Source organism: Chelonoidis abingdonii, chromosome 3, assembly GCF_003597395.2.
Source record: "Chelonoidis abingdonii isolate Lonesome George chromosome 3, CheloAbing_2.0, whole genome shotgun sequence".
Lineage (NCBI taxonomy): Eukaryota > Metazoa > Chordata > Testudines > Testudinidae > Chelonoidis > Chelonoidis abingdonii.
Genome location: NC_133771.1, coordinates 166,728,144 through 166,872,322, shown reverse-complemented (window position 1 = coordinate 166,872,322; position 144,179 = coordinate 166,728,144). Strand labels below are relative to the sequence as shown.

Here is a 144,179-nt window from a genome sequence, read left to right as displayed (position 1 = left end):
TAACAGCAGTGGATGCACGAAGTGATCCAGTTGGACAGCAGATGAGTGGAAATTGGCTGGCCTCTCACGCGCTCAGCCGAGGTGACAAACAGCTGCGAAGACATTCTGAACGGCTTGGCTTGTTCAAGGTAGAAAGCCAGAGCCTGCCTCACATCGAGCGTGTGGAGGCAGTGTTCTTTATTAGTCGCATGAAGTTTGGGGCAAAGGACAGGTAGAAAAATGTCCTGACCCATGGGGTAAGCGGAGACCACCTTCTGGAGGAACGCAGGGTATGGGTGGAGCTGGACCTTGTCCATATGGAACACAGTATACGGTGGCTTGGAGGTCAGGGCCCTGAGCTTCGAGACGTGCCTGGCCGACGTGATAGCCACCAGGAAGGCCAGTGAGACCAGGAGCACGTGGCCAGTGGCTCAAATGGGGGCTCCGTGAGCCAAGCCAGCACCAGATTCAGGTTCCAATGTGGGACCAGAGGCTTAGAATATGGGTAAAGCTGATCCAACCCCTTAAGGAACCGGTCGGTCATAGCATGAGAGAACACCGTGTGTCCTTGCACCGGGGGGATGAAAAGCTGATATGGCTGCCAGATGGACCCTAACGGACGAGGGCACCAGGCCCTGGGCCCTCAGGCTGAGGAGGTAATCGAGGATAAGCTGGATCGGGGCAACCATTGGGGATGCACCTTGGTCCATCGCCCACCTAGCAAAACGAGACCACTTCACCATGTAGGAGCAGCGAGTGGAGGGCCGTCTACTCTCAAGGAGGACGTGCTGAACCAGAGCTGAGCATGTCCTCTCCTCACCACCTAGCCATTGAGCAGCCATGCTGTGAGATGAAGAGCTGCCAGGTTGGAGTGGAGGAGATGGCCCCTGTCCTGAGAGAGCAGGTCCGGGCAGAGCGGCAAAGGCCACAGAGTAGCCACTGCCAGGCCCAAGAAGGTCCCGTACCAGTGCTGCCTGGGCCATGCCACAGCAATGAGGATGACCCTGGCCTTGTCTGTTTTTATTTTCTCTAGGACCCTGCTGATCAACAGGAATGGGGGAAAGGCATATAGAAGCTGGCCTGACCAGGGCAGGATAAAGGCATCGGAGATAGCACCCCTCCCCAGACCCCACCTGGAGCAGAACTGGAGGCATTGTCAGTTCTGTCAGGTCACAAACAGGTCCACCTGGGGAGTTCCCCACCTCCGGAAAAGCTATAGGGCAACTTCTGGGTGTAGGGACCACTCATGCTGAGAGGAAAAGTCCGGATCGAGTGATCTGCCCTCACCTTCCGGGTGCCTGGTAGGTGAAAAGCTTTTACGTGGATGTCGTGGGCTATACAGAAGTCCCATAGGCTGAGGGCTTCATGGTGGAGGGTGGAGGATCAGGCCTCACCCTGCCTGTTGATATAGAAAATCAAGGCCGTGTTGTCTGTGAGAACCCTTCAGGTGCGATTGGAAGGCTGTACATGCCAGTCGCACCGCCCTGAGTTCCTTGACGTTTATGTGAAGGGTCAGGTCTCGCAGAGACCACAGACCTTGGGTCTGAAAATTTCCTACATGGGATCCCCAGCCCAGGTCTGATGCATCGGACACCAGCTCCATGAACAGGGCCTTGTCCCTGGACAGGTCCCCTCGGAACACGTTGCTCAGTGTGGACCACCACCGTAGGGAGGCGGTCACTGAGTCCGGCACAATGAGGACCTTGTCCAGCCTGTCCATGGCTTGGGAGAACTGTGAGGCCAGCTAGAGTTGTAGGGGCCTCATCCTGAGCCTGGCTTGGCAGATCACGTACATGCACGCCAACATGTGACCTAGCAGCTGCAGGCAGGACTTGGCTGTCGTCACCAGGAACCTTACGATCGAGTCGATGAACCGTGTGGCCATGTCCACTGCATCCAAAGCAGCCTGCAGAGATGCCCTTGCGTCGGCTGCCCCTTCCTCCATGAGTGCATTAAACTTCTTTCTATCATGCTCCCAGAGGGAGTCCTCGAACTTGGGGAGGGATCCCCAGAGATTAAACTGCTAGCAATCCAGGAGAGCCTGATGGTTTGCTACCCTCAGCTGGAAGCTTGACGATGAATACATTTTTCTCCTGGAAGCATCCAGCCTCCAAGAGTCTTTGTTCTTTGGGGTCGGGGCTGGCTGCCCCTGTCGCTCCCTGTGGTTGACCAACTCGACCACCAAGGACTTGGGTACCAGGTGGGAATACAGATACTCGTACCCCTTAGTGGGTACAAAGTACTTGCACTCCACCTTCTTAGAGATGGGAGCCAATGAGGCTGGTGTTTCCCACAAGGCATTTGACATTTTCACCACCCCTTCATGGAGTAGCACGGCCACACTGCCAAGTGCCAAGGGGGATAGCACATTGAACAGGGAATCTGAGGGCTCTTCTATTTCCTCAGCCTGGAGATGGAGGCTCACTGCCACCCTTTTCAGTAAGACTTGATGGGCCCGGTAGTCCTCCTGTGGGACAGAAGGGGGTGGGGCTAAAATCTGCTCCTCTGGACGGGGCGAGGAGGCCGGTGCAGTGCTTTGGGTGTCAGCTGGCACAGGAGGATCTACCATATGGTCGGACTCCAGGCACGGCCCCAAGAAAGCAGGGCCCATCAACTCCTTTCCTGGCGATCTAGGAATGGAGGCTGATGATGCTTCCAATGCCCTGGCCACTGAGCGAGCCCCCACCAGGGGCTGCGCTGGAGGCCATGGTGCCCACTGGTATCACTGGGCCACCCATGATGCACAGTGCCATTGCACTTGCTGAGGCACCGGTGGGGCTGGCCGATCAACCTGGCTAGCCTGGCCTGTAGATGGGCGACTGTGAGCGGAGGTCAGGCTGGCATACGACACGCTGCTGCCTCTGGACCAGGAGTGGTGGCAGTGCCGGGATCTACATCCACCACGGGACCGTGACCTTGAAGCAGAAGAACAGTACCGATGGTAGTAGCTGTTCTGCGAGTGATCTCTATGAGCAGACCCATGACGGTGAGGAGCTGGCGATTGACGCCCAGAGCTATGGTGCCTTGGCAGAGACTTCAAGCAGGATTCCTAGTGGAAACGGTGTTGACGGTCATGCCGTGACTGACTGTAATACCCCTTTTGAGTCGAGGACTGTTGGCGACATCTGCCATGGTCCCATCTGGGTCTGCTCCCTTAAGACTAGCGGTGCCTGGAGTCTCGATTGGATGGCACCCACCCAGACAGTCTGGCTGGAGTTGAAGGTGATCCACATGGACTGAGCCCTGAACGGTCACTAGGTCGACCGAGACTGGTAGTGGGCCGGTGGTGACTGCGGTGATCCCAGCAGTGGCTTGCCTCTGGAGCGTGGGGCTGACATCGGCAGGGCTTCCGGCACCAGCATGGACATGACGCCCTTAGTCACCTGTCAGAGGGGTAGCCGTGTTAGTCTGGATCTGTAAAAGCAGCAAAGAATCCTGTGGCACCTTATAGACTAACAGACGTTTTGGAGCATGAGCTTTCGTGGGTGAATACCCACTTCATCAGATCCATGCATACATCTTATGAAGTGGGTATTCACCCACGAAAGCTCATGCTCCAAAACGTCTGTTAGTCTATAAAGTGCCACAGGATTCTTTGCTGCTTAGTCACCTGTAGTGCTTTGGGTGTAGATGGCATCTGGACATCCAGAGAGGCCTGCTCTGAAGGGGCCAGGCTACTCCACTCTGTGGGAGTCGGAGGCCTAGGGCCTGATGGAGACCAAGGACTACCCGACATGGGTCTAGCCTCTGTCCCAGACTTCCCTTAGTGCCGTTGCAAAGAGGGAGTCTTTCCAGTCCTCTTGACATGCCCATGGAAGGGGAGCGGTGCTGACTAGTCGAGGGTACCAGAGGGTCTCCGTGTACTGATGCTGTGGTGCCACATACCAGATCACAGTGACGTGCCAGGGTTGGGGCCAGCTCTGACTCCATCAGGATGGCCTGGAGTCTAATGTCCCTTTTATTTTTTTTTCAGTCTGGGGCTTGACCGACTTGCAGATCTTACACCTTTCGCTGATGTGGGTTTCTCCCAAGCAGCGCAGACAGTCTGTGTGTAGGTCTCTCCTTGGCACAGAACGTCTACAGGAGCCGCACAACTTAAATTCCGGGGTACGGGGCATTCCCAGGCCTGGGCTCACTAAGTAACTAAACTTCACTGAAAACTGACTGACTACAGGTACTACTGAACAAACAGTTCTGGGAACAAGCTGCAGCAAGGCTGGAGCTGAGCAGTTCCAAAGCACCTTCATTGGCGGCAAGAAGGAACTGAGGGTGGGGGGAGCACGCAGCTCCCCTTATACAGGACCCCCATGGTTACAACACTGTGAAATTTCAGATGTAAACCTCTGAAACTGACTATTTAAAAAACTTATGACCTTGAAATTGATCAAAATGGACTATGAATTTGTAGGGCCCTATCAATGTACAATGGTGGGAGAGCTCCATATGAACACACAGTGGGATTCAAACTCATAGTGCTGATGCTGCAGTGGAGTCCTGTCCTTGCATGGGAAGTTCAGCTGTAGGGTCAGGAAGTGTCATGTGCATACAGCTACAGCAAAACTGAATGGATCGGCCAACCCCGGTCCTAGCCTCCTGGCTACTCTCCTAACCATGAGGCTGCTGTGCTAGCACCAGGCAGAACTGCTAGCACAACAAGGTTGTGAAGCAACTCTGGACAGTGCAGGCCATGCTAGGGGGTGGTTGTCCACTGCTGTATGTTCATATTTGTTCAGGCACCATGGTGCACTTTTGCACTTTAATGTCAATGAAGCTACATCAATTTACATTAGCTTAAGGTTCTGGCCAACAATCGCTTCCAAATAATCAATCTTTGTATTTTTTTTTTTAGACCCAGAGATAGAAAGTGCTATAATACATGTAAATTATTACTGCTATTTACTTGTTGCAGGCCAACATGATTCTGATCATAAATCACCTGGTGATGAGAACCTCAGTGATGGCAAGAGCTAATTTGTCATTGCAAGAGGAGAGATTTTTAAAATGTCACCGTTTGCCTTTGAGTACAGCCTTGTGCATCAAGTGCTACTGGAAATATCCGCTATAGCGGGACTTGTTTTCCTGTCCTCTTGCAAGACAGCATTAAGCAACATCCTGTACAGTACACAGAGTTCTGGCTCACAAAGGAAAGAAGAGCATGAGTCTCTAGTTGCATGATCAGTTTCCAATGCCTAACAAAGGAACTCTAATTTACAGAGTGATTTTTTATAAAAGCCGTTGCCAGATTATGACAGCACATTCAATCTGAAGCTTTTGGGGGTTGTGTGTGCGTAAACATGCCATATATAAATCAAAGATATCAGGTTGTCACTGAACAATAAACAGAAGATATTCAGCAGCCACACAAACTATTATTACTGCTGAATAAAAACTTTATAGTTAATTATTAAGCAGCTCTGTCTTTAAAATACAAACATAACAGTGCTTTCAGTACATGGGTACCAGCATATTAAGGTATAATTGAAGCATCTCATCTTAAGAATGTAATTGTATAAACATGCTACAAAGGAGAAACTACTTATTGCTACACTGCATAGGAGAGGCACTGTGAGCTAGTTGCAGTAATTGGGGACCGTGAATTGGCACACCTGGTTTATATCCAGGGCTTTGCCGCAGGCTTGGTCTATGGCTTTGAACAAGTTACTTGACCTCTCCTTGCCTCTTTGTGAAGTATTTTAAAATACTTACATGAAAGGTGTTTGATAAATGGATTTGCATTTCACCTACAAATTCTAAGCACTCACAACCACTACTGAAATTAATGTGGGACTGAAGCCAATGGGAGTTGAAGGTACTCAGCAGTTCTGAATATTAGTCCACTCTCTTTTCCTTATCTGCTGTATGGATGCTGTTTACAAGCCAGACTGGGACATACTCCTTGAATATCACTGGGGTTTCTGACCCTATTCTGAATTCACCTTGAATTACGGCCCTCATATAAACAGAGTTGACAACATCCTAAAGTTTGCATCTGAGCATTTTTTAAAGGAGATGCTTCTAACATGATAATTATTTTGGGATGATGTCAGGTTATGAATATGAGATACTTCAATAGAAAGTTTATGCTTCTCTCAAGATAAATCCAGGGTGATTAGTGCCAGATTACTGTAGGAGAAGATATACCCTGATGACCAAACTAACACCTCCATCACCACCTCAAGCTATATTGCAGCTCCTGTATTTGACAAACCAAGAAAAATCACTTTGCTGTATTAATTTGTCATTCTCCAAGGACACAAATGAGATGTGGCAGCTAAACCAGAAGCTGCCTTTGTGGCAGGGACTGGGCAACCACCGTGTTGTTTCAGTTGCTACATTTACCTCAAGCTGTGACACACACACAGTGAATTAAACCCCTTGCTGGCTGTTTTTGCATGCAACTCCCTGCTTTTCACATGCAGTTGCAGGCACATTTTTGTGACCACAAATCTGGGATATGAGCAAGCACTCGAAGAAGAACTGTCACTTCTAAATGCCATATTGCAGTTTCCACTGCCACTACAGTGGAAATACCAGGGGTACTTCCCCAACCCCAGTGAAAAACACTGAAAAGCTTAAAGAGGAAGCCTATTTGTGGAGTTTCATTTATTTTGCCTGTGTCCCCCCGATCGAAGCATTGATCAATTAAAGCATTGAGGTGGAACAGTAAGACACATAATTATTTGTAATTTAGGGGGAAAACCACATCAAGGCTATTGGTTGTACATTTATAAAGGGTTAATAAATGATTAATGACTGGTTAACCAGTTGTTTATACATATTGTTATAGTCTCCAACAGGTCAATAGGTTGTTTATCACCATGGCTTAAAATGCTGACTGTTGATACCGCTCAGGTCTGTAACATGATTATAACATGTATCAATAACATACAAAGCCTTGCTAAGCCACTTATAAAAGGAATCTTCATATAAAGTGTGACCAGAACAGTTACTGAAAGATGACCAAAACCAGACATTTTCTTGCACGCATGAAAAAAAAAATTAACTAGGACTAGCGCTGGACTTATACTGCAAAAAGGATTTGTCCTCAGCTCAGGATCAGGTCAAAATAACTGAACTGAACCCACGAAATGTGAATAGCCATGGATGAGATCTAAGGTAACGACCAATACTTTCTAAGTGAAGTCCCCTAATTGCACTTTGGTGATTCATAAATTAATTGACAATTTATTTCATGTATTGCACTGACTAAATGTATTTCTTATTGCACCTTTGGCCTCTTGCATATTGTACAACAGGCAGGTTAAATCTTCTTGGGGGACACAATGGTCTCATCTATAATGGGTCGCCAACCATGCAAAATCAAAGCCATTGCTTCTGGTGTCCTCTCTAGGCCTGCACCATAATAAAGAACTGTGTTCATTTGGATATGTTCCAGTAACAATAAGGCACGGTTCCTGTTATTTCTTGTTTCTCAGCATTTAAAAGACCAGCCTGGAAAAGGTTTTAAAATACCAAGTATTTGAATTTTTCCAGCTGATTTTCACAGGACATATAGACAAATCTCTTCATTTTTCAATAAACTCACAAATTCTGAAGAGCCCGGATGTGTACACAGGCTGGGAGGGGAATGGAAGGTGACTCCTGGGTATCCTTCAGGCTTTTTGGAAAGCTTTTATTAAAGCTACACACCCAACAGTTTTTTGTGTCTCCATAATTATGGTGAACAAAGAAATTATAGTATGTGCTTGACACCTTTTCTTCCCTTAGAAAGTAGAGGTGAGCCCAAAGAAGATCCTCCAAGCCAACACCTTCCAATTTCACATGGCTTGGATTCAGCCATGGGTTTCTGTGAGCTTTGTTCTGAGTCAAGACCAAAACTGCAAGGAGAGTATTTTCTCATTCTCATGTGGTCAAAAATCTAGCAACCACAGCACAAAGAAGTTACACTGGGGATTGATCTGGCTCAATGGAAATATGAACAAAGGAACAGAAAAGTAATGACAGTCGGACAGTGCAGTCTAATCAAAACATAGAACATTCCTTCAGACTTGGGGCTCCCAGCATGTTTTATTTTGACTTGCAAATACCTACATTATGATTATGGACAACTGAAGCAGTACCTGGTTAGCCAAAGTTTCAGCTACTTGAGTTACTATCAGATCCTGGTAAAATGGCTCAGAATTTAGACATCGTGCTTTAGAGACTATCACTATGGCCAAGAAAGAGGGAGGGAAATGATAAGGGTTCATGTCGGAGGGCCCAATATTCCCAATTTAAAATGGTCTCAGTGGAATTACTCATATGATTAAAAGTTGGATGCTCAGGCCTATCTCTATTTTTAAACTAGTCTAAACAGCATACAAGCTTGATGAACCCTGTTAAACCTACCTGTAACAGCTTTCATCATTAGTGTGCCTAGAAGTTTGCACATACACGTACGCGGATTGACCTGTTGGTCCCTGCCCATTGCATCCCCCTGAATCTCCCATTCTATGCAGTGTCAATAAGCCAGCTAGTGATATCAGCAGTGTGTGAACAAAAGGAGAGATGAGGATCAAAGCCAAGCCACCAGTAATACCAAAAGAAATGCCCTGCGAAACAAATTATAAATTGCACCCACTGGCACACGCTGAACTCCAGTGCAATTGTGGCTTAAACTCAGCACCTTCAAGACAGCCTTGTGCCTCATGAGTCACTGAGGAGAGCTGTAATTATGAAAAATAGCCCACTGGTATGGCTGTATTGCTTCACTCTGACAACTTCCTCAAGTGTGGAAATAGTGGAAGACACGCTGTACTATAGCAGAAGTAGTAACATTTTGTACACGTATGAAATGGCAAAGTATAAAAATTGCAGAGCTGGTCACATTTGACACGTCAATTCCTCTTTTTTATCTAGTGCTTTACCAATTCTAATTAATGAGCGCATAACGCTGCAGTGACATAATCCCAGTTTTAGAGCTGAGGAAACTGAGGCACAGGGACTTGCCAAGGATCATACTGGCAAAGTTCAGAATAGAGGCTTGGAATCCTGGCTGCCAGTCCCCTACTCCCCTTGTATAGCTGCTAAACCACATTTCCATCCATAAGCAAGTGGGATTTGCATGCAAAAGTTCAGCAGCAAGGACAGCACTGCCTCATGTCCGCCTTTGTGGGCCTTTGCATTCAGCCCTCTCCCTTCCAGGGTTTCACTTCCTTCCATCTCAACCAGTGTCCATTTGACCCCTCCCCTAAGCACTACCTTTGCAAACACCAACTTGCTCCCTTCCGGAGGTTCTGATATTTTGGTAAGTGATCACCGATCAGGTATACTTAGAGCAAGAGCTCATGAGGCTGTAAAATGAAGATGGTGGTCCAGATCTCTGCAGGGAACAACACATGGAGGGTGGGCTGGGGCATCAAGGAGATAGTTTCCCTGATCCTGGAGTCAGTCTTACATCTGAGTTTAGAATAGCCAGGAAGCTGTTGTAAACTTTGCCCCCAGGTGATGGCTTCTAAGGAGCCAGACTGGAGCATGCTCCAGAAACTGCCCCTAAACTATAGAGTGAGGTCGACTCGTCCTGGGCTTGCTGCCAGTCTCTGCAGATTTTGGGTACATCTACACTGCAATAAAACACCCATGGCAGGTCCATGCCAGTTGACTTGTGCTGCAGGGCTATAAAATTGTAGTGTTGATGTCCTGTGATGGGAGGAGGGTCCCAAAGTCTAGGCTACAGCCCAAACCCGGATTGTCTACGTTACAAATTTATGGCCCTGCAGCCCGAAGCCGACATGGATCAGCCGCAGGTGATTTATTGCAGTATAGACATACCCTTTGGACAATTGGTTTAAGCCCCACAAACACTGCTCACATCTGTTCCATTTCCTCCTGTTGCCCTGTGGAGGCTTAACTAGGACCGCCCAGAGGATTCAGGGGCCCTGAGGCAAAGCAATTTCAGGGGCCCCTTCCATAAAAAAAAAAAGTTGCAATACTATAGAATACTATATTCTTGTGGGGGCCCCTATGGGGCATAGGGCCTGGGGCAAATTGCCCCCCCCCCGCCCCTCTTGGCAGCCCTAGGCTTGACTGGGGTCATGAGAGAGACCATGGAGCCCAAGTTCCACTGGGCAGATAACTACTATCATTTTAAAAGTCAGAATCAAATTGGAAATCATATTTGCCTGAAAATTTTGTGCCTGCTATTACAAGTAGCCGCCCAGATGGGTAATTTAGTTTCTTTACTTTGTGCATGTAGTGGGGCGGATTGCCCTACTCCTTGGGAGAGTGGGCTGGGGCAGGCCAGGGAGCCTGCGCAGCCCAGGAGCCAATCAGAGAAGGGCTTATAGGGAGCCAATCAGGGCCCAGATTGTAGACAGCCAATCAGGGCCAGGCTCAGAGGTATATAAAGGCTGCCCAGAGCAGGAGCAGTCAGTCTGTCCCAGGCCTTCAAAGGGAGAAGGTCAGTCTCCAGGGGGGAGACTAGCACCGTGGACAGTGCAGTGCTGGACCGGCTCAAGGAGGCTAGAAAGCTCTAGCCCCTAGCTGCCAGGCTGCAGGCCTTGACAGAAAGGGCCTCGCGGGGGCATGGGGCCATAGGGGAAGCAGCCCAGGGAACCAGACGAAGGAGGAAAAGGAGGAGGACAGCAAGAGTAACGCCAGAGGGTCCCTGGGCCGGGACCCAGAGTAGAGGGCGGGCCTGGGTCTCCCCCCGCCCCCTTCCTCCCTGCAGTACATCCAGTCACTGGCCATTACGGACCATGCCAGATCCCTGCCAAGAGGGATTAGACATGGAGGGCGGGTGGTTGCTTATAACGGCTGGAACGTGGGACTGCTGACGATCGATCCCCGGAAGGGGATGCAGATGGACTGAGGGGCACTGCTGGAGGGCAGTGTCCTCGAAGAGGACGCCGCCGAGCAGGGAGCAACGCGGGTCCAGAGACGCCGACGGAGGGCGGAATAACAGACAGGACACCACCAGGAGGGGGTGCTCCACTGGAAATGAGCTAATTCCCAGAAGTGACCAGGAGGAGGTGCCAGGTGGTGAGGCCTGACCCGTTACAGTGCATTTGAGAGTTTTTGAGTATAGTCACTTTCATTGCAGTGTTGATGCTCGGTTGCCCTCCCTGCCTCATACAACTACTCTGTACAAGGGTGGATTGCAGTTAACTGCAGCAGCAAAGCTGAAACAGAAGAGGCTGTAGCCAGAGGAGTGCACAGAAGGGAAGGTGGGAGTAGGGCAAATGTATTTGGTGGCGTTACTCTCAGGCCCACCTATTTTTTTCTCTACTTGCAAAAGACCCTTATAGGGTCTGTCTATACTGAGATTTTTGCACTGATGTTGCTACACAATGCAACCCCCAGTGCATGTGAGCAGCAATAGTGTAAAACCAGTGCAAAAGATTAATAAGACTGGGACTTTTCAGCTTGGAAAAGAGACAACTATGGAGGAATAAGAGGTCTATAAAATCAGGACTGGTGTGGAGAAGGTAAACAAGGAAACAATTTACTCCTTCTCATAACACAAGAACTAGGCGTCACAAATGAAATTAATAGGCAGCAGGTTTAAAACAAACAAAAGGAAGTATTTCTTCACTCAACTCACAGTCAGCCTGTGGAACTTCTTTCCAGAAGATGATGTGAAGGCCAAGACTGTAACAGGGTTCAAAAAAGAACTGGATAAGTTCATGGAGGATAGGTCCACCAATGGCCATTAGCCAGAATGGGCAGAGATGGTATCCCTAGCCTCTGTTTGCCAGAAGTTGGGAATGGGAGACAGAGTATGGATCACTTGAGGATTATCTGTTCTGTTCATTTCCTCTGAAGCACCTGGCATTGGCCACAGTCAGACAGGATACTGGGCTAGATGGACCATTGGTCTGACCCAATATGGCCATTCTTATGGAACTAAATATTCTTTTCAGAATATGTGGGGAGACCTTAGCTTGTTTGCAAATGTTTGGTTTGGAATTTAGAAGTCCCCTGTTCCAGAACGATATAGGGAACAGAAGGCACGGCTGTATGGCAGCAACCTTAATACCAGTGTAACAAAGATTGTTGTAAGTGATCTGCAGGGATGCAGATGAATCAAGTACAGTAATTTATTTTAAAGAAACTAAACAAGCTGCTTAAAGTGTTCTCTATCAGAAACCTGACTTTTAAAAATAGGTAGTTAAAAAAAAATCCAAGTTAACAGATCCCCTTTAGCATCCTTCAAAACATACTTATCACCCTCCACACAGTTGCTTTTATTCTTCCCCACCTCCCGAAACTACTAATCCCTTGACTCGTTTTCCTTGAAGCTCTAAGTAATTCTATTCATTCTGTAAAAGAAAAAAAATTTCACCAAATGTCAAAGTTCACAAATGTGTTTTATTTGTACTGCACTTGTGAATATTACACACAGTTCCCTTCTGACTGGTGGCCAAAGACACAGGCCCACCTTTGTAGGCATACAGATCTATTGTACAGAGTATAAACACGTAACTGCATTGCAGAAGTTGCATCTTTCCAGCAAAAGCACTTATAAACACTAGCAATTAACGCAGGGATACAGCTTGCATTAAGCTTTGAGATTTCAGTACAGTTATGGGCTAGTACTGACTCTTCTTAACCAGTGACACTTTCTTTCTGGGCTCTAATTTTGACCATGAGTCTGATCTGCTTTAAAGTGGGCTTCCTTAGCTGCTACTTAAATGTTTTTATATTAATTTTTAAATTTAATATTAAAAAAAACAAAATGACAAAGAAGGGTAATAAGATCAGGCTCAATCTCAATGTCTAGTGTGCAGTTTGGTTATTTTAACCAAGTAACCAGTTCAGGGCCCTCCTGAGAGGTGCTGAGAAGTCAATGGGAGTTAAAGGCATTCAGCACCTTGTCGGACTGGCCTGAAGAATCCATTCATAGCATATTTGTTGACGAGGGTGCAGTGCACTTCTGATGTAAGATTTAAACGGGAAGCTTAGGAAAAAGGATCCATTAGGAATCATAAAATGGGGAGGCCAATTCATCCATAAACAATAATGTAAACAAACAATTTCACTGGGGATTGTAACACTCCATTTATTAAACAAGCAGTGTTAGTGGCACAGTATAGAGCAGCACATGGTCAGTGGTGAATGGCCCTCAGCGCCTTGTAGGCTCAGGTCTGTTTGGTTTCCTCCTAGTGGAACCACAGACTGTAACAGTTCTGATTGTTTCCTATAAAAACGGGATTTAAAATTGCAGGTATTATCAGATCTACAGAAGAAAGAAATCTATTGCATGAAGATGCACCATTAATGGTATTTCTTGTGGAATCAAGGTGTGTCGTAGTGGTGAGGATGCAGAACAGCACAGCTTTGCTTGGCAATTCTTTCCCCACCCCATGAGAGAGAGAGACTCCCATACCACAAACCATCGGTGAAATGTATTTGTAATAGAAACTGCCGACCCCCTTGGAATCACTCATAGATGGTGGGCAGTTTCTATTACAAATACATTTCACTGATGGTTTTGCTAACTCTGAAATTCCTGACTCTTAATAGCCACCATCCCAATGTTCTTAGGAAGACCTTTTGTCTCAAGCACCTTGTTGAGAGGCAACAATTATATCAGAGGTGGGCAAACTACGGCCCGCAGGCCTGCCCTGCCCGGCCCCTGAGCTCCTGGCCAGGGAGGCTCGCCCCAGGCCCCTTCTCTGCTGTCCCGCCGTCTCCGCAGCCTCAGCTCGCTCGCTCCGCCACCAATGTAATGCTCTGGGTGGCAGGGCTTTTAGCTCCCAGAGCAATGAAGCTGCAGAGCCGGCCTGACCAAGTGCTCTGAGCTGTATGGTGGCAGCGTGGCCCAGCTCCAGCCAGGGAGCTGGGGAAATGGATTGATATCACCACTCATTTCACATCCCAACATCTTGTCTGAGAGAGACAAGTAACAGTGTGAAGAGTGGATAGAGAAAGCAAAGAGGAAAGACTAAGAAGAAGGAAAAAGCAGAGGGAAAGTAAAAAGCAAACATAGAAAGATTGAGGAAATTCATCTGAGCACAAAGAAAGTCTTGTCCATGGCAGACAAGAGTCACTGCTCCAAGCAGAGCTAATTCAGGCACCATGAAGTGCAGAGGCAAGAGTGAAGAACAGAATCAGCCCAAGGTACCTGAAGCATATTCTCATGGAATCTCTCTCTTTGTGCCTTTATTTCATTTTGAATCAGTTCGAAGGCCTTCCCATAGCGCCTCTGAGGGTGTTTCCACTGGCTTTCATTGCTTTTAACCCATCTATTCTGCAGACTTCTGCTTCAATTATGTTGTTGTATGGATCTCGTGTTCCTTTAGTTATCAAATAATGACTGAATGGATCTTAGCCCAGCTCCTTCTGCCTTGTCCAGAAGGGGATTTCTTTCTGACTCACCAAGGAAAGCTGCCACCATCAGATCACAAGGTGGCTAGTTTGTGTCTCAGCTATGTTAACATGCAGGGGACACACACACACAGCAGATGGGGGCATTTTCTGTTATTGTTAAATACTGGCTCCTCCGCTCATGGAAAAGGTGTGTCTGAAAAGTCTGGGCCACATTGCTTCCGTATGGGGAAAATCCTAACGAGCATGAAGGACGCTACTGAAGAGCTTCTACCAATTATTCTGGGGCACAGATGAGAGAGCGGCAGGGTTTGGCTGCTCCTCTAGGATGGCTTCCTCACATTACCTGCAGAGGGAAGGAGCATGCGTAAAATGACCCGAAACAGGACAGGGCAAAGCAAGGCCCCTGTCTCTCTGCTATGGCAGCGTAACTCCCTCAGAAGCAGCCTGGGAGGGGTGGGTGTTACAGCTGCACAGTGATTTGTTACTGGTTCAAGCAGTATTAGTTTTGGAGCAGATGTGCCCTTGGGGATCCAGAGAAGCTGCTCTCTGGTTCCTCCTTGTCCCTATCTGCTCCCCGAGAATCCAAGAAAGACCAAAAACAGGAGCTCCACGTATAGAAAGCCGCAGGTGTGCTGCTCTCCCCCACAGGTCCAGGTTTGACTTTTAATGTGCCATGCTGTGCTAACTGCTGCATTAGGAAGCAGAGAGGATTGGGCAGCCTTATGAAACTCGTTTTGTGGAACCAGAAAAATGCTGAGGGGAGGAATATTCTGCATGAACCTGACAATCTGAACGTGTCAGTAATATAACTACTGCCTTTTCTGTAGCTCCGCACTCAAACTATTGTTTTCAGCAAAATGCGAAGGTTGAATGACCTCGCAAAGTGCACAGGGAGTTTCCAGTAAAGAGCCCTGCATCTACTGAACAGCCAAAGCTAGAAGTGAAGAGCAGATGAACACAATCTCAGATTTGATATAGGGTGAAAGTCATAGAAGACAATGGCAAAGCTCCCATTGGCAGCAGTGGGGCTCGGATTACACTCAAGAGGCTCTGAGTGGAGCCCAAGTATATGGAGTAGTTCCATTGCTGGACTGGAGAACAGCTCTGGCTGGAATCTGTGCAAACACCAAAGGGACGGCGAACATGCAGAAGACAATGTACAGGATACATGACTATACTACTAACTCTGAAAACAGGCTGAAATGATGAGAGCTGGGCTAAGCCCACTTATTTCTCCTAAATCCTTTGAGCTAGTGCATCTGTGACACTTCTGGAAAGGTCTGAGAGTTGGCCAGTCAAATTTGCCTGACACTTATTTTTGAGCATTTTTTTTTTCAGGGGCAGATATGATGTCCGCAAAGATACAGATGCTCACTGGTTCAGAATGAGGCCTCAGAACACCTCTGTCTATATTCTTCTGACCAAACCTGTTGAATCTCCTGTTCATACTTCTATGTTAACGGCTGACATCTTAGTTAACACTTCAGTACCAATATATGCTGCAATATCCTTAAAGAGAGGTTTGTCTGCTATAAGCAACTACACTTCTGTCTCCAAATGGTTAATGAGAACATCTCATACTGGACATGAAAGGAACATGTTTCTGTTTTTGCAGTCTACATTTGGCAGCACTGTGTGTGCCGTCTGCACTAGCATGCCTCCTCTCGGTAGGTGGGCCTTTCACATGTTGACACAGGAGAGAAACTTTTTTCAAAATAGGACATAATCAAACCAGGGAAGCTGGCAGAGGGACTGCAGAGGAGATGTAGCTCCTGGAACTACTTTTAACCAGTTTTTGAAACTGGCTAGATTTCAACATTGATGTTATTTCTTTAAAGGTGACTATAAAACTGAGTTTGCAAAATTCCCTCACCTGTACCAAAACAATAGATATTTATTTATAGTGCATCTCTGCCCCAAAGCCTCTGGGAACCTCAATGTGCCCAAAGGCCAGGGTAGTTTAAATATTCCTTTCATTTTTTGTAGGTTGCATGATTTTCAGTGTCACTTAGGGGCTGCAGCAGCTTCTTGTATGCAATGCACCGGCAGGTACTACGTTGTGGTCATCCTAGCAACCATATTACCCAGCTGGAACTGGTTCACAGAGGAAGATAGTGAGTGCCTTTACAAAAATTAATACAGTGAGCCCTGTTAACAACAGTTGATTCCCCACCCCCTTTCTCAGCTCTTCCCCAGAGGCGAGGAGTGAAAGGGTTTAAGGGTACCCCACAGGAAGGAATTCCCAAGTGTGCCTTCCTTGTCTCTCAAAGGGGTTCTGCACTTGAGTGATAGCAGCATCTACCAATCCAAGGTCAGAGAGAAGCTGTAAGCTTGGGAGTTTAATACAAGCCTGGAGTGGCCAGAATTAATTTTTAAAATCCTCGCGGGCCCCCACCTTCTGCACTCGAAGTGCCAGAGTGGGGAATTAATCTTGACATGGTGGCAATGGTCATAGGCGCTGACTCCGTGGGTGCTCCAGGGCTGGAGCACTGATGAGGAAAAATTGCTGGGTGCTCAGCACCCACCAGCAGCTCCCCACCCCCATCCCAGCTCGCCTCTGCCTCCGCTCTGCCTCCTCCCCTGAGTGTGCCGCATGTCCACTTTCCCTCCCTAGCTCCCAGGGCTTGCACTACACTCAGGGAAGAGGCGGGGCCGGGATGGGGATTTAGGGAAGGAGTCCAATAAGGGCAGGGAGGGGGCGGAGCTGGGGCTGGGACTTTGGGTAAGGGGTTGGAATGGGGGCGAGGCCAGAGGCAGAGGGTTGCGAGCACGCACTGGTGCTGGGGAAAGTTGGCGCCTATGGCAGTGGTGAGATCACTTTGAACCAGAGGCACAGACCTCAGGATTTTAAAAGGACACATTTTTCCTTTTGGCAGCCTGCAAAGCCAAGGAGTTTCTTTTCTTTTCTGCCTGAGGGGGAACAGACACACTAAAGGTTCAGCCTGCAAAGCCAGGGAGTCCAACAAGCAGTTTTTTTTTTTTTTCCTAGTTTTGTGGCAACAAAATAGCTAGGCTAGAGTAGGGCAGCCTGGTGCATGAGGTTGCAGTCAGACACCTAAACCCTAGAGCAACCGGTGTTCCCAAATTCACAAGCTACTGAGAAGACGGACCCAGATCAAGCCCAGACATCCAGCTCCATGACAGAAATGCATGGAGGAGATGGGGGACCAGAGATTTCCCTGGAGGGAATGGTCAGCCAGCCCCAACCCGAGATCCAGGTGCCAAGATGGAGGGACGCTCTTAACCCAGGCTGAGTTCTAACTGTGGAAGATAGGAATTTCTTCCTACAGATGAAGCGCTTGGAGGCAAAAATGGAGGTGAAGTGCTTAGAAGCGGAAACAGCAGAAACACTTAGAACTGGAAAGGGCTAAGCTGGGTCAGCCAGGTAGCTCTAACAGTCCTCCTCCAGGTATCACTCCCCATTCCAAGAAATTCCCCCAATACAAGGTAGGCAATGATACAGAAGCCTTCTTAGAAAATTTTGAAAGGGCCTGCCTTGGGTACAACATCCCTACAGACCAAGATATGGTGGAGCTGAGGCCACAACTCAGTGGACCCTTAGCAGAGGTGGTAGCTGAAATGCCTAGAGAACACATGAACGAGTATGAACTTTTTAAACAAAAGGCCAGAATTAGGATGGGGCTAACACCAGAGCATGTCTGTCGGCAGTTCAGAGCCCTAAGGTGGAAACCAGACATGGCATTTTCCTGACACACCTACCACAGAGTAAAAAATTGGGATGCCTGGATAGCAGGAGCAAATGTTAGGTCCCTGGAAGATCTGTCTCTCCTAATACAAATGGAGCAATTCTTAGAGAGTGTTCCTGAGGAAACAAAGGTACATCCTAGATTGGAAACCCAAAACTGTAATCAAAGTGGGGGAGATCGGAGCCAAATGGGTGGAGGTGGCGGAGAAGTAGAAAGCTAGTTGCAGTTGATGGGGAAACCAGAAGGGGCAACCCGAAACGACACCCACCATTGGAGTCAGCCCAAGGCCCCATCTCACAAGGAGGAGCCCTCCACACGGTCAGGAAGATCCCAGATATCCGCTCATCCCACCACCCTACTGTCCAACCACACACCTTGCCCCAGCCCACAGTCAGCTGGGCAATGCTTTAAATGTAATGACCTGGGGCATTTGAAGGCCAACTGCCCCAAGAGCACCAGCTAACTGCAACTCATCACCCCAGGATCCCACCGAGAGCTGTCACGCCCAGATGCCTCACAAATACCCCCAGAGCAAAGGGAAACAAAGTGTGGGCAGGAGGGAGATTACTGCATGGAGAGACACTGGAGCACGGTTGTCAGCTAGCCACCAATCCCTGATGGACCCCAAATTCATTGACCCAGAGGGTCAAGTGACAGTGCAACCCTTTAAGGCCAACTCTTAACTTGCCTACAGCCAAGTTGCCTGTCCAGTACAAGGCCTGGTCAGGAATATGCACTTTTGCAGTCTCTGATGATTATCCCATTCCTATGCTACTGGAAGGAGACTTAGCCAACTATGTGAGGCTAACAAGAAGGATGGAGATGGTCACCCACAGCCAGGCTAAACAGGCTAAACATTCCTGAGCCTCCTACAAGGACCCAGTCTATGTCCCCTGGGGACCCAGTGAGTGGTGTGGAACCAGACCCCAGACCAGAGTCTATGGCAACAGCTGTAGATCCAGTTCCTGGGACCCAGCCAGAACCAGCCCAAGGACTGGAACTGGTGGAGCAGTCAGCACCAGGCCCGTGTTTGCAACCCCGCCAGAGTCAGGGGAGCCAGTACCAAAGGGTGCCACAGAGCCTGCACCTGCAGCAGCAGCTAAACCAGTGCAAGAAGCTCAACTGGAGCCTGAAATACAACCTAGTGCACCCATGGAGAGTGGTTCACATTGACAGAGACATCCCTATTACCTGCATCACTTCCATTGGGACTATGCCCAAGTCCACAACCCAGCAAGGAACTAATGTCTCCCACGTCAAGGGAGCAGTTCCAGGCAGAGCAGGTGTACTGTAGGAAATCTCCCTACAATGGCTGTGTTGAGATATGGAAGTAGACATCTTGTAGGTCTAGGGCCGGAAATCAATCTCCATCCTTGCTCTAGAGCTGGGGTAATGGCTGCTAGCATGACCATCTTGAACATCTGTGCCTTCCCATATTTATTTAATGCCCTTAGAACTAGAATGGACCTCCAACCTCCCTTTATCTTGGGGAATCAGGAAATAACAGGAGTAAAACCCCTTGCTCCTGAGTTCCATAGAGACTGGTTCTGTGGCCCCTAGGCATAACAAATGATATATTTCCTGATTAAGTAGGCTCTCGTGAGAAGGGACCCTGAAGGGGGACAGGGAAGGAGGGTTGGAATGGGGGGGAGGGGGAACAACATGAATTGAATGGTGTAACTCTTCCAAATACTCTCCAGGACCCATCTGTCAGAGGTGATATTCTCTCAACTGCTGTGAAAAAGGGCCAGGCAATTTCTGAAGCAGCATGACAGGTGTGTAGATGGCGGCTGATGTTACAAGGTATAACTGTTCGGGCGCTCGACCAGCCCATCAAAAGTGCTTGAGGAGGCAGGTTGAGAGATCATGGATTGAGGTGTGAACTGATTCTGTTTCTGAGCCCTGGTCCTCTTACAGTGCAGCTCCTAACAGCACTGAGATGTTCAATATTGAGGAGGTTGTGACCTGTGCAGTGGCTGAAGGGTACATCTTCTCTTCTATCTCACAGTGCAGATTGCTAGGGAGTGTAATGTGCCCCAGGAATCCCTCAGGATGTGGAGAGAAGAATCTGTCTTCTCTGCGAAAAGTTTGGACCTTTCAAATTGGAAGTCTTCTGCAGTTCTTTGGGCAACCCAGAAAAGCATTGCCAAGAAGCCCACCTCAGTACCACTATCATGCAGAGCAGGTGGGCCACTGTAACAGCTACAACTAGTGTTGTCTCTAGCACCAGTCTGGCAATTAACTGACCCTCTCTAAGTATGGTCTGAAACTCTTCCTTTTGTGTCCAGTAAATGTTCCAGAAACGCATTGTTTCCCATAATTAATAAAATTGTATTTGGCCATGACAGTTCGACAATTCGTGACTCTAAATGGTAATGTTGCTGACAAATATGCTGTCGTGCCAAGCCCAATTGTATGGGGTCGACTTGGCATTCTGTTGCTTGCTTTGTGCATTAACCACATCCACTATGATAGAGTTTTGTTGCACCCAGTACTAAGTTTTCTCTGGGCCGCTCTTTTAAAAATGGTACAGTAGTTGTCTGTCTCCTTAGGGGGCAGTATCGTTGCCTCAGAGCCTGAGTGCCTAAGCCCCTGGCTTCTCCAAGTGGTGCAGCCCCTGCTGCAGACAGCAGAGCTCATAGCGAGGCCCCTTTCTGGGTACCATGCTTCAGAGCAGCTGGTGCTGTTGGTACAGAGGTGGCTGCACTGAGAAACCTTTTTGGCTGGCTGAGTCTGAGCCCTTTTTATAAACCTTTACAGGGAGAGTCTGCTGGATTTTCTTCAAGACTCTACCCTCTTTGAAATTAAAGACTCCGGGGATGATCCGGGGTCAAATAAAACAACTACGACTTATGCTAATGACGCAGATAAGGAAGGGACCACTGCTCACTCCCTTCCAGGCCAAAGGCGGTTGAGAAAGAACTGTGTGTGTGTGTGGGGGGGGGGGGTTGTTAGCCAGTACAGTGCTAGATAGCCTTGAGGCAGATTGCGAGGGAGGGAGTGCACAGGCACAGGCTCAACAGACACTGCTACCAAAAATCTCTGATTAGAGTCGCAGGGGCACACACACACCTACAGTGGAGCACTCGTAGGGCACTACTCGAAGAAGAAATGATTGTCTCTTGCCCTCTCTACAAAATAAATTTTTTCCTGCTTATTTTTCACCTTAGAAATTTCAGAAATGTCAATTCTGCTGTTATTGGTTTTCCTGGAGATCTCAGAAATGTAGGTTGTGAGCTCTTAACCCTTAAACGAAGGAGCTTGTGTGCAGAATCTGTAACAGAGTTTTTTCCCCAAGGGTTTCTCACATATTTATGTTAAACAGATGTTAACAAAAAACAAACAAAAACCACAATAAGAATAATACCACCTTACCGTTCCAATCTGCTTTCACTTGCCAGGTAGTACCATAATCTTACCAGTTCTCCAGTGACCTAACATGTCTTCCAGGAAAAAACATAAGACCTGAATTTCTAGGGGGACTTTTCAAACATGCTCAACACTGCTGCACATAACTCTCTTTATAATTCCACTCCAATATAAACAATCAGAAAAAAATCTTAAGCAAGCAAGCAACAAACCATCTGGAAAAACCTTTCAGGCCATCCTGCATATCATAAAGAATTAAACAGGGCACAAACTCATTTTTTTTTCCCTCTGTCGGTCACATTTAATACAGCACAGCACCGCGACCAAAGACTATGGCAGCTTTCACATATATGTGTTTTCTATTGCATTTTCAGGTCTACAAAGAGAAGTCCAATAAACTATAACGCTCAACTGATACTTTGAAAGTGTTTTGAGCTAAATTCTTCATTTGAAAAATAAATTTCCAAGTTTGGAAAAAGCTGCCCTTTCTGGCCACCTCAGCAGGCTGACTGCAATACAATGTATTGAGCAACGCCAGTCTGCGGACAGGCAGACATACATTAACCAGGCAGTTACCACCATAGGTGTTAACATAAAGGAAGGAAGTAATTTCACAAGAATTGAGATTTTGCAAATTGTTAACACAGGGGACTGTGGATAGCAGCAAGTACAGATTTCACTCTGTTTTTATAGGATAAATGGACCGGCTCTGTTCAATATCTCCATCAACGACTTAGATGTTGGCATAGAAAGTACGCTTATTAAGTTTGCGGACGATACCAAACTGGGAGGGATTGCAACTGCTTTGGAGGACAGGGTCAAAATTCAAAATGATTACAAGAAAAATGGTCTAAGTAAAGCCGGAGAAGTCAGTAAAAGACAAATGCAAAGTCTCCACTTAGGAAAGGAACAATCAGTTTCACAACACATACAGAAGGGAAGAGACGCTAGAAAGGAGTATGGCAGAAAAGAGATCTAGGTCATAGGACCACAGGACTAATATGATCAACAGTGTGAACTGTGCAAAAAAAGCAAACCGTGAATCTGGAGCATTAACAGGTGTGTTAACAAGACACGAAAGTCATTCTCGCTCTTACGCTGCGTTGTTAAGGCCCTCAACTGGAGTAGTGTTCCAGTTCTGGGCACCGCATTTCTAGAAAAGATGTGAGAAATTGGAGAGAGCCAGAAACATCAAAGAATGATTAAGGTCTTGCAGAACATGAAACCATGAAGGAGCTGAAATAACTGTTTGTTAAATTTGGAAAAGAGAAAGGACGGGACAGAAGCAGTTTTTCAGGTATCTAAAAGGGTGTCATCAGGAGAAGGGAGAAAACTTGTTCACCTTAGCCTCTAATGATAGAACAAGAAGCAATGGGCTTAAACTGCAGCAAGGGAGATTTAGGTTGGACATTAGGAAAAAGTTCCTAACTGTCAGGGTAGTTAAACACTAAAATAAATTGCCCTGGGAGGTTGTGGAATCTCCATCTCTGGAGATATTTAAGAGTAGGTTAGATAAATGTCTATCAGGGATGGTCTAGACAGTATTTGGTCCGGCCATGAGGGCAGGGGACTGGACTCGATGACCTCTCGAGATCCCTTCCAGTCCTAGAGTCTATGAATCTATGTTTAATATTTTGCAAATCTGTGCAACAATACTATAAAATGAAATCATTTCATTAACCCTGTGCCCAGAGGGTCTTTCTTGCTTGATATCACAGCACCCACACAGTATATATGCTGGGATGGCAAACTGAACCAGCAATTGGCAATACAAGCACAGCTGGATACTGTGGAAATGGCCTGTGCATGGAGGAAATCTCATAGATATTGATACAACTGAGAGAACTGTCAAAGCAATTTGCAGGTCTCATTTAAGCAACAATGGAAGATGATACTGTATGCCTCTTACCTTTCAACACCATGCTTTAGAGATTCTGATCTCAGTTAGACTGGGGCAACCGAGATCATAACAACCATTGTCTCAATGTTACACTCTGCTCCCTCTCCCTGTTTGCTGTATCCACCTATTGTCTCATCATATAGTTAGACTGTAAGCTCTTCAGGGCAGGGACCATCTCCTCCTTCTATGTTTGTACACTGCCTGGTACAATAGGGCCCTGATTGATGTCTGGGGCCTCTAGCTGCTCTCACAACACAAATTAATAAATAAATAAATGAAAACAACAGTGTAATCTGGAATGACTCTACTGATAACAGAAATGCTTCTGATTTGTTCTACTGCAGTTAAAACTAGATTTAATTGCTATATTGCTTGCTTGCTTTCCGCCAGCCTGCACAGATGACACTCTGTCTCAGTCAAGATAACAGTGAGTTATTGTTTAAATCATTGTAAACTTAACATAAGGTTCTTATTTCACTTGTGCCATGCTAGAAATGAGATGGGAAATTTGCTTGGCAAATGAATAGCCATGTTGAAGCAAGGAGGAATATTCCTTACAAATAATGGATCACATAACCCCCCAGGAACATACCATAGATACAGGATTTGTTTGCAGTGGTTAGATTGTGCCCCAGCTCCACATGAGGAGAAGGAGAGGAAATGGAGCCACAAGTGGATCAGAAAGCCTGCTGTTCCATTCTTGCAAAGGAGGAAATCCAATTTCAACAGCACTCTGAGCACCGTGCATTTTCTTTAAACAAAACCACTGTGTCTATTTGTACCCATGATGAATGCATTTAAGGCTGACTCCATTCCCTTATTTCCTTTCAAATGTTCCTGCATGGAAGCCAACATGGTAGCAGAGCACTTGATTAGTAATAACAAACTCTATGAAGGTCAACTGGATACAAGCTGGTGACTCAGAAAAAGCACTGAAATACATGTAATGTCCCTTATTTTTTTAAAAAGGTACTATGGTATAGTACAGTAATGACCCAGAGTACTACCCCATACAGTAGGGACACTGTAATGCTTCGGGTTTTGGTGGTAGAATAATCTATGTATATTTGTATGGGATGGTGTAAGAAATGGGGAAACAAGACAGTCTAACATCTCCTTCATCATGAACTTGTTATTTTAACACTTTCTAAATCCATTCATTAAATAACAGGATTTATCAAATGTAATGTAGAAGAGCTGCATAAATACAAATATTGATACTTTACCTTGAACATTATATAAATCCTACTTTACTTAAAAAAGAGCTCCAGATCATCTTTCCCTTTCTTTCTTTTTAATTTTCTTTAAAAGAATGTGTGTGTGTGTGAGAGTGTATAGATAGATAGATAGATATAGATATATTTATTTTTATCTTAATGTCAAAATTTATGCAAGTCACATCTCTTCTATTATGCTCTCTGCAGACAAGGTCTGAAATGATGTTAGCAAGAAATAAAACAATGGCTTCCTCTTCAAAACCGGGTTAATACAGGAAATTCCAAGGAGTTCGTTTTCTTTTTTCAGATTTCAACACTGATTTAAAAAAAAATATATAATAATCCTTCATAAACCAGGGTCCACAGATAGTATAGAGCAGCCTTTATAAGCAAATCTACACAATCTGACATGCTTTCATGAGGCAGTTAGTACTTGTATCAAAATTCAACAGTGTTTCCACAGAATCATCCAACTTCCTGCAATGCAGAGATACGTTTATTTCAGTTCCAAGATTCACAGTTCTTTTTTTTTACAAATGGTCTCATCAAATCCCCAGGATTCATTTCACAAACCTGCTGTTCAATTGCTCATGCTGCTAACCACACAGTTGATTAAGATGTGCACACAATCTGGTGACATCACACGGAAGATCAAAAAATAGGAAAAATCTTTAAATAGTATTTTTATCTCTTTATCTGTATGTATATATGTGTGTATGATTCATTTTGCCTAGTGCGATCATAAATGAACAATTTTTGTGCTGGTTAAGGGTCTTCTTCCATCAATGGAATTTCTAGGGGGGAAAAAAGAAAAAGAATTATTGGCTTTAGCCTATAGACTGCTTGGATCAAGGAGACTTGTCATTTATTTGCCTGCAGAGTGCAATCTCACACCTACCAATTGGTGATATACAAATAGTACATGATGAAAGGCTGTACTTGTGAGCAAAACATCCCCAGTCTAGTCCCTCCTCAAGACCTGCTTCTGTTGTGATGCCAGGAATTAGCCAACTAAAACCTCCCTTCACTCCAAAATAAACAAGGGAAAACTCTCCAAGGAGTGGCTTTGTTGCCATTGTGAAACTTGGGGGTGAAGATTCCTCCCTGTTCCATTCCTAGAGAGCCAACTCTCCTTGCTACCTGGCTAGGGATTAGCCTGGTGGGGTAGGGGAGATGAGACCCTAAAAGCACTGAAGAATTTGTTCTGAAGAAAGCATAAAGAATAACATGTATGCTGCAAATAATTCCTGCTCTGAAGCACAAGCACATGAATAGTATTTATTGACCATTACCTTTGACACACATCCCACGTAACATATCCAAGCAAAACTTACCATCTGCAATATCGATACTTGGGCTTGTGGATGCAGCCTCCCCAGTGGTGCTATTGATCACCTCAGTTCTATCTGAAATAGGATGCACGCCCATTTGGCACACAGAAGATGAATATAAACTTTGGAGAAGTTCGGAGGAGCCTGATATGCTATCACAGCTCTCAAATTCAGCAGGTAATGTGTCTGTATCTCCTGGGCCGGGATAAGCTGGAGGGTTCTGATCTTCTGTCTGCAAAACATGCCCCTGGCCTGCAGGAGATGAGTATCCCAGTGCCAAGGCATTCAAACCACTGCTCACAGCTTCATCATAGGAAGGCAGCATGACAGGAACACCATCCACTACCACGAAGTTGGGGTCGCTGGTGGAACTCTCCTGGGCACCTCTACATCAAACAAAGACAGATTATCATGGAGTCTTTGAACATTTCAACAACATCTTGAAGCAACCACTTCAAGATGCAACATTTTCTAATCACATGAAATGGAGCTATACAAGGTCGTTAACATTCAGGGAAATATCCACTTCACAGATCTGCAAAAATCAGCTGAGACTGATTGCACACACCTGTTTGTTATGATGAGATAAACAAAGCCAATAACTGAGGCATTGTTTAGAGAAGGAAAGGAAAACAGGTCTGAGGCAGAGATAAGGAGCATTCTCTGTTGTCCCATGCACAGTAAATATCAGGGATATAGAATCATATTGAATCGGGGTGAATCAAAAAGTGTGTGAATCCCTGAAGAGATCAGCACTGGAGCTAAAAGGGTAGGGCATTTGCAGCACATGCAAAACTATACAGAGCTGATAAGTGCTGGATGACACAAGCTTTGGGGTTGAGATTTTGAGCTCACTTCACCCTCAGTTTGGAAGGATGGACATTCTCCGCCACCCCCACACTACTAAGAGGATATTTTCAAGCAAACCATGTCAATTAGATTACAATGGAGTCCCACAAGGATCCCATGTGTTTTTAGGATATGGGAACATCTGAAAGAGGAAGACAGAAGCGTATTTCAGCAAGTCAGAGGAACACAGGCCAGGACACCTGTCACTGGAGCTGCCTCTTAAATCTAGAGGCCTTTTCACTTGGGTATATATAATTTAGGTGAACTAGTCCATCAGCTACACTGGCACAGGGACAGACTAGTTGACCTAATATATCTTTCTGATCTCTCATTTCTACAAACGACATAAAGAAGAAACACACACAAAGAAAGAAAGACAGACATGTCGTCTAGCAGTCTAAGCACAGGCCTGGGTCTAGAAATATGACTGAACTAAGCTATGACACCAACTCACTTATGTAGCCCTGTCTAGTCACTTAACCCACAAACCTTTGTTTTCCCATTTGTAAAGGAAGGGTAATAATATTTACCTCCCTGTCTTGCAGGGAATAGCATGAGCATTAATAGCAGGTAGTTGATGTCTGCACAGTGGTGAGTGAGTTAATGAACATCCTGGAGGGGTTTCAATGGTGGCCTCACTGAAGTTTTAAAAAAATATTTCCATTGAGAAAAACATTGTTTCTGAAGTTTATGCTACTAAGTCCAATATATTTAAAAGAACCTACTCCCCAACCCCCAAAATTGACATATTAAAATATGTGGCTTCTACCTGTAAGTATATCCAGTCAAAGACAAAACTCTCAGTATCAGTTTAACGATTATTATAATCACACCCAATGTGAATCTGGCAAACTTTGCCTCTTCTTTTTGCCCTAGAAAAGGCCAGAAGTACTATGGAATTCCAGAGGTCTCAACTCCATGCCTAGATATCTCCCCATTCCCTCTGTTATTTATTGTTCAAAGCAAGAAAAGAAGATATTTGCAATGTCATCTTATTTCCTCTCCAAAGGGCATTCAATGAAATAACTAAATTAAAGCCCTCCACCTCCAGTACCAACCTTGGAAGGAAATGCGTCTTAAATTTGGTCTGGAACATCCTGGCTAGAATAACCAATAGAAGTACCAGTAGAACACTGGTAGCAGTAAATGCCACTATTTTCCATGTAGTCAGGAGGGTTTCCTGTGTATTTGGCCACGTTTGCTCTGTAGCAAAAGGACAATAAATAGTTGCATTAGATTATTATTGTTGTTTCATATTTATACTGCAGTAATGCTCAGAGACCCCAATAAGGATCAGGGCCCTAGGTTTTGTATAAATACATAGACAAAATCCCTACCCTTAAGGCATATTGTTATAAATTACTAGATCTTTCAGTGTCTTCCATACTATTTTTATTAATGTGTTTGTAATCTGGAAGTATTTACAACAAAATAAAGAAGATCTAACAGACATTTAATATGCACCTGTAAGGGGACTGTTGCCCCCTTACTAACATTCAGTGGGAGTGTTTGGTTGCTAGCTCCCAGCACTAAAAAGGGAGGGGTCAATGGGAAATCAGGAGCCTGAGAGCGACAGTCTCCAGGAACAATGTGGAGAGGCCCATGCTCCAGATTAGCCTGACTGACAGGGCGGGCAGGCTAATCAAGGAGTCAGGAAGCCAGGGGGGTCCCATCCTCCGTGTGAGCTGGAATTGTCTGAGTCAGATGGAGTGGGGCTGAGCTAAGGAGAGAGTAGGGGCCCAAGCTAAGCTGCTGGGAGCAGAGCTGCAGCCCAAAAAGCCAGAGCACAGCCCAGAGAGAGCAGACCTGCCCTGGGAGGGGAGCTGCAGCAACCAGAGCCAGAGGGGCCAGACAAGCAGCCCAGGAAGCAGGTGAGAGCTGAGAGAGAGTCACAGAAGCAGCTTGCAGAGCAGACCTGCCCTGGGAGCAGAGCTGTAGCAACTGGAGCCAGAGAGACCAGAGAAGCAGCTCAGGGAGCTGAAGGCAGAGCACCAGCAGCAGCAGCGCTGAGGCAGTGTGGAGCTGGGTGCAGTGAGCAGCTGGGGAGAGCGAGTGGGACCCTGGGCAGTGGGCCCAGCAAAGGGAGATGCCTCAGCCAAGAGGCTCTGCAGGTCAGACTTGGAGGGGGATCATAACCCTGACAGAGCGGGGGTGACACTGGGGAGAAGGGTCCTGCCACCCAGAGCCTGAGCGTGTGTGGCCACCGCCAGAGCAAGTGCCCAACCCGCAGCATCCCTGCAGCACAGCCAGGGCCTGAGAAGGAGGCCTGGGACCTACAAGGAACAGACTGTGAAGTGCCCTGATGTCCAGAGACACTGTTTGTGATGGTCCCTGCCACAGAGCAGGGTGATGTGTTTTCCTTTAACTTTTCCCATTTTTCCTTATTCTTTTTTTAAAATTAATTGTCAATTAAATAACTTGTATTTGCTTTAAATTGTATGATGTGATCAGTGGGTCAGGGAGGTGTGCAGTGCAAAGAGACTGGGGTGGGGACACCCTAGCCCCTGCCCTAGGTGACCACAGCAGGGTTGGGGGTTGAGCCCCCCAGGAATCCTGGGCCCAGCCTTGTTGGGGTTACGAGGACTCTGCCAGACAGGAGAGTGGAAGGGGAGTCCTCAAGGGCAGGGAGGCCTCTGGGTAAAGGAAGTGGGAGCGAGGACTCAGCTCCTTTCGCCAGCCCACTTCACCAGGGTAGTGCAGAAGCCAGGAAAGTTCCCCACAATAGCGGGACTATTCCTCTGCTTACATACCTTTTCGCATTTGTGGAGCTAGCCGCTGAAAATTCAAGATCATAAAAGCAGAAAATAACTACATCTTACTAATGTTTCAAAATGAACCTGTAAAATTTAAGACATGACAAAAATGTAGTTCGACAGGCAATGTCAGCCTGTGATTATACTGTTAAAATAAAGGGTAAACTCCCTCAGAAGTTGTGAATTTAGTGCTATTTTTACCTGTTTTGACACAGTATACTTGAGCTGAGGGAAACCATTCTCCTTTTTGGCAGGTGATGTATTTGTAGTCATTGGTAAGAGTGTAACCAGGATCACAATAGAATTCAACCACAGTTCCATGGTTATAACGCTCACAAGGCCGCGGATGGCAAATATAATCTCCATGAATCACCATTGGAGGTAGTGGACAAACTTGGGCAAAAAGAAAAAAAAGTCAACAGCAGCAACCATTTCATACAGAATATTTTCAGTATATGGATTTGACATGACACTGTACACCGGATCATAAACTGCCCCCTGTATAACTGAACCCCAAACCATATTAATGCTACTGGAAGCCTGATTCTGACTGTGAATGACCATTGTCACATGTCTCTGGTGCAGTGTGGGGGAAGGAATGTAGTGCCCATAGCTAGGTCATGAAAAATCACATGGCAGAAATGTGCAGGCCATACCTCAAGAGTTCCTTCTCAGAACTCAGTGGCATTTATCATGAAGATGTTGCCTTTCTGTGGACCATTTTTTGGGGGTGGTGGTGGAGGGGATAAAAGTGAAAGGGGGCAAATCATAATTACGGCAGAAAACTACCACTCTGTAATCCCCCTCTACCCTGAGGTTTTGTGGCAAGCACCTTTACTAGGCAGCTGGAATTCAGTCCTAAAATCCTGTTAATACATATATCATTAATACTATCAAATAGTTTAAACAATAATTCCATTCTTAAACAGCTTATGCTACGAAACCAGTTGTTGTAAAGCATACTGTAATAGACACAATACAGGTAATATTGCTAAAGCAATTAAAGCCCCTAAAATATATTATTTTAAAGCCGGTGTCAGAGTCTGATAACTTTACTCAAGTCAGGTAGCACTTCACGTTGTGAGCAGCCCCTTTGATTTCAATGGGCCTGCTCAGGAAGTAAGACATTAAATGCAACAATCATAGATTCTGGCCCTGTATTAACAAAGGGCCATGCAAATAAGAAAGAATTGCAATATAAACATGCTTTAAAAAAGACAGTGAAAGAAAAAGAAATCACTTTGTTGGGTGGACGAATTAAATGAAGGAACATTTTTAGAAAACAGCAGTAGCTGAAGGGTTTCAATGCATTGCTTTTTTGTATAGCAGAGAAAGCCTTTTTACCAAAAATAAGATTAGTTAACCACTGGTTTGGTTACTGTTTCTCAAAGCTGCTGCTGTGATTAATAAAATGACTACAATATTGAACTGAGCATTCTGAGAGCCTAAAGTGTCCGAATTAGCTAAAAGGGTCAGTTTATTTCCCTTCAGAGGAGTAACAAATAACCAACAGAATCAGTGCCCCATGAACAGGCTGTTCATGCATCTGCTATGCAGTAAAGACTCACTGCATAGATTTAAATAATGAAAATACCATTTCTCTAAAACAGAATCTCCACTGAAATCACAATTCAGTTGCTTCTCTCTGTGAATCTTGTTACATGAATAATGGATTTAAAAGCTTAAACAAAAAAAGAAAGAAAGAAAACCCACAACGAGACATTAAACGAAACTTCAAGAGCAGCTGATTATAATGTGCAGCACTGTCTACTCCCTATACCCTGAAGACAAGCTTTGTTTGCATTTTCGCTAGCAAGGCTTAATAATAATGTAAAACCCAGAACAAGCAATTCACACCAAAGGCAATACTTTGCATACTTTCCAAAGTGGACTAAACCCAGAGGAAGCAGGAATGTTTATTAGGAAATCCAGAAAAGGTCTGAAGGTCTCTTTTCTTCTGCCTAAAACAATTCTTCTAAGTGTGGCTCAAAGGAGGGACACCAAGATGACAAGGGACAATGCCTATTATCTAGATCATGGACAACCTCACTACACCAATCTACGAAAGCACAATCCCAGCCCACTACCGTGAGACATAGTATGTTTTATTACATACATTGATTGCCATCTTCCTAAGGTCACCTGCTATCTAAACTTCTTTGCAACTCGGTTCAAAGCAAGCTTTGCAAGATGTAACAGTGCTGCCAGAGATGTGTCAACATACAGTACTGCTCCAGCCATGTGCAAAATAAAAAGCTTCTCATCATAGAGATCAACTGCTTCAAGAAACAAATTTCTAATCTAAAGCAATGACACCTGCTGCCTCTCCTGGCACTCAGAATCCTGTCCATTAATGACATTAGGGGCTGCATCAATCTTCTATATGCACAACACCAGCCTTCTAGCATTCTGTGTTGGACCAGCAACCAAGCATTTTTCAACAGTAAGATTAAAAAGAGTACATTGCCTGCTCATCTCAGCTATGATACTGTCACAGCCTGCTTATATTGGGAGACGTATTTTATGAAACCCTGAAAACAGGAGCATTAATCTTAGTGTGTTCCTAATGATAAAACTGAAGCTGGTGCCACATCCATTGTAAATATCCTCCACCTTTCAAGGGAAACTCATATTGCTGCTGCCTGAGAGCTTTTGTAAACAATCCGCTTTTTATCTTTGTAGAAAATTTGTCTTGGGTAACAAATAAAACAAAATGAACCTGTTTTAAACACTCTTGCCTGCCAGTGGCTCTTTTTATTAAATTACTTATTATGGACAACAGATGGGAAAAGAATGGAGCAGGTTGAAAATGATCAAGTTAAACTTAATTCAGGCAGTACTCTATTCTTATTTCAGTTACCCAAGAGAATAAGGGCTTTTCCCTCACTTCAGGCATGTCTCACTAATGAATTTTATGCTAATCCAGTCTAAAGAATCTTCAATGCACGTCAAAATTTGCATAGAACACAGGCCTAGGGTTATATTCAAGTCTGCGAATTGAGATACTGATACTTGTAATCTAGAGGTAATTAATTATTTTTGTCAAGGTCCAAATTTCTTGGTCAAGGTATAGTCAAGGTCCAGACACCAGAGAAAATAATACAACAACAGCGATAATAATAAGTGAATAAAAAGTTTTTGTGGTCCATTGAAAAGCATCTGGTGGTCTGGATTTGGTCCACGTCCACCTATTGACTACCCCGGTGTAATCAATAACATTCAGATTTATAGAGTCCTTATCAAATCAAAGAAAGCAAGCTACATTACAAACAACCCCTTTCAATCCATTAATTGAGTATGGAGCAGTCTGTTATATTCCCAGTTCTCTTCACAAGCCACCTTGTGTAAAAAATAACTAAAGGCCTGGTTCAAGTCAATGGAAAGACTCCCAGGGACTTCAAATACGCAGGCACTAAAACAGCACTATTTTTAAGGGTCTGACCATGGAGGCTGCCGAACACGCTTGCCTCCCAATGAATAGAGGGTTCTGAGCGCAGCAGGAGGCGCTAGCCACTTCACAGGATCGGGCCCTACATTTCTGACACCTTAATTACAATTAAAACATGATGGAACTCTGCAGTTATTAAAATTCTGTTTCTTGTAGGTGCTCATGTGTGTTAGAATCCAGTATATCACACCGGTGTCCTACAGATTAAACAGACCCTATCAGATCAAATATGGCCCCAAATTTAGGTTACCAAACTGAAGACAAATAGCAATTTTTCCATGAAACTAAAATGAAAAATTCCATTGCATGTTAAAACACAAAACAAAACAAAAAACAAACAAACAAACCACAAACAAAAACAGTTCTCACTGTGTTTGTAATCCACAGACTGAAGCTTTGGGCTAGTGTAGTAAATGGCAACAAACTGATTAAAACAAACAGAAGTGATGCTGACAAGCCTTTTTCATGGTCCAAGCTCAGAGAAATGTGAAAAGTAAATAAAGAACATAGAGAGACAAGCAATTCCACTTCAAAAATTCTTTCAGCTTTAGTAATCTATGCCATTATTTGTAACATATGTAAAGAATCCTTTTACATTATGACTTTTAAAATGACAGAATCCTTTTAATATTTGTAGATTTCATTATTTTCAGCACTTCATAATGCTTTTTCAGACTTTGAGTAATTAGACCCTACAGTCTGGAGAATCTAAAATCATCTTTTCTGAGAGTTAAAAAAAAGGCAGTTTCTGAGTTCTTAACTTTAAAGCTTCTCAGTGGCATGTGTGTGATTCATGTCTTATCTTCTGCTGATTTTGAAATGTGTGACACTGGGTAGCCAAGATCAAATGAGCCTTGTTCCTTTATATCAGGGGTCAGCAACCTTTCAGAAGTGGTGTGCCAAGTCTTCATTTATTCACTCTGATTTAAAGTTTTGCTTGCCAGTAATACATTTTAAGCTTTTTAAAAGGTTTCTTTCTATAAGTCTATAATATATAACTAAACTATTGTTGTATGTAAAGCAAATAAAGTTTTTGAAATGCTTAAGAAGCTTTATTTAAAATTAAATTAAAATACAGAGCCCGCCAGGACCCAGCCAATGTGAATGCCACTGAAAATCAGCTCGCTTGCCACCTTCAGCATGTGCGCCATAGGTTGCCTATCCCTGCTCTATATTTTTGTTTCCTGAGAATTCAGGTGTTATGGGCAATGGCCACGGTCTGTAGTAGGCTCATTATTTGGCTGGGCGTTTTGCAGCTGCACATTCCAGATGAAAACCTAAATGGTTAGCCAGAAATAAACTACCCTTTCCTCCTGACAAGAGAAACAAAAATCATGTCTGTCTAACATAACAAATCCCTCCTGGGATACTCAACACTACAGTTGGCGAATGAAACTAAGGGAGCTCAGTTTGATGTGATGAGCTTGTACAATTTTTTTCTTAATGACAGCAGGAGCTAAGGCCTCTAGTCTGAGATATATTCAGTGCCCCCAACTCCCACTGATTTCAATGAGGGTGTGCAGTAACTCATAGGAAGTGCTTATAACCTTGAGACCAGAGGCGCTGACTTTCTGGTTTCCCCAGGAGTGCTCGACCTCCACCCCAGGCCCTGCCCCCACTCCACTCCTTCCAAGGCCCCACTCTTTCTCCACCTCTTCCTGCCCCTGCTCCTTCCCCTCCAGTGCCTCCTGCCCACTGCTGAACATCATCGGTGGGCGGGAGCAGGGGCAGCTCCAGACCCCAGCACGCCAAGCACGTGCTTGGTGCGGCAAGCCACAGGGGGCGCTTTGCCAGTGCCACGAGGGCGGCAGGCAGGCTGCCTCCTGCGACTTGCCTGCGGAGGATCCGCTGGTCCCGCGGCTTCGGTGGACCTCCTGCAGGTCCGCCGAAGCTGCAGGAGCAGCGGACGGTCTGCAGGCAAACCGCCGGAGGCAGCCTGCCTGCTGTGCTTGGGGCGGCAACATCCCTAGAGCCACCCCTGGGTGGGAGGCACTGGGGTGGGGGTGGAGATGATCCGTGGGGCCGTTGGCAGGCAGGAGGTGCTATAACCAAATTCATTTTCTGAAGCTCACTGTAAAATACCCAGGGCTAGATTCTGTTCTGTGTCTCCTGAGAGTGCGCAGAAGGCACAGGGAGAGGCGGCGACAAAGGTAGTTGCTGCACTTTATGGCAGCCTCCACAGTCTGCTCTGGCATTCAGAATCCTCAAACATTTTGCACACCCCCACCTCAGGGCTTTCTGGGGAGCAGCTGCAGCGTGGGGCCACTTACAGCTTAGATGCTCCAGAAGTTGATGGTCTTTCCTCAGAACAGCTTCCTACTCATTGTGGACAAGTGGATTTGCCTGCAGGATGTTAGCCTATTCCTACATTTTTGGCATTGCTAACTTTAGGAGAGATTCTGGGTATTCACATAACTCCAAGTAACCTTAATAGGGAAGCAAGAGAGATGTAGTGTCACATTTTTTGAAGGTACAGACTGGAAGCTGACATTGTGTTACAATTAACAGTATACAACAATTTAGTTCCTTAAACTGCAGGGGTCATAGTTTCATGGGCACAGAGTTATTTTTCATCCTGGCTGATATGCTTAGTCTTTGGACTTCTGCTAAATGGTAGGAAAATTATTCAAGCTTTGCCTTGACTTTCACGCTCAAGGCTGACAAAAAGAGCAATATAATCTGTTGATCCAGGGCATTTCAAAGCCCATCTTCTGCCTTTGAATCAGAATCTGAATCAAATATGTTTTTCCTCTGGTTAGCAGACTGCCTCCTGTGTCAGACTACCAGCTGCTTTTCTGTCTGTGCTAGATTATCTTCAGAACATCCCTGTGCGTGGCCTGATTTTTAATGTTTCATACGGGGAACATAATCAAAACGCAGGTGCTTTTAACAAAAATAACATTTGTTCAAAATGTGTTGTGCATCCCTGCTTGTTATTTTTTAAAGAATGAAAAAGAATTAAGATCAATCTTTATAATGAGGCCAGTGCAAGTAAAAGCTGCAGTGGGCAAAGTGCAGGGAAAGCATTTTTTTGCCTTTCGCTTAGATAATAATGGAGATCGGAAATGTCCTGGCATGCCTGCGAAGTGCATACCATCTGTGCACAGAGCAGGAGAGAGAAGAACCGCTCCTGCCCCTCTTGTTTGTCATGCCCATACACACAGTGCACACCAACAAGCTGGATACTTGAAATCCAGCCATCTGCATTTCTCCCCTTCCACAAGCAGTCTTAGGCTACGTCTTCACTACCCGCCATATCGGCGGGTAGCAATTGACCCCCGAACGCGCTTATATTGATCCCGCGCCATGAGGACGGTGGGTAATTCGATCTTAGATACTTCGACTTCAGCTACATTATTCACGTACCTGAAGCTGCGTATCTAAGATCGATTTTCCCCCGTAGTGTAGACCAGCCCTTAGTGTCCCCCGTGTACCAGAAAGGCAACCGGACTTCATGTTAACTAAACTGACGTTAGACGCCAGTCTACTACTCTACTGTCAGCAGAACTCCTTCCCTCTTTAATTAACGTGAAGCAGATGGCAACGGAAAAACAAGGTGATTTTCACATTTGCTCCACAGTGACCAGATAATCACTATTTATTTTATCGCGAAGGAGGCGCACAGGAAACCTCAGTCTCCTAAACATATGTTCCATTACCTTCCCCAAGGCTTATCATCTAGTCATAGGGTTTGGAAACCAAGGAGGAAGAGCATTACTTACGTTCCAGATTGGTCCACATTATCAGCGTGCAGTGAAAGTCATTCGCTCCCCATTCACAGGAAATGAGAGCTGTCTTTTCAAAACATACTTCCTCTAATCTACCATCCTGAAAGAGGGACTCTGACCTCTCTGAGAGGAGCATTCGGCAGGTAATGTGCTAACCTTTCCCATTATTTTCATCCTGGCCCACTAATTTTCACTCTGATAATACTCCGCAGCAGACAAGAAGCAGGCGGCCCCTTCAAAGGTTAATGTTAGCAATACCACAGCTGGCCACTACAGGGGAGAATAGAGCCAGGAGATCTAGTCATTCTTCACCAGGATACTCAGATCCATTATTGCCAGCGTGAAGTTTTGCCCCATCCCAGCCAACCTACATATCAGGCTTCGGGGTGGATTGACCCTAGTGGGCATAGAGTGCAGCTGCTCCAGAGAGGGCAAGTGGTGCTGCCATTGCTGCTCTCCCTTTGGAGTTCTGCCTGGAAAGGGCAGCTTTACTTTCTGGCTGGGGGACGGGGGCACTGCCAACAGAGTCTGCCCAGGAGTGATGCTGAAGGAGCCTCTCCCCCCCAGGTGGCCTGACCCAACTACTCTGGAATGGCCCCACCCCTTTTGATGGCTCCAGGATGCCAGTAGAGAAAAGTGTCTCTTAAATACTGACTCAAAAGTATTACCCCACATCACAATGTAAACATCTGCACAATTTGAAAAATAAGGTTTTAAAGGTAACCTGCAAAAGAAACAAAAAATGATGTTTGTGCCCATTTCTGCTTCTTTATGAATATTGCCACTAAAAAACATTTAACTTTCAACAGTGTCACCCCCACTCAGTCAAACTCCCAGTTAAGGGACCATTCTTTCACAAACCCACATAACCTAGTACCTAGTCTATCTGACAGACTCGGCTACTCCACAAATAACTACCATGCACCTCCAACATGTGCATGTGTGCCCTATACACACACCGTATTACTCACGCTTGCACTACAACTCGAAGCCTTAACTCCAACCTCATATTCCCCCATTATAATATATATCACTACAGAAATCACTGCAGTGCCTATATCTTCATATTTAATTGAAGTGGCATAGGTGTCAGAATCTTTCACAAAGACTTTTTTCTTCTAAGAATTTTGTCAGGAGTATGTGGTAACAAGAACACACAAAAGGATGAGTGCTTTAAACGAAAAATAAAACAGCCAGTTACTTCAATTTTAGTCTTTAGTCTCATGATATCATCCAACCAGTTCTCCAGTTGTCCATAAAGACTTCTGGAGAAAAATCAATAGCCAAAAATTGATATGTCTAATGCGAAAACAAGCAAGATAAAATATCTTATTTTAGGGCTGGAAAGGGAAGGAATAGAAATTCTTTATGCATTTTAAATATGCAAAAAAGGGCACTTTTTCTATTTTTCTGCATCACTGAAGTTATAGGATCATGAAAATAAATTAAATTAAAAACATCTTTCATTCTCACCTGCAAAATAAAAATATCTCAAATTATATACAAGTCCCTTCTCAACCCACAGCGTAGTCTGACACTGGTAAGAGAGAGATTTATTCTCAGACTCAGCTGGTCTGCAACTTGTTGAGAGCTGGAGAATAGAAGAAACCACAGACCCAACTGCTTAAAAAACAAGCATTATAAAACCACAATGATATAGAAGAGCTTCATAAACCATAATTTACTTCTAATCAGTTTCTCATGAAACAGGAGTAGAACAGGAAGCTTTATTAGAGTAAATTCCTATTAATCATGACAAATTAACAATTTCCTATTTGCAAATGAAAAACACTGCCAGGGTCATGAAAAGAGTCTCTACGAAGAGTAGGCATTCTGGATACAAAGTGGGGCTGACAGTGTCCTCATTTGCATTCCAATACCCAGAATGCATTTCCAGTGTACACCCAACTGTGTAATAGCTATAACAGGACAAAGTGGAAAGTTCTTGTGCATGTCGAATTCGTGCTCTGACACTGAAGAGGTGCTTTCAAGGAATTTTTCAGATTGCCCCACATACCCGGCAGCAAAACAACACTGAATTAAACTAATTTCTAACAACAAAAAAATCACCATAATCAGTAAAGACAATAGCATGAAGACTTGTAACTGACAACTTAAAGTGACAGAGGTATGAGGTGATCACATCGATCATGGGAAGCTGTTAAAAGGCACCAAGAAGAATCTTGTGGAGGGTATGATGGGGTCTCCACCCCACACAAGGTCTGAGCAGATTAAAAAGGGCTGATTAACCTGATAGGCTGCACCTGGAGGAGAGCCAGGGACTGATGAAGCCCACCTAGGGGAGGAGCTGGGCAAGCCTCAAAGAGGATGGCAGGGAGAGGCTCTGCAGTCATTACCTGTAGAGGAGAGGAACTGGCAGAAGACACGGAGATGGTCTAGGGGGAGAATAAACCCTGAAATCCTCCCTTGGACTATAGACTCTGGCAAGAACCCAAAACGGTGTGCATTAGCCACAAGGAGTAGAGGAAGCTCCACTGGTAACCCCAGAGGGCCAGAGTTAGAGAAGTAAAATAGGAAAGAGCCCAGGAAACAGCAACAAGTCGGAGCAGGAGCAAACAGTGGTTGGTGGGCATAGAGTCCCTGGCTGGAATGCAGACTAGGGGAACCCAGACGTGCCCACTATCAGCCACTGGGGAAGTGGCACAGTCTGACTAGCAGATCAGAAGACTGCTTGAGACCATTTGTCCAGAAGGATACACCGGAAGGTACAATCTGTAGTGACCTAGCCCGATGGCAAAGCCATGAAGAGAGAGCACCCCAAATCCAGAAGGAGAGAGACACACACACACACACTACAGGTGGGCAACCGAAGGAGGGGGGCATCGGACTGGTTGAGAGCTAATCCGCTGATGAGCCACAAGAAGGCACCGCAGCATTAAGTAGTAAATCCCCTCACAGAAGGTTGAAAATGTAAGAATAATATGCAATTGGATAGCACCTTTCATCCTAAAATCTCTCTAGTCCCTACAAACACCAGTCAATTAAGCCTCACAACATTGTGTGTATATTTTACAGTTGAAGAAAAGAAACACAGAAGAGTTAAGCGACTGGTTGAAAGTTACCCAGCAAGGCAGTGGTAGCGCACAGTAGAATCCTGGTCTCTTGACACCCAACTGTTTGCTCTAGGTACTAGACCAAAAATGTCTTAATTCTGTGTAATCTCCAAGAACATCTGTTTGAGTACAAATTGTAAGATTCAGAGAAAAACTAGCTATATTAACATAGCACAGCAAGCTGAGCATTCACATGGTGAGCAGCATTTTTCACCTTACAAAAGTTGTGAAATGAGTTGAATAATTACATTTTTAATGAAAACCTGTTTTTCTAGTTGCCTCCAACAAATTTCTTGCTGGAAATTGGTATCAGGCTCATACTGCTGGTGTCCCACTAAGTGAAAGATTACAAAACCAGTTCCCATTCTGTTTTTATAATAGTTTCACACTGAAATGACTTTCTGTGCTCCTTTAACAACCACTTCACTTCCCTGTGACTGAAGGTACAAATAATGGGTTCAGTTTTGCAAGTCCCCACTCAAGCAAAACTCCCACCAAACTTTCAGACTGGCCTCAATGGCCATTGTTAGTAATGCAACCATTTGCAGCAAAGCAGCTGGGGAAATGCTGATCTTAATTAAACGTTGTAGTTTCAAATACGTTTCACAGTTTATACATGGCAAGGCACAATTCTCCTGATCTTTTGCACAGAGGTGATAACCTAAACAAGTGCAGCTTTCATTTAAACTACAAATTTTGGTTATGATCTTGCTGAGGTGCTAGGGAGTAGATGAGAACACTTTACAAGATGGGGCTTTTTTTTTTTTCTTTTTTTTTTTTAAAGAGACATGAGCTGAATCATGTTTGAATACATTTATGCGCTGTGCTGGGAGCGCATGGAGTTTGGAGCACTGGGGCTGCAATTACAGCAAGTACTGTATTAGTCAGTCACAACATTACCTACCTTCTGCGCATTGTTTTTCCTTCTGTAAACATGTACCCCAATGAACTCAGTACCTCTCTGAATGATGATGTGTTGTCTCTTTAAAACCTCCAGGGCCAGACACTCAATACCTGGACTTGCTATTCAGGCTCAAAATTTGTGGGTGTGAGTTCAGTTTGATGTTCATAATTATCTGCATGTGCAGTTGATGTCATTTAGGCATCCCACTACCTGAATTGCTGCTACAATCAGGTATTGTACTTAGGTGTCCAAACAACATCAGCTGCATCCACAATCATAGGCAAGAGTCCAGATTTGAGCCCTGTTCCAAATCAGGCCTTTAATTTGGTACTGATGTCAAAAAGGACATTCCAGGAAGCTCCATCTTTCTGGACCAGTGCTTTCTGCCATGTGTGATGGATGTGAAGCTGAAATAATTTATGAATGCTGAATACTGACCTGTGCAGACTGTTCGTGGTTTTAAATCCTTTTTCCTCTAAAAGTTTTGTTCCTAACTAGTGAAATAAACAGTGCTTTCGTTTTAAGAAAGCTGCCTGGTCACTATATACATTAATGATCAGAGAGTTCCTAAGGGAAGAACCACAGCTGCTGAACACAGCCAGATCTGCTGAGTAAGCATGACTCAGGCACAGGGTACTATAGTCCAGGATCTGGTCAAAGAGTGGAGGACTGCATGATTCTGCCTCAGGAGAGGCACATGCACAAGGCCTGAGGGCGTGCACTCAGAGAGACCAGGAAGCAAACAGATGCACAGCTTAGAGCCTTGCAACCTGACGGAACTTGACTACAAGTGTCGGGTCTGAAAACAACCTGAACCTCTTGGGCTTGGGTCAGGTAGACTCTGATCACCTTGGCTTGCCTGCAGAGTTGGGGTGGCAGAGGTTAAGTGCCTTGATTCTGCTGGCTGCTGCTGCCTTCCTGCACTGTGGAGCATGGTGTCGATACACTGCCAGTCACTCTATAACATGTGCGGTGCAGCAAGGCAGGAGTAGGGCACACAGCCACTGCCATGCCAACTCCACGCCAACTCCACAGGCAGGAGGGGGTCAGAGACAGACTGCGGCCATGGGGCCTCGGAAGTCCCCACCAGGCTAAGTCCCTAGGATGAGGTTGTGGTTCTGACACAGGTTTGGGTCAGTTCTGAAAATGACCTGATACTCTTGGGTCAGCTGTGCTTGGCTTAGGCTTTAAAATTAGACCAGAGCAGACTCTAATGCAGTAATCCCTACATTACATCACCATACAAGGCCAGGGTGGTATCAGAGTACTAGTGACATAATTTTGATTCCAACCCTTTGCTTATAGCCTCTTCTATTAATTGAGTTTGAACCTTTGACTCCTGCCTAAAAGGTGAACAAACCGATTTAGCACGTAATATATATATAGTTTAGACTCTATAATGAGAGGGACAGATCTTCAGTTGGTGCTATTCAGCATAACTCCAATGACTTGCAGTCAATGGGGCTGCACTGATTTCCACTAGCTGCGGAGCAGGCCCAGTGATGGCACTAAGTGGACTGAAAAAAATCAATAAATGTGACCTTGATGCACAAAGTAACATTTCTCTCTCCAGTGACACAGCGTAGAGCTCTTGTTCTGTTAGAGGTGCATTGTCAGATAACATTTAAGTTCAATATAAAACAGCCCTGAGGGAGAAACCTGATCTGCTTTCCCCTGTCTAATCCCTCACACATTTGCAACACCATGGATAAAATGTATCATGCATCTGTGGGCAAATGTGAAACACGAGGGCAGGAAATTATGGTTTCATGAAAGTTCCGATGTCTAGCTGATTTGGGAAAGGCTAAGGAGTTTCTGCAAAGAACACAGGTGATACAGCAAGTGTAAAATGGTGATTTGTTTCAACTTGATCCACAGGGGTGCCACAGTAAAAGACCAAAAAAGGAACACACTACAAGTTGTCTTTTGCCTTTCTCGTAATGCTATGAAAATGCAGGATGCATCAACTTCAAGACAATGAAGATGAAAGAACATTTCTTCAATGCAAAGATGGTGCAGTCATTTGAAATGTAATATTGTTTTACAGATTAATCATTTCCCTCAAATTATGATTGTAGATTCAGTTAATTTAAAAATAAGAAGAACCATTTCCTTTAGATTTTTCAACTAGCCAGGCCATCTTCATAGATAAACGAAGTAGGGAACAGGTCACCATTGGTGTGAACCTAAGTCTTGTTAGATGGCTGAGAATCAGGTTGAGGCCACAAGACAGGATGGTGACTCTAATGTGGGAGAGAGATTACCCAGACTCTTAATAATTCTGGATAATACCAGGAGAGCAAAAATGGAGAATCCCTCTACTGGGGTATGAAAGGCTGATATGGCAGCCAGGTGTACCTTGACTCAACTGATGGACAACCTGGATATATTCAGATCCAGCAGGTAGGAAACAAGTCCAGGACCCAATTCCAGCTAGAGGTGCAATGGACAAATGGACTGCACTACTGGACAATTTTTAAAAAAATTCTGCAGGGAAGAAGAACAGGTTGATGTTTTTCTGCTGTTTAATAACTTCTGCTGCACATCCATAGAGCAGGAAACCTATATTCCCAAGAACTATCCAGGAGTCACATCCTGACGTATAGAACCACCAGGCTGGCACGAAGCATGCAACCCACAACCTGAGACAGGAGGACAGGAGAACAGGAATGGCTGAGAGCTTGATTGATGGCTGGATATTTTGTTGAAGCAGGTAAGGGTAATAAGCTTGTCTCAGCCAGGTAGGTACTCTGAGGATAACTCTGGCCTCGTCCTGCCTGATCTTGTTCAATGCTAGAATTAGGGGCACTGGGGGAAAGGCACAGAATAGACTCTTCCTCCAAGGTAAAAAAAAAGGGCATTCCCCCAGGGAATGGTGATCCAGGCCTCTTGTCCTTGACCAGAAGAGGGGACACTTCCTGTTCTCGGAGTTGGTGGAAATATTGATCTCTGGCATATGCTGTGCAGGGCCGCCCAGAGGATTCAGGGAGCCTGGGCAAAGCAATTTCGGGGGCCCCTTCCATAAAAAAAATCACAATACTATACAGTACTATATTCTCGTGGGGGCCCCTGTGGGACCCAGCACAAGTTGCCCCACTTGCTCCGCACCCATGGGCGGCCCTGGGAAAAATAAACCTCCTGCATCTCGGCACAAACCCAGTTTTGAGAAAACTTCTTTACAAGGTATCACTGGTTCTCAGCATCAGCTACTGCTAAAAGGTGCTAAAGCTCATTAAAAGGGGTGGACAAATATATGCCGTCTAAACTTTTTCTGGATCGAATACTAGGGGTTTTTAAAAAGCAGAAAAAAAATCACGGACAATGTCTGCTTTCCTTCAAAAGTTGTGGGTTTTTTTAATTGAAAAGCTGAAATTAGTCTGCCAAAACCCGAGTATGGTTTGGGGTTTCAGAAATGTGTGGCCAAATATTTGCTGCTTGCTGTGTTTGATTGTTTAAAGAAACAATAAAAAAAACTGCTTAAAAAAAATCCAAAACTTTTGAACCACTTCAGCTTGTGACCAAATGCCTGAGCCCATCCAGTCAGATTTTTCCAGGTTTCTGATACTCTGCTGGCTTCCTTGACTCATATCTTCTCCTAACTGGGTTCATTTAGATTATAAACATAAGAACAGCCATACTGGTCAAACCAAATGTCCAGCCGCCCAGTATCCTGTCTGCCGACAATGGCCAATGCCAAGTGCCCCAGGAGGTAAACCTAACAGAATATCAAAATATCTCTCTCTGCCATCCATCTCCACACGCTCTGACAAATCGATGCTAAAGACACCAAATTCCTTACCCATTCCTGGCTAATAGCCATTAATGAACTACCTCATGCATTTTAGCTGTTCCTAGACGACTGGCTCCTGGTGGCCTCACAACGGGAACCAACTGGAGACGGTTACTGTGGTTTGTTCTTTTAGTACATGACTAGTACATACTCCACGAAGTGGCATTTGAGCTGTTCCAGAATGGGTAGCTATGTTGTGAAAAACTGAAATGTTTCAAAATAGCAATGCGAGCTGAATGACACAGGCTGCTAATAATATAAATAACCCAGGAATTCTCAAACTGGGTTAGGACACCCCTCATGAGGTTGTTTATATCCAGGGGTCACGAGTTATACTGGGTCGCTAACGCTGTCAGCGCTCCCCTCAAACCCTGCTTTGCCTCCAGCATTTAGTAATAGTGTTAAATATATAAAAAGTGTTTTTAATTTATAAGACAGGTCAGGTCCGGGAGGGAGTCACACTCAGAGGTTTGTTATGTTGATACAGGGGTCACCAGTTAAATATTTGAAACACTAACTTAACACTCGAACCCTCGAAGGAGCAGAGAGGGGTCTCCCTTTGGTAGATTGGGAAGGATAGGTGGTGTAGATATTCTCTTCATAGTGACCCTCCCCTGATGTGACTAATTTAAAATGAAGCTACCCTCCCTGACATGAATCGCCCTATGGCACTGAAATTAAAATAGAGATATAATTTGGCATTTGAGAAGTGAAAGGGATGGTAGCCCTAATGGAAAAGCTAACAGCTTGGCTCTTCTGCAAGCCTCAAACTGCTGAATGAGCTTTAGGGTAGGGAAGAGCTGTGCCTCCCAAACAGCCTGCCTGCCCTATCCGACCCCCACCCACTTCCTGCCCCCCGACTGCCCGCCCCCTCAGAATCCCCGACCCATCCTGTTCCTTGTCCCCCACCGTCCCCAGAGACTCCCCACCAAATCACTACCTGGAACCCCCGCCCTGCTCCCTGTCCCGATCACGACCCCTATCCACTCCCTCGCTGAGTCCTGACAGACCCCCAGAATGCGCCACGATCCAACCCCCCATCCCAGTCCCTGAGATATTCCGACCCTATCCACTCCCGGCTGAGTCTGACAGACCCCCAGAACCCCACGAACAACCCCCCCCCCATTCCCTGTCCCCTGAGTATCCCGACCCCTATCCACTCCCCCTGCTGAGTCCTGACAGACCCCCAGAACGCCCACGATCCAACCTCCCCATTCCTTGTCCCCTGACCGCCCCCTCCCTGTGTCCCAACTGTCCCCGGGACTTCCCGCCCCTTAGCCAGCCCCGGCCCCTTACCCCCAGCTCCCTCCTCACCCAGAGCCTCCAGGACCATCCCTCAACAGCTGCAGCGTGGCTCCGGTGAGGCCCCTGAGCTCCGCCCCACTCAGAGCCACATGGTAAGGGGGCGGGGCTGAGAGCTCCACGCCGAGCGGAGGGAACTCAGGCCCCACTGGATCTCACAGTCCCGCCCCCTTACCACGCGGCTCTGAGCAGGGCGGAGTTCAGGCCCCGCCAGAGCCACATTGCAGCTGTCAGGGGATGCTGCTGGATGCGCTGAGGCTCCGGGAGAGGGGCGGAGGTGGGGTCGGGCTGGGACCGGGGAGGGAGTCTCAGCCATCTGCCCTGATTCCTGAGGGTATTGCGATGGGCACCCAATCTTAACAATGATGCATCGGTTGTTAGAGTCATTGATGGACTTGGGTGACAGCAAGGGACACCTGCACAGATGTGGAGTTCTGAACATGCAAAGGGACCATCACTGCCCTGTCCAAGGTGTCTCTGTTTGGCGCTCAAGCAGTTCTGAGCCAACCCTGGAATCAGCAGAGCTATAGCCTTGTGTAATTGGTCACAAAAGTGCAAGCTGCCACATGGCTCAAGACAGTTTTTTTATTGTGGTCCAAGAGCTTCCCTGAATTGTCGCTACCAGTCCTGACAAGGTCACAAATCTGTCTAAAGGGAGGTATGCTCTGGCTGTCACAGAGTCCAAGAACACCCCTATAAACTGTATCCCTTTGTACCTGTATTATCATGTATTCTTTACGTTCAGCTGGAGGCCCAACTCTTGGAACAGAGTAAAGGCCTTCTGGGTACATAATAATATTGCCTCAAAAGGAATGGCCCTTGAGTAGCCAGTCGTCAAGGTACAGGAAGACCAGATTCTCTTCCTGCCAAAAATAAGCTGCCATTACTACCAGAACCTTTGAAAACACCCTTGGGGGTGAGGATAGGCCGAAGGGGAGCACTTGGTACAGTACTGGAAATGATCTTGGCCTGTGCTGAATCGGAGGTATTTCCTGTGCAATGGATATATAGAAGTAGACGTCTTGTAGGTCATGGGCTCAGAACTAATCCCCTTTCTCTAGTAAAGGATTTAGAATTGCCAGAGTTACCACCCTGAACCTCTGAAGCATCACAAACTTATTCAACTGTCTTAGATCTAAGATCGGCCTCCAAACCTCCATCCTTCTTGGGCACTAGGAAGTATTTTGAGTAGAAACCCTTGCCCTGTAAAGGAAGGGACCAGTTCTATTCCTTCTAGTTGGAGGAGAGACTCCACCTCTTGCCTTAGTAGAAACTTGTGAGAGGGGTCCCTGAAGAGGGCTGGGGAAGGGGAGTGGAAGGGAGGGACTGACAAACTGTATGGTATAGCCTGATGTTATGTCCTCCACGACCTATTAGTCCATTGTGATTTGCTCCCAAGAACTGGTGGAAATGGATAAGGCAGTCCCCAAAGCGAGGGAAGAAGGCTAAAGGGCACAACTGTAAATCCAGAAGAGTGGGAGAATTCAAATTCTTGACCAACCTATCAAAAGTGCAGTTTAGATGACATCTGGGTGGTCATGTGGGTGGTTGGGTGGCTCTCATCCTCTGAAACTTGTGTCTCTTTCTGGAGGGTTCTGCATGTCTATGATACCCCGAGAACTGAACAGGGCATGAGCTCAGGGCAGTCTGTGACCTACTAAAACACTTCTTGCTCGTAGCTGTGTAAATGCCCAAGGAATGTAGGGTAACCCTGGAGTACTTCAATGTGTGCAGGGCGTCATTCATGGTCTCCAAGAAAAGCCTATGACCATCAAAGGGGAGGCCCTCTACTGTGTTCCGAACCTCTCTCAGACACCACAGAAGTTAGAGCCACAACACCCTTCGCATAACTACCACCGCAGAGATGGATCTGGCAGCAGCATCTAGGGATGTCTGGAGAGCAGTTGTTCCCTGCAGTCGTGTGGTAGCTGCTCAGTACAGGCGGTGAGCTTGTTGTAATTAGTAAGGTTGTATTTGGAGACCGCCTGATAGTTTGCTATCCGGAGCTGCAGGCTGGCAGATGAGAGACTTTCCTCCAAAGACATTCAGCCGCTTTTGTTCCTTGTCATAAGGGGTATATCTCAAAAAGTGTTGCCTACCCCGTTTATTCATTGCGTCCACCACTAGGGAGTTAGGTGGGGGCTGGGAAAATAAAAAGTCAGACTCCTTAAGGGGCACAAAGTACTTATCTGCCCTTTTGCACATTGGTGAGGCAGTAGAGAAGGAAGTGAGGGCAGTTCCCCCACACACACCTAGATAGCCTCGGTGTCTGCCATGAAGAGGCATAAGGCACTTGCACAGGCCAAACAGACATTGCTAGCTAGAAATCTTCAATCAAGGGCTTGAGAGACACATGCGCACCTGAAGTGGGACCACATAGGGCCACTACTCGAAGAAGAATGATAAGTAACTGAAAACAGCATCTTATAAAGGCAAGCGTTGAGCAACCTTAACTATGGCATTAGCAATTATCGTCGAGAACTCATGGAGGATGGATGAGGTTCCAGAGGGCTAAAAAAGGATAAATATAATATCTATCTTTAAAAGGCGGTACAGAGGACCCCAGTAAAGCTGATTGGTCTATACTAACTTTGATACCTGGAAAGATACTGGAACAAATTATTAAACAATCAATTTTTAAGCACCTGGAGGATAACAGGATTATAAGAAAGAGCCAGCAAGGATTTGTCAAGAACAAATCATGACAAATCAACCTAATTGCCTTCATCAGGGTTACCGGCCTAGCAGATGGGGGGTGGGAGGGAAATAGATGTGAGGGATCTTACTTAAGTAAGGCTTTTGACACAATCCCACATGACATTCTTGTAAGTGAATTAGGGAAGTGTGGTCTAGATTAAATTACTATAAAGTGGGTGCTTAACTAGTTGAAAGACTATACTAAAAGTAGCTATCAAGAGCTATCAAACCAGGAGAGTTCTCTAGTGGGGTCCTGCATATGTCTGTCCTGGCTCTGGTACTATTCAATATTGTCATTAAATGACTTGGATAATGGAGTGGAGAGTATACTTATAAAATCTGCAGATAAAGTCAAGCTGGGAGAGAGGTTGCACGCACTTTGGAGGATAGGATTAGAATTCAAAAGGACCTTGACAAAATTGGAGAATTGGTCTGAAATCAACAATATGGAAGTCAATAAAGACAAGTGCAAAGTATTTCACTTTGGCAGGAAAGATTAAATGCAGAGCTACAAAATGGGGAATAACTGGCTATGTGGCAGTATTGCTGAAAACGATCTGGGAGTTATAATGGATGGGAGACAGGACCCCTGAAGTCTGATGCTTCTTAAATAAGTCACTTAGGCCAACATTTTCAAATGTGAACACCTAAAGTTGATTTACAAGTGCTGGATGGAACTTTACAAGTTCAGTGTGTTCTAGTTACACCAGTCCCACATGACACTTGAGAAATGGAGTTGTCAGCTATAAGACTCTGTCCTACCCATATGGAAACAGAAAGGATCCAAAAATCTCAAGACAACCCATTCTCGTACTATCTGAAACATTTGTGGTTTGTCCATCACCTTATATATGGGGTTTCTACAAGTAATCACCAGGAAAAAAAATTGGTCTTAATGTTACAACAGAACAAGCCCTGTGCCAAAAGTGATCATGAGGAAGGATGAGCTTGTGATTAAGGGACTGGAGCAGGACTCAGGAGGTTTAGGTTCAATTCCCCACTCTGCCACAAACTTCCTGTATGACCCTGGGCAAGACACTTAATCTCTGTCTCAGTTCCCCATCTGTGAACTGGAGATAATACTACTGTGCCTCTCACACCCTTTCTTTGTCGTGTCTCTTTAGACTGCAAAATCTTCAGGGCAGAGATTCTCTCATACTCTCTGTATACTTTTAAGAAGCCTTCCACAATGGAGCTCTAGGTGCTAATATAATACAAATGATACATGTCCTCATTAAAGTCAATGAGAGTTTTGCTATGTACTTTGATGGGAGCTAGAACAGGCAGTTCAGACTGTCATCTGTGTTAAGTGAGCACAGGGAAATGACATACAAAATTTTCAGTTTCATACATTTGTGTTTGTGGGTTTTAAGACTTAACTTCTGGCTTATCCTGTTTCATTTTGTAATTTCTTTTATGATATCTGACAGGCAGTCTCTCTTTCTAATAATTTTATCTGTAACACTGTATTACATGTACTACAAAAAATAAAAAGATGATTTACGCAGGGCTGTTTTGTGGTTAAATTTCTAGGATGTTAGATCAGAAAATCAGTTCCTAAAAGTGGAATGCTCACACTGCAAAGCTCTTTTAGAATTTTGGAAACTGGGCTGCTAATTAAAAATAAGAAACACTCCAGTAATTTTGGATAGTGCATCCAGTATTCTTAATGCAGAATCACGCAGTATTAGATTGTGCATACACCTGGCATGCAGGCTGAAATGAAACTTGATACTTAATAGTATTTACAAATGCTTTTAGTTCAGAATGGTATGAATCTTCAGCTACTCAGGCTGTCCTTACGTGAATATAGATTCATTAACTTTCTCAGCATTTCATTAGAAAGACAGCAGATTACATAGTTTTTAGATTTTAAGTATAACAGTCTTCGTTGTTACAATCTGCATCTATTATGATTATGATACCGACAGAGCAAACATCATGGAAGTAACTTTAACAATTAAGCTATGCAATGTTCCAGATTACACAGTATATATACAACAAAACCGGAACTTGAATGGATACACTTTGTACGTCCTCAGGAGGCAGTGGGCAAAACGGAGCTAAAAATTGTAGCCCTAAGTTCAAATAAAATATATCATGTTAATTGTCCAATATTAAAAACAAACAAACTGTTTTACCTTCCACATCAAGGCACCTAGGTGAGCTATGTGACCAGATAAGGTTATACATGCACTCGAGGAACTCTGTCCCCTTTAGTTTATATCCAGGAAAGCACTGATAATATACCACTGTTCCTACTGGGAAGGAGGACTCGAACTCAGATATGTTAATGTAACTATGAGGAAGAAGCAATGGCCTCAGGCAACCTGCAAATTAAGAAGAGGAAGGTATCTTATTATGAGGCGCTTGTCTTAGTCATTGTAACACATCTTGATTAGGGTTCCCAAGTTGAGAAGCACAATACTTTCCATCCTCCCCACAGTGAATGGCATTCCTACTTAATCTCTCTCTTAGGTGCTCAATTGTCATTACCTCATTTTAAGTTCTTTTATTGCTTAGCCCACACATTCTGCCAAGATAAGATATATCCTTTGCAAATCCAACATAGCATTAATGACAATGGCAATGTTTCGTTTTGCACACCCACACATTCACCAGGTTAGCAGTTGTCACTTATTATGAGGTAGAATCCTTAATAAAGACTGTCACTTATACAAAACCATGGGTTTTATTCCTCTCCTCAAACAGGCAGTCACAGAGGTTATGAGATGTGCAGAACACCAAAAGAGGCCAAGATTTCAAACATGAGTAGTGATTTTGGGCCCCCAATTTGAGATAGTTTAGAGGAGCCTGATTTTCAGAAAGTGCTCAGTGCACTCACCTTCTGGAAATCAGGCCCTTCAAGGTGTTTCAGATTGGGCACCCAAAAATGGAGGCACCTAAACTCAGTCATTTTTGAGAACAGTGGCCACAGCCAGTCTAGAAAGGGACGAATTTGCCATCAGTGGAGTTACACCAGGGATGAGTTTGGCCCAGAGTGATTAACTCCAGGCAGACTTTGTAATTTTGGCACCCTAGAGTGGGAATTGTCAGCAGTTGGCTTCACAAATGAGATGACGTTTGGAATAAAAGGAAAATCACTACATGATCACTCATGACTTTCTAATATTTGATTCACATGTATGCAAACCATGTTCTGAGTGGATATAGAGACTTGAGATTTCAAGTTGTGTACTGAAATAAACTAGAATTATTTTACTCACTGCCTTAAAAAATGACCCTCTTGGTAATGACTAATGGTGTTGATTTTCAGCTTGCAATGATTTTGAGGAATGATGATTAGCAGTCTGGGAACGAAAAAAGCGTATGAAAATTTATGAGACTAATAGAAGCTGTTTGTTGTGGCAACAACCACCGTTAATAGGCCTCTTGTCACTATCAGGAATTCCAGAAGGAAGGTCACATAATTTCAAGTCTTGTTAGACAAACTGTAAAAAATTAAAGTCTTACTTGATCAGAATAAAAGCTACAGGACAGATCTTCCAATTTGAGTACATTCCGCAAAGTGCTGGGTACTGTCAACTCCCTTCTCTTGAGATGCCCAGCCACCACTTTAAAAAAACAGCTTCTAACTAGTCCAAAGGGAGGAGAATAATTCAGAGCACTGGCAATTTGGGGAGAGGGGACAGAAACCTACTACAGCACGTTCAGCCCTCAGCACAACGGCTTTTAATAGTATTTTTACTAGTTCATGAATCCCCTTCGCTCAAATAGAGCCACAATGGCCCTATTTATTGGCTATTACCTCCTCTTCTGTACCAAATATATGAGGGGGGAGGGATAGCTCAGTAGTTTGAGCATTGGCCTGCTAAACCCAGGATTGTGAGTTCAATCCTTGAGGGGGCCATTTGGGGATTGGTCCTGCTTTGAGCAGGGGGTTAGACTAGATGATCTCTTGAGGTCCCTTCTAACCCAAATTATCTATCTAAAACACATGATCTTCTGCAGGCAAAGAGTCTAGACTATTAATATGTTGCAAGTTTACCATCAACGGAATTATACCAGGGTAAATTTGGCTTCTTGGCTAGATTTCTAAAGATATTTATGCCCCTCACGAAGAAAGTAGGCATCTAGTGAGATTTTCAATAAGTGCTTTAAAAATCCCACTAAGTGCCTATATGCATCTGTAGACACCTAAATAAATACCTTTGACAATCTGGTCCTATGTGTCTAAGTTCAGATAAGGTTTTGTTTGGATTTCCAAATAAAAATGACAGAGCTCTGATGCACGGGCCCCAACAGACCACTGTGTAAGTGCAAATTTCAAAAGTACATTGTGAAATGTAGTATAAAAACCTGGTTACAATTCCTTATGTGGCTGTACGTGATGTGCAGAAAATCATATTACAGTTCGATAGTAAATCTAACCTGCCCTTTCCTCAGACATTTAATCTGGGTTCATAGAAAGATGGTCTTCCATTTCTGGAGGCAAGAGAGTTTGGAGGGAGGACCCCTCCAATATGCAAGTTTCACAGAGCATGGTATATAAAAAAGTATGAAAAAAAAAATCAATCTTCTAGTACAGTTAAATGGAGGTCTATCCAGAAACAAGGAGCCTCCCATTTTCACTAGGAGCGTGGAAACTTTAATTCCACAAGAATTTATCTTAAAAAACAAGAAGGACGGTGGCATCATCCAGTGGTTCACAATCCTTAGTGATCCAGCAAACTTTTTTCCCTTTAATACATAACTAAAATCCTGTCATGCAGTAACAAGGAGTGTGTAATTCCAAAATCAGCCCAAAAAGATAATCTGTGTTATTACACATCAGACAAATGCACTTGTGAAGGGTATGTTTACACTGGAGCTAAAGGTGTAATCGCAGCTTGGGTAGACATACCAATGCTAGCTTTGATTGAAATAGCACCTAAAAATAGAAGAAACAGCAGTGCAAGTGGTAGGAGGTGCTGGCTGCCCTGAGGACACATCTTGGACGGGATCATACTGGGGTGGCTAGCCTATCTTACTGCTTGTGCCATCACAGCAACACTTCTATTTTTAGCATGCTCGATCAATCAGAGCTAGTGGAGGTGTGTCTACTTGGACTGACAGTTGCACCTCCAGCTCCAGGGCAGGTATCCCCAAAGTCAGATGTGAGCAGATTTATGGGCCACACTTATGCTTTGCACTTAAGGATTGTTGTCATCTAGGCCCTGATCTTCAAAGGTATTTAGGCACCTAACTGAAATCTATGGGAGCTGGGCACCAAAATACCTTTGATGATCTGCACCTTGGTTACCAGGCTCAGCTTCTCTCACCCAAAAATATAATTAGAAGGTCATATACATTTTCCCCTATTTTTAAACAAATTAACTGTATCTACTCCAACAATTTTTCACTGTTTTTTCCTTTGCTAAAATTGCAAACTTGGCAAACAAATAAAGGCATAGAGGGGGTTGGTATTAGAAAACAAAGCCATTCACATCTATCCATCCCAGTACTGTCTAATGCCTAAAATCATTGGGCTCATTTCTCATTTACACCAAGACCTCTTTATACTGCTCTGACAACTTGAAAGGGGCCTTAGCGTAACGAGAATCAGGTCCTAGTGGACAAGTGCTCACCTCATATTTAGCACTCATGATGGCAATCCTAACAGACCAGATATACCCAGAACAGCTGCTAACTCTACAACAAGACTTGAGAACCATTGGAGAGCAACGTAAGGAAGCTAGCACTGTACCTGTTTCATAAATACCGGATTTCATATCGCTTACTTGCACTAAATTTACTTTTAAAATGTGGTTAATGTTGAATTAAACAGGAGGAGAATTGAGGTGTGTATTTAGGGGGCAATATCAATCCACTGCAGCTGAGGTGTGTGTAGCAGCAGTTGTCTTTTGTTCCATGGCTTTAATATCACACTGGAGGAAAGCAATGGATACTACTGCTCATCTGAATAATAGCCCAGAAAAATTCCACCTGTAAACTGGGTGAGCAGGTCCCTTAAGTGCAAAACAAATAGTGTTTGAGTCTGTCATTGTTTGTTTAAAAATAGCCGGGGCACTTAAAACCACTACACAAATGTCCTTTGCACCAGCATGCAATGGTGCAAAGTGCATTCACCATTTTGACTGGAAAAGGTGATTTTCTTAAGGGTTCTGCTTTTTCTGCTAGCATCTACAGACACAATTTATTTAATCTCTAAGATATGTGCAAAGCAACATTGGGCTATGGAAGTTGCCTAACTTCAACACGCTGGTGCCCCATGGCAGCGCTAAGACCTTTGTGAAATATGTAGAGACTCTGTGGCACGTTAAATCAAAAAAAAAATTAAAGTCAGAATTAATCACTCAAGGGCTTGTTTTATCTTGTATTTGGCCACAGCATATTTAGGAACCATCTCTTAAGTGAAATTTGATTATTTTTCTGCTCTCCCTGCATTTTAAAAGATTTACAGAATAATGGGAACTATCGAACTGACAAAAAATACACATGCTCCATGCTGACAAGTCTTAATGTTCAATGCTTTCTGCAATCCCCAACGCCATTAAAAATACAATAGTTCATTACTACATTTCCAGGTGTGTTCCAAATGTATGGAAATACCTTGAAAGGGGCTGAGCATCTGTGATTTCAACTCAAAGGGGGCTCAGCACTCTCACGTCCAAGCCCCAAATGACAGTATACTTCCTAAATTGTATTATACACAGAAGACCTGTCTAGATAAGGAAAAGAGGTCAAGGTTAGCCAATCCTAATCTTTCCCTTGGTGCAGAAGCAGGTTAACACCTTTTGTCTTGACTAAAATGGTCAAGACTAACCCCAGGTGAGCCTAGGATCAACCTCAACTAGCTAAATTGCGGTTAAAGGTGCTAATCTGTGGCCATGCAAGAGAAATGGGTTGTGGTTAGATCAGGGTATTTAACACAGGTCCACTAATGGCAGCTTAGCCTCAATCACTCTTTTCAAGTCTAGACAAACTCAAGCTGTCGCCTTCTCATACACCATCACTAGCACTAATGGCTCTGCTGGCCAAATTAGTCCCTGTGCAACTGCACAGTGTTCAGTCAATATCCGTGGGTATAACTGATTTAAAACTTGGTGAACCATTCAGTTGATAATGCACAAGATGAAATAAACTCTAACTTGTTCTCTCCTAGTTGCATCAGCTCTGCAGGGCTAATGAAGTGAAAAGCAGGAAAAAACCTAATTCTTTCACTAAATGAAGTAGTGCACAGGTTCAGGTGGTCCAAAGGGCCTTGAGCTGACCTAACAGGGGTGAATTTCAACCTGTTTCATTAAAAGAAGATATGCCCCCCTCAGATTTTAGACTCGCAAAAAGTAACATTCAACATAATATTTTAAAATAAAGCTGTGCTGGAATGGGGAATTTTACCTCCAAAACTGAATAATAGGGATGAGCAAATCCAAAAGCCTTTGCAGAAATACTGTACAACTGGATCTATCAGCTTATTACTATCCTCTTTAGCTGCAGAAAAAAGCGCTGGTAAATGATTACAAGGCGTAAGAGCTATAAAATAAGGTGCTCTGGTGTACTATACCTTGACAAATGGGCAGATTATCCCACATTCCATCATCTTGACATATTGAAACCATGTTGTCTAAGTCAGGGTAACGGATCTGGAATCCTTCATGACAACTGATTATTAACTTATCTCCAGTCCTGTATGTCTTGTTATGAACCTCTGCATCTTCAACATGTGGAGCAAGGCAATCTGTGACTTAACAAAATTATGTATTATTAATTTAGTTACAAAAGAAGAACCATGGCCAGCTGCTTAATAGTCAAGCTCTTAAGCAAAGTTAACCCATAACATACCTGTTCTGGTTAAACAGTTTGCGGTCTGCACGGCACAAAATGCAATTCAGTTAATATACATTTTCTTAGTCACTCATCAGGACCATAGTCCACTGTATGATAGTAGAGTCTGATGTGTTATAATGAGAGTACGTATTTCCAATTGTTGTATACAAGCAGATGAAGAAAGCATAGCTAGATTGCTTTTAATATTTTCCTTCTGTTGCAGCACAAGTTAAACTGCACGTACAGTAAGTCAGTGCAAGCAGGAGGGAGCTGGGGGAGGGGAGGCAGGGATGGAGAGGAGGAAAGAAAAAAGAGGAAATGCAGATACTGTGTAAAGAATAAAGAATTGCAATTTAAGTGAAGAGAGAGATTGAGAACCAACTACATTTATAAGCGTCCACTTAGATCTGTTCTATAGAGTTCACACCAAATATACCTTTATTTTAAGCTCCTTGTCAGCAAAGTCTGCCAGAATAGTATTAATAACTAAATCTCTATGGCTACACTTGAAATTTCGGAGCGCTGCCGCAGCAGCGCTTTGAAGTGTGAGTGTGGTCGGAGCGGCAGCGCTGGGAGAGAGCTCTCCCAGCGCTGCACATAAACCACATCCTCTAGGGGTATAGCTTGCAGCGGATTACACTGAGACTTTACAGCTCTGTATCTTGCAGCGCTCAGGTGGGTGTTTTTTCACACCGCTGAGCGCGAAACTTGCAGCACTGTAAAGTGCCAGTGTAGCCAAGCCCTCTGTGGTCAGTGGCACATTTCCCCATTGCCTGAGAATCTGTACATCAGCAGGGCAGCAGACTTAATTTAACCCCACACCCTCATCCCACCCTGCTTGCCTTTCAGATCTGCTTGCTGTGAATCTAGTTGTGGGATGGGGTTTGCATATTTATATCTTTCTCCTTACACACGTTCAGTGTTTAGCCAACAGCAAGTCCCACATTACTAGCGTTCAGTTTGCTCATTTGTTTTTTGCTTTTAGTGATTTACATTACGATCACTCATAGACAGTAACAGAATAAACACATAGCTGAAGAGATCACATCATGTTATCCATTTGCAGACATCAGTCCACAGACTGGTCATAAAGAGGCCGCAAAGTTGTAATTCACATGCATACTTAACCTTCCCAGGCTGCATACTGTGCATATTAGGCAGAGATGCTGAATAAGGTAAATCAATTGAGGATGATGTCCAGGGCTTAAATTCAGTTGGAGCTGTCTGGAGTGGAGCTCCGGTAAATGAAATCAACCTCGGAAGATTTTATAGCAAGGGCTGGGGGCCTCCCAGAAATTCTAAGAGAATTTAAGCCCTGATGATGTCTATTTGTAAAAATGCGTAAACTGTATGTGAGACATTAGTTCAAAGGATGAGAAACATTCCCTCTTTCCAGAGAGGATGGAGTAAATTCTCTGCTGCATGCGTTCCAGCAGTTGTACACCAGTGTGCCTCTGCTGAAGTCAATGGAGTCGCAACAGTGTAAAGGAGTAAACACTCAGCGTGTGTACACCAGCGTGTGTTCAGTGGCCAAGACTTTCAAAAGTTACAAGCGATTTTGGATGCTTCAGTTTTTTGGTGCCCAAACTGATAGGCCTTAAAAGGTATTTGCTCAGCACTGTCAGAAACTTCCCTCTGAAAATCATGCCCTCCACATAGGTATCTCAAAACTGAGCTGACCCAAAATCAGTAGCCACTGTTGAAAATCCTGTGTTCACTATATGAAATATGAGGAAGAATGGTGGAGAATTGATACACAGGCATAGACACACAGTGGTGCCAAAGCAGCAAAAGTGGAAAAATACACAAATAAATAGATGAAACAAAGGCTGGAAAGTGAGGGAGGACAAAGAGAGAGAGAAATTCTACTAATACTAAACAGTTAACAGCCAGGTAAATTAATGAGAGAACTGTACACATGACTCAGAAAGTTCATCCTCCTCATAAATATAAAACAACATCAGAAAGAAGAATAAAGGAAATCTTGGAGAAATATGCCCATGTAATCATCTGTCTGAATGCCAGGAACCAATTCATGTCAGAGACAGCAGTTAAGAATTTGTAGACACCGGAAAATAGGAGAATAAAGGGCTCCAAATAAAAATATATATATATATACACATCATGAAATCCCTTTTTGTGCTGCTTTCCAAACATCCCTCTCCCAGGAGATGATCACCCGCACTATTACAAAAGGAGCCTAACTATCTTGTTTTGAAAATCACTTTGGAGCTGCAAATTTTAGAGAACCAAGAGAAATCTTCTGTCAATTTCACTGATAGTATATTTTTAAATTTACAGTTCAGGAATCGATCAATCATCCATAAAGAAGAGAAACTGAAACATCTCACTTTCAAGCTGCTTGTATACTAGGGGCACAATTTCTAAGCAAGGCCTTGACATTTAGAACTGGACTAGATAAACCTCTAGCAATGGCACGCAGATGAACCTCTGTTCTATGATCCTTTCAGCCACCAGATCTCACTGACTTTAATTGGAGACTCGTGCCTTGCCCCAATTTAAAAACACATCCCTCTGTGTTTTCAATGTATACCTGTCCTTTCCGGATTACATTTTATTTAGCAGACTTTATTATGTCATCTGGAAACAAATCAGTAGTAAAAAATGTGACGATTTCCCAATACCTTTAACTATTTCACTACTGCTGAATTTGCCAGGTATTTTGGCAGAGCACACCAGCTGTCCACTGGAGTGTTAATGGATGATGGCGGGCGTTGCAGGGGAACAGCAGCAACAGGGATTATTAATTTATAGAGGGCCCACATCTCAGATAATGCGTACACTAACAAAAAGTTAAACCCACGCCATGTTAAAATAAGACATTCCCTCAAAAAACTGGACAGCTAGTGAGCATGGGAGTGAAAAAATGGTGTCCTGACCCAACAGAAAAGCCTTACACCAAGTCTTGAATACTGTCATGAGGGGGCTTCAGTGGAAGTCTTCAGGGATGGAACGACAGACACGGATCCCAATTCCTAGCCTGATGCAGATGGAAGTTCAGGACAGATGGCAAGAGACAATACCGATGAAAAGCTTACTCACGAGATAATAGACTTAGACTCTAGAATCAGAAGGGACCAATATGATTATCTAGTCTGACCTCCTGCAGAAAGCAGGCCACAGAATCCTACCCATCCACTTCTATAACAAACCCCTAACCTATGTCTGAGTTACTGAAGTATTCAAATTGTGGTTTGAAGGCCTCAAGCTGCAGAGAATCCATCAGCAAGTGACCCATACCCCACGCTGCAGAGGAAGGCGAAAAACCTCCAGAGCCTCTGCCAATCTGCCCCAGAGGAAAATTCCTTCCCAACCCCAAATATGGTGATCAGCTAAACCCTGAGTATGTGGGCAAGACTCACCAGCCAGCACTCAGGAAAGAACTCTCTGCAGTAACTCAGATCCCATCCCATCTAACATCCCATCACAGACCACTGGGCATACTTACCTGCTGATAATCAAAGATCAATTGCCAAAATTAAGCTATCCCATCAACCATCCCTTCCATAAACTTATCAAGCTTAGTCTTAAAGCCAGATATGTCTTTTGCCCCAGGAGCAACTATACACTGAGATGAAATACAAAATTTTATTTTCAAAGCAGAGAAAATTAATCCTGTAACTATGATCTATTACAGTGACTTCGTTCCTGTTATCCCAAATGATGGCTGCAGACTGAAACACTTTACTCCGATGGATATTAGCAGAATACAGTGGCAGTTGCTCACTGTACCATTATTAGCCCACTACACCCTGGTTGGCTTAAATAAAAGAATAAACTGCTGTAGTCTTCCCCTCTATAAACCAGATGAGCTGCCACAGATTCTATTTGGAATAGCTGAAAGTAAGTGACCAAACTGAAAGACTTCTTCATCAGACAGAATAAAATGTGTTCCCATCACTGCTTTTCTAGGCACTCTTCAGCAAATCCCCTGGAAGGGGAAACCACATCAAATGTTATAAGTGATCTTTTACAAGCAATAAAGAGCAAAGGATTCTACTTGCATGCTCTGCTTAGATCTAATCGGTCAATGTGAAAGCAGGGGAGCCCAAACCATTCTCTTTGAGACAACTTTGTGAACTTCCAGCGGCCCGATGGCTGTAAATGGAGCTCATCTTTCATACCAAGGAACATGTTTGTCTGTTCCATTCTGTTGTGACACTGAAACATACACGATCTCTTCTAAATTAAGCTTTCAGGGATTATTTCTTAACTGCTTCATGCTTCCAAGAACAGCACACAAAGGCAGCTCAGAGGGACGACAGGACATGCACACAACAGTGAAGAAATCCAGTACTTCAGGTGTGTTATTGTAGAGTTGCCCACCAGAGTGGCTTGTATTTTCTCTATGCAGCAGTGCTTGTTAAGGGGCAGGTATAGGTCGTCCAGGATTAGGAGGGAAATATGACAGGAATGGCATTATTAAGAACATGCTCAGTTTTATGTTAACTGATTTTGACAGTGTCCTCATAAAAACAAATACAAGGATCAATATTTCCTCATTAAGTTATATTTTTGTAATCTATGGAAAAACTTGGTCTGTGAGTGCTATAAAATAAAGTTGGTAGAATTAGGCTGGTATGATAATTCTGTGGATGATAAAGAGATTATATTTCTGCAGACATCACAGGATTCCTGCACTTTGTTAATTATTGTTACTCGTTGTATAATAACAATGCCTAGAGGCTCCAAGTGAGACTGGTGCCCCACAGAGGTAAGCACTGTACGGACAGACGTTTTCATCTTAATGACGTATGGAAATTTGGAGCAATTAGTGGTGAAGCAGGCTTTTAATATTTTAACATCCTTCACTATAACCCCTCAGAAGGTGAAAAAATCTTCGTGTTCCAAGCACCACTTGACTGTTTAAGACAGACGTTGATTGTTACATTTGCCAATGTGCCTTATGTAAATTTCAGGTACTGCCATCTGGACCATTAAAATAGCTGTTTTTAATATGACCAACAACGAGACAGTCCCAGACTTGACGAGCTTGCAATTTAAATAGACAAGACAGAAAAAAGATGGGAGGAAGAACATATTATCATCTTTATTTCACAGATGGGGAACAGACACAGAGAGATTAAATCATTTGTCCAAGATCACACAGGAAGTCCATGGCAAAGGTTGAAACTGAACCTCGATTTCCTGAGTTAACCACAAGGCCATCATTTCTCCCCCTGGGACAGCCTGGCAGTGAAAGAACTCAACACAAACAAACAGTCTTGGAGAATGGGAGTGAGAGAGTTCAGCCCGTAGCACAATAGAGCATCCTCAAGTGGACTGTGTAACTGTAGATTTAGCCGGAAAGGAGGTAGGTAGCACTTGTTCCTAGTAGTTTGGTAGTTTCAGCAGCCACGTATTGCAATGGGAGATTACGGTGTAGAAAACATGACACTTATTCTTAAACAATAAATATGGAATTCTCACCTTGTTGCCTCAGGATTTATGTGCATAATTCCATTAGAACTGATGGAAGTTACATGCATCACACATTGTGGAGCAATACGAGACTATGGGTACGTCTACACTATAGGATTATTCCGATTTTACATAAACCAGTTTTGTAAAACAGATTGTATAAAGTCGAATTCACGCGGCCACACAAAGCACAATATACGGTGGTGTGCGTCCATGTACCGAGGCTAGCGTCGATTTCTGGAGCGTTGCACTGTGGGTCGCTATCCCATAGTTCCTGCAGTTGCCCCCGTCCATTGGAATTCTGGGTTGAGATCCCAATGCATGATGGTGCAAAAAAACAGTGTCACGGGTGATTCTGGGTAAAAGTCGTCACTCATTCCTTCCTCCGTGAAAGCAACGGCAGACAATCATTTCGCGCCCTTTTTCCCTGGATTGCCCTGGCAGACGCCATAGCATGGCAACCATGAGCCCGTTTCCTTTATCACCGTCACCCGATGTTACGGATGCCGCGTACAGAGGCAGACTGCAGCCGCTAACATTAAGCATCACTGCGCAGACAAAGACATCATACGATCTGTTCCGCCCATGCAGGTAAAGCGAGAGATAGTACATCACGACGTCTGCTGCTGGCAGGTGCTCCTGCTGACCTTTGCTAGGCGGCCGGGGCGCAAAAAAACAAAACATGGGAAGAGATCCCCCCAGTCATCCCTCCTTAGTGTATCTAAAAGAGTCAGTCCCCAGAAAGGGCAAGGACACAGAACCAGTACCCAGAAGAACCAAAGAGCAACCGCTCCAGCAGACCCACAAAATATGAGCGCAGCCCATTCTAAGGGGGCGTCCATCAACAAACCACCGGGTGCTCCCTCCTCCCCCAACCCTCGGAACACATTGCAATGCCCCCAATTGGAGAAGTAATAAAGAAGCAGAAAAGCAACACCGACTTAGTGAATAAAAAGAGGAGAGCCCTCCAGCTGCTAAATCAGGCAGACATAAATGTGAAGGGGAAATGGAGCGCAGCACCGCGCAAATCCAGCATACAGAATACTTTCTTAGACAAAACGGGGTGCGAGGAGCCAGCCCCCAGTTGCTATGATGAGGACGGTTATCAGCCGTTCTGTACCATCTGCTGGGAATAACCGGGAGTCATTCCTATTTTTATCCAGGTGCCCCCAGCCAACCTCACACCTGAGGCCAGCCAGGAGCACTCACGGGCTGATGATGAGGACAGTTACCAGTCCTACTGCACTGTACCGTCTGCCACTGGGGAAGAGAGGGGAGAGGATGCTGCTGTTCATTGCCCCAGCACCGTGTCTACCAGCAGCGTTTGACCAGCAGTCAAATGATTTTTTTCCCTTTTCTTTCACGGGGCGGGAGGGGGAGTAAATTGACGAGATATACCCTGAACCACCCCGGACAACATGTTTGACCCTACAGGCGTTGGGAGCTCAGCCAAGAATGCAAATGCTTTTCGGAGACTGTGGGGACTGTGGGATAGCTGGAGTCCTCAGTTCCCCCCCTTCCTCCATGAGCGTCCATTTGATTGTTTGGCTTTCCATTATGCTTGTCACACAGCACTATGCTGTGGACCCTGCATCATAGCCTGGAGAGTTTTTTCAAATGCTTTGGCATTTCGTCTTCTGTAACACAGCTCTAATAGAACAGATTTGTCTCCCCATACAGCGATCAGTTCCCTATCTCCCGTACGAACCATGCTGGAGCTCTTTTTGGATTTAGGACTGCACCGCCACCTGTGCTGATCAGAGCTCCACGGTGGCCAAACAGGAAATGAAATTCAAAAGTTCGCGGGACTTTTCCTGTCTACCTGGCCAGTGCATCCAAGTTAAGATTGCTTTCCAGAGCGGTCACAGTGGTGCACTGTGGGATACTGCCCGGAGACCAATACTGTCGATTTGCGGACACACTAACCCTAATCCGATATGGTAATGCTGATTTCAGCGCTACTCCTCTCGTCGGGGAGGAGTACAGAAACCAGTTTAAAGAGCCTTTATATCGACATAAAGGGCCTCGTTGTGTGGACAGGTGCAGTGTTAAATTGGTTTAACGCTGCTAAAATCAGTATAAATGCATAGTGTAGACCAGGCCAATAACTGTAAGTAAACAGATTTTTGTCAAGTACATTTATCATGTATATAGTTGTGCTGTGCGACTTTGTCCTTGCATTGACACTTAAGATCTTCTGGACCTTAACAGGAAATGGAAGGTCTATTTAATCAAATCAATTGACTGACAATCTCCTGATAAGCTTATTCATTTTTAAATGAATAACTTTTTATATAGATTGACATTTCACAGTCTTTTAAATAGCACTAAGACCTGAGATTGTAGAGCAAATATAAATTTTAGATTGTTCTAGCAAATAACTCTTGTATGTTAATGGTTTTTAATGCTCAAGTTTTCTAATGTTGGTCATATTAAAAAAGGCTATTTTAATGGTCCAGATGGCAGTACCTGAAATGTACATAGGCACATTGGCAAATATAACAATCAACATCTGCCTTTGACAATCAAGTAGTACTTGGAACCTAAAGATTACTTTAGCTTCTGGTGAGCTATGGTGATGTATGTTAAAATATTAAAAGCCCACTTCACCACTAATTGCTCTAAATTTCTACACATATCATTAAAGAAGAAAATGTCTATGATGCAAACTTTTATGTAAGTCACTAAACCTTTGACAGGTGCCAGGAGAACCCAAAAAGGTGTTCCAACTCCTTCCCAACTACATTCCAAATGTGCCATGCTACTATATTGCCCATCAATCTACAAGTCTCCTGCTTTGTGACTAAGGCTCCTATTCAGAAAAGCATTTATATAACCGCTTAAATTCCACAATTAAAGTTAGGTATGAGCTAAAGTGGTTTCCTGAATCAGGGGCTTATTAGCACGGGGATGAACTATATGATTTAAATCATTCTTTTCCATTGCTAAATCTATTTGGGTTTCTTTGTTGTAGGTTTTTTTTTGTTTTTTTTTTTAAGTAGTATTTAGACCTCAGTATTTAAGAGGTATTTAGACCTCAGTTCCGAAAAGCATCCCTAACCAGTAAAGTATTATTTTTAGCTGCTTTCCTGCTTTCCTGAATCAGGGCCTTACTCTCTGGGGTCTCAATCTAAAAAAGCACTTAAGCAGATACTTAACTCTAAACATGAGGAGTCATGTGTTCACAGTGAAGCTTATGCTTCAGTGTTTTGCTGGATTAAGGCCTTGACAGGCAATGATATGTTATGCCCAGTGGCGTAAGTTAATGATTGCCTACGGTGAGATTGTTGGGCACTCAGCCTATCTCATTACCATCCCCCAAATATGGGGTGAAATCTTGACACACACACTCACAATGAACTTATGGGAGTTTTGCCATTGACTTGTATGGGGGCAGAATTTCATCCATGGATGATGATAAACTTTTTTGCGTACACAATAAAAATGCATTAATGCTCGGTATAACAGTTGCAGCAAGTGATGCATATGTTGGCTCAGAGACATGCAGAACCCCCAAGCAAACACTTAGCAATGTCTAAAAGAAAATAAGTTTTTACAAGAACTTGTCTTTTTCCCCTAGTTTTACTGCTAACTTTAAACATAACTGTTTCCATTGTCGTTCCATTTTCATTTTTTCATCAACACTCATTTGGTTAGAGAGTATGGATGTCAATGCCAGGTGAATGGAATACTCAAGGGTGTGAATATTACATACATGTGCTGTCAAAATGTGGCTGATTTTTATTTTGTAACTGTTTTGCTGGTAATGAGACAGCGAAGTAAAAACAAAAAAGTTACTGCTGCTATTTTACTGTGCTATATCTACAGTATTATTTCTGCCACAGCATGAAATGTGCAAAACATTGTATAATAGAAGAGTCTCTTTCAGAAACAGCAAAATGGGATTGAACTGTCCTGGGAAGGTGGTAATTTCCTGCTTTGCCAATGGAATAAAAGAGCAAAACTCTCATGTCTCCCTGTTAAAAATTAAAACAAAACAAACAAGCAAAACTATTGAGATTTACTGAAAGAAAACGTACCAGAAACAAACTGACTGCAAAAGGTTCAGTTATGATTCAGAAAGAACATGTCACCAGGATATAATTTTACCATCCAGAATCATAAGCCTCTGTACTTTTCATGCTTAGAAGATGTGATTCATAACCACTGACAAAATATAACAAAGGTTTTCCCTCATAATATATTTGCAGTTACTATGCACCTTGGGCTAAGGCTTAGTCACATAGCCTTCAGTTGTTTCTTTTGAGTCAGAGCTACCCGTCTAGGTTATGGTATTTTATCTTCTTTTACATGGAGGGACCCTTAGCAAATAAAATTCGACCCTGATCTCACTTAAGTCAATGGGTAATTTGCTACTGACTTTAATGGGGGCAAAAGTAGGCCCTAAAACACAACTGGTATACAGTTAAGCAAAAAAAACAAACAGCAGAAGAAAAATTCTTCTTAAATATACAGGAAGAGTTGTTCAGCTGGAGCAAATCAGCGTGACTCCACCAGCTGAAGATCTGCCCCCCAGTTTTTAATATGACAGAGAGATAACACTCCCAGCCAAATATTATTTATAAAGTTTCATAGAGGCAAAGCATTCACACTAAATCCTACTGACACTTTTTATGTCTCTTGATTATAGTATCTCTGCTGAAGAAAAATAAATCCATTGTAGAAAGAAGTGATAGTTTTAATATACTTGGTGAAATGAATAGTATGTACTACTTGGACACATTTTTGGCCAGAATTAATGTTTGTGATTTGATAGTCTAATCCTGCTTCCATCAAACATCTTAGAAGAAAAAGTAGCAGTGTCTCAAATACTTAAAACCAGATACATTTTAAAAGAGATCATATTTACATAGGACAAAAATCAAGTTGGTTTTACCCCATGAATGTCTGAATTACTTAAAAGTAAACATATACAGTACCAATAAACTACTGCTTGCTCTGCCTATTTCATCCTCTAATTAATTATTAACTATGTACATGTAATAAATAGATTTAAACCTCTGATTAAAATTCATTTCTAATGATACCAAAGATGCACTATATTTTTATACTACAATATTACAGAAAGGATCACTAAGTGAACAGTAACGGTAATAATGTTTCTGTTATCAGTGGCAGTATTCTCTCTCTCTCTCTCTCTCTGTGTTTTGACAAAAGCAGTGATAAATCTATTTGTAATGGGACTTTATCACTTTCATGGCTAAGATTCATTTACTTCCACTGTTCCTGCCTTGACAACACACACAGGCATGTTCTAGCTAATTTATCTGGATACATACTTCTCAGAAATTCAAACACATATTGAATGGAATCCTATGAAATGGGTTCCAGGCTTTTGCGCTCTGCAGGGAGAAATAATGGTATGTATGTAAGTGATAACGATTGAGATTTGTGAAATGTTTAAACAAAGTTAACTTACCTTCTTGTAGGCACACAGGTTTATCGCTTGGTTTCCAGCTCAAGGAGCCATTAAAATGTCTCACACAAATCTTTTTCGAAGGACCCTTAAGCCTGTATCCTTCTTGACAGTGAAGCCGGACTACAGCACTTTCAAAGAAAACACCTGCACTGGGCGTCTTGTATCCATGTTCAAGGACTCCAGGATCAGCACAAGCATGGGGGTCATCAAATCCTATGTGAACAAACATGTAAGTCAATTATGTTCATTTATTACTCAAAGTGCAGTCTTCCTTTTTCTAGGATTCACCATGTTGGCAGGCTCTGGAGAACAGCGACAGCCAGTGACGAATGTGACATAATCACCCACTGCAATCCCGGTAGCGTATGGGAGCCCTTAAACCTCCTATTAATGTTTGTCAGTAAGCTCTCATCACTCGGGGCATTCTAGGGCACCTCATCCCCACTGGAAATGACCCACCCCCAATCTCCAGTAGGAACTTCCAGGTGCTGAGGTACTTTGCCCCTTCTCATACCCCCAGCCACACTTATTGAGCTAGAAGTAGAAGCAATGTCAGCCTAGCCACTCAATATCTAATCAAAATCAATAAAGACCTGACCCACATGTCTGCAGGGAACAAAGCAGAGTAACGTATCTGTAGCTCATCACAGGAGCTGGGGGACCAGAGTGATTTGGAAGAGCCAAAAGAAAGCAGGGAGGAAGAAACAGAAAAAGGGAAAGAGGGGAAGGGAGGAATAGGAAGGGACAGTGAAAGGAAAGCATAGAGGGTACGAAGTGTAGCTGCGATCCAAGGAATCAGGTGCCAGTCTAGAAGCTAAGCTGGTTGGGGGCAGGATGGGCATTTTGAGGAGTGTCAGTACATAGGAAAAAGTGACTTTCTATATTGAGTAAATGAGATCCCACAATGAAGCTGGCTTGTGGGTCAGTTCACATATTGGTAAAACCCTGGTTGAGGACCACTAGCAGGAGTTAACACCAGGAGGGATTATGTTAAGACATTTGCTTTCAGAGAACTAACTAATCAACAAACAGCCACGAATCACATTTGTAAAATGAGCGTCTAGCACTTTTTCAAGCTCACTACAACGTATACAGTGTCTTACGCAAAACGTTGCCCTTTTTTTTCCTTTTCCTTTAGAACTACTAAGGTTTAGTGTTGTACTGAATATGTACAGCATACTGAAGAAGCAAACAGCTCTGCAACAAGATCAGCAGGGGGGCAATCAGCCAATGGGAGGGATGCCTGGAAAAATCTGAAAACCATTTAATGTTTTGATTTTAAAAGAAACGTATCGTAGGGCCTTAGTAATTTCCTGCATGATAAGCCTCAAGCGCCTCTACTGTACAGTCAGTCCAGGCTCCATGGCTGCTCTGAACTCCACCAGCTGACCACAGGCCCAGGAGCCACTACCCCACTTCCAACAGACCCATCCGCCAGGGGCTGCTGCAGGAGGAATTGCGTAGAGCTGGCTCCACTAGGTCTCCACCCTTGGGGTTCTCCTGTACCATGAGGAACCCTAGCTAGAGGGATGCAGCCAGTCTCCACTTCCTTTGCATTGCTAGAGAAGCATAACGGGGAGCAGCACAGGCCACAGGCTCTTATCCTACATATTCCCATCCCCGGTTAGATGAAGCTTACCCTGAGCAAAGAGTCACAGGAGCTTAAGTCTCATCTGTGATGATACTGTGAAACAAATCCCAAATACACACAGTACAGACATCATACAACTCAGGATCTACTGCACAAAATACACGCCTCCACCACTTTAACAAATACGGTGATAGTGCAGCCATGGATTCATCACACTGGTGGAGTTATATACCTCATACAAGTCTGAGTTATGAGGAGGGGGTTAAGCTCATTACCTGAGATTCAAAGACAGCTCCTTATGCTGCCAGCCATAGAAGCAAAAGCCTCCAACTGAGGCCAATCATGGTCTCTCTCAGCAAAGGATGAGAGGCTTGGAAGATATCTTGGAGAACACAGAGGGAAGAAGGTGGTCTTGTCTCTCTTTGGGCCTTGACCAGAACAGTCATGCCATCTTCATGGGCGTGACAGCCATCTGCACATAGAACCAACCTATTGAAGAGCAGGGGAAGGTAAAAACAGCCTCCAAACAAATATCCCAGTCCGCATGCAGAAACAGCAGATCTGCACAGGGAGAAGCTGCTCATTTAAACCCTAGACTGGTTGGTGACACATTACATCTGTGAAGGCAGAACTAGCCAAATACAATTGGACACTCAAAGAATCTGCCCTTACATTCCATCCAAACCCAGGGACAGCTTGAATTTTTGCATCATTTAAATGTGAATGGTAGTGTAGCAGAATGTGTGCCATTTCTTGAAGGAGATTCCTAACTGCACAATGGAGAGATGTGCAAACTGCCTGGTTCAGAAGTCATGTGACAAAGTATACAACGGTGCCCAGACCATATGTAATTTAGAGGAAAAAGCTATTTAAGTGTATTCCTGAACCTTTAAAAGCCAACTATACAAAGTTACAGCTGCCCTGGCCTCTTACGAAACCCAGGAGTACATGGGGCAGGAATGTTTTCTCTTTCTATAGTCTGATATGTACTCTGTCTGCTGATGCCTTTCCAATTACCTTTTGCAACTCAAAATTCTCACTCCTCTCAAGGAACTTTTAGCAAAATATTGATCTCTTAACCCAGGGATGGCCAGCCTGAGCCTGAGAAGGAGCCAGAATTTATCAATATACATTGCCAAAGAGCCACAGTAATACGTCAGCAGCCCCCCCCATCAGCTCCCCCCCACCCAGCTCCCAGCACCTCCTGCCCTCCTATCAGCACCTCCCCCTCCCTCCTTGCACCTCCTGATCAGCTGTTTTGTGGCATGCAGGAGGATCTGGGGGCAAGGAGCGATGGCATGGCAGGCTCAAGGGAGGGGGTGGGAAGGGGCAGGGTCTGTGGCAAAGCCAGGGGTTGAGCAGTGAGCACCCCCGCCCCCATTAACAAGTTGGTGCCTGTAGCTCCAGCCCCGGAGATGGTGCCTATACAAGGAGATGCATATTAACTTCTGAAGAGTCGCATGTGGCCTCTGTCTTAACCTATGTCCACCCCTCAGACACAATTTGTGTGTGAAGACTATGTGCACACACTGCAGTTTCCAGGAGGGAACTGGAACAGCAAGGAGAAAGTGGAATTATATTCCCTGAAACTTTCCCAAACCCCTGCTTCAAAGTGTTTCCCACAAGCTACACAGTAATATAGGCAGTATAGTCCAGTTGCTGCTCTACAATATTTCAGGTTTCTTGTCAGTGGAGAAAGGAAAGGTGGGGGAATGGTACAGGGAGGAAACACTCAGACCAGCTACCTATAGAATTATAGAATATGAAGGTTGGAAGGGACCTCAGGAGGTCATCTAATCCAACCCCCTGCTCAAAGCAGGACCAATCCCCAGACAAAAATTTTGCCCCAGTTCCCTAAATGGCCTCCTCAAGGACTGAACTCACAACCCTGGGTTTAGCAGGCCAATGCTCAAACCACTGAGCTATCCCTCTCCCCTGATTATACAATAAGGTAATTTATCTTGCAGTAGTTAAAAAAAATATGATAAAAGCCAAACTCACAATTCTTTTCAGTAATTGCCCAAAATATCCACAGCAGATTTAGGACAAACCTTGGCCCCACCTAAATCAGAGGGAAGTTACTTACATGTAATTCTGCTTTTTGAAAATATGGAGCCAGATCCCAATTAGCATTCAGGTACCTTTATGCTGCTTCAAAGACATGAAGGGAGGTAGAAAACTGGTTTAAAACAGCAAAGCCAGTTCAATGCCACTTCTTCCCCACACAGGGAAGCAGGGAAGGAAGGCAGGCACTGATTGGACTGCATCACATTCTGTGGAGTCCCCCGCTCTACATCATGGCCCCTAGAGGGCCACTACAAACGGCTCCAAGTTAGAGCAACTCTGAGGCTACTGTGTGTTTTGACAGAGCTGCCCCAGAAAAAAATAGTGTAACCTTCCTTTCCACCACCCCATCCCCCCGCACCAGATAGACCAAGTATTGTTCCAGGGTAGCTGAAGATTTTGTCCATCATCATGTATAATTCTCAAAACAAACCTGGTACAAAACCCAAAAGTGAGAATCCAATAATAAAAAACAGGAGTGTTTCTGGTAGCTTTAACTGGACTAGGATTTGACCCTCTCTCTTTTCATAATTTCATTTATAGTCTGGGAGCCCAAATGGAAAACACTCTCTGAATTTGAAATTCATAGTATTTCCCTACATTTTTATGAAGATATTAACCTCAGGAGTGAGGGGAAAAACAACTGAGGAGAGTTGGCAGTTTTTCAAAGGGACACTATTAAGGGCCCAAAAGCAAGCTATTCCGATGGGGGAAAGATAGAAAATGTGGCAAAGACCACCTTTGGCTTAACCACCGAGATCTTGCGATGACCTACAAAATAAAAAGGAGTCATAAATAAATGGAAAACCAGGTCAGATTACAAAGGAGAATATAGGCAACAACACCGAATGCAGGGAAGATTAGAAAGGGCAAAGGCACCAAAATGAGCTCAAACTAGCTCATGGGAATAAAGGAAAACAAGAGACTTTTATCAATACATTAGAAGCAAGAGGAAGACCAAGGACCACTGCTCGTGAGGAGGAGGAAACAGTAACAGCAACTTAGAAATCCGGCAGAGGATGTTATGATTTCTTTTGTTTCGGTCTTCACTGAGAAGTCTGAAGAATGTCTAACATAGTGATGCTTATGGGAAGGGGGTAGGTTTAGAAGATAAATAAAAAAAGAGCAAGTAAAAATCACTTAGAAAAGTTAGATGCTGCAAGTCACCGAGGGCCTGATGAAATGCATCCTAGAATACTCAAGGAGTTAATAGAGGAGGTATCTCTGAGCTCTGCTATTATCTTTTGGAAAGTCATGGGAGACGGGGAGAGATTCAGAAGAATGGAGAAAGGCAAATATAATGGCCATCTATAAAAAAGGAAATAAAAACCAGGAAAACTACAGACCAGTTAGTTTAATATTCTGTGCCAGGGAAAATAAGTCGGAGCAAGTAATTAAAGAAATCATCTGCAAAACTTGGAGGTGGTAACTGGTGATAGGGAATAGCTAGCATGGATTTGTAAAGAACAAATCGTGTCAAAACCAATCTGATCGCTTTCTTTGATAGGATAACGAGCCTTGTGGATAAGGGAGAAGCAGTAGTGGATGTGGTATACCTAGACTTTAGTCAGGCATTTGATACGGTCTCGGATGATATCCTTATCGGGATAACTAGGCAAATACAATTTAGATGGGACTACTATAAGGTGGTGAATAACTGGCTGGATAACTGTCATCAGAGAGTCGATTATTAATGGCTTCCCATCCTGCTGGAAAGGTATAACAAGTGGGGTTCCGCAGGGGTCTGTTTTTGGGACCGGCTCTGTTCATATCTTCAATCAACGATTAGATGTTGGCATAGAAAGTACGCTTACTAAGTTTGGCGGATTACACTAAACTGGGAGGGATTTGCAACGCTTTGGACTACAGGGTCAAGAAATTCAAAATGATCTGCGACAATTGGAGAAATGGGTCTGAGGTGAAACTGGATGAAGTGTCATATAAAGACAAATGCAAAGTGCTCCACTTAGGAAGGAAACAATCAGTTTCACACATAGTCAGAATGGGAAGAGACTGGTCTAGTGAAGGAGTATGGCAGAAAAGAGATTCTAGAGGTCATAGTGGACCACAAGCTAAAATATGAGTCACAGTGTGATACTGTTGCACAAAAAAGCAAATGTGATTTCTGCGACGCATTAACAGGTGTGTTGTAAACAAGACACGAGAAGTCATTCTTCGCTCTACTCTTGCGCTGGTTTAGGCCTCATACTGGAGTATAGTGTCTAGTTCTGGGCCACCGCATTTCAAGAAGATATATTGAGAAATTGGAGAGGGTCCAGCAGGAAGAGCAACTAGAATGATTAAAGAGTCTTGAGAACCTGAGCTATGAAGGAAAGGGCTGAAAGAATGGCGTTTTTATTTAGTTTGGAAAGAGTAAGACTGAGAGGGGACAGGATATGCAGTTTTCAGCTTTCTAAAAAAGGGTGTCATCAGGAGGAGGGAGAAAACTTGTTCACCTTAGCCTCTAATGATAGAACAAGAAGCAATGGGCTTAAACTGCAGCAAGGGAGATTTAGGTTGGACATTAGGAAGAAGTTCCTAACTGTCAGGGTAGTTAAACACTGGAATAAATTGCCTATTTAAGAGTAGGTTAGATAAATGTCTATCATGGATGGTCTAGACAGTATTTGGTCCTGCCATGAGGGCAGGGGACTGGACTCGATGACCTCTCAAGGTCCCTTCCAGTCCTAGAGTCTATGAGTTTACAGGGGGATGGTATATTATGTAGTGGTTGCTTTGAGAATTATGGATGTTTTTGTAAATCATGTCTGTGACGGTTTCATAATCATACCACTATGATGAATATGGGGTGCAGAGTGTCACAATGTCAAGCTGTTTTCTGAAATTTCTTTAAAAAGCCAGAGTAATGACTAGTATCAGAGGGGTAGCTGTGTTAGTTTGGATCTGTAAAAGCAGCAAAGAGTCCTGTGGTACCTTATAGACAAACAGATGTATTGGAGCATGAGCTTTCACGGGTGAATACCCACTTCACTGGATGCATGTCCTTTATCATGGGTATAATTATACATTGGGGTCATCTAATGCTGATTTCATTACAGCAAATTTACTCCAGATATTTTCTCTGCTCCCACTCTGCCCCTTCAGCCAAGGCCCTGCCCTTGCTCTGCTTCTTCCTGTCCCCTCTCTGCTCTCCTCCACCGAGGCTCCACCATCGCTCCGACTCTTCCTGTCCCCGCTCTGCCCTCCTCCACCGAAACCCTGCCCTCACTCTGCCTCTTCTTGCCCCCACTTTGCTCCCTCCCCCCTACATTTCCAAAATTTGCCAAAAATTTCCCACCTGGGATCCCAGACTTATTAGTTAAGATTCAGTCTATGCTGTTGTATAGAAGGAGCACAAAAGTATGTCTCTGATACTATTTATAACATTCCAATATTTCATGTCTTATTTCCCCTCTTACTAAATTGTGTCACTTTTTCATCTAACTAACTTATTAGTAACAGCCACTGTGAAAGTACTCTGTCCCATCATAAAAATGAAATGAACGCCAATCTCCTCATATGGAGTTGACATCTTTGCTTTGTGACAGTTTTAAATAAATGTGTTAGTCTCTACGTGCCACAAGTACTACTCGTTTTATCTTTGCCTTGGTCACTTTAGAGCATGATGAAACCGGGCAAGAGTTTTCAGCATGAACCATAAGATAAATCTTTGAAAAGAACCAAAAAGATGCTCCAAGTATGAAAAACAATTATTTTTGTTATAACAGAAAAGTCTTAGATACACTCTTCGCTGCTAGCCAATAGAGTAAAAATAATTTCAGAACCAGTGATGGCTCCATTCCTTTGCAAACTGTTAGATAAGTCCCTGGAGAGGAAAGGAATACAACCTTTACTTTGTTTACAGGAGTTTTTCTTGCTATGTTGAACTGGCTCTGACCCACCACCATAGGGAAAAAAATTGCAATGTCCAATACATATTATATGATTGTAAGATGCAGAGTCAGATTCTGAGCTTAATTACCCCAGGGTATCTCCATCGGTTATTTGGGAAATCCAAAGGATAAACAGTAAGGTTACATCATCAATAATGATGTTAAATAATGTTACTATTCTGATTTAAACCCACAGAAGTCAAGACTGCAGAATTAAGGATAAAATTCTACCCACCCTTCACCTTCAGGATCAAAGCTCCATCCTTTAGCCAACTTTTTAGGTCTATGTACTGACGCACGTCTAGGGTCTATCTTGTAGAATTATGTGTAATAACTAGGGCTGTCAATGGATTAATCACGCTGTTAAACACTAGAATACCATTTATTTAAAGATTTTTAGATGTTTTCTACATTTTCAAATATTTTGATTTCAATTACAGAGAAAACGAAGTGTACAGTGTTCACTTTATATTTATTTTTTATGACAAATATTTGCACTGTAAAAAAAAATAGTATTTTTCATTTCACCTGATACAAGTACTGCAGTGCAATCTTTTTACCATAAAAGTTGAATTTATGATTTATGTACTAAAAAATAACTGCATTAAAAATAAATCAATGTAAAACTTTAGAGCCTACAAGTCCACTCAGTCCAACTTCAGCCAATCGTTCAGACAAACAAGTTTGGTTACAATTTGCAGGAGATAATGCTGCCCACGTCTTGTTTACGTCATCTGAAAGTGAGAAAAGGCATTCATACGGCACTATTACAGCGGGCGTTGCAAGATATATACGTGCCAGATGGGCTAAATATTCATATGTCCCTTCATGCTTCAACCACCATTCCAGGGGACATGCGCCCATGCTGCTGACGGGTTCTGCTCGATAATGATCCAGAGCAGAGCCAACTGACGCATGTTTGTTTTCATCATCTGAGTCAGATGCTACCAGCAGAAGACTGATTTTCTTTTTTGGTGGTTCGCGTTCTGTAGTTTCCGCATGTGAGTGTTACTCTTTTAAGACTTCTGAAAGCATGCTCCACACCTCGTCCCTCTCACTTCAGATTCTTAAACCTTGGGTCTAGTGCTGTAGCTATTTTTAGAAATCTCACATTGGTACCTTCTTTGCGTTTTGTGAAATCTGCAGTGAAAGTGTTCTTAAAACGAACAACATGTGCTGGGTCATCATCTGAGACTCTTATAACATGAAATATATATGGCAGAACACAGGTAAAACAGAGCAGGGGACATACAATTCTCCTCCAAGGAGTTCAGTCACAAGTGTAATTAATGCATTATTTTTTTAAATGAGCACCATCATGACGAAAACATATCCTCTGGAAGCATGAACGGGCACACAAATGTTTAGCATATCTGGCACATACATACTTTTCAATGTCAACTACGAAAGTGCCATGAAAATGCCTGTTATTTTTTGGTGACATTGTAAATAAGAAGAGGGCAGCATTATCTCCTGTAAATTTAAACAAACTTGTTTGAATTAGCAATTGGCTGAACAAAAAATAGGACTGAGGGTACTTGTAGGCTCTGAAGTTTCACATTGTTTTGTTTTTGAGCGCAGTTATGTAACAAAAAAAAAATCGACATTTGTAAATTGTACTTTCACAACAAAGATTGCACAACAGTACTTGTACGAGGTGAATTGAAAAATATTATTTCTTTTGTTTATCATTTTACAGTGCAAATATTTGTAATAAAAACAACATACTTTGATTTCAATTACAACACCAAATACAATATATATGAACATGTAGAAAAACATCCAAAATATTTAATAAATTTTCATTGGTATTCTATTGTTTAACAGTACAATTAAAACTGGGATTAATCACAATTAATTTTTTCGAGTTAATCGCATGAGTTTACAGCAATTAATTGACAGCCCTAATAGTATTATTATGATAAGGGATGTCCCTTTTGATAAGGGACTGTTGACAATCCTAGATTAAATGTCCCTGGATATCCTAATAGTTTACTCCAGTGGGGACATGTGCTACATTTATTTTTATCAAGGAGTAATCTGCCATTTTTACAGGCCTCATAAAGTCTGCATTAGGAAGCAATTGCCCATGAATGGAGATGCCTATGTTAAGAAGTGTTTTATTACAGTTGGCCCTATAAAAAGCTTTAAAAACATGGAGCAAATCCTGTCCTGAGGTGTCCTGACAATATCTGGCAGAGGGATTTCCAGAAGGCGAGCAATTTTGTGAGGAGCTAAAATTTTGGTTCAAAATTGAACTTGGTTTGGAAACCTCCAGACTGCTGAGAGATAATTGGCTGCTGATTTTTCAGGCTTTTTATCATGAACAAGATGAATTATTATATAACAGAATGTAAAATGTAGAATTTCAATAGTACAGTCATTTCAAATGGATTATAATGGTTCATTATCTACCCAAAACAGAGCCCTGCTTTTTTAGTCTTCTGATTGATTTTTCATCACATTTGTACACTGACAATACAGAAGTAATTTAGATAGAATGAATCTGAATAAAATGCTCTCTTGAACATGCCGTCTTATCCATGTTGGTAGAACTGCTATATCTTTATGACCACAGTTTGGTCCAGTAGTAAAATGCAGCCTATGGCAAAAACCCCTTCTGCATCAGGGACACATCTTATTGCTGCCAAGTAACTTCCTCACCCCTGAGCTACAGCAGAATGTGTTATTACTAGGGCTGTCGATTAATCACAGTTAACTCACCTGATTAACTCAAAAAATTAATCACAATTAATTGCACGGTTAAACAATAGAATACCAACTGAAATTTATTAACTATTTTTGTTTTTCTACATTTTCAAATATATTGATTTCTATTACAATACAGAATACAAAGTATAGAGTGCTCACTTTATATTATTTTTATTACAATTATTTGCACTGTAAAAATTATAAACAAAAGAGATAGTACTTTTCAATTCTCCTCACACAAGTAATGCAGTGCAATTTATTTATCATGAAAGAGTATCTTACAAATGTAGATTTTTTTTTTGTTTCATAACTGTACTCAAAACCAACAACTTACAGGAGATACTGCTTCTTATTTACATCACCTGAAACATTTGTATGTCCCTTTGTACTTTGGTCACCATTCCAGAGGACATGCTTGCATGCTGATGATGCTCATTAAAAAAAGAAAGCATTAATTACATTTGTGACTTAACTCTTTGGGGGAGAATTATGTGTCTTCTGCTCTGTTTTACCTGCATTCTGCCATATACGTCCATCTCGGATGATGTTCATTTTAAGACTCTTTCACAACAGATTTGACAAAACACAAAGAAGGTGCTCTCCAAAATCAGAGGGATGAGGTGTGGAGCATGCTTTCAGATGTGTTAAAGAGTAACACTCCAATACAGAAACTACAAAATGCAAACCACCAAAAAAGAAAATCAACCTTGTGCTGGTAGCATCTGACTCAGATGATGAAAATGAACATGTGTCAGTCCATGTTGCTTTGGATCGTTATTGTGAAGAACCCGTCAGATGTTTAAAGAATGTTTCCTCACACTACATTTCATCCTTTTCTGAATGTTCCTTTCTGCATTCATCCTTCCTCATCTGGTTTCTTCCATCTTCTCTCCTCCCATTTTGTACAGCTGTAAATTAGAGTCCATCTCCCATCCCAGGAACTCAAGATTTCCAGATCATCCTACTGGTGAGCTGACTTCTAATCTGCATATGGCAGATTCCTTCCCTTCCAAACCACTGTGTAATATTACATTGTTAAACATCTGCTGCCTGTCATCCCAAAGGTGGCTGCATTTCAGTGCTGGATGAAGCTTTTATTTCAATTTGTTATGATTTTAGAGGGATAGAAGAGTGCTATGTAAATGTGCAGTATTGTTATCATTATAATGTATTTGCAGCATTTCTCTTTGGCTGTAACATTATGCTGGCGTGTGGGGTTTCCCTCAACCCAGTCTGTTAGTCTTTGGGCTTCCCAAATTGGGTGGTCTTTTCTCTGTCTTTCTACAGTGTCAGGAAGCAGAGACTTTGTGGCTTACAGGGGGACTGGATCCCCAGCTCACACTTCTCAAAAGCAATCTGCATGTGCTGCAGCTGCAGCACTACCTTAAGTCAAACCACAAGAAGAGGCCACAAGTGCAAACATGCTGAGGGCTCATTTGTCTCCTGCAAAGAAAAAAAAAGAAAAAAAGAAAAAAAAAAGAGTCATTTCTGTCCCTTTAACAAGCAGTACTCTAAGTGCCTCTGTTTAAACCACACAGAGTTCTGTGCCTGGGGCTACTTATGCTTCTTCGTAATCAGTGATGTTAATTTAAGCATCTGCTTACCACTACAGAAAAAGAAGGATCTGCTTATAGCATCTTGCTTTGGAAGATGTGAAATGAATTATAAACCTGTAATTTCATTAGCGAAATCCCTGCTAAAATGTAGCCTCTCTTTAATCCCTTAAATCACTATTACTTGGGCTTCCTCAAAGCATCAGCAGCTCTGTGAAACCCAGCCCTGTTTAAAACACAATTCCCAATCTCATTTGCTATTCTTCCAGAGTGCATCCCAGCTCACAGCATTGTTGGGGGCTCCTGCTTCTCACACTGTACAATCATATCAAGAATAGCGTAACAATCCACTGAGAGAAAGGCAGGTGTTCCAGTTACTATGCAGAAGCAGAATAGCAAACACACACTCCAGGGGGGTGGAGAGTTGGCTTAAACCACAAACTGATCCATAAAACCAAGAACATTATTAAGCAACAATTTCCTTCACATAACCCTACAAGTGGGATGGTGGAGAAATAAGGAACCATTGTGCACTGCAATCCACAGGCACCAAAACCTCCCAAGCACAACACAAAAAGAAGACACAAGAACTGCAGAAGTGAGGCAATAAGTCATGAGAGAATATTAGATCCTTAAATGGACTGGGGATATATTAATAATTAGGGTTGTCAGTTAATCGCAGTTAACTCAGGCGATTAACAAAAAAATTAATCGCGATTAAAAAAAATTAATTGCACTGTTAAACAACAGAATACCAATTGAAATTTATTGAATATTTTGGGGTGTTTCTTCATTTTCAACTACATCAATTTCAATTACAACACAGAATACGAAGTGTACAGTGCTCACTTTATATTATTTTTATTACAGATATTTGCACTGTAAAAATGATAAAAGAAATGTATGAGGTGAATTGAAAAATACTAAGTACTGCAGTGTGATTTCTTTGTCATGAAAGTGGAACTTACAAATGTAGGGTTTTTTGTTATATAACTGCACTCAAAACCAAAACAATGTAAAACTTTAGAGCCTACAAGTCTACTCAGTCCTACTTCTTGTTCAGCTAAGAGAAACAAGTTTGTTTACATTTACGGGAGATAACACTGCTCACTTCTTACTTTCAGTGTCACCTGAAAGTGACAACAGGCATTCGGATGGCACTGCAGTAGGTGGCCTTGCAAGATATTTATGTGCCAGATGCCCTAAAGATTCATATGCCTCTTCATGCTTTGGCCATCATTCCAGAGGACATGCTTCCATGCTGATGACAGTTGTTTAAAAAATAATGCATTAATTAAATTTGTGACTGAACTTGGGGGAGAATTGTATGTCTCCTTGCTCTGTTTTATTCGCATTCTGCCATATATTTCATGTTCATATATTTCAGTCTCGGATGATGACCCAGCACATGTTGTTCGTTTTAAGAACACTTTCACTGCAGAATTGACAAAATGCAAAGAAGGTACCAATGTGAGATTTCTGAAGATAGCTACAGCACTCGACCCAAGGTTTAAGAATTTGAAGTGCCTTTCAAAATCTGAGAGGGACGAGGTGTGTAGCATGCTTTCAGAAGTCTTAAAAGAGCAACAGTCTGATGTGGAAACTATGGAACACGGACCGTCAAAAAAGAAAATCAATCTTCTGCTGGTAGCATCTGCTTCAGATGATGAAAATGAACATGCATCGGTCTGCATTGCTTCGGATCATTATCGAGCAGAACCAGTCATCAGATGGACGCATGTCCTCTGGAATGGTGGTTCAAGCATCAAGGGACATATGAATCTTTAGCACATGTAAACATCTTGCAATGCCAGCTACAACAGTGCAATGCAAATGCCTGTTCTCACTTTCAGGTAACAATGTAAACAGGAAGCAGACAGCATTATCTACTTCAAATGTAAACAAACTTGTTGGTCTGAGCAATTGGCTGAACAAGAAATAGGACTTATTGGACTTATAGGCTCTAAAATTTTACATTGTATTATAGTACATAATTCTATATTTGTAAGTTCAACTTTCACGATAAAGAGTGCATTGCAATACTTCTAATGGGCGAACTGAAAAATACTATTTAGTTTGTTTTTTTACAGTGCAAATACTTGTAATCAAAAATAAACAAAGTGAACACAGTACACTTTGTATTCTGTGTAGTCACAGAAATCAATATATTTGAAAATGTAGAAAACATCCAAAAATATTTAAATAAATGATATTCTATTATTGTTTAACAGTGCATTTAATTGTGGTTAATTTTTGTAATTGCTTGACAGCACTAATAATGATATATTCATAATATGAACTAATATAAATTGGATTAAAGGTGGCAAACAGAAATGTGATCATGAATTCATGAAGGATAGGTCCATCAATGGTGTTATTTATCCCTTCAGATAACAGAAGAAACAGAGATCACCCCACGAAATTAATAGGTAGCAGGTTTAAAACATACATAAGGAAGTGGTACTTCACACAACACACAGACCACTGTGGAACTCATTGCCAGGGATGTTTTAAAGGCCAAAAGCATAACTGAATTCAAAAAAAGAATTAGATCAGTTCATAGAGGATAGGTCCACCAATGGCTATTAGCCAAGATGGTTAGGGACATAACCCACAGTCTGGGTGTTCTTAAAACTCTGACTGCTAGAAGCTGGGACTGGATGACCATGGATGGGTTGATTACTTGATAATTTCCCTGTTCTTTTCATTCCCTGTGCAGCATCTGGCATTGGCCACTGTCAGAAGACAGGATACCGAGTTAGATGGACCCTGGCCTGACACAGAATGCTCATTCTTATATTTTTATGACTCTGCAACTTGCTTTCCCACTTGGTTCAAAACAGCCCGAATTTGATGACCTTCCAGGCACTCTGCAACAGGCGCTTGTTTGATAGGATGTTTGTAAAGCATTAAGGGTATGGTTCCTTTAATGACAAAGGGGTAGAAATAAATCTCAGTTGTAATGATTACATTACTGTTGCTGGGATGTTCCTATATTATCAATATGCTAGGGTGCTGAGCACCTTGGGTAGGCATCTATTTAATCAATTTTAAAGATAAATAAAATATAAAGTAAAATAAATAGAGATACAGGAGTATTCTGCTGACATATCTGTCAAGCAGACCAGCTGAGTCTCATCACCTCCAACTCAAGAGGGACAAAAGGCCGACGGAGAGTCTGAAGGCAAAAAAAGGAAAGCTAAGGAATGAGATATAAATACTACCATACTATCTACTATTCTTAAATTAAATATAACAGAAAATCCCAGGTGGGCGAGTTTTAGACAGAAATCAAGCGTGTTTGTGAGAGCGCGCACACAGAGTTCAACACTGGCTGACTATGTGGCTGTTTAAAGGGACCTCCTTCAGTGCAGCCTCCCATCCCCCTTTGTTCTAGTGAAAGACTAGAGTAGGGATCTGGGGGGTGGGGTCTAGGGGCTCCAATAAATTTTGGGGGCAGGTTATCCCATAACTTCCTAGTGCAGGTTTCTTGCACCTTCTTCAGATGCATCTAGTGCTGCCCATGTCAGACACAGGATACAGGACTAGAGACCATCGGCTTAATCCAACGTGGCAGTTCCTAAAGGTTCATAGGCAAAGAGAACCCTCTCTTAAGTACACCTAGACAATCACAGATCCCCACCTACGTGATAAAAAGATGACTCTGTTAGGCTACAATTTAATTCAAACAGTTTTCAAGAAACATTTTACCCCCTCAAAAAGATTCCACAGAGGTTGAAGAGGAGCAGAAAGAAGGCTCTTTTCTCAGAAACTACCCTCTATAGTGAAGGATATTTGTGTATTTGAATCTATATAAATAATAATAAGAATAATTAAGGCCCGTATCGTCAATCAACTCTGCACAGGTGCAGGGGTCCACCCAAGCAATATTTGTTGCAGGATCAGGTCCTAAATCTTGTCAATTTATCTATTATTTATATTTTTGTCTGCATTTTATGAAATCTGAGGCATGAAGTGACAGTTGGGTCAGGAACTGTCAAATCTAAATATGCAGATTTCAAGTGGATTCACATACATATCAGGTCCAATTCAGACAATCAAATCTTTAATTTACGTATATGGCCAAAACAAAATTTTAAAAGATGCATTTGTTTTTTCCTGGAGCAGTGTGTTTATTCTTAAAAAGCATCAGTCTGTCTCCCCTAATCACAAATTCCTCCTACAATTAAAGTATATATATGCCTCTTTACAAATACGCCATTTCATTTATAATGCAAGCGGCATTTATTGTTTCCAGCCTCTCTCTGTTTTTTAAAGCTGACAAGTTTGACTGCATAATTTATTAATCCCTGTGAAATAACAAATGTTACACACTACTGTGCAATTCTCTGAACTTTGCATCAATTAAATGAAAGACAAAATTTAGAAAGTAAATCTGCCAGTTCTTCTTCTGACAGCGTTTAGCTCATAGCAACGCAGCTTACATTTCAGTTATAAAAACTCAGCATAACTGTCAAAGGAGTGTATTTTCATCTTTTATGTCTGAGCTGGAATTTATACACAAAACTCTCATCGGCTTAACGGAATTTTCTAAATTCTTGCTGTGAGAATATACCCTTAGGTATGCAACATGAAGTAAAGTAAAGAAAATCAGAATGTTACTTCTATGGCACTTTTAAAAAAATATTTAATATTCATTTCAGTGTTGCTGTTGTGTTTATCATACATTTTTCAGCAGTATGGAAAAATAATTACTATTACCGTTCGTTAGTTTACTCTACATATGCATCCCTGAAAACTCTCAAAAACAACAGAAATGAAGCCTGAGGTGGCTATAATAATATTTATTCTAGGCCAATAATATAAAATACATTTAATCAAAGCAAATCCAGAACAATAAAGTGTCACTTAAACCATGAAGCAGAATACCTGGTTTCCTTCAAGGCACAATGACAACTTCAGGAATCAAATACTCACGTACATGGATTGAGGTTTCAGCATTCATGTTCTCATCTATGACAAATTTCACTAAATAATAATCCACTTTGGAAGTGGGCTAAGCCAAACCACACACAGGCGCTTGTAGTGCAGAATAAGTGTCTACACAAGGAGCTAATGAGGAACAGCTTTGACAAATACCTATTCCAGGCTATTTTCCCATGTAGACAAGCCTGAAGAATACAGAAAATGTGTGTTTTGCAGGCTGGCTACTTATTTAGTTTTAGGTACAAATATAAAGAACCAAAAAATCAAGATACAAACCCCTATTAGGCCTGGCACATTATTTACCTAAGAAACTGGGACAAGTAAGATTGGCTAGTGCTTTTGCTGAAAGCAAGGTGTTTTTTAATTGAGGATCCCCACAAGGTCTTTGGACGTTGCCTCAGGTAATATGGCATTTGGCAAAATACTTCTATACAAGTAAGACTTTTAAATGAAACATTTATTTTTTCAACATGGCCTTCCTTTGTGCCTCTAACTTGCATACACAAATAATTCCAAGTTTATGTCACTGAAATGTCTAACTACAGGACTGCCGCTGTACATTAGGTAGACAGACATTGCACCCACAATCAACTGTACTATGGACACAGAGAGGGGCCAGGCTGGAAAAAAAAAATAAAATCAGGCCCTCATTTACTTTAGGAGCTAGATGTTATGGCAGGTGAGTTCTCTGTGAGGAATGGATTATTGAATCAGTATTTTATGCCTCTAGAAAAGACAAAAAAGTATGTTTTATATAAAGCACCTAGGCACAGTTCAATTATGTATTCTCTACACATTGACGAATAAAATATTCTCCTCATCTGGATTTAATACTTAAGGATTTCAGGATACACTTTTACTACCCATCCACCCCAAGCCCTTTCACATTGCAATAACTCCAAGAACAATAATACTAACTGTAATTTAATGAGGGCCTCAAGGCACTGAACTGCCAGAACACAGCAAACAGCATTATGCAATACCAGATTTAAGTCAATACACAAAAACGTAATAAATGTGTCTCAAAGTATGTATTCAAAATAATAAGGCCACATAAAAACCACACAGGGCTCAAATATTCTGACAAGCAACACGAGAAAGTGGGAGAAGCATGTTTTGAACTAAATTCTGCCTTCAGATCCAAGCAAAGTGCTCCCATCGACTTCACTGGGACTTGTATGTGTACATACTACGGCAGAATTTGGCCCCTCAAGTTTAGATTTAAAAATTGCCAGAGCCGAAACCTGTGAGAGTGACTTAAGATACCATTCACACAACTTTTAAAGTGAAATATTCCCTCCCAGCAAAGAGTGCTTTTGAAGACATGGGCCAGATCCCCAGCTGGTATAAATTATCATAGCTCTACTGACATCAGTGAAGTAATTTCCAGAAGCTGAGTATCTACCCCTTGGTATAAGTATTCCCCTAAAAACAATTAAAGAAAGAAAAAGTACCAGATTGGACCAATACCCCCACCAAGTCCAGCAGCCTGTCTCTGACAGTACCCAGGCTCTTCCAAGGAAGGTGCAACAATCATCTCTGTAACAGACATTTATGGGCTAACCTGACAATAGGAGGACTTTCTTCTTAAAACCAGGCACTTAATGTCTGGCTTACATCTTGAAGTTGGAAGGTTAATATCCCAACACATTTTTATCCTATCTTATTATCCATATAAATAGAAAATATTTTTTAATCCTATTAAGCTATCTGTTCAGTAATATCTTGTGGCAATGAACTCCATAGGTTAACTGTGCACTGCATTTGAAAAAGCATTTCCTTTTTATCAGTTTTATATTTGTTGCCTTTTAATTTCATTGGGTGTCTCGTTGCCCAGAGAACTATGATCACAAATTTGATCTTCTTTGAAACAAGTCCCCTCTTATTAGTCTCTTCTCTAAGCTAAATAGCTCCTAATCTTTGTAATCACTCTCTAAATCAAAGTCTTTCCAAGGCTCCAAATCATTTTCATTGCTGTTCCTTGGCGTTTTCCATTTCTGCTATATGCTTTCCAAGATGGGGTGACCAGAAATAAACACAGTATTTGAAATGACAGCATACCATCAATGTATATAATAAGCACTCTCTTATTTTCAGATTATTCTCTATATCTTTCTTAACACAAGCTAACATTTATTTGCTTCTTTTATTACTGCTGCACAATAAGCAGATGCTTTTACTGAGGTGCCTACAACACCCAGAGTCTTGTTTTCTTTTCAGGAGTGGCTGTAGTTCATAACGCAATCATCATCTCACGCAGCCACCTAGCTTTGTTAATGGAGTTCCTTAACATCTTTTCTGAACTTGACTATCTTACTGTTAATAATTGTGTATTACATGGAAGTTTGCCACCTTACTGTTCATCCCCTTTTCCATGTCACTGAAGGAATACATTAAACAATATTAGCCCTAATATGGATCTTTGGGGTACACTTCTACTAATCTCCTTCCATGCTGAGAGCTGCCCATATATTCCTATGCTTCACTAATATAAAACATCCAGCACAGGTTTTAGTTTGTGGTTTCCCTTAACAAGTGTACATTCCTTGGAGACAAATGACAAGTTTACTTGCTATTTTCAGAGAATGATATAAAATGAAACAACTGAATACAAAGGAAGAGAAATCTACTTGGGCGTAGCTAATGAACCACCATCATCATCAAAATGAAATGGCTGTATTAGTGAAATTATACATTATAAATGCTCAACTATAATGAGTCACCTTATTCATAACGAAAAGGCTGTAAAAATGAGAAGTAGGTTACAACAACAAAATGCAGAAGTGGGTTTCTAACCCTTGTTTCTTCCTGTCCTTTTGAATCAGAATTGCTTCCAATTCAGTTTCCACAATACCAAAGGGAAATGCCCCTAAAGCTTGTACGCGCCTTCCAGATACAGTCTAGATGGCTTAGTAAAGACCTCGAACCTCTCAGGAAAGCACTCCATTCAGGATCGGCTCTAGCCATTTCACTGCCCCAAGCACGGCGGCACGCTGCGGGGGGCGCTCTGCCACTCACCGGTCCCGCGGCTCTGGTGGACCTCCTGCAGGCGTCCGTGCGGAGGGTCCGCTGGTCCCGCAGCTCCAGTGGAGCATCCACAGGCACACCTGTGCGAGGTCCACCGGAGCTGCGGGACCAGCAGACCCTCCCCAGGGACGCCTGCAGGAGGTCCACCGGAGCCACCTGCCGCCCTTCTGGCAACCGGCAGAGCGCCCCCCGCAGTATGCCGCCCCAAGCACGCGCTTGGCGTGCTGGCGCCTGGAGCCAGCCCTGACTCCATTCTAGGGAAGTCACTATTAAAATACTCCTATAAGCACCTCTCTAAAATCTGTGGACCTCTGGTTTTGAGCAAGGAGGCTGTCAAAGTGACAAATAGTAACTCATCAATGACCCAGGAGTGAGACTTTCAGGATACTAGGTGGGTGGGGTAATATCTTTTATTCGACCAATTTCTGTTGGTGACAGGGACTCATTTTTGAGCTTACACAGAGGAAATGTACACAGAGTTTCACAGCTAAATACAATGTGGAACAGATTGTTTAGCATAAGTAGTTAACACATTTCAAGGGACCATTCAAGGTGAGGTGGCCCATTAACATCTCTACAGTCATAGGAGGAAATGAAGAGGGAGGGAAGGCAGCTGGGGGGGAGTAGCAGGTTACAGATTGTGTAAGTAGCCATTAATTCAGTGTCTTTATTCAGTACACGATGTTTAGAGTCTAACAAAGTTAGAAGGTTCATCTTTTGAAGGTGTTGTGCAGATTTCCTTTGAGGATGAGGACTTAGAGGTCAGATACAGAGCGATCGCTCACTGAAAAGCGTTCACCCACAAGTGATATGCGATAAAAGACAAAATCAGCATTTCTATGAGAGTTCATTTGAGCGCAGAGTGATTGTCTGGTTTCATCCACATTGTTGTTGCTGGGACATTTAGTGCCCTAGATGAGGTACACCACATGTGATGAGCAAATATAGGTCCCAGAGATCTCAAAAAGTGTGTTGTGGGGGGTGATGATCATGTAGCAGACACATTTTGCATCTGTTGTGCTGGCAGGGTCTGGTGCCGCTTTGATTCTGGACAAATGAGCTAAACTCCCTCATATTTCCACCACAAATTCAACAACCACTACCCGTCCATTAAACTCCTTCCAGAACACTCCCACGCTAGCATCAGGTTCCAGGTCACCACATTCAGCTTCAGCAATGAAACTCTACAGACAACCGCAAACCCAGGTAATCACCACACCTACCTTCACAGATCCAGTAACCACTCCAAATACACCAAGAAATCGGTTATCTACAGCCAGGTACTCAGATACCAGAAAATAGGCTCCAAGTCCAGGATATAGATCTTAATACACTTAAAACCACCCTAATCAAACAAGGGTACGCCACCAGAGAAGTAGTTTGCATCAGGGAATGGGGCCACTTAACTACTCTTGCTTCAATGCAAAAATAAAAAGACTCCTCTGACCATACACCACCTAGTTGTCACTTACCACCCCACACTGGAACCCTTATGGGGTATAATCAGACAACTGCAACCCAAGCTTGATGGGGACCCCTCCTGAAAGAAATTAAATCAGGAAAGAAAGCTTGTAAGCATCATGGAAATTGCTTTGAATAACTGTATCATGCCATTCACAAAAAGATATTCATACTTAACCCTCTGATTCCATCTGGGTGCTAAAGGAAGGTGGTTGATAGAGGAAGTGTATGTAAAAAGCAGATGGCACTGGGGAGCAGCAGCAGCTGTAGGCAGAAAGGGTGGCTGGAGCACTCATTCCTGAGCAAGTTCATGGAGAATCTAGCCAAAGGCCAATTTGATGCACATCTAATTGGAGGTCAATATTGCAGACCGAGAACAATCTGTGTTCAGGCCAGGACACAGAACTGAAACTACTTTTAATGGCACAGATGGATGATCTCCTGCTGTCAACAGATAGAAGACATGCATTCTCATCCTCCTAGACTTCTCTGAAGCATTTAACAATATCGACCATCATACTGCTGCCTTGCCTGAGAGAGAGGCTTCTTGGGAGCTAGGTCAACTCAAATCCCACAGGAACTAAGGATCATTATAACCTCACTACCTTCCACTCCAAGTGCAAGGCATTTTTCTTTGACTTGCCTGCTCTAACAAACACAAAGCAACATGGGTACATACAGGCAATGCATTGCTTCACAACAATACACTAGAAGATTTATATTTTGTGGACAACATAGTTCTTCTAAGTGACAGCTAAACCAACATGCAAGCAAAAAGTGAAAGATGGGATTAATAATAAGTTACAAAAAAAAGCAAATTTAATGAGAACCCCAGCAATTTTCAATTCAAGCATTACATTAGATGGCAAAGGTGAGTCAATTACATATCATGGCAGTAACTTGCAAGGTAAACGGGATATCCAGAAGGGAAAAATGTCATGAATTGGCAAGGCAGCAGCTGCAAGAAAAAAACAAAATAAAAACAAAAAAATCCTACAACTCAAAAGCCCAAACTACACATTTTCTACTCCAATGTTATTTCCACCTTAATATGAGGATGTGAAAACTGGAAATCCATCAAAAAGTAGACAGACATCTAAACGACTTCAAAAACAAGTGCTCAGAAAACTGCTTGGTGTGAAATGGAATAAATTTATAACAAATGCTGAGATTCAGAGATTTCAACAACTCCTTATCTCCAAATGATCCAGAAAAGAAGATGGAAATATCAGGGAGATGAGTTAACAATGTAGCCAGAGCATCTGCCATTGCAGAGGTGCCATTGAGTAGCTGGAGCGGTTCTCAGAAGGGGCCGACTGAAATAATCTCTCCATTGAACAGTACTTAGACAGGAAAAACTTGGGACTTAACAGAGAGGACACGAAAAGAGCAGCCCAGGATAGTCAAGTATGGTTGAGTCTTGGTCATGCCCTAAAAGGGATGTCTGACAACGGGGAAGGATTGATATTCAGATATTTAAAAAAAAAACAAAAAAAAAACCAACAACAACACACTAACCCAAGCAAAACACTCTAGTGTTCACATTTCTACCCCTGGGAGAAAATAAGTAACAGACTCACATGACATGTTAGTCACACTGTTTAGTACACTACTGCACAGCACTCAGATATGACAGTGATAGAGTCATGGGCAGTGGATGAAGCCCCCTTTTGGAGAGGCTAGACCCTGGGTCTGCCCCTTCCACCCGCATGCTCCCCATGACCAGAGCCCCTCCCCCCGCCACAGGAGTCCTGGGCTGGCCAAAGCCCTGAGTGCCCCCCTCCACCCGTCTGGAGGAGCCCTGGGCTGGCTGAAGCCCTGAGCCTCCCACTCCGCCTGGAGGAACCCCGGGCTGGCCAAAGCCCCAAGCCTCCCCCCAGCCTGGAGGAGCCTTGGGCTGGCCAAAGCCCCAAGCCTCCCCCCCGCCTGGAGGAGCCCTGGGCTGGCCAAAGCCCCAAGCCTCCCCCCCGCCTGGAGGAGCCCTGGGCTGGCCAAAGCCGTGCCATATCTCCCCTCCCCAGACCCAACCTGCCCAGGGGAAAAGCATCTGTTAGAAGACGCTTTTGATCTGCCCCATGCAGGTCCCCCCAAGGCGGTCTGGTGGTTGCAGCCTATTATACCTGCTGCCCATGATGAAAGCATGATGATAAATACCCATATAGAACAGAATAGAGCAGGAGGCAAAGGTGGGGATTGAAGTGACAGCTGCAGAAGGCGAAGCAGTGAAAATGGGAGAAGCTGGAGAAGCAGTAGAGAGGCTTTGCTGCACTGGAAAGGGCAGGTGAAGTAAAACCTCAGGCTGTAGGCTGAGGGAGGGCGGTTTGGATGCAGCCATCATTAGAAGCTGGGAAGACATGAGGAGTCGGGGCAGCATGAAGTGTGGGGAGGGATTCTAGGATGCAGAACAGCAGAAGGCTGGGAGAGTGGCACGGAACCAGTGGGGAAGAGATGTGTTGACAGAGACACAGATGTGAAGTAGAGCTGGGGGGGCAGAGGTGGGAGGTGGCAGGAGAGAACTGAAGAGAGGCAGATCATCTGCACTGCACACTTCTGACATGAACAAGCGCTGACCTTCCTCCAAAGAACTATAAGTGGCCATCACATGCAGCACAATGACAGTGTTGAAGACCTAGGTAGTCAAATTTATACAGTAACAAAAATACACACACCATGATTAGTCAACTGTGATATCTGATGCTCAAAATATTTTAGATGTTGGTCCTGTTCTTCTAGAGATATTCATATCCCAAGCTGCCATGCAAATACAGTCATCATTTCAAAGTACTGGAGGCAGAAAAAGAAACAGCTGTTATATATATATTTTCTATGGATAGCATCATTTGTCCGATTAGCTGGGAGTTAGGAAGGGTCTGAAAGTAGCAACGATATAGTCCACTGTTCTTATTCAAGTAATACTGATAAGAATTTTAGACACCTAAACAAGCAACTTATTTAAATGTTATTTTTCTTTGTAGGGTTTAAAGTAAGTATTCCCCCAGCCTCTTCTCCCTTGGTGCTGCATTTCTTTCTGACGCAACAGCTACATGAGATTTATTTGAAATAAATAAAACACATTTTTAAAAGAGTGCATTTGGTCAGATCTATATATATGCTGTGCTAGAGAAAGGCCACATACCCAGATCTGTTTGTGTGCAGGTGACCAGGGATTGTTCTTTCAAGAACTTCATGCTGCAGTGATCAGACATAAATTCCAAACTAAAGCTGATGCTTCATTGGCAGCAAACCTCACTATCCTGAATTATGTAGCAAAGGGCAAGACCCTACATCCTTATGCTGCAGCCTCCAGCCATGTGCATAATGGGTTGCCTGTCTCAAGTCTTTCCTTTTCAGTTCCCATATTGTTTTTAATAAGTACCGGACTCTCACTTTTTCTTGTGAGGATAAATGTTGTCTGTGAGTTAGACGGTAAGGCCCTGGGGCGGGCAGGGATCTTACCTTTTACTTAAATGTAGCACCCTATATGGCCTCCTACATAGATTATACTTAAAGATGGTCCCGATAAATTCTTATCTTTTAATTATGTTTTGTGTTCTTGAAAAATCCTGGAGGTACTTTGTGGAATTTCCCTTGCCTGCAGCTAAAATTCTCAGTATACAGTACCATACTTCAGCACAGGGACACCATCCCTTATCTGACTTCCAAGGTAAGAACTAATTGTTCCAGTACGGCAAAGAAATACATTTACTTCTAGAAGCATTTTCGATCTGATCCACCTCAGCTATCCCTTGGGTCACAAGGGATGTGGTCTTGACTGTTTTACGATGAATGGTAGTGATGTTCTAACATCCCTAGCAAACACAGCCACTCCAAGCCAGAATGAACTCAGCAATTACTACTGAATGTCATCCAATCAGTGCCAATAAAGCGTCTGGTTCATATTTACTCTGACAGCTAAAAAACGCACATGGGTACACCCATTTCAAAATGTACTTTACCCAAACAGAAGAGAAAATTGTTTTAGATTTAGAACAGTGAAGACCTATATTCTTTCTGGTAAGTACCTTGTGAAGTACATGCTTTCCTTTCATATTGAAATCTTGTAGCATTTTAGTCTGTTCCATATGTTAACAGATTTCAGCAGAACCATGAAATCCTCAGTGTTTATTAGGCACGTAAATGTGTCTTGTAAAAGCATGGGAAAATACCTTTTCACCCAGGGCTTTTTAAACAGTAATTACATTAATATGATGACTGGTGTGGGTGTTGCCTACTGTTAGGATGACCAGATGAGAGACATGAAATATCAGGACACGTGGTGAGGGGAAGGAGCGGGGCGCCAGAGCAAAAAAACAAACAAACAAACAAAGGGTCGCTGGAGTTTAGGAAAAATTGGTGGGGGCTGAGCACCCTGGCAGCTCCCTGCCCATCCGCGTTCTGCTTCTCCCCCCTCTCCCTCCCAGCGCTTGTGCCACCATACAGCTGATTTCATGCAAGGGAGGGAGGGGGGAGGAGGAATGTGGTGTGCTTGGGGAAGAGGCAGAGAGGGGGCAGAGTTGGGGCGGGGCTGGGGCTGAGTTGGGGGCAGAGGGGGCAAGAGCCCCCTCCGCCTGTGCGCTAGAGTGCAAACTATTGGGACAATTCGTGTCCTGACCGAACAAGTAAATATTGGGACAGTCCCGATAAAATCGGGACATCTGGTCACCCTACCTTCTGTCTTACTGCTTCCTGCTCCCTGTTCCTGTTCATTTCCTGGTTTCTGCTCCCTGGACTCAGTGTTCCAGTTCCCGTGTTTACGTACACATAGTGTTGCTGTATCATTGTGAATGAGGCTATGATTGGGAGAGGATGTAGAAAGAACATGGCTCAACCACTAAGACGCACTCCATTCTATGAAAAAGTTGGAGAAGCCTTGTTCTTGTGCTATCGAGGTGTTATTTAAAGGAAATGGTGACAAAGAACAGAGCAGCACTTAAAACCCATCACCTTTTTGGTAAGACAGAGACATGGATCAGCACATGACTCTAAGAGAATTATCTAGACTCTTTCTTGCATTGTGAGCAAGTTTCCAGATCTCTAGCACCACACAAGAGGGTTGCAGTTGTAGACGAGGATAACTGGACTAGCATTTGTCATTTCTACAGCTGGAAAAGAATAAATTCAAGTTCCTGCAGCTGTGTGAGGTCCGATCAATCCTGTCACTCAGAGAAAAATAGCGTGGGAGTCGCAAGACGGTTGTGATAGTTCTAATACACTGCTTCCATCCAGCTGCAGTGGGCTTGGGATAATGAGGCACAAAGAGATATTCCTTAGATAATACTAACAACTAAAATGAAGTTTTGAACGATTTTATGTATATTTTGAGTGCTTGGAAGAATTACCTCCAAAATAATTTACAAACCTGATAAACTGATGGGCATAGTTTTGTGCCCAGCATGTTCTCATTATAAAAATGAACAAGGCTCTACACCTTACTTATCTGTTGTTAAAGGGCACACCAATGCGGGAGCTGGAGTCCGCACATGGACACAGGTACAATAGTTCCTGTTAGTTGAAAAGATGAGGCTTTTCCTTTAGCTTATCAAATATAGAAGCTGTGCTTAGAAATGGGAGGTCCCAAATTCTAATCCTATCTGGGTGTGCCTGATCGATAATTACAGTATCTGAATGTGCATTACCAACAGTCACGCTGAGCTGCAATTCCTTCAGCTGTTCTTGCCAGAAAGCATTTCCTCACCCCATTCTGAATGAACCTGCATCACTGGCCATCATCTCTTTCCTCCCTTCAAAAAGCCTGGAACTATGAACACCGGTTCTTTGGTTTGTGCCCCCTGAATCAGGCTGATCCTGTGAGCGTGTGCATCGCACATGCATGTGTGTGGGGTTTTTTGAGCCATATTAAGTTAAAGTAGCCACAAGAGAGTGTCTCTGAAACCTCAATATAATAGAAAGATATTATGACAAAGGGAAAATAATTAAAACAATTATAGTTGAGAAGTTAAGTTCCAAGAAAGGGTAGTTATTACTTCAGACCAAGTTCTACTAACATGCACAGGTTTGTGAAAAGCAGATGTAATTTATTGTAGAATTTGCTCCATTCAGCAAGGTAAAGTTGAGGAGAAAGAACAAGGAATTTTCTTCTTTAAGTGGCCAGATAGCTGCATGACCAGTTGAGATTTGCACAGACACTAGAGCAAGCAGGTTTAACCACACAACAAAAAGAATTAGCTTTAGGGGAGTAAATAGAACTAATTTAGATCAAACAAGCAATGTAAGCCTCTAAAACACAGATATTTAATGTGCAAGTACAAATATTAGAACAGAATCCAAATTCTCAGTTCTCCTGACATAAAAATTTTGTTTAATTACAACAAGTTTATTACACATGCAAACACACACCATGGATAAACTACATATGAGGCTCCACAGCTGGATGAAAGGATGAAAAGAAAGACGGAGTCTTCATAAGGAACTTTCCCAGTTTTTGTTACCATCTTGCATCATCTTCCCATTAATTCTCTGGACTACTGACCTTCAAAATGTTACTAATAAACAAAACTAAGGTAGCTCTATCATGATTTGCATCTCATTCCTGGCACAGTCCTTCAAAGTGAATTTGCCTTAAAGTGTAAAATGGTTTGAGATCAAGACAGCAGGTAGTAACAGTTCTCTCTTATAGCACATTTATTGAAATGATGATAATTTGTTCTTACTCTCTGACCTATATCTGAATTGCTTATGCTGTGTCTTGTTTACACAGTTTATATATTTAAAGTATGCATTTAAAGTATATGAACAGTCATTCTCAACTATCATCCCCCTAGCCTGGAGGATACTGCCAATCTGACTCCCATGCCATAGTAACAAGAACCCGTGTTTTGGTCTGCTTGGAGTGGAATGAGGGAATATTCCGTTTCTCATCCTATAAACAGGAAGGGAGAGTCGACTGGCATCACTGGATTGTTCACTAGATAATGCAGACGACTGGCATTCACCAGATCCTTTTCAGATATTGAAAGCATCATTTTTACACATCAACCCTCCCCTTTGTGATTTCCCATGTGGGTTTCTCATCTCTTGTGTAACTGGGCTCATAGACCCTATCTGCAAATCAGATGCATAACAATAATTTTTTTCAAGTGTTTCCCCTCCCCACATATTTTATGTAACACTACATGCAAAAAATCTAGGTTAGACTAAGGGATAAGGGAGCTAGAATTAAGGTTGCAGAGACAATTTTAACACCAGCATTTTCTAAATTTGGTGTGTTTGACTTTGCAGCCTTATTGCTCTTTTAATCTAGTGTTGTTACATGTAAATTTCTAGGCTGCTAAAAAGGAAAAGTGATATAACAAATTCCATCAGCTGGAACCATATTGACCATCCTCCCTCCCAGTCAACAGAAGAGCAGAGATTAGAACTCATGATCTCCAGGATTACAGCCCAATACCCCCTTCCCATAGGCTAAAAGGACAGTTGCTATTTTGCAACACCCGAAGCTCAAAATATGTGGGAACATAGAGTATGCTCCATGAAGAGGAAGGCCCATGGAAGCCATGGAGCATGCTCAGTGGAAACACGCAGAAAGAATGTTCAGAGATTTTATCAACTCTCTGACAAACTCTATGGAGCATGTACAAACGGTGCTTTTCTAAGTCCCATAGCTTGACCAAATCGTGGTAGATTCATAGGGACAGCAAAAAACACCTCCTGCTCCCAGAAAATTTCAAGTTCCTGCTCCAAACCTTTAAGAGATCTGGAGCTCTTCAAAATAGCGACTGAGAAAATAATTTAACATTGGCGAAACTACCTATTTTCCCCTAGCCTCATTCTCAAAAACAGCTGAGTCCTTTTTGCTGAAACTTTTCAAAAAACTGTTCAGCCACAGACAAAGAGCATGCACAGGCATTTTCACCCAAATGTTTATATACTTTTGCCAGACTATAAAGCAACTGAAAACAGGGGCTCATAATGGAAACTGTTAGTAATTTTAGTGCTACCAGCTCCCCCTTCTACAACACAGCTCATCATACCTAACAGTCATTTATTATATCATCAACACTTGATGTCAGAGAGAAACTGAGAAATAGCATTTCTATCAAGCTTCTTTCCTCAAACTCTCTCTTCAGGTGACTGTGACCACCTAATTTCTCTCTACAGAATCTTATCAGAATAGAATAAAATTAATAAATAACTAAAACTTAACACTTCTGCTAAGCCTATCACACTAAATAATGCCTATGTCTTCATCTGTGATTTTTTAAAACAAGGACTCTTTTGCATTGCTTTTACTGCCATTGTGAAATGAAAAAAAAACACCACCACCTGTGGCACAATGGGAAAATATTCTGTATGCAGAAAATGCAACCTAACATGGCATCAGTGGAAAACTGACACCGATTTTAGATTCAGAAACAAGACCAAAATCATCAAATTAGAAACAGGTTTTCAAAGATGTTATCTTGATATAAAGGATCCCAGCCCCACGTGAGATTTTCCCCACGTGTTTGGAGCCCTATTTCTCACCTTTCTTATTTCCCACAGGTATGTAAGTTGTTATTCAAGTTTTATGTAGAAAACAAAGAAACATTCAAGTGATCAAGAAATAAATGCCAGAATAAGATAAGAATATAGATAAATCTGGTGCTTGGTCAATAAAAGAGAAAGCAGAGAAAGTGGTTCCCTTAAGGTCTGCTCTTATCGTTTGCTTTTTCTTGACATCTCCTGGCACAAACACCACAGTTCTTGTTATGAATGCAGGGTGCTCTCACAAGGTATAATAGACAAGGGTGCCAAGTACAAATGCAGTGGAAAAAAAAATCAAGAAAATAAACTTTCGGCACAAAAGGGTGAATTTTGTGATGGTGTAGGATCAACACTCCTGGAGACTAACAAACTGTAGTCGGTCAAAGCATACCAGGGAAATTTTAATGAATGGCAGCAGGGTCCACACAGACAGTGTGCTGGCACGCTGGAGTGCTATAGATTTAAACCCCAGCTTGCTGTGCACTGTTTGCCTAGACACGCCCTTCAGGAACTGCACAGACACTGGCAATGTGAGCGTCCTTTCACCCCAGTGCACCTCAACCCTGTGCTGGCCAGATCACTTTTAAAGGTGAGAGTACTTCAGCTTCCAGGGTCCATTGCAAACTTGGCCTCCATTCAGAGACTGCAAAGGGTCAGTTAGGATGCTTCTGTGGTGTGGACACCTGAGCAACTGGAACCAAACTGAGAACCACCAACTTATTTTATATGCTAAATCATCCAATGCCAGTTAGTAATAATTCTTGGTCACTATTCACTGGAGCACAATCTGAACTGGCTTAAATAGTACATTTCTACAGCCCATTATCCAGACTCCAGAAATTTTTTTTTTGAAGTAAACTAGCTCTGAAATGGTGCTTAAAAACAACCACTAGCCGAGATAACTTGCATATTCCAATAAAAGCCAGTTCATATGACCTTTCACATCTTTGATTTAACCAAGCCTGAAACATTCCAACCAAGCTATCTGCTCCTGTAATAAAAGCAGTAACACAAGGAAACTGAAGAATGTGAGCTATCCTCCCAATGGTTTGGTCCTAGTTATGCCAAGACAGCACACAGTCAAGCTGCATGTTCATAAAGACACAATGCAGTAAACTGTTCCAAATTTCAGCTGATGTACAGTTGCCAAAGGCAAATGTCAGCCATAATAATTATTATAATAAATAATAGACCAGATGAAGCAGCATTGCCCTACATAAAGCCTGAAGTGGCCTTCTGATTTCTTAAGTTCAGTCTCTCTACTTTTATGTCGTTACACTTAGTGCAAAGTTCCTACTGTTGCACTTTTAATTTGTACTTGGAAAGATTGCTAAATTGCTTAATCTTGATCCAATCCAACAGCAACTCTGGAGGCAAGCCAGGGAGAGCAAGAGATAGGTGGTGCTATATAGAGATTAAACATTTTTAAGGCCAAATTTACAAATAGGTGTCCACTCAGCACAATATACAATTTTGCATGCACAGTATACAAAATAGCACACACACATATGAACCTGCACCTTGCACAAGTGTTAGAATTTGCAACTATAAAAGCTGGCATTTTTGAATGCTCAGGTGTTAAAATTTTTCATGTGTCAAATCTACCATTCCCGAGCAACGTAACTGGGGAGCAAGTGAAGAACCATCATCTCCAGCAGTACATACTAGACTCCTCAAAGCCAGGATACGGCAGCTAGATGGCACTCTCAGCTACAGATAGATAGATATATTCAGATTGCTGAGACACCTTGTAATAGGGTGCCTGGACTTGCACAATGCTGGCTTTGAACACTCCTCTAGGATAGATCAAAGCAGATTACTGCAGGCAGCTGTTCTTTTGCTTTGACATCACTCACCTGTGAAGTCCCACAAGGCTCAATAATTTCCTCCCATCCTATACACAGCTATGTAAACCTCTGCAGAAGACAGAGATGCTATGGACTCCAAAGCCAGCTGTAGAGAGATAATACCCATCCTGACATGGCCTTCACAACAGATACAGGCAGTACCCTCATAGAGCTCTCTTGATGCTTCAGTGAATATTGCACCTGCAAGAAGGGCTGCTATCGGAAACTAAATCCAAGCCAAGACAGAGGTGATGTTAATAGGAAGACAAAAGTGTTCTGGAGAACTAGCCAAGCCATATCACCATCCTCAGTCAAGGCTAAATGCTTTCCCATCAAGAAGGTGGTGTGCAGTCTTGAGGTCCTTCTGGATTCCTTTACTGCTCCTGGACATCCAAGTGGCCCTTGAGCAGGCTAGAACAATCACGTCCATTTGTGAGAAAGGCGGCCACAAGCTGCATCACCTCCAAGCTCCACTACCAGAACTCACTGCTCCTGGGGCTGAACAAAGAATCTCCAGAGGGTCCGATGTGAGATGGCTTCCATTCTAAGCAGCAAAATGTGCTGAGGACACGTTACCCCTACTGCTCTACATACTGCATTGGCACCTAGCCCAAGAAACCAATTCAAGGTCTAGATTTTCATCTTCAAAACTTTCAACAGGATGCTCCCCAACTATCTCCTAAACCACCCCCAGCTGCTCCCTGTTTGTAACCATGAGAGCTGCACTCCCCTCAATGATCCTAAAACTCACCTTGCCTAGGGTAAGACTTGCAAGTGCAGGGGATGCAGCTGTCTCAGTACAAGGCCCACTTCTGTAGAACTCCCATGCACAGGCTATCACGATGACCATTAACGTTATCCCCATGAGAACAAATGTAAGACCCGTTTCACTCAGTTAGCTTTCCTACAATAACTTCCTTCATACTTAGATTGTTGAGAGACAGAGCAAGGTGGGTGGATTGCACTGTGCTGGCTTTGAACATTCCTCTAGGGTAAACAAATACAAAGAAGATCAGGAGGAAATTTACCCAATATGCACCCTTCCTCAGTGCATCATTAAAACAAGGGGGAGAATAGCGAATTTTGGCTGATTGCTTTTTGTGACTTAGTTGCACTGAGAGCTCAAATCATCAGCATGTTATTTGTAGATTAGGTTCAACAGAACTGCATGGGTTGGCAGGGGCTAAAAATCAACAGTTAAAATGCATGGGTCAAATCAAATCCACCAGCCTTTACTCACTGAGTTCTATGGACATCAATAAGGCTTTTTTGGCTAAATAAAAGTTGCAGGATTTAGTCTCAAATGATATACAGGCTTCATATACACACCACTGAGGCAGTATCTAGTATAGAAAAATAAAATGCTGGAAACTGGCAGAGTTTTCTCTGTCTCTCTTCCTGCAGAAGCAACTGAGGAGAAAAAAGTGTGGGAAGGGATTCTCATGAAAGGTCACCTCAAAGGCTGAGATTGCTTTTAGCCTCCTTTGCATTTTAAGAGTGTCCACACAAGCAACAAATGTTCTCTCAGATTTTAATAAGTTAGAGCCCCCACCATCACGTTCAAACCCATAGCAAGGCAAGATGGATTTACCCAGCACAGAATTTTAGGGCGTTAATCAGTAAGAGAAAGGAACTGGAGGTGTTGCAGCTATGATGGTGTACAAAGAACAGAAGGCAGGAGACCAACTCTCTTCACTCATTTGCCACACTCACTTGCCATAGACTGAGATTAGCATCTCATACACGTAAAATCTCTGCTGTTAATCAGCAAGTTCCTTCTCTCTGGTGTCTTCTGAGCTGGCAATGGAAACATACCATTGAAATAATACACTCTCATTTCAAAACTGAATAGAAATAAATCTTGGTAGAGAAATGTTTCAACTATATGGCTTCAATTTTAAAAAAGCTATTTAAATGCTACTGAACTCCTCATTCAGACTCTCCCATCATTTATAACAATATAGAAAAGAGAGTCCCCACCATTAGATCCCAACTCATTTTGCTTGAAGGAGATAACTTATCTTTCTTGTGTGGGAATGCAAAACCCAAAATGCACTGGCTCAACTAAACCTGTGTGTAGGCTGCAAACAAGCATCCTCCTTGTATCAGAGAAGTTCTCCGCAGCAACACAGCCGACTGCAGGCCAGGCAAAAGCCAACAGCTTGGCTAGCAACTCCATAAACTACATAGGTTCACTGCCTGAAAACCCACAGAGGAGGAGCTTAGCAAGCTTTGATATCAACTATGGATGAATGGAGAGAACTCTTTCATACACCCACATTTCATATACTCACATTTACTCAGGCTTTGCACATTGGAGATTTTCACTCTTAATATTTAGTCTCAGAAATAACCGTTTCATCGGTAGAGGTGGAAGAGTTAATAAAATATTTTATGCAAACATATAAAATTGATATTTGTTTTATTGAAGAAACCACTGCCACAACCCACCACTTGCATATTTTATATATATTTAGCTAAAACTTGCTTTGGAAAAGAATTAGTAGCTAGAATACAATGCAAAAACACACACACATTTTCCAAATCCTCAGATTTAAGATGCATTGAAAAAACCCCCACAAATTATACAAAGCTTAAAGCAATGTAAAGATTGTGTCAAAATCCATTAAAACCCAGAATTTCACAGTTAAACTGGATACTCAGGGCTAACTTGACTGGTGGCATAAGTAAAGGTAAATTCACTGAAGTGATGCATTTCCCTCCATCTGGAAACCTCTTGGCCTTACCTACTTATTGCGTCTTAGAGTATATAGAATTATCTACTGACCTAAACCCTTCGTAATAGCTAGGCACAGGAGAACACTTACTAATAATGTGTTAGCCTTACCTAATTTGCTGGTTTTAACTGATTTATTTTGCAACTTGAACTTCATTTAAACATTATTTGTGTGCATAGTGTGTGGGTCTGCTTTGTTTTTTTAAAATAGGTTATTGAGAGAAGTGTTCTGCCATATAAATGATGAAATACATATTTCTCTGATGAAATACATATTTACAGCTTTTATGAACTATTCATTGTGTGAATGTGTTTAGAGGCTATTTAAAATGCAGATTATTTACACAATAGAATATAAATAGGGGCCTACCAAATTCATGGTCCATTTTGGTCAGTTACACAGTCATAGGATCTCAAAAGTCGTAAATTGAATGATCTCAGCTATTAAAATCTGAAATTTCATGGTGTTGTAATTGTAGGGGTCCTGACCCAAAAAGGAGTTGTGGGGTGGGGGTGGGGTCAGAAGGTTATTGTAGGGGGGTTGAGGTATTACTACTCTTACTTTTGTGCAGCTGCCGGCGGCGGTGCTGCCTTCAGAGCTGGGCAGTTGGAGTGTGGTGGCTGTTGGCTGGGAGCCTGCTCTGAAGGCAGAGCCACTGTCAGTAGCCACTGTCAGAAGTAAAGATGGCCTGGTATGGTATTGCCACTCTTCCTTCTGCGCTGCTGAGCTGGGCCCTCAGTCAGCAGCCACCACTCTCTGGCCAACCAGTTCTGAACGCAGTACAGAAGTAAGGGTAGCAATTCCACAACCCCCCCTAAAATAACCTTGCGCCCCCCCCCCCCCGCAACTCTCTTTTGAGTCAGGACCCCCAATTTGAGAAACACTGATCTCCCCCCATGAAATCTGTATAATATAGTATAAAAGCACACAAGACCAGATTTCACAGTCTGTGATGCATTTTTCATGGCCGTGAAATTGGTAGGGCCTAATTATAAATGCCCCTTTAGGAATAATCTGTTTTTTTCATATAAACATGTATTTTTAAATACATGGTTCTGTGTCTTTACTGAAAGGCGAAATGTTTCAAAAAATGAAATCCCGAATCAATTAGCTTTTTTTTTATTTCACAGTACTTTTACTGAACAACTTTAGTAAAGATATTGCCAACATACTGGGCTAATATATTGGGCCACTAAAGTCAATTTGTAACAAGGCCAATATATTTTACCCTAGGAAGGTATTGGCCAAATGGATGCTATTCAGGGACCCCCAATACAGGGGTAAGGGCTTGTTCCCATCTGATGGTGCTCAAATGACCTGTAGTCCTAATGGGTAGGTGTCTTGATTTGGAGTCCAATTTTCAAAGGAGCTGTGATATTGCAACTCCCATTGATTTCAGCAGGAGTTACAGGGCCCAGTAGGGTGACCAGATAGCAAGTGTGAAAAATCGGGACGGGGGTGGGGGGTAATAGGAGCCTATATGAGAAAAAGAACCAAAAATCGGGACTGTCCTTATAAAAATTGGGACATCTGGTCACCCTAGAGCCCAGCAGCTTGGAAAATCAGGTCGCTCTGACAAAGCTGTGGTTTCCAGAGTTTCTTTTCTACCTCAGAGGGTCAGTGACATTGCAGTTAGGCTGTGACCATAAATGTCAAGTTTTAGCTCCAAGCAAAAGTTGTACAACTGACTTAAGTTCTTGGCTAACAGTCGTTTACGACAGAAACTATGATGCAGTCTTAAGAGTGGTGCAAGATGCCATCTGCTCACACAGATTAGCCATCACACTACAGCTTCTCAAAAGACAAAGCCTAAATCCTCCTATTTTGATTTGTGAGTTGCACGTTTAGAGCTGACATGCAACAATTTCTGATGGCAGGTCAGCCAGTTATACACGAGATGTGCTCCATAGAAGAGCAAACCACTTTTTAAAAAATGGCACTAATTATGATTAAAAATAAATTCAGATGAAGTTAACTATATATTTCTAAATAACCTTCAAGTTAGAAGGTACCATACAAAGCAGCCCTGGTGCCTGAATTCTTCTGCCTATTCACTCGGGACCTGATCCTGCTCCCACTGAAACCTATGGCAAAACTCCCGTGGACTTCAATGGAGCAGGATAGGGTCCAGAAGTGATCCAGCATGGCCTAGTGGCTTCTAGCTTCCTTATACTGCCCTATCAATTTATGGCAACCCTGTTCTAGGTTGACAACTTCTATGGTCAAGAAGGTAACTCATTCTCTATGTCTATTTAGTACACAGACAATCTCTCAAGACTGGCAACAAACAAGCTAAATTAGTGTCAGTTGCAAAGGGGGCACAAGATAAACACCTACCCACTAGGACCACAGGTCAACAAACACCATCAGTGGGAACAACTTTAGGTCTGGCTCTGGCAGGGAATGACCTTTACCAGGGGAAAGGCTCCATATCCCATTACAAATCCTCAGTCCATTCGACCTTCTTATAATCAATTTAAGGACTGAGAGACTCTTATATGCATGTCAAGTCTGTGTTCATCCCTTTTTTTTATTATGGGACATATTTGCAAAGCACTGCTTCTATTTGTGGTTGCAGAACTCTGCATGTACTATTTTTGCACACAACCACATGCATACAAAATTACAGCCTTTATGTGCGTGGGTCCATTTGTATGCACAAACACCCACACACTTCCCCTTGGGTGCTAAGTAATTTATCATTGTGGTTGGTTAAGTGGTAGTCGCAACTACATGCAAGAAACTAGAACGCAGACTGAGTTCCAATACGGAAATTGATTTTATTTCACAAATGGCACCAATTGAGACAGATATTGCAATCTCATGCAATATCTTTGAGGACCATATTGTATTAAGTTTATGCATCACTGTGGGCCAGGGATTATACAGAACTCCATGGGGAGGGTCGCCACAACTCCTCCAGAAATCAAAAACAAGGGGGTGGTGATTAAAGTAAATCACTTAGGTTGTGCATATCTCCAGGAAGATATCAGCCTTGGGGTGGTTAGCATATACTCATTCAAATTGGGTTTTCAGAGACCAATAGAAAAAGAGAGCTTTTGGCATCAAAAGGCTGCATATGAACCAACTCAACCGATCCTGCAAATGGACTGAACCTTTTGTCCAGTGAGAGCCCCAAAACTTGCCCAAAAGTTGGAAAGACTTTGGCTTACTAAAGCTCCACTAGACTGACAGGTGACTCCTAGCTCATTTTATGTGTGTTCAAATCTGCCCGTTGTTTTTATTACATTTTTTTATGTAATGCTTTTACCTTAAAATAAAGGTGCTTTAGTAGAAGGAGCTCTGTGGTAACTTAGAACTGCTGGCAATATACTGTTCATAGCCCTGAGAGAGAACACAATGCACGGGCACTAGCCTTAAGGCACACTAGTTTGCTGAGGATGCCATAATGTAAGGCAGGGAGCTGTGCAGCCTTAAAACCCCGGTCACAAGGGAATGGGACAAAGGTTCCTGGCAGATGACAGCTGGAGAACTGACTAGGAACTCCTGGAGTGGACGAGGAAGAGGAAGAAATAAACATGGTTACCCTGAAATTGTGACCTGTGCAGTTAACAGAGCAAGACTCAGAAAGAGCCTGACTCTTAGCACATCATATCCTTAAATGGTCACAGTGGTCAGGTGGATGCAATGAAATGAAATCCTCCCACCAGAGTATTCTTTTCCTGTTTAAATGCCTCCCTGATACAGAAAAAAATTAGCAACTGTCCGAGAATGTTAAAATCCCATTCTCTAGCCTGAGGACTGCTGGTAAAACCTGGGTAATAGAGTTTTTCTGCAGCTACAGTCACACACATGCCCATGATACTATCTGTTTTTTCCTTGCCAGCTGAATTCTTGTAAGCAGGCATGGTCCTGAAATTGACAAGATTCCTCCTCCCTGAAGAGCTAGGAGAGCAGAAGTCTTGTCAATTTTACTCCTCTGCCAGCTCAGGGGATCAGAGAAAGCAGGGAGAACAGACTGACAACGTAACATGCACAAAAACATCCCTGACCCTATGTGCTCTTGGTAGATCACTTAGCAGAGGACCTAGAATTTCAACACAGCTGCAGCCACAGTCCTGAATAGCCTAAGAAATTTTTTTCTGTATCATGGACAGTCGAATATTTTTTAAAGAATAACTCTTTTTTAGAATAGGGAGACATTTAGGGCCTGTCAACCGTGACAGCATCCCTTTAATTCTAAAACGTATCTAACAACTAAAGACTCTCTGCAGTAGACCATAATTCATAACCTTCCATGTTATAGGATAGGACTCGTGATAGGTCTTGATTCCCCAGCTGACCTTTCAGTACACAGAAGCTGCAGTGATCTGCATGGGGAGGATGCAAATAAGCTTCATTCCTACTGTGGCACTTTATTCTTGAGTCTGGAGGGCTCTCTACAAAAAAAAGAATTTACATTCAGGCAGCATTCAACACCCACGACCCTGGCATATTTAGCAAGAGGTACAGTGATTCAGCAGCAAAGAGGCAGCCTCCTCCAATGCACAGAGAAAGGCTTAAAAATAATATAACTGCCTTGACTGTGTCTCCTAATGCCGATCAGCTCAAAGCTGCCATTTATGAGGCTTGAAAACTGCCTGTGCAAGTGAAACTGTACATGTAAAAGATTATTTGGAACTCACTAGACATGAATATAAGACTGGAAGAAATTATTAAATTACCCCAAAGACAGAACACCATAGGGGCAGGCAGACGGTTACTAAACAAAACAATACTCTTTACAGCGCTTTGAAGGGGAATGGCAGGAAAAAGAGGATTTAAAAAGGGATAAGGGTGGCGCAAGAGGCTCTACTGCACCTGTCATAAACAGATAGCTAAGGGTTAATGTTTCTTTTACCTGTAAAGGGTTAACAAAGGGAACCACACACCTGACCAGAGGACCAATCAGGAAACCGGATTTTTCAAAGCTCAGAGAGGGAATTTTGGGGTGTGTGTCTTTTGTCTCTCTCTCTATCTGTTGCTCTCGGCTCTGAGAGTGAACTGTCTCTCTTCAAGCTTCTGTAATCTTCTGTTTCCAAGTTGTAAGTACAAAGGTAGAAAGACAGTAAGCTTCTATTGGTTTTTTTGTATTTACATGTGTGTAGTTTGCTGGAATGTTGAAATTGGATATCTTTTTGAATAAGGCTGTTATTCATTTTTTCTTTAAGCAACTGACCCTGTTATATGTCAACCTTGATACAGAGAACATTTTTATGTCTTTTCTTTCTTTTTATATAAAGCTTTCTTTTTAAACCTGTTGAGTTTTTCTCTGGTTAGGCTAAGGACGAAGGGAGGGGAAGTCTCTTTGTGTTAGATTGACTAGGTTTGAATCTGCATAGCCTCTGGGTGAGGGGAAGACACTTAATCTCTCGGGTTATGTTTCAAGTACTTGAAACGGTATCCCTAGGGCCATCCAGGAGGAGAAGCCAGGAGGAAAAAAGAGGAGACAAGGGAGAGGGTTATTTCCCTTGTTGTAGACTCGGCATCTGAGTCTGGGGTCCCCCAGGGAGGTTGGGGAGACCAGAGTGAGACAGGCACTGTAATTCCTGTCTGGTGGCAGCGCTATCAGATCTAAGCTGGTAATTAAGCTTAGAGGATCTATGCTAGGCACCCACATTTTGGACGCTAAGGTTCAGAATTGGAATTTATGCTTATGATAGCACCACACTGCCCTGCGGCACTACTTAATGGATGCAGGAGTGCTCAGACATATTATCTGCAATCAATATGTTGACCCTGGAATAAAACAGACATCCATAATCAATGCTGAAGGAATGCAGGATTGTGCCTGGTATACTGGAGAAACGGTTCAAGAATAGTTCATACTTTGGGGAGCTTACCCTTGTGCAATTGTCAGAGTCAGTGTCACTGAGTTATCAGCCACTGTAAGTGCCGGTTGAGTAAGTTAAAACTGCCTGGAGCAAGCTTCAAACTTATTTGAAAAATGTCTGTCTTACTTTCTGTAAGCTTGCGATTCCCTGTTTACACAGGGCACATTCTCCTCTTATTCCTCCTTCTCTGTCCCTTCCTCCCTTTTTGACTCACATGCACCAGGATAAAACTCCATTACAGAGAATTAAGTATTGCTCGATGAGATTCTTGATCCATAGGTTTTCCTTATAAATTAAATTCAAATTAGATGTACACAAGGCTAAGTCTTTCCAGTAAAGGGGCTGTGTGTACAAGCTCTCAGAAAAACTAAAAATAAAATAAAATAAAAAATAAAAATCCTTTCCTTCACCTTCATGCACACGCAGTAATCTTCTCATCAAATACGCTACCTGAGCAAAAAAAGCTACTATATCTGAAGCACAAAGACCCAACACACTTGTATTCTGAATGCAGCGCTTTTGCTTTGGTTATACTGTTATCAAGTTTCTGAAGAGCATTTAGCAGCAATTTAGGCTATATCTACACTTAAAACATTACAGCAGCACACTACATTCACTACAGCAACAGGAGAGGTTCTCCCATCATTGTAGTTAACCCACCTCCCTGAGAGGCGGTAGCTAGGTCGATGGAAGAAGGCTTCTGTTGACCTAACACTATCTACACCAGGGGTTAGGTTGGCTTAACTACATTGCTCAGGGGTGTGGATTTTTTTTTTTAAACACCCTGAGTGATGTAGCAGGGTTGATCTACCTTTTTGGTGTAGACCAGTGGTTCTCAAACTTTTGTACTAGTGACCCCTTTTACATAGCAAGCCTCTGTGTGCGACCCCCTTTTAAATTAAAAACACTTTTTTACATATTTAACACCATTATGAATGCTGGCGGCAAAGTCGGATTTGGGGTGGAGACTGACAGCTTACGACCCGCTATGTAATAACCTCCCAACCCCCAGTTTGAGAACCCCTGGTGTAGACCTTGCTTTAGTTGCTTTCCCCTACGCTTTCAGAGTTGCTTATGGTTTTAGTTCTATTCAACAGCTAAAGCTTGTTGTAAAATTAGTTGTAAAGTCACACTGAGGTCACAGAGATAAATCTCAACATGCTGCTTTGAGTACCTAAGAGGTTACATTTTTCTAATGAGATATGAACTGTCAAAACTATTTGCCAAATATATCTTTAGTGATAAATGTGGCAGCTCTACAGCCTTCTGAACTGCCCTCGCCAAATGCAAGGTCCTTCATAATGAAAGCAGGAAAGCTTCGGTCTAGATCCTGGTGAACACTGAGGGAAAATATCGAATTTTGGGTTAAATTTGTAAAAGTGCCTAAGTGACTCAGGAGCCTAAGTTCTATTTTCAAAAGTCACATAGGTATTTAGGCTCTTAAGTCGCACTGAACGTCAGCATGACTTAGACTACCAAGGCCCAGATCCACACAGGAACTTAGCTGTTGCAATGCCAATGACTATTGCAGTATGTGGATAGGGACCCAGCAACAAGATAGGTGTGTGTGGGGGAACGCTGTTCTTCACCTGGTTTGAGGAGCCCACTAGGTCTGAGGCATCCAGAACCTAGAGCAAGGCAGCATTTTGCATGCCCAGAGACAAAAATTTAGGAGGTGTCTAGGGAACTTTCACAGAAAACTGCAGCACTGGCTGAGATTAGACAGCAGCTCAGCAGAGGTTTAGTGGTCACAGTGGTATTTACAATTGGGACTTAGGCACCTAACTCCCTTTGTGTATCTGGTCCCAAGTGCCCAGGTCAATGCTGAATAAAGGAGTCTCCTAAGTCACTTAGGGTATGTCTACACTGCAAAACAAAACAAAAAACAAAAAGAAACCATGGCAGCAAGTCTCAGAGACTGGGCCTACAGACCCCGGCTCATACTACAGCACCAAAAATAGCAATGTAGACATCCTCGGTGGGCTCTGAAGCCTGAAAGGTCTATGTGGCTATTTTTAGTGCCACAGTGAAAGCCTGCGTCTGCAGGCCCAGGCTCCAAGGCTCACTGTGATGAAGTTTTTGTTTAGGACATACCCTCGTGGACTTTTAAAATGTTAAAATTTTGATCTTTTTTTCAAGTCCAATATTTTCTCCATTCACTTTTGTTGATTTTTGCCATCATAATGTAACAGCGACAGACCTTAGTTGTTGGTGGGATCAAACCTGGGAGCTCTGAAACTCAGTGTATGAGTTTCTATTCCATGAGTTAAAAGCCACATGTCTCTTAGCCAAGGCTGTAGCAGACTCATCAATCGCTAACTGGGCAAGGTGCCACTAGAGGGGGACAGAGCACGACACCAAGCTGGCGTGGGTTACAATAGCTCCTCTTTAAAATGAAAACGAGAACTGCTTAAGACAGCTGCAGCAGTACAGGACTCTAAAGAAACCTTTCCGCCAGCCTCTACATTGGCTTCCTACAGACTTCAAGATCTCAGTCCTTATCTTTAAATCGCTCCATAGCCTGTGGCCATGATAATTAGAACACTGACTGAAGCTTCAGGACAAAGACTATGGTTGACAACTTCACTCCTCTGGCACAATGCAACTCTCAACATTAAAAGTAAAGCTCACTTGTGCAGGACACAGAACTTTCTCCGAGGGTGGTCCGAGACCGTGGAATGAATTCCCGAAGGAACACAAACCTGCCGACTCCCATTCCAAGTGTTGGGCACATTTCTTAAACCTTTCCTTCTCTGATGAACACATGTAGCAACAAGTATATTTATTAAACACTACCAAAACAAGACACTCCACTCCCTCTGGGGAGAAGATGAGAGAACAAACATCTGACAGATGTGTAGTCACACTGCCTAGTGCACTACAGGAAGGAGTTCAGATACTTTGGTGATGAGTATGGTAGAAGAGCAGCCGTCACAGCAGATTTACATGGATATGATGTAGCCATGGTGGCACAGAGAATGGATTTCCATCTTGAACAGTTCCTTGCAACTTTTCTTCCTTTGGCAAAAGTCAGTATGGGACAATTTAGACTTCTTAAATCCCCTCAGAACTGCATCTTCCAACTTCACTCATGGTTGGCTCCGTGCTTTACTCCCCTCAGTCTCAGCTCTATAAACCTTCTGTAAAAGCATACCTTATTCTGCACATTGGACATGACCCCACCAATGCAGGCATCTTGATCTCAACTGATGCAAGATTGCAACTCGCTGGGATTGTTTCAGTATCTCCCTGTTTGTGACAAAATCAACCCAACAAATGATAAGAATGTGCCATAAGTTTTGAAGCTGAAAACTGATTAGTTTCCTCTCCTCAGTTGTCTTTAAACTCTCCTCCTCTGTTTCTGCTCCATATGAGAGATATAATCACTGCCACATTTGAACACTCGTATCTTAGTTGTCTCACAGACATTTCCACTGCTCAAATATGGGCTTCTGAAGACGCTGAAATGCCAACGAAGCAAAACCTGCCTGATGTGCATTCCTCGGATATAGAACCTCCTGCTGTCAACTGACTACCCAGATAGATAAAACTATTAACCCATTCAGTGTCATTGCCTTCTACATGTAGCATCAGCAGGTCATTCATTTCAGTTTTATAAGAAGTATGCGTAGTTTTGCTTTTATCATCACTGATCATAAGTCCCATAAATTCTGCCATTTTCCACAGCTCTTCCAGTATTAGCTGTAGTTAGTCAGTAGTCTCTCCAAGACAGACAATATTATCCATATACTTGAGATCCTCTGAAGATTAATCTTTAAATTTCACACCCCATACTTTGGCCTCAATGAGCTTTGTCATTAGAAAGTCTATTAAAATATTTAAAAAACATAGGTGATAACATATCCCTGGTGTACTCCTGATCCTACTGAAAACCAGTCTATAATACAACCGTTGACCCTCACACGGCTAAAAGTACTATGGTACAGTTTCTCCCTAGGCATACTAAGTCCTCAGACACCCCATACTGGCCTAGTAGTATCCACAATGCTGATAAATTCAGAGCCAAAAATCAGCAGTAAAGTCTATAAATGCAATGTTAACTTCCTTTTGCTGCTCTAAATGTTGTTCAATAACATTCTGCAGAGCATATATAGCAGGAATTGTAGATCTGTCTGTAAAGAAACTACATTGGTTGTCTCTCACTTTTGGGTTGAGACAATATTTCAGTCAATTCAGTAGTATGGTATTTACAGTAATACCTGGGGCTGATAGCAGGGTTATTCCCCTGTAATTTGAGCAAGCTGATCACTCTCCTTTTTGAAACAAGGGATGATGCAGCCTCTTTTCCAACCTTCTGGAACGTAACCAGTTTCCTCAAACTTTTAAGACAATTGTATGAAACCAGTTAACTAAATCTGTGCACCCAGTCTTTAGCAGTTCCAATGAAATATTGTCATGACAAGGTAATTTATCATTTCTTCTAATGTCACTGGCCTGTTTTCTGCTGGGTTCACTTTTGGATTAAGTTGTAATTTTCATCTTGGTGACGGATCAGTTCATTAATTTAAAAAAAAATTAAAAATGCTCAGACCAAAGCTCAGGTTGTGTATCAATATCCTGGCAGTATTCTTCATTTTTATCCTTAACTGGAGGAAGCCACAGAAATGGACATCTCAAACACACATTTCTGATCACGTCTTTCAGAGGCTTCCTGTGCCGTACCATTCCACCACTGATTATGATTGCTCCAGCAGGCCCTCTTGAGTGTGAAATTCCCCAGGGTACAATCTGGACAGGTCGCCTCAAATCATCAACCTGGGATGTCTTTTAAACTGCTTCGCTGTGAGAACAACCACTCCTGGTCCTGCTCACACACAGCCACTAGCATGCAAAGACACTCCCACCTGAACTGAAAGAGTGTTATAGCTAACCACTCCAATTACATTACAGGACAACACTAGCAAATTCCCAGTCTCAGACTTGTCCCCAGAAATGTGCATCTTGCGCTGCCCAGTTCTTTCCTTCTATGCAGTACATGCTCATAGAAAGTCTGTTAATGAAATGACAGAAAATGATATGCACAAATCTTTCAAATGGATGTTCCCAAACACTACAGTCCAACCACACTAATTTAGATAAAACAATAAAACAAGTTTATTAACTACAGAAAGAAAGATTAAGTGATTACAAGTAATGAGGCATATAAGTCAGAATTGGTTACAAAGAAAATAAAAAAGATAAAACACCACTAAATATCTAACTTGGCAAACTAAATGAATTAAAAGCAAAGATTTTTCTCACCACATGGTTTTTGCCATCTTTACTTGCTAAAGCCTCCCAGCCAGGAACTCTTCCAGCCAGGAACTTTCAGGCATTGCTGCTGCCGTGAGCAGAGAAGAATGGAGAACAGTAATCTGTGTTAAGTGTCCTCTGTTCTTATACCTCTCTCTTATCTAAGGATTAACTCCAGCCGAGGTACAGGTGACAGCCAATCTGTCACACGGGGAAACACCAGCTGTTAGGTTGCCCAAAATGTAAATTTCTTGTTCACACTTTTCTTCCTGCCAAAGAATGGCCATTTATCTAGGTAATAATCTACTTGATTATGCTGACACCTGGCTGAGGTGCTAGCTAACCTTTTGTCCCTGAGGAACTAGTTTGGGCTGCTTTTCTAAACTTGGAGCAAGTCTCAACAATGTCATACAGTAAAATCTTATAACTTTATAAACAATATTGCTACACACATTTTACCAGGACAATAATGTTCAGTAGATTATGAGTTTTCAAACGAAAGTTCACAAGGCATACTTTGTACTTTATCAACATTTTGTAAAAAGGGTGAACGTAAGAGTACACACACATACACTCAAGACATGTCTGTTACTCTATTGCCCATTTCCTTCTCTCTTCATTGACTCAATTCAGAACTTCCAATCCATTCTGAATTGCACTTCTCCCCCCCGCAACGCACAGTATAAAAAACCTGAACAGAATAGACTAGAATAATAATGGCTGTTCAAACTTCACTAGGAGAAGTAATGAGAATGCTAGTATGAATATTAAGTTAAATATAATGCAACTTGCCAGGGCTATGAGTGCTTTAGCAGATCAGTAAAGGGCTTTCAGAACCAGTATAATTTTCCAAATTCTGGTCTTGGATCAGTGACCACAAAGAGAAAAAACTGACCCCTGATCTATTTATTTTAGCATCATTACACAAATTTTGACCCCTGAAATTATTATTTGGAATAAACTTTCACTATTGGAACTGAGAAAAGAAATGATCCAATCTATTCCAAAAAGTCTGCTATATTGCTACTGTAGGCAAATTCCTGCCTCTGCTACTCCAGGTACTCCAGCAGCTCAAGTTTCTAAGTCTTGGTCCTTGAGAACCATAAAAAGGATCCTTTGCAAAAGAATAGCAACAGATCACCTATCAACTTCACTGAGCCATTGTTTCAAGGACTGACACTGTAATAAGAAAAAATTGAACAGCTATAAGTACATCCTGCTGAAGTTTGATTAAAGAAGGAGCCCTGGAGTTAAAAACAACATCAGTGGTGGCAGATCATCCTTAGGAAACAACAGCTGGTGTGGCAAGATAAGTAAAGCCCTCGGACCAACTCTCTTCTCTTTAGAGCTAAAAATAATAGTGACTCATGTCAGCATCAAACTGCTGCTGTTTAGCTTTACAAATCCTGGGCCATCAGGCCTAGATATGCAGAATCATTCCGTTCCTAATATACGGTATGATAGTGAGAACATGAACACTTTTGAGAGGCATCTATTGACCCTTGGATTCAAATATCAGCATCCATGTATAGCATCTTGCCCACCAGATAAGCCTGGTGTAAATGCCAACTTGAGTCAGATAACACAAACAAGCCCAGACCTACCCGCCACCTGGGAAGCGAAGCGACACCCAAACCTTTGAAAGTTTACCACCAAGATAAATGTCCCATTTCACCTCCCGTGACAGAATGTCTGTCAGTCATTTATATTTCATGGCAAAGGAAACATTTGAAAAAGGTTTTAAAAAGAGGCCTGGATAATCTGGAGATAGCAAGACCAAATGATCTGAGAAATGCTATACTTGATTTTGGTAGATAAGCAGGTCGCATTGATACTAAGCATTGTTAAAAGGATCTTCACCCCATCCTCAGATAATTTCCTAGGGAAGGCGCCAACCCTCACTGTGCGTTTTATATTCAAACAACAGTTTTGGAAAATGAGGTATAATGCCCTGGATTGAAGGGGCCAACAAGGATAGGGATGGGAACAAGAGAGTTTTCTCTGGACATTGGAGGGAGAGGCTATTAGTTTGATCAGGAGTGTAAAAAAGGACTTGCTTTCTAGAAATGTGAGATTTTCCTTTTTCCCCTATACCTAGGTACCATCAAATTCACAGTCCATTTTGGTCAATTTCACGGTCATAGGATTTAAAAAATCGTAAGTTCATGATTTCAGTTATTTAAATCTGAAATTGCACAGCGTTGTAATTGTAGGGGTGCTGACCCAAAAAGGAGCTGGGGTGGGGGAGGGGGAGTCTGCAAGGTTATTGTCGGGCGGGGCTGCAGTACTGCTATCCTTACTTCTGCGCTGCTGCTGGCAATGGCGCTGCCTTCGTAGGTGGGCAGCTAGAGAGCAGCGGCTGCTGGCCAGGAGCCCAGCTCTGAAGGCAGAACCACCACCAACAGCAGCGCAGAAGTAAGGATGGCCTGGTGTGGTATTGCCACCCTTACTTCTGCACTGCTGCCTGAAAAGCTGGGCCCCCAGTCAGCAGCACCAATTCTCTGGCCACCCAGCTCTGAAGGCAGCTCAGAAATAAGGGTGGGAATACCGTGACCCCCCTAAAATAACCTTGTGACCCTGCTGCAACTCCCTTTTGGGTCAGAACCCCCAATTTGAGAAACGCTGGTCTCCCCCATGAAATCTATGCAGTACAGAGTAAAAGCACACAAAAGACCATATTTCACGGTCTGTGTGACTGGGGTCCCAGGGGAGCCAATTGAGGTCACTTAATTAGGGTAAACTGCAAAGAATAGGGCAGTCAATCCCCAAAGCTGGTGCATATTCCAATACTTAGATTTATTAAGCCAGCACAAAACAGCTTCTATAATACCTCACTGGTTACCCAGAAGTCAATAACACAGTTCCCTTAAAGTAACCCAGCCTCAGGCCTCCACCCAGATACCCAAGTGAAATTATGATGAGGATTACTAAAAACCTTATTCATCATATAAAAAAGTTCTACCAATCCCAAAGGAACAGAAACATTAACTCCCAGGTTAATTAATATATCAAAATTTTACCCAAATATACCCTTTCAGTCAATTCTTATCAACTAAACTAAAAATTATTTTAAAAAGAAAACAAAAAGTGTATTGGTTAAAAGATCAGTATACATATAGACATAAGTACAGTTCTTCAGATTTAGATTCATAGTAGAGATGGTGAGCTTTGTAGCTGCAAAGAGTTCTTTCATAATTAGTCCATGTTCAGATTCAGGGTGTTCCAGCTTAGGACTGGAGATCTTAATTTTAGGCTTAAAGTTCCCCTGCATGAAGCAGTTCTGAGATAAAGAGAATCAGGGGCCCAGCCATTCTTATAAAGATCCAGGTCTTCCTCAACAGCTCCGAGTCCTTAGGCGAATAATAGGCAATTATGGATACTTTGAAATAGACTTATTTCGTAAGCATCACGAGTAATTAGCTACACAAATTAACATAAGGCAATTTATCCATTAGGCATTCTATCACAAACTTTAAAGAGACATATAGACAATGACATTATTTCATCCAAGGTTCATCTAAATGTTAATATTCTCTTTTGATCTCTGAATCAACAGCTATAGTGACAGACAGGAACTGTCTGTTTACATGGCTAACGTTTAACAAGAGTTGAGTACACACATACAATTAGTATCACCTGTAATTTCTAAGAATATAGGTTTGCATTTCAAAGTTCTAGCCTAATTACCATTTATATACTTTTCTAACATGTCTCTAAAGGTTGAAACTGGATCATTTATCCTGCTTAACCCTTTCAGGCCATGCATCACACTTTCTTTAAGATTCATTGCAATTATACAACAGTGGTAGCAACAATGATTTGCATGGTCATATTTTAATTACATAACATCACAGTCCATGATGAGTTTTTCCATGACTGAATTTCGTAGAGCCCTACCTATACCTACGGCTGTGGCTACACTACAATTTAAGAGTGAATTAGCCTCCCCCCTTGCAACATAATTTATGCCAATTTAAGCACTGGTGAGGAGAGTGTTATGTCTGTGGGAGAGCTTCTCCCACCAACAAAGCTACTGCTGCTCACAGGGGCTGGAGTAATTAAGCTGACAGGAGACCTCCCTCCCATCAGCTTAGAGCAGCTACATTAGAGAGCTGACAGCTAAATGAAGAGGAGCCAGCTTCTATGGGATTTTGCAAAGTACTGAAATGAGATATGTTATACACAGTCTCTTTTATTTTCATCTATTTTTAATGACTATTTTAATCTGATTTTCTATTTTTAAGAAATCTTGTTTCCACTAAAACTTCTACTTTGTGAGTGTTTCACACAAGCTGCTTCTAAAAGGCAGAAATGGTCTTCAGCCTCTAAGGTAGGTAAAGGTGGTAAAAAGGAGTTTCTGTATCCTAATCCCCCAATAAGGTGTGCTGCAAATGAGTAGAGTAGGGAGTCCAAGGGAAGAAGTGTAAGAACCCAGGGATGATTTCACTTACATTTAAAAGTAACTGGCTAGGCTTGGGACCAGTCTTCCCAGTGAAGTTCTTCTCTCATCACAGTCCTTTCACAGTACCAGGCAGGCTTATTCAAGGAAGACAGAGAACAGACTGGAAGATTTCATTCTGCTACACAGGAACAGTTGTTCAAGTTGCAAAACAATGCTACAAAAATCAGGGATTTACCAGACTGAGATAGGGAAGTGAAGTCGAAATAATATGCTCAGAAAGACAGCGTTAACATCACCTCAAGAAGAAGGGAAGCAAGTAAATCTCCTTCTACTCTGACCAGACTGCTGAGGAGCGGTATCCCTGAATCACAGTCTCATTGTTCGGTTTATTATATACATACTTCACACAGAGCTAACTTTTGCTCAATTTGGATATGATCTTACACTTAGAATGAAGCCTTTGAGTGCTATCTGGTCGTCTTCGCAGACAGCACATAAGATCCAAATTTGCCCTTGCAGCACTCAGCTATAATAGTAGTTCTCATAATCCCAGGCTTCTCAACCTGAAGGGAGGTCACTGTGATGCAAGCCACTGAGAGTAAGGAAAGGCGACTTGTAGGGGAATGGAAATATGACCAGTAAGAAAAATCCCCAGACCCTACCTCCAAAAATTAAAAAAGGTGACAAAAACCAACACATTATTTTTAGTTTAACGTATACAACATGGGGCCATTTACTGAAGAGCTACTAAATCTACAAAGTTCTGGTTCAGCTGCCTGAAATGCTTTAGTTTTGCATTACAAAAGAAATATTGACCACACAATCACCTGAATAAAAAGCTACAAAAAATACCACCACTTGCAGAACAAAAGCTTTTTATAATATGCATTGTTTGCTACAGTAGCAAGGTTTTTTTTTCTCCCCATCCAATCAACTTCAGAAATTAAGTTGAAAATAACAAGCCTGTACAATTACTACAAACATCAGATGGTAGACTGATCTAGCACAGTGACGGGCAAACTTTTTGGCCCGAGGGCTACACTGGGGTTGCAAATCCGTATGGAGGGATGGGTAGGGAAGGCTGTGCCTCCCCAAACAGCCTGGCCCCTGCCCCCTCCCACTTCCCATCCCCTGAATGCCCCCCTCAGAACCCATGACCAATCCAAACCCGCCTGCTCCTTGTCCCCTGACCACCCCCTCCCAGGAACCCCCGGCCCTAACCGCTCCCCCAGGACCTCACCCCCTATCCAACCCCACCTTCTCCCTGTCCCCTGGCTGCCCCAACCCCTATCCACACCCCTGCCTCCAACAGGCCCCCCGGGACTCCCATGCCTATCCAACCCCTCCCCGCTCCGTCCCTGACTGCCCCCTCTAGAATCTCTGTCTCATCCAACCCCACTGCTCCCCAACTGCCCCCCCCGGGACCTCTGTCCCTTATCCAATCCCCTGACCCCCTTACCATGCTGCTCAGAGCAGCATGTCTGGCAGCCACGCCACTCGGCCAGAGCCAGACACGCTGCCACACAGGACCGCGCAGCCCCACCATCCAGAGCACTGCCAGCGTGGCTGCGGGAGCGGGGGATGGGACAGCAGGGGAGGGGCCGGAGGCTAGCTTCCCTGGCAGGGGGCTCAAGGGCAGGGTAGGACGGTCCCGCGGGCTGGATGTGGACTGCAGGCTGTAGTTTGCCCACCTCTGATCTAGCACCTACTGCTTTAAAGTTTCCTTGACGTAATAAGAACATGATTCTTTAGAACAATGTTGTATAAAAATGCAGACATTTTTAAAGCACATTTCTAAAAGAACATGATTCTCTGATCCTGAGATGCTAATGTACCATGGAAAAAAAAATTTAGTTAACATAATCCAGGGCTAATTTATAATATTATATAGTAAACAGTGTGCTCTCGACTTAATTTTTACACTGTATTAATACATAAGTGATTTTACTATCATTTATAAACCATATGTTTTAAATAACTTTTTACCCTCTTGTTTATTGGTTGATCCTTACCCACCAAGGCTGACTGATGATATTTTTGAACACGATGGATTTACTTGCTCTATCCAGAGGATTTTCCAGAGAATCCATTAGCGGAATTGAGTAAAAGATTCACACACACAAAACCTGGATTTGGAAACTGCATGGATCAAGAGCATCCAAGACAGATTTCCCATCAAATCACGTCACTGTAAATAGGTATTTTTCAGCCTATTTGTGACAACATCCCTCTCTCTCACAATGAACCCAATTTATGTGATCTATTTCTCTTTCATTTGGAATCTATTTGAGGAAATACAGGGCTGTGTATTACATAAAAATGAAATGGAAACTGAATATGCCAAGCCCAGTGCTCTTTTCCAACATCCACACAGATGGCACTCAGACAGAAATGTTAAACGCAGTGCCCATGCCTCACCGCTCTACTGCTCTCCTTTTTCTTCCTCCTTAGCCTTACTAAAGCTGCTTAAACTACTTGAAGATATCCTTGAAATGGCTGCTAATGAGAGTAACAATTTTTTTCCAACTCCTGCATTGTTTATATTTTTACTTTCATGGCAAGTGTGCATGTATGCGTGTGCACATAAGATTAAGACTAACATACATGCATGTGTGCATAAAAGCACACATGTGCACACATCATTATTAGTTTGTCTCTTTCTCCACATTCGTCTCCTCATCTGTAGGCCCATTCATTTAGTTTCTTCCTCCTGAATCCTTCACAGTTAGTACAAAGCAGCATATCTGGTGATAACGTGCCCAGGTCCTCTGAGGTGCTGAATGTGACAGATTGGGGGGGTATGTCTGTGTGTCAAACCATAAACTCCATTTTGTTTTGTGAATGCCATTGTTGACTGTAACCTTCATTGTGACTGTCACTTTTGATTGTACTCACCACATCTGAATAAGATACCCAGTTTATATTGAAAAACCAGCCTGGCTCTGACACGGCCAGTCTCTTCTGAACGGTGTCCTGCTCATGCAGGGGTGTGGGACACTTTGGAGAGAGCTAACAGTGAGAACGCCATCAAGGATCATTAATGGTGACTGACTCTTCTCTTCTGGAATGATGGGTTTTCTACTGGTAGGGCCACTGATTTTTGAATGACTCCCTACACAGGAGCTACACTCTGGAATTTCCTAACGCACATGGGAAAAAGGGAGACAGACTGTTTTAAAAGGTGAGTGTTTCTCTGAACAGGGAGCCAGACCACTGCCACATGCCAGGCTAAGGAGAGAGAAGGCTGGTGAAAAGGCCATCTAGCCTATGAACCCACACCAAACCCAGGCCTCAGAAGAGGAGCGAGATTACACTAAAGGGGCTGCATATTCAGGATTGTGTTGTTTTCCAAGATCTGTAACTCTCAAGTGTTTCAAGAACAGAAGTACCTGTTTCTTTTAAGCAATACCCTTGCTAAGTCTGTGTTCCATGCGCCTGCCATTGTTGTCCCTGAAGGGGTTAATCAAGAAGCTCAGAGTGCCCACAGTCAGGCGGACTCCGAGGGAGTGTGCATAAGCTACCGAGGGCTCAGGAAGGCTGGTTCCAGGGTTTAAGGTAGCCAGCTCTGCAGAGCACCATATCCCAAGGAACGGGTACAGATGTGAGGTCTACACCTGGGAACGTGCCGTAACATTTGTCTGCACTGCAATAAAACACCTGTGGCTATCCCATGTCAGCTGACTCTAGCTTGCAAGGGCTCAGCCTGGGGGCAGAGGCTATAACATTGTAGTGTAGACACGTGGTGTCCTTCCAGAGTGGAAGTGGGCAAGTTTCTGACATTGAGCACCTTCTGTGAGGCACTGAGAGCCCTCACCAGGAGGGATAGATGCTGAACACTTTGCAAGATAAGGCTAATAGCCTGTGCATTCCTACATTTACTGTTTCCCCATAATGATAGTCATTATTTTGTTGTACTTCCCCTTGTGTTCTCAGGTTACCATCTTTAAGGTTAAGCAGCAATTAGTTCCAATTAAGCTATTTTAAAATGCACTCATAATTCCAATTTATATGCAACCAAATTAATTACTATTTATTTTCCTTTTGGAGTGGATCATTTGTATGTTCTCTGAACAGCGTGTTATTCATACAGTATCTTTAAAAATATCGTAACAATTGTGAGAAAGATGTGATGCAGAGAAATATGCCTGTTTCACTCAACGGCATCATGCTTCCCAAATACTAATTAGCGTTACAAAAACAATGGTGTAGCATTGTGAGTTTACACAGAACTTTAAAAACCGTAGATAAAAAGACACATTCCTTGCCATGAAGTGCTTACAATCAGAGGATCTGATGCTGAACTTATATTGAGTACCATTTTCTCAAGTGATTAGTTCCACTGACTTCACATTCATTACAAACCCACTATTCTTGATTAGACTGTAAGCTCCCAATACACCTCTAAGTCCCCCACATTTCATCCCCACCTAAAAATGCTCCAGACACCTAATACACTTCTCGCATAGCTCCACAGCTCCAGACTATTGTGTGACACAAACATTCCTAGATAATAACCACCCCCAATTTATACAGAGGAGGAGCTAAGGCACAAGGACATTAATTAGTAACTATCTCCAGAAATTCTGGTGCACGATGCTTGCCCAAGACCACATAGGATGTGTATACATAAAAGCCAGTTCACCTGTGTTCCAGTCTATTATCTTAGCCACAAGACCATCCATTTTTTCCCCTGCAGCCTCATTCATTACATAGAAATGCCATCATGTGAAACTATTTACTACGTAAATTCATCAGTGTGTCTCACAGTGCCTTTCAGAGGTCAATCTGCAGGAGTAGCCTCTTTGTACAGACAGCATAGGAAAATTGGGCCAAATCGGTATACTTGACTGAGAGGCACCAGGCTACGGGAATAAGCGTTGGCTTTGGTATACAAGGGACCTGTTCTATTCCTGGCTCTGCCTTGCAGAATCTCTGCCAGCCCCCGACCTAGCCTGGCCAATCTGTCTCTGTTGATCGCTGTTGGGGAGGATACACAATCTAGTTTTTAAAAAAATGTAGTGGACCCCTCAAAAAACCAGAAAAACAGAAATTTCATCACCTTAATTATTCCTTCATGGATTGGCAGTAAGGTTTGAACACAGAACTTTTAGATCTACACCACAGGCCTCTGCCACTTGAACAAACACTTTGCCAGTGAGTTACACAGCTATTTGTTAGACAGCAGTAGAATATTGGGAGTCAGGATTCTTTCTATTCCTAATCTTGGAAATGAAGTGTAATCTGGCGGTTAGAGCAGGCAGGATAGCTAAGGACACATGCTTAGCATATTCATTCTGAAAGGCAAGATAGCTAAAGAAATGAGACTTGTTTGACACATTAAAGACCTGGGTCCTATTCCCAGTTCTCTCTTTCATTACAGTATCTGTAAAAATTTAGGAAAAGATACCTTCCTGCCTTTTAAATAGGGGTATGAGTCTTTGTTAAACAAGTTGTCAAGTATAAACAACACCTAGTGCCAATGAGTGAAAGAGATGAGACTAGGACCCATGGCCTCCTGGCTCTGAGTTCAGTGCACCTTTCCCTTTGCAAAAGTGTGGTTTTGATGGAATGCGCACCCCCGCCCCCCACACACACACACAGAGTATACTGGAGAGCTTTGGTGTTGATTCTGTACAATCTCCTCAACATTGCGTTTTAACAACTCTAATTCCAAAAACAAGGTCTGAAAAACCTTTTTAGATTTCATAGGTCTTCTTTTCAGTTCTTTGAGATCTCAGCAAAGGGAATCCAGCTTCATGTGTCTCCTGCATTTGGCTATTTCCCCTATGTATGTGTGCCAAACAGCATTAGAAGAATTTAGCATCTTTGTAAACAACTCATTGTTGGGATGCAGTATTTCAGGATCCCCTTGATCATAAGAACAGAAGAATGGCCCATACTGGGTCAGACCAAAGGTCCATTTAGCCTCATTTATTGCATAGAAATGCCATCATGTGAAACTATTTACTACACAAATTCATCAGTGTGTCTCACAGTGCCTTTCAAAGTATCCTGTCTTCCAACAGTGGCCAGTGCCCAGAGGGAATGAACAGAACAGGTAATCATCAAGTGATCCATCCCCCTGTCACTCATTCCCAGCTTCTGGCAAACAGAGGCTAGGGACACCATTCCTGCCCATCCTGGCTAATAGCCATTGATGGATCGATCCTCCATGAATTTATCTAGTTCAGGGGTTGGCAACCTTTCAGCAGTGGTGTGCCGAGTCTTCATGTATACACTCTAATTTAAGGCTTCACGTGCTAGTAATCCATTTTAATGTTTTTAGAAGGTCTCTCTATAAGTCTCTATAATATATAACCACACTACTGTTATATATAAACAAGGTTTTCAAAATGTTTCAGAAGCTTTATTTAAAATTAAATTAAAATGTAGATCTTATTAGTTTAGTGTGATCCTTGACCTTGCTTTTCCTTGCTGAGTTTTCCAATGTCTGGTGGCATCTATTTGGATACTTTAAGCTGCACACAGGCTTCTGAGTAGGTCAGCCCACCCAGCTCTGGGGTTTCGGAGGTGGGCTGAGCATCTCTGCTCACCCCCACTCTGAGGTTTCAGCCACCGGCTCCTGCCAGCCAGGGTCTCAACCCACTGTCAGCCTGGGGTTCCTTCCCCCAGGCCAGCAGTGGGTGCTGAGTGGGACCGACAGCGGGACCCCGGCTGACAAGGGGCCCGCAGCAGGAACCCCAGAGCAGTGGTGGGCTGAGCAGCTCAGCCTGCCCTGCATGCCATCAAAAATCAGCTTGTATGCCACCTTTGGCACATGTGCTGTAGGTTGCCGACCCCTGATCTAGTTCTTTTTTGAACCCTGTTATGGTCTTGGCCTTCACATCCTCTGGCAAGGAGTTCCACAGGTTGCCTGTGCATTGTGTGAAGAAATACTTCCTTTAATTTGTTTTAAACCTGCTGCCTATTAATTCCATTTGGTGACCCCTAGTTCTTGTGATATGAGAAGTAGTAAACAACACTTCCTTATCTACTTTCTCTACACCAGTCATGATTTCATAGACCTCAATCATATCTCCCCTTAGCCGTTTCTTTTCCAAACTGAAAAAATCCCAGTCTTATTAATCTCTCCTCATACGGAAGCCATTCCATACCCCTAATCATTTTTGCTGCCCTTTTCTGAACCTTTTCCAATTCCAATATACCTTTTTTTGAGATGGGGTGACCACATCTGCACACAGTATTCAAGAAGTGGGTGTACCATGGATTTATACAGAGACTACATAATATTTTCTGTCCTATTATCTTCCTTTTCTTAATTATTCCCAGAATTATGTTCACTTTTTTGACTGCTGCTTTACACTGAATGGCTGTTTTCAGAGAACTATCCATAATGACTCCAAGATCTCTTTCTTGTGTGGTAACAGCTAATTTGGACCCCATCGTTTTATATGTATAGTTGCGATTATGCCTTCCAATGTCCATTACTTTGCACTTATCAACATTAAATTTCATCTGCCATTTTGCTGCTCTGTCACTCAGTTTTTAGAGATCTTTTTGTAGCTCTTCCCAGTCTACTAACTATCTTTAGTAATTTTGTATCTTTTGCAAATTTTGTATCACCTTACCTTCACTTCCCTCAGTCTACTATAGCTCCTGTCCTTTCTGCCAAGCTTATCTGACTCTTTTTTGTAGGTTTTTCCAAAAAATGGAAAATTTGGCTTTAAACAGAATCTCACCTCAACTATGGTAAGCCTACCACCTCTCCATAACACACAGCTCAATGGAGATGTCAGAGGCTGTGCTTCTGAACCTAGAGCACCTCCTCTGTCCCAGAGGCCTTTACCTGGCTGTGAGTAGTAGCTGTAAGGTCTGTCTGCCACAAGGGTATGTCCTTCCAGCTACATCTCAAGAAGGCAGTTCCCCCTCTTCTTAAAGTCCTTCAGCAGTTCCAGTGACAGAGGAAAAATATAACAGTCTGGTAGTCCACAAACGGTCTGGGTTTGCCCCACTATGATTACAAGGCAAATGGACTATTTATCTCTTGGCAAGGGCTGGGTCTCTAAACCCTTATCGGTCTGTGAGGCCCAGGCAGAGTGTCCTAGGCTTTAAGGAAGGAGAAAACAAAATAAAGAAGGTCCCTTCATTTGTCCAGAGGCTTGAGGCAGTAGAGTCCCTTTAGCTAGTTTCCGGGTCAGCAATTCCGCTCTGTGGTTGCAGGTAGCTCTGCTGCCTTCCGAGTGCCTCCCTTTACTGTGTTTGGATCATGCCTTTTAAGTAGCCACCCTTCTCCAGGTGGAACAGGCATCAGCTGACTGTGCCCAGAGGAGCTCGTTAACCCTTTCCTGGCTGGAGTGGGACATTTCCTACCACAGGCAGAGGTGAAAGTAAGCCGGTCCGGTCTGGTACGGCATACCAGCAAGGGCCAGTAAGCCGTGCTGGACCGCAACGGCTTCCACAGCGGAGATTGAAAGGGCTCGGAGCTCCTCGCCGCTGCGGGCAGCCCAGAGCCCTTTGTATCCCAGCCATGGCTCTGGCGGCTGGGCTGGGGCCAGGATTTTAAGGGCTCCGGGCTCCACTCAGTAGCAGGAGTTCTGGGCCCTTTAAACCCTGCTCCAGCCCCGCAAAGCTCGGGGTTACCCCTGGCAGCTGGAGCCCTGGGCCCTTTAATTTGCCCCTGAGCCCCAGGGGGCTCCCAGGCACGTCTTCAGCTAGGAGCCCCTGGTTGATTTAAAGGCCCTAGGTCTCCCAGCCACAGCTGGTACCCCAGGGCCTTTAAATCTTGAGAGGCCACAAACCTTCTGAACGAGGCCACGTCCCTTTCAGGACTCTGGCAGTACCAGTAAGTTACTTTCACCCCTGATCACAGGAGAATATGCAGAATGTGACAGCAGCATAGCCATCTGGTGTAAACAGCAAGGAACTGAATTGAACTGTTTCTTCAGTTTCTTTCCCTTCATGCAAGGAAAACGTCAGCATTATTTGCAGGAGGAAAACAGTTAGTTGTAGGAAAAGAAGAAGTTTTTGAGTGCAGCCATTCAATTGCCACTGATCCCAAAACAAATGACAGGATGTCATAAACAGATAGCTAAGGGTTAATGTTTCTTTTACCTGTAAAGGGTTAACAAAGGGAACCAAACACCTGACAAGAGGACCAATCAGGAAACCGGATTTTTTCCAAAGTTAGGGAGGAATTTGGGATGTTTTCTTGGTCTTGGTCGTTCTGTGCTCTCTCAGCTATGAAGGGCTATTTCCAGTCCTCTAATTCTGTTTCCCATTGTAAAGTAGCAGAAGTTAGCAAAAGTATAGTCTTTTAAATTGTTTTTGCTGTATTTGCATTGTGATCTGGCTGGTGGAAAGTCTTTATCTGTGTTTTTGGCTATAAGTACTTTAAATTTGTATTTGTTTTGGATAAGGCTGTTATAACCTTTTTCTATTGTTTATTCCATTTCTATAAGTTGAAAGCCCCTGTATCTTACCACCAGATTAAGACGAACTGTTATTCTAATTCTTTCTTCTTTTTTTTATTAAAAGTTTTTGCTTTTTAAGACTGTTGATTTTTTTTCTAGTTGACGCCACCAGGAATTGGTGGGAGTAAAGGCAAAGACAGGGGGAGGGGAAACTGCCTCTCTGTGTTAATCTCTCCTAGTGTCCCAGGGCGGGAAGAAAGCCTAAGGGGGAAGAGAGATAGAAATCTTTTCTAGTTTCTCGTTTGGGGTTGTTCTTTGTTGACAGAGACGGAGAACACTGCCTTCTCCTGGTATTGTGATGTAAAGAGGTGTACCTCGTACATCCGTTAGCCAGAAGGAAATTATGGGTGGGAGAGAGGTGGCGGGAAGGTTTATTTCCCTATGTGTGAGACTAGAAGGCTCTGAGTCTTGGGGTCCCCCAGGGAAGGTTTTGGGGAGACCAGAGGGAGCCAAAACCCTGGAATTTTTGGCTGGTGGCAGCGAGATCAGATCTAAGCTGGTAATTAAGCTTAGAGGGGTTCGTGCTAGCTTCTCAGGTTATGAATGCTAAGGTTCAAATCTGAGTGGGAATGCTATGATACAGTGGTGGTGCTGTTTTCTGACAATTGCTTGCAGACAGCTGGCTGTTCACATGGAATTGCCTCTCCTTATTTCCAGCAGCTAAAGCACATTAAAATTACCTGCAAACACATTCAATACTTTGCTTATCTTACCTTTCTATGTAAGCAATTGCTGTGGTTGCTGCAGAACTGTTATATGACAGTGAAAAGTCCTGTGATCATAACTGGGAGTGACACCTATGGGATATCCATGAGATACTCTCTCACTATTAATGTGTGTTCCTTACTATGAAAAAGTATAAGAACCCCATCCCACAGACCATCAGCTAGTTCTAAGGAGAGAGAGAGAGAGATATGGCTGGTTTTCCAAGGGTAATGCTTCTTTATTGTTTATTATTCACATAAAGATACTTCTGATATTGGAAAAACGTCATGTGCCACCTGAGATATACACATCCTCACACACCTACTCCTGTTCGGAGGTATTATGACAGATAAATCTCACCTGGAAAGATTAGATTAACCGTCTGCCTGTGTAGTTTCTTTAGGCAACACATATGGTCTGAACCTGCTCCCAGGAAAATGAATGGGATTTCTGTCACTGACTTCAGGGAAGAGAGAATTGAGTCAAAAAAGATACAGAGATTTTTACTATACAAATGTGGCATCAAAAGAAAACTGTAGATGTTGCCCACTTCACAGCACCTCCATTTTAAATTGCAAGCATTTTTCCTTTGCATTGCCATGGAAAAATACAGTTCAATGAACAGGGCACTGGGCCAGGAGATCTATTTCCAGAGTTCTATTACCAGCTCTGCCACTGACAATGCAATGTGACCTTAAGCAAAGTAATTTCACTTTTCTGTGCCCATTTTCCCCAACTACAAAGAGAGGATAATGATACTTAACTTCCTTTTTTAAAATGTTTTGAGATCCAGGGACAAAAAGGGCTATATGAAAGAGCTATGAATTATTTATTAATTATTATTATTATTAAGAGGCAACAATTTTTGCTAGAATATGTTTAATCTTTTCTTTTAATTTCATGCTCCTGGCAACGTGTTAGTAGCGATGCTGGCAGACTAACTCCACATATTACCTTTCTAAGGCCAGTAACATTGACAACAGAGAGAACTGTTCAACCAAAAAATTCTCCTAATAAAGACTTGAACTTCCTCACAGAGCGGACGCTGTGTATCATTCCTTAATAATAAGCAGAAATCCAACTCAATATGGACACTACATCATTAAGAAGATATAACTAAATAAAGGAAAAAAGTGATTCAAGGATCACCTATTGTGAGTGTGAAAATATGTCAGACATTTTGTCAGCATGTGCTTGGTGTGCACAGATGATATTAACAAATTGTTCTAATGTTTTCAATACGTGAAAAAGAAATGCCCCAATTTAGACTAATCACATGAGCAGACCAGCTGTTTGGGGAAAGGCATCAAGAACCCCTTCTGCAAACACCGGGGGCCAAATTAGCACCAACAAACAGCGGTGTAAGGTGGTTAGGGAATAGGTATACCTCTACCTTGATATAATGCTGTCCTTGGGAGCCAAAAAATCTTACCACGTTATAAGTGAAACCGCATTACACCAAACGATTTGATCTGCCAGAGGGCACAGCCCTCCCTCCCCCCGGAGCACTGCTTTACCACATTATATCTGAATTTGTGTTATATCGAGTGGCGTTATAACAGGGTAGAGGTGTGTAAATAAATGTTAAGGGTCAGTACTGCAATTTGCTCCAATCTGACATCAAGTTGTTTTGTGTAAGCTTGACTCTCCCACCGAGAGAAGTTAGTCCAATAAAAGCTACCAGGTGGGTATGGTAATGTTTCCCTGGGACCAACATGACTACAAGAATACTGCATACATCCAGTGGGTGTGTAAACCACATGTAATTAACATGCTGATGGATTTGTAACATGGCAAGGAAAGTAACAAATAGGAAGAAGTGAAAAGAAGTAGGCAGGCTACTTTATCTTACACCATAGTTAGCTGGATTTCCTGCAACACATAAACCTTCAGGCTCCTCAGTGTGTAAGTTGCACATAAAATCAGTGTACTGAACAATACATTTGTGCAAATTACACCATTTTACCCTATACACTCATTTTCTGACCAATTTACATGAGATGTGTAGCCTATGTTCACTACTGAATTTGGCTCAGAGTCTTTCAGGATGTTGCATTTGCTTACATCAGATCTGAACTGGTTTCACATTCTGCCCTCTTTGGCCCTACCAAAAACCACCCCATGCATTTTTGACATCAGTGGGATTGTAAGGGTTCAACAGTTATGGTTTCTAGTGAGGTTTATTTTGAAGGAACATATGAATATCAGAGAGGCAGAGGTGGTAGATACTTGAAAAATTCCAAGTGTGTGATCAAAGCTCTATACAGAGAAATATCCATAAGAAAAGCTGTAGAAATCAAAAGGGATAAAATATTTCTACCTTCATTAGGGATCTTTACTTACTAACCTTTGAAACAAACAATCAGTGTTTAATATTAGTCTTTTACTTTATGTAATAATAAATACTTTTCACTTCACAGCATCTTCCATATGAGGCTCTCCAGGTACCTCACAACTTCTCTGTGTGAAAGAGATTATTGTGCAGACAAAAATCAAATCATCTTTGCAAACTTCTATTCATCCACTCACGTGGGATGAAGGATAATCATCATATTTTACAGTCCAGCCAATCACTGTTCATTTTTTCATTAGTGCTAATCATCATGGCAGAGAAAGCAGGCATGTAAATTTGGATCAATCTGTAAGGATGTACTGAGCGATTTGCCAAAGGTTATAGTGCAAGTCAGGGACAGAGCTGGGAACAGAACGCAGATCTTCATTCTTATTCTCATGCCTTAGCAACAAGATCAACCTCCTTCTCATGAAGCACTAAGGGACTTTGCAAGAAGGAACTGCTACTAGTATTAGCCTATCAGATAAGTCCACATCTCAGCAGGATGTGGGTGGACACACCACTAAGCAAACTATCTGTTGTCATCCCACAGTGTGTAGAAGAACTTGTCATTTTAAATTAGAATTACACAGTGGAATGAATTTAGAACATATCTCAGCAGATATATGAAAGGAAGCTACACTGCAGATATATTAAAAGATATGACAATGCCTAAACCAGCTCTTACAAAGTAACAAGCCACGGCTGATACTGTAAAGCTAATTAATGATTTCACCAACCTCGGTTACATATTCCAGGTTGAAGAGAAAGGTGCTGTCTGTTTTGCTTGTCAACTGAGACAGCCACACTGAAAGGGGAGAAACAAAATATGCTGGCTACAGATATATTTATTGGAGTGTCAGTCAAATAGGAGTCTGATCAGAAAAGACTCTTTATAAGATCTAAGAGTCCGCATGCACCAATTAAAAAGGCAATCTCAAACAGTTTTGTGTCTCCAAAAACCAACAAAGTCAAACAGTAGGTTGTCAAAACAAAGGCAATACACATCCCTAATGTGAATACAAGTCATCTGCATGCAAAGGATTTGACTTATCCAGATGGAACAGTTCTACTTTGCTTGGCAACCTGAGAAAGATTTCTTATGGAATCATCAAATCCAGAATCAGGCACAGTCCATACTCCAATACAATAAAACCACAGAGCAATAAAAATTCAGCCTATATTTACAAGCAAAAACACTGTTCTTCATGGTTTCAACAAACTCCAAAGCATGTTTGAGTACCTCAAAAAAAGACAGAATGCAACACCCTTATTCACAACGAATAGTACCTTATATACATATCGTAAGTACTCTCAGTGGGAACTATTTGTACAGTATGGGATTACTCAGTGTGAGCAAAGGTATCAATCTGGCTCAAAGAAAATATCAACCACCAAAAAACAAACAAACTGACATTGATTCAAACATACCAAAAATACTCCCTCAAATTGCAGTAGTGAGCTTCCTCAAAGGGCTATCCAAAAAAAGTGAGATTCCAAAGGACTAGAAATACTCCAGAGCCAATAAAGAAAAACAGAAATTAGCTCAAGTGCCTCTCCTATTACAACAGCAAAATCGAAAGTCCACGTCCAAACTCAGAAAGTGACTAAAATAAATCTTCACATGGTGAATTCTTTGCCCACAGTCATTAGAAAATTCCGAATTCCTGGAAAAATTAACATACTTCCAGAAATCTGCAATGTTTGGAAAATATATATATTTAATATCCCCTCAGAATGATACATGTACAGCCATGAACTCTGTAAATTGCTTATGTGCAATAAATATCTTGCCTTTAGCACCAGCTATGAATTTAGTGTGTCTGAAGATCTTAACACTGGTTATTTCTATTATTAAAAACACTTCTTCTTCATTATAGACTAACAGTAAAAAGCACAAGATGAGCAAAGATACCAGGTGACTAGAAAAAAGTACCAAGCTAATGTCAAGGGGGTTTAATTCATCTCTAGTGTGAATGTAGATACACACCCCAAGGAGGAATTAGGCCTACTGAGCTTTGAAGAGTTTGTTCTTTGGACTTCATTTGTGGAGTGAATTTTCTGACAGATCATTCCAGGAACCACTTTTGAGAGAGTAAAAATACTACAGGCAGATTTATTCTTTGTGAAAATCACTGACAAGAAAGAAAAAGAAGGGTTATAAATAATATTGATTTGGGGTGAACTGGCAGAACCTTAAAATCAATACAGTTTATAGAAAAGTCAGATATGACTTGTATAGCTCCTTTTATTTTATGACAAGATTACTACTTAGGGCCAAATTCTGCCCTCAGGTAAGAAAGGGGAGAACGTATTTTCATCCTGTAAATGAAAACAGTGCTCCATGGCAAAGTCTAACCTATCATTTTCCTCTCTTTCAATATATGTTAGTTTTTATTTTTGCCTTATAGCATATTAATGTTGCTGAAGATGAACCACTACTGAAACAAAATAATAAATACTTTCCACCTGTGTAGCATCTCCAATTTAAAATCATCAAAGCTCTTTATAAACTATTAATTATGTTTCATCACTCTGCTTGGTGAAGGGCCTATTTTACAGATAGGGAAAACTAAGATACAAAGAGGTTAATGGCCAAATTTTCAACAGTATTCACTGATTTTGCATGCCTTAATATTTGGATATCCAACTTGTGAGTACTATAAAAGCCAGATTTTCAAAAGTGCTGAGCAACCACAACTCCAACTAAAGTCCAATCGGCGCTCAGCACGCCTCAAAAAAAATCATACCCTGTCTCAAGTTGAGCAGTCAAAAACCAAAGCATGCAAAACAAGTGGCCGAAGTGGCTTGCCCAAGACCATAACAGAGTGGGAAATAAAGACGAAAACTTGGCTCACAGTTTCCTTCTTTAACTATAAAACCCCATTGTCTCACCACTTACACCCTTCAGAAAAACAGGTATATGTATTCTACTATATGAAAGATTTGTTGACGTAGCAGACTGTGTCTATACAGTACTTCTCATTGGAAAATAATATTGCTTAGAAATAAAAACCTATATTTTCTACTGGTTCTTTTAATCAAAGTTGTTTAATGCATTAATTTTCAGTGGGATCAGGACAAGAATTTCTTTTTTGCCTCAAGCTGGCCTATAACAAAAGCTCTTCATATTAACAAACAATATATTGGATTCATGTCATTCTTCTGAATCTTTCATCCTGAAGGATCCCGAAGTGGTTTACAAATGTAGTTTGACATAGAAACAATATCAGGTTTCACTACTGAAGTGAAGCGCAGCAGCTGTTTATTAACATCCATCACCACACAAGAGTTCATCACAGGTAGTTAAAGAACAATGACTTTCAGAGGCTCAAGAACTGTAGTTTACAAAGCACATTCCATTAATCAGCAAATTAATTAAGTAGTAGAATATGGGGTTTGGGACAGGACATGGATCCATGGAGCGTTCTCGCTCTTATGAGGTGGCCTACAAAATGAATGTTGGCCTGTCCAACTGCAACTGCAAAGGAAACATGGGTGGGCAGAACGTCATTACACTGTAAGAGTTGGACAGGACATCAAAGTTAACACACTATTCTTGTGAAATATGCCAACAACTGAAGCAGGGTGTTTAATGACCACACTCGTTTATTTATTTATTTATTTTATAAAAGACTCATCAGAAAGGCGGCACATCCAAAAAAAAAAAAACAGGGTCTCTTATAGCACAGGAAGTATGACTGCAAAGTAAATTTAGCTGGAATATTAGCAGCTTCAAGGGATTTCCACTCTAAAATGGCATTATATTCTTGAGAGAAGAAAAAGATATGCCAGCTTACAAATGGACCACAGTTTGAGAGAAAGTGTGTCAATGTAGGAGCTGTTTGAGTTTCTTCTCATGCCTGTTAACCCAGGCCAAATTTTTCAAACTTGGGTTATCCATTCATTATTAGGTACCTAAAATACACTTCCGAAAATAAGGCAATTTTTCTAAAGACAATGGGCGCAGTACATAAACATCAAAAATAGAAGTGGGGTGAGTAATAGTGGATTTCTGAGCCTAACTGCAAACACCGAAGTTTGAACAGTTTGACATAAATCAGATGCATGAGAAGAACCCCAAGCTACTCTTACACTGCCTCTCAGTCTGCCATTAATTGTGTGATTCAATTGCAAAACAGCTCATTTCCCCCCCTCAAAAATATAACATCATTTTAGAGTGGAAATCCTTTGAAGCTGCTAATGTTATTCCAACTAAGTTCACTTTGCAGCACAGCAGTTTATCTGAAGACTTTTCCTGCAATCCAGACCCAATTAGGGAATCAGTTTCAAGCAATTTGGTAATTAAAAGCATGTGCTCAAAATACCTCAAAGGCCTCAATAAAATAAAAAAGGTGTAAAAAATTGTAATTAAAATAATAAAAAGAGCAAACATGAACTGGTCCTTTTTCAAAGAGGATGCAATGGAACTGAATTTTAATGTCTCTTTATTTAGCCCCACATTAGATGTTTTCCCCTCCACCAATCACAGAACAGGTTTGCTTCTCCAGATGCAAAGAACAGCAAGAGAGCTAACAGAAGAGGATTCTTGCTATTATTATTAAAGCATTACATTATTTTTAAATAAAAATTCATGTGTGGTTATAGTGGAGATATTTATTACTACTTGCTTCTCTCCAGCCAGCATTTGGGCTTGTCACCACTTTAGTGCCTTGGGTAGTTCTCTCCACATCAACCTACATGGTTGTTCTTTCCTGCAGGCAGCAGGGAATGCTCTCTCCTCTCCTCTCAGTATCTGTATGCATTTATGGAAGGGGAAGCAGGGTGTTGAGTGTGAGAGGGTCACCCTGTCAGCATCCATGTGCGTGTATATGAGGGAAGTTTCTCCCCTCCTTTCAGCGTGTGAGGAGGGGTGTATCACCTGCCAGCATGTATGTGTGGGATTTCTTCAGGAGAAAGAGGATTTAGTTCTCTAGTTTGTGTCTATGAAAGGGAAGAGAGGGAGTTGGAGAGAAAGAAATGTGAGGATTTTCTCCTATTAGTATCCATGGTTTGTTTTTTGGAATGAGAAAAGGAGGAGGATAAGAAGGGGGAGACTCTCCTGGTAACATCTCTCTGTGCATGTGTCTAGAAGAGTGGTGGGCAGAAGGTTTCTACATATGCATATAGCAGTGGGTCCTGTCAGCAGGCCTGAGTGTTGGGGACCAGGAAGGGAGAGAAGGGGTTCTTGCATCTCAGCATGTGTGTGCGCATAGGCACATACAGGAGAAGGCTCTCATGCAAGGAGGTGTCTGTATGCAGTGGGGTGCAGGACAGTCTCTCAGACTGCCACTTGTGCACATGGGGTCAGAAACGAGGGATGTCTCCAGTGCTCGAATTATGGGAAAAATGCCAGAGGACACTGAATGTCAAGTGGCTTGATTTAATGTAAACAGTAGCGAGAAATAAGGGGGGGGGGGTTATAAGACAGAAATAAGTTAGCCTTTAAACACAGCAAGGACACCCAGCACGCCATCACTTGGGATCTCGCTTGCCTGCCGCCTGCCAGAGTCTCTCTCTCTTCATCTCTCTCACTAGCTTACAGGGGCACTGCTGCTGCTGCTGCCTGTCAGTCACATGAGTTAGTCACTCACCGCCTGTGATCTGTACAGGGCCGAAACACAGTGCCAGCTGAAGCCACAAGACCACCACGAAGAGTCTCCGGGGGGCCGGGGACTGCTGCTGCTGCTTCTCTAGGAACGGATCCCCGCTGTTCAGGTTCATTCCATGATACATCTTTTATCCACAAAGGGCATTCGGCTTGCAATAATCTGCAACAAGAAAGAGAATATTATCTAGCCATCTCCCAGCGATCTCAGAGCTGAGGATCAATCTCTGCCCGTTCTTCTCCAAGGTGTAATCCCATTCCCAGCTCTGATATGCAACAGAAACCTCTTTGGGGCAAGGACCTTGCCACCTACACATCTGGACAGGACTATGGACATCAAAGACAGGATATAAAGTTATTATTATAATCATCTTTGTCCAGCCTGTCCCCCACTGTCTGTTCCCTGGCATGCAAACCACACTCCCTCAAATGCCCTCTCCTAATATACAATCCCCTGCCCGCATGCTGCGTACACACGAAACCCCTGTGCCAATCTGAACTCTCCTTCTACCCTCCACAATAGCCAAGACTCCCTGGGAATGGGATGCAGTTTCCAAACAGCAAATCAGCCTCAATGCAAAGAGGCAGCACTGAAGCCACCTTCACTGCGCTGCTCCATGCAATTCACAGTTTGCAATCACCTAGGGTCTCCGTTCTGCCAAGACCCCCCGCCCCGACTTAGATCTCTCCTCTTACAAATATCCCAACGCTCCCAATTCCACCCAGGAGCTAACTGTCGCGGATGGGATGGGGGCTGTTCCTGAATGCAGGCCCCAGCTTCTGTTAATTCTTCCAGAGGGAAATGCACGATTCCCCCTTTAACTCCTCACCTCGGCTTCCCCCTGACGCCCGCTTCTAGCGCGGCTGCCTTTTACACTCCATGTACTGCCTTGTCCCTGCTCCCCGGTGCACGGAGCCAGGTGAGCACTGTGCCTTACCTGAGGGCTGCCCGCCTGCATGGAGCCTCCTTGCCTGCCCCCAGCTAGGCACGACCCGCTGCCGCCGCCGCCGCCTCCGTAAGCCGCGGCAGCTCCCCCGCCAGCTGGAGGGGAAGGGCTGAGCCACACACGCAGCGCGCGCCACCGCTCGCGTTCATCCCACCTGTGTCTTGGGGGGAGGCGGGGGGCTCCAGAGCCAAGGCTGCGGCAGCTGCCTATGGGAAGCCTGTGCCCGAGCCGCACCTGCCCGCTGCACGAGCCGCCTTCAAACCCCCTCCCAGGAGGGAAGACCCCCCCGCCTGCTCAGCCCCCACCCCCTCCACATTCCCCTGTGCTGTGTGTGCATTGCAGGAGCAAGCAGGCGTTGCTGCTGCAAAATCTGCTCGGTCCTACTCTTCTGCAGGGACTGCGGGAGAAAGCAAGAGCCTGGGGTGCCAGCCCTCGTCGGCTCCCTGCTATGCATACATGACAGCAGCGGACAAAGTCTTCTGCCTTTTTTTTTTTTTTTTTTTTTTTGCAATACACTGTGCTGCATGCAGGGTAGCAGCTGACACGAATTTGTTGCCATGATGCGCGTGTCCCCTGTGCTGCATGTACAGGAGGGACAGGCAAGAGTCTGCTGTAAATGTTCCTTTGCCTCATGCTTAGTATATGTCAGGATTAGGCCAGAGCATTCAGTAAATACCCTTACTTTTGTGCCACCTGCTACAGGCATATCAAGAGCTAGCAAGAATCTGCTGCAAATCTTCCAATATACCCCATCCAGCATGAGGCATAGAAGCCTCATAAACTTAAGTCGACCTATGTTAGGTCGATTTATAAGCAACCACCGTAATTACACAATGACGGCCAATAGTAGTAAGTAATACAGTGTCTACAGCAGGGGTGGGCAAACTTTTTGGCCTGAGGGCCATATTGAGGTTCCAGAAGTGTATGGAGGACTATGTAGTGTATTAAATTTCTCCCTGTAGGAATGTGCCACTTAAGGCTGAGGGTCTAGTGCTCCATAAGTAGCACATTCCTATGGGGAGCAATTTAATATACTACACCCAGGGGCTCTTGCAGCCATGTTGCCTGGCAGGAGCTCGCAGCCCTGCCACCCAGAGCGCTGGCAGCACAGTGAGCTGAGGCTGCGGCGCAGGGGCCAGGGGCTAGCCTCCCTCTCCAGGAGTGCAAGGATTGGGCAAGATGGTCCTGCAGGCTGTAGTTTGCCCACCACTGATTTAGGCTGTGATCTTGCAAGGTGCTGAGTGCCATTCAGGTTGCATGATTTGGCTCTTCTGACACTTTGTTTGTTTGTTTTGCTGTTGTGAAGTGTCTCTCACATTAGATCATAGTATACTCTGAGTCAATGACAGAAAAGATAGGGGGGATAGCTCTGTGGTTTGAGTATTAGCCTGCTAAACTCCAGGTTGTGAGTTCAATCCCTAAGGGGGCTATTTAGGGAACAAGGGTAAAAATCTGTCTTGGGATTGGTCCTGCCTTGAGCAGGGGGTTCAACTAGATCTCCTAAGGTCCCTTATAACCCTGATATTCTATGATCTACATACAGACATTTGAAGACCCATGGAAAAGCTGTTTGACACACCAATAATTGTACCTCTTCTTGTAAGAGCTGGAAGCATGATCATGACACAGGCCAGGTTTCTGTAGCTAAGGGTAGGCAAACTTTTTGGCCTGAGGGCCACATCAGGTTCAGAAATTGTATGGAGAGCCAGTTAGGGGAGGGGGTCATGGCCCAGCCCCCACCTCCTATCTGCCTCCCCCCCAGGACTCCTACCCCATCCAACCCCCTCCCGCATTCCCTGACAGCCCCTTTGGGACCCCTGCCCCATCCACACACCCCTGCTCCCTGTCCCCTGATTGCCCCCAGACTCCCACTGCCCCATCCAACCCCTCTTCTCATTCCTGGTGGCCCCCTGGGACTCCCACCCCATCCAACCACCCCTTCTCCCTGTCCCCTGACTGGCCCCAGAACTGCTGCTCCCTGCCTCCCTATCCAATCCCTCTCCTTCCTGACTGCCCCCCCAGGATCCCTGCATCCATTCAACCCCCTATTTCCCCCAACTCCTATCACACACCCACCCCCTGACCACCACCCCAAACTCCCCTGCCCTCTATCAAACCCCCCTTCCCCCTTACCACACTGCCTGGAGCACCAGTGGCGGCAGCACTACAGCCATGCCGCCTGGCTGGAGCTGGGCCATGCCGCTGCCACCACGCAGCACAGAGCACTGGGTCAGGCTGGGCTCTGCAGCTGCACTGCCCCAGGAGCTCACAGCCCCACGTCCCAGAGCATTGTGCCAGCAGTGGAACAAGTGAGCTGAGGCTGCAGGGGAGGAGGGACAGAAGGGAAGGGGCTGGGGGCAAGCCTCCCAGGCCAGGAGCTCAGGGGCCAGGCAGGATGGTCCCACGGGCCATAGTTTGCCCACCGTTGGTCTACAGGGATGCTACTTTGCTGACATAAGTCCTACACCTCTCATGGAGGTGAAGTTATTATGTTGGTGTGGTAGGGCACTTACATGGGCGGGAGCAAGGCTGTAGTGTGTATGCTGATGTAATTGGATGGACTTAAGATGCCTTACAACGACACTCACACTAACTCTGTAGTATAGACCAGGCCTGAGTTTCTGTGGCACATGGTGCATTCATGACAGGAGCCTAGTACAGTCATATAGCACTTTCTGTGTGCATGACCAGAGTCTTATGAAATCCCTGTTATTATGAGTCACTTCCAAAGATAGCTATATATCAACCAAAGTGTCTTCTTCCACCTTGTTTGTGCTTCAAAGCAGGGCAAATATATAGGCAGCCGCGAGGACTTAATATCATTGAGCCTGTGGTATGTTTGACCAATTATACATAACATCCTATGTGAGACATGATTAATTCCTATTATTCCATCCCCGACATTCCTCACAGATTGTGTGGGCAAAGAGAGGGTGTATTACAAAGCTCTTTATTCTGGTATTTGCCTCAGGTGGGCAAGGGAAGAGCAATTAGGACTGTTGGCTGAAGCAGTTTGCCCAGCAGGATTTAGTCAGTCTGTAGAATTCACCACCAGAACCCATCATCAGCATGGAAGCATGTCCTCTGGAATAGTGGTTGAAGCATGAGGATCAGATGAATCTTTAGCACACCTGGCACAAATATCTTGAAACAGCAGCTACAATAGTGCCATGCAAACACCTGTTCTCACTTTCAGGTGACATTGTAAACAGGCAGCATTATCTCCTGCGTATTGTAACCAACTTTGTTTGCCTGAGTGATTGGCTGACCAAGAAGTAGGACTGAGTGGACTTGTAGGATCTAAGTTTTACATTGTTTTATTTTTGAATGCAGTTTTTTGTACATAATTCTATATTTGTAAGTTACACTATCATGATAAAGAGATTGCACTACAGTACTTGTATGAGGTGAACTGAAAAATACATTTTTTTAGTTTTTTACAGTGCAAATATTTGTAATAAAAAATATAAAGTGAGCACTGTACACTGTGTTGTAACTGAAATCATTATATTTGAAAATGTAGTAAACATCCAAAATATTTCAAATAAATGATATTCTATTGTTGTTTAACAGCATGATTAATCGTGTGATTAATGGCAATTAATTTTTTTAATCACTTGATTAATTGCAATTATTTTTTTAATTGTTTGACAGCCCTAATATTGATATATAAATGGAGGGTATGGTGAGCGGGGGAGAGGGATGTTCTTCCTCAGATGAGGCTGAGCAACCCACTTCAATTTTCTGCAAGTTAGATTTTAAGACTGTTCAGAAGAGATTTTATGCCAAATCAATATATTACTGATCTTGATAAAGAGGTGGCGGAAGGAGAGGGATGTCTTTTGGTTCCCCTCATACCCAGGGAAGGACAGAGATATAATGGGGGAAACGGATCTTCTATTAGTGGAGAGGAAGAAAATCACACACTTTCTGGGATGTTTTTTCTTTTGTCGGGTACTGTTGCTGCTCCCTTTACCAATAGAAAATCTGAGAGCAACAGAAACACCCCTGCCAGGTTCTTTCTGCTGCTCTCACATCAGACTCACCTGGTGGGTCTTCACGTCACCAGCCAGATCAACGAGTGAGAATGGCTGAGAACAGCTTCCATAAGCCAAAGAGAGACTGCAGCAATCTCTCCCCTTCCCCCACGTACACCATAGCACAAAAAGCCAGCTATATTATGGAGTTACTTCTTCCCCTGAAGCAATCAAGTGTTGGCCAATACAGTTGGCAGAATATCTAAGTAGTCTGAGCAATGTTCTGATGCAGTATGGCAATTCCTATGTTATCTCTATTCAGGAGACCCTTATTTTCATCCTTGACTTCAACGTGTTGGGGAGGGTGCCAATGAAATATCTCCTTTCTGGAGGGAGAGGGGACAAATGGAAAAGAGTGTCCCTTTTGATAAATAATTATTGCTTAATCATTGGGAACTTCAATAGCAGCTGCCAATGTGCTTATGTCTGCACAGAATGCAGAGAATGCACAGTCCTTTCCCCAAGGAACACAGAGTCTTAAAGTCTAATCCTGTGAAAAGCCAAGAACCCTCAATTTCAGAGCACCATGTGCACAGGGCTAAGAGATCAAGCCCTAAGTAGACAAACACTCCCCATCACATACACAAACCACGAGGTAATCAGGAAGTGGATTTATCATACAACGGTTCAGCTATTTATTTTGTACCTTAATACATTAAAAATAGCAAATCCTTTGGTGAGTGGCATAACGACACTAACTGGCTTCATAGCACATGCATGTTTAGAGTCAGGACTAGAAAGAGGCAAGGATGGATATATGGTTCACCAAGTTAGGGAAGGGAAGGCATTCCAGGTTAATGAATCCACCAACGCTGTCCAAACAAAATACTCACTTATCCTTCTGGATTCACTTTTAATCAGCCAAAAGTTCCCAGCACCTCTGTCATTGGCTGAAAGGGCCCTTTAAGGAGGTTGGGAGCCAGTCTCACTTGTGCCAGATTTAACCCACTTAGCAGGTGTACAAGGGTCACATCACAGGGGGAGTATATAACTAAAGAGGCTGCTGGAGGAGATACAAGTGCAAGCCTAAGTTCAGTCAGTAGAGGTTCTCGGAAGATCAAATCTAGGAATGAGCACTCTATTAAAAATTGACAGAACAGACATAAAAAGGCCAGTGAGGAGGCCTAGGTTGGGTATATAGGAAGCAGTTCTGGGAAGAACAGAGAGGGCATTTCACATGGCAGACAGCCCAATTGTTTAGTGTCTCAAGGCTGCAGACCTGTAATAGAGGATGGGTTGGGTTTCCCCCATGTTTCCACTTTGTGAGGTGGACTCCTGCCAACAAGGGAAAGAAGGAATTGACTGGAACCCAGGAGAGCTAAGATCTGAGCTAACAGCTTGAGGAAGAGGACAGACCCTGAGAGGAAGGGCTGTTCCTAACAACAGTCTGGGATGGAAGAATGGTTTCCTTTTGGACTTTAATGCTGGAAGGGATGGACTTTTGCGACTTAGCTGGAGAGCTAAGACACCTTAGTGACTGAAAAGTGCTAGAAGATGGAGCTTGACCATCTGAGAGTAGGACAGAGGCAGTAGATGGGCCTGAAACTAGCTTGTATGAATCCTTGCTATAAACCAAAAATGAAGTACAGCCACGAGTGTCCCCCTCGACATTTCTGTGGTTCATAGCTGCAGATCTCATGCTCTTTCACATTTGGATGCCCCCCTCAACGTTAAAAAAATATATATTTTATATATACATACATACATATACATACACACACACACCTATGCGATTGGACCTATGCCTCTAGCCTATTAGAAGTAAAAGAATCTCTCTCGGGATGGGGTGGGGGGAAGAAAAAAGGTAGAACCACTAGCCAGCCCCAACCCCAGCATGTTGGAATCATGTCAGAACCCTGGATACATCCAAAGCTCTGCCTTCCAAGTTTCACCCTTCCTCAGTCAAGTCACATCCATTGCTCACTCACATGAACCAAGCTAAAACCACATCCCACAAACCAAAGCCACCCACCTCCATCCAGACCCCAGACAAACAATAACAGCACCATGCCTGATTGCCCCAGAAACATTCCTTATATTTAGGAACATGCACAAAATAAGGCTGAGGGAGATTCTTGCTTAGTTATAGCAGCTCGGGTTTGGTTCCATCTGGTGAGAGGCAGTTCTGGCTCTGTTCCAGATAGTTCGAGGGGGAGCTTTTCAGCTTTTCAGCTCTGTACTAGCTGGTGCGAGCAGGTGGTTTTTGGCTTTTTTCTAACACACAGAGGTGTCTTAGTTTGATTACAACTTAGCTTCAATTTGAGGAGCTGTTTCCTGCTTACACCCAGCTCATTTGCAAATGGTGACCACCTACATTTCAAGAAAATATAGGCCAACTCATCGAAAAAAGCTCCCTGTTAAGGGCCTCCTCCCTCCCCCTTTTCAGCACATGTGTGTGGGCGCACACAGTTTTATCTGTGGTACAATATCATACCTGTGGGTGATTATTGCTTGAAAACAGACCTTTTATTTGATCAAATGCTCCTGAACTCCTTACTGGATATATATATGGTTTGGTTAGAGCTAATGTGAGCATTGTAGGGAAGGGAATATTGCAGGTTAGTTCCAGTTGGGCATGGGTGTAAAGCAGGGGTGGGAAAACTACGGTCCACAGGCCATATCTGGCCCATCAGAACATTTAATTCGGCCCTCAGCTTCCACTGGAGAGTGGGCTCAGGGGAGTTCCCCGCTCCAGCTGGAAAGTGGGGTTAGGGGCTTGCCTACTCCTCGCGGTTCCCAGGAAACAGCTAGTATGATCCCCTTCTGGCTCCTACATAGTACATGGAGGTGGGGCCAGACGGCTCTGCATGCTGCCCCATCCAATGAGAGCTGCAGGGGTGGTGCCTGCGGATGGGGCAGTGCGCAGAAACCCCTGGCCATGCCTCAGAGCCGGAGCAGGGGACATGCTTCCGGGAGCTGCTTGCAGTAAGCGCTGCCCAGAGCCTGCACCCCTGAGCCTCCCCACCCCCCATGCCCCAATCCCCTGCAACAGACCTAATCCCTCTCCTACCCTCAAAAGCCCTCGATCCCAGCCCCGAGCCCCCTCCTGCATCCCAAACCCCTCATCCCTAGCCCCACCCCAGACCCTTCACAGTCCCCCCGCACCTCAACACGGAGCCCCCTCCCACACCCTGAACCTCTCATCCCCAGCCCCACCCCAGAGCCTACCCCCCCAGCCAGAACCATCACCCCCTCCTGCATGCCTACCCCCAATTTTGTGAGCATCCATGGCCCGCCATACAATTTCCATACCCCGATGTGGCCCTCAGGCCAAAAAATTTGCCCACCTCTGGTGTAAAGAGATGGTAAGTCTAATAGAGAAGCGAAGAGTTTCACTTAGAAGAAGTCACCTCTGTGATGAATTATTTTAAAATATAAAAGGGCCATGGACTAGGAAAGAGATTGGGCTAACAGAAAATCATTTCAAACTGTAAATACACATCACTTCAAACACCATTCAGACCCTTGTAGCCACAAACCAGCTTCCTTTTTTTTTTTTTTTTAATTAGCCACAAAGGGGAAAAAAGACAATACTATGAAAAAAATCTATATGTAAAAATAAGGAAACAATTTAAAACAAAATTAAATTAATCCAGCTGATGTTTAGAGGGAGGGAGGGAAGGATTGTGTGTGTGTGTGTGTGTGTGTGTATGTGTGTGTGTGAGTGTGAGTGTGAGTGTGAGTGAGAGAGATGAGTCTGAATGATTTGTAACACAAGACCATTAAGCCCTATGTCAGCTTAATGACCTATAAAACACATCTTGTCATGTCCTTATGGTAGGTATTTTTTTATATTTGTAACAGGCTGAGTATTTCCACACAAACTTGTGATCAGTTGATGGGTTTGGCAGTTTAATTCAACCTATTTATATGCTCAATATATGAGAATTTTCCAGAGAAATCCTCATATCTGCAGTGTGGTATATTTCTGCTCTTACTTGGAAATGTTAATGGTCCCAAATCTCAATGGTGCAAATTGGGTCCAAATACCATACTGATGGGCACCTTATGAATCCATATAATAATACATGGAAGCTTTTCAGGAAAAGGCTTCTAGTTTTAAATACGTAAAGTGCCTAGTGCAGTTTTAGGTATTATATAAATATTAAAAATCCATTATCTATCTTATCTTCCAAACAATACAGCTATCCTAATTAGTAATAGGTAACCCTCAGAAGATTAGGATAAACTGAGTAATTCAGGGGATTTCAAAGTTTATCACACCTTCTGGAATCTCCTTTCCATCCTATTTATCTTACCAATTTCATTTATAATACAATTATAATATATCTTGGTGCCATATGTACAATTTAAAAAACAG

General features: G+C 43.1%; 1 protein-coding gene across 2 annotated transcripts; it reads right to left on the bottom strand.

Annotated features, from left to right (window-relative positions):
- Positions 1 to 24,360: 24,360 nt before the first annotated feature.
- On the bottom strand, positions 24,361 to 135,854 carry SUSD4 (sushi domain containing 4). Of its 2 annotated transcripts, none has more exons than XM_032781730.2 (9): positions 135,813 to 135,854; positions 134,861 to 135,037; positions 66,993 to 67,205; positions 55,848 to 56,027; positions 50,461 to 50,649; positions 29,578 to 29,769; positions 27,682 to 27,826; positions 25,778 to 26,160; positions 24,361 to 25,237 (listed from the first exon to the last, which is right to left on the bottom strand). In XM_032781730.2, the coding sequence occupies exons 2-9, from the start codon at positions 135,000 to 135,002 to the stop codon at positions 25,209 to 25,211; spliced, it is 1,473 nt and encodes a 490-aa protein (XP_032637621.1). In that variant the 5' UTR covers positions 135,003 to 135,037; positions 135,813 to 135,854; the 3' UTR covers positions 24,361 to 25,208. The 2 variants fall into 2 exon arrangements, with proteins under 2 accessions (XP_032637621.1, XP_032637622.1); XM_032781731.2 differs by having other exon boundaries at positions 55,848 to 56,021.
- Positions 135,855 to 144,179: the final 8,325 nt, after the last annotated feature.

Coding starts and splice junctions, on each gene's coding strand:
- SUSD4 (XM_032781730.2), bottom strand. CDS start 135,002: ATGTATCATGGAATGAACCTGAACAGCGGGGATCCGTTCCTAGAGAAG. Junction 67,206..134,860: donor CCCTGTACAGATCACAGGCG/GTGAGTGACTAA, acceptor TTGTTCACATAG/GATTTGATGACCCCCATGCT. Junction 25,238..25,777: donor AAGTATCGATATTGCAGATG/GTAAGTTTTGCT, acceptor TTTCCCCCCTAG/AAATTCCATTGATGGAAGAA.